The sequence below is a fragment of the Schistocerca gregaria genome, chromosome 2, assembly GCF_023897955.1.
Source record: "Schistocerca gregaria isolate iqSchGreg1 chromosome 2, iqSchGreg1.2, whole genome shotgun sequence".
Taxonomy (NCBI): Eukaryota; Metazoa; Arthropoda; class Insecta; order Orthoptera; family Acrididae; genus Schistocerca; species Schistocerca gregaria.
In genome coordinates, this window is record NC_064921.1 from 9151480 (window position 1) to 9295658 (window position 144179).

Consider the following 144179-nt stretch of genomic DNA (forward strand, 5'->3'; position numbering starts at 1 on the left):
TCTACGCTTTGATCGTTCCCTGGAAGACCAGTAGTAGTTTCCGAAGCACATCTGGAGGCAATCTGTAATCTGTGGACTATCAGAGTGTTGATGAAACACAGATATTGCAGCGGGATTGAATACAACAGACACCATGCCCTCTTTCCTCCATGGGGTAATTCTCAAACAGTCTACGCTTTGATCGTTCCCTGGAAGACCAGTAGTAGTTTCCGATGCACATATGGAGGCATTCTGTAATCTGTGGACCTTCAAAAGTGTTGATGAAACACAATAATTGCATCTGGATTGAATACCCAGTCACCATGAGCACTTTCCTCCACGGGAGTAATGTCTCAAACAGTCTACGCTTTGATCGTTCCCTGGAAGGCCAGTAGTAGTTTCCGATGCACATCTGGTGGCATTCTGTAATCTGTAGACTATCAGAGTGTTGATGAAACACAGAAATTGCGTCGGGATTGAATACAACAGTCACCAAGTGAACTTTCCTCCGTGGGAGTAATGTCTCAAACAGTCTACGCTTTGATCGTTCCCTGGAAGACCAGTAGTAGTTTCCGAAGCACATCTGGAGGAATTCTGTAATCTGTGGAGAATCGGACTGTTGTTGAAACACAGAAATTGCATCGGGATTGAATACAACAGTCACCATGCGCACCTTTCACAATGGGAGTAATGTCTCAAAGTCTTTACGCTTTGATCGTCCCCTGGAAGACCAGTAGTAGTTTCCGATGCACATCTGGTGGCATTCTGTAATCTGTCGACTATTTGAGTGTTGATGAAACACAGAAATTGCATCGGGATTGAATACAACAGTCACCATGCGCACTTTCCTCCATAGGAGTAATGTCTCTAACAGTCTACGCTTTGATCGTTCCCTGGAAGACCAGTAGTAGTTTCCGATGCACATCTCGAGGCTTTCTGTAATCTGTGGACTATCAGAGTGTTGATGAAACACAGAAATTGCATCGGGATTGAGTACAACATTCACTATGCGCACTTTCCTCCATGGGAGTAATGTCTCAAACAGTCTACGCTTTGACCGTTAGCTGGAAGCCAGTAGTAGTTTCTGATACATATCTGGAGGCATTCTGTAATCTGTGGACTATCATAGTGTTGATGAAACAAAGAAATTGCATCGGGATTGAATACGACAGTCACCATGCGCACTTTCCTCCATAAAAGTAATGTCTCAAACAGTCCACGCTTTGATCGTTCACTGGAAGACCAGTAGTAGTTTCCGAAGCACATGTTTAGGCAATCTGTAATCTGTGGACTATCAGAGTGTTGATGAAACACAGATATTGCAGCGGGATTGAATACAACAGACACCATACCCTCTTTCCTCCATGGGGTAATTCTCAAACAGTCTACGCTTTGATCGTTCCCTTGAAGACCAGTAGTAGTTTCCGATGCTCATCTGGAAGCTTTCTGTAATCTGTGGACTATCTGAGTGTTGATGAACCACAGAAATTGCATCGGAATTGAATATAACAGTCACCATGCGCACTTTCCTCCAAGGGAGCAGTGTCTCAAACAGTCTACGCTTTGATCGTTCCCTGGAAGACCAGTAGTAGTTTCCGATGCACATATGGAGGCATTCTGTAATCTGTGGACTATAAGAGTGTTGATGAAACACATAAATTGCATCGGGATTAAATACAACAGTCATCATGCGCACTTTCCTCCATGGCAGTAATGTCTGTAACAGTCTACGCTTTGTTCATTCCCTGGAAGACCAGTAGTAGTTTCCGATGTACATCTGGAGGCATTCTGTTATCTGTGAACTATCTGAGTGTTGATGAAACACAGAAATTGCGTCGGGATTGAATACAACAGTCACCATGCGCACTTTCCTCCATGGGGGTAACTCTCAAACAGTCTACGCTTTGATCGTTCACTGGAAGGCCAGTAGTAGTTTCCGATGCACATCTGGAGGCATTCTGTAATCTTTGGACCTTCAAAGTGTGTATTGAAACACAGAAATTGCTTCGGGATTGAATACAAAAGTCACCATGCGCACTTTCCACCATGGGAGTAATGTCTCAAACAGTCTACGCTTTGATCGTTCCCTGGAAGACCAGTAGTAGTTACCGATGCACATCTGGAGGCATTCTGTAATCTGTGGACTCTCAGAGTGTTGATGAAACACAGAAATTGCATCGGGATTGAATACAACGGTCACAATGCGCACTTTCCTCCATGGGAGTAATCTCTCAAACAGTCTACGTTTTGATCGTTCCCCGGAAGACCAGCAGTAGTTTCCGATGCACATCTGGAAGCATTCTGTAATCTGTGGTCTATCAGACTGTTGATAAAACACAGAAATTGCATCGGGATTGACTACAGTCCCCAAGTGCACTTTCCTCCGTCTGAGTAATGTCTCAAACAGTCTACGCTTTGATCGTTCCCTGGAAGACCAGTAGTAGTTCCGATGCACATCTGGAGGCATTCTGTAATCAGTGGACTGTAAGAGTGTTGATGAAACACAGAAATTGCATCGGGATTGAATACAACAGTCGCCATGCGCACTTTCCTCCACGGGAGGTATGTCTCAAACTGACTATGCTTTGATCGTTCTCTGGAAGACCAGTAGTAGTTTCCGATGCACATCTGGTGGCATTCTGTAATCTGTGTTCTATCAGAGTGTTGAGGAAACACAAAAATTGCATCGGAATTGAATACAACAGGCACCATGCGCACTTTCCTCCATGGAAGTAATGTCTCTAACAGTCTACGATTTGATCGTTCCTTGGAAGACCAGTAGTAGTTTCCTATGCACATCTGCAGGCGTTCTGTAATCTGTGGACTATCAGAGTGCTGATGAAACACAGAAATTGCATCGTGATTGAATACAACAGTCACCATGAGAACGTTCCTCCATGGGAGTAATGTCTCAAACATTCTATGCTTTGATCGTTCTCTGGAAGACCAGTAGTAGTTTCCGATGCTCATCTTGAGGCATTCTGTAATCTGTGGACTATCAGAGTGTTAATGAAACACAGAAATTGCATCGGGACTGAATACAACAGTCGCCATTCGCACTTTCCTTTATGGGAGTAATGACTCAAACAGTCTACGTTTTGATCGTTCCGTGGAAGACGAGTAGTAGTTTCCGATGCACATCTGAAGACAATCTGTAATCTGTGGACTATCAGAGTGTTGATGAAACACAGAAATTGCATCGGGATTGAATACAACGGTCACCATGCGCACTTTCCTCCATGGGAGTAATGTCTCCAACAGTCTACGCTTTGATCGTTCCCTGGAAGACCAGTAGTAGTTTACGATGCACATCTGGAGGCATTCTGTAACCTCTCGACCTTCAAATTGTGGATTGAAACACAGAAATTGCCTCGGGATTGAATACAACAGTCACCATGCGCACTTTCCTCCATGGGAGTAATGTCTCCAACAGTCTACGCTTTGATCGTTCCCTGGAAGACCAGTAGTAGTTTCCGATGCACATCTGGAGGCAATCTGTTATCTGTGGACTATCAGAGTGTTGATGAAACACAGAAATTGCATCGGGATTGAATACAACAGTCACCATGCGCACTTTCCTCCATGGGGATAATTCTCAGTCTACGCTTAGATCGTTCCCTTGAAGACCAGTAGTAGTTTCCGATGCACATCTGGAAGCATTCTGTAATCTGTGGACTATCTGAGTGTTGATGAACCACAGAAATTGCATCGGAATTGAATATAACAGTCACCATGCGCACTTTCCTCCATAAAAGTAATGGGTCACAGTCTACGCTTTGATCGTTCCCTGGAAGACCTGTAGTAATTTCCGATGCACATCTGGTGGCATTCTGTGATCTGTGGACTATCATAGTGTTGATGAAACACAGAAATTGCATCGGGATTGAATACAACAGTCACCATGCGCACTTTCCTCCATAAAAGTAATGCCTCAAACAGTCTACGCTTTGATCGTTCCCTGGAAGACCAGTAGTAGTTTCCGAAGCACATCTGGAGGCAATCTGTAATCTGTGGACTATCAGAGTGTTGATGAAACACAGATATTGCAGCGGGATTTAATACAACAGACACCATGCCCTCTTTCCTCCATGGGGTAATTCTCAAACAGTCTACGCTTTGATCGTTCCCTGGAAGACCAGTAGTAGTTTCCGATGCACATATGGAGGCATTCTGTAATCTGTGGACCTTCAAAAGTGTTGATGAAACACAATAATTGCATCTGGATTGAATACCCAGTCACCATGAGCACTTTCCTCCACGGGAGTAATGTCTCAAACAGTCTACGCTTTGATCGTTCCCTGGAAGACCAGTAGTAGTTTCCGATGCACATCTGGTGGCATTCTGTAATCTGTAGACTATCAGAGTGTTGATGAAACACAGAAATTGCGTCGGGATTGAATACAACAGTCGCCAAGTGAACTTTCCTCCGTGGGAGTAATGTCTCAAACAGTCTACGCTTTGATCGTTCCCTGGAAGACCAGTAGTAGTTTCCGAAGCACATCTGGAGGAATTCTGTAATCTGTGGAGAATCGGACTGTTGTTGAAACACAGAAATTGCATCGGGATTGAATACAACAGTCACCATGCGCACCTTTCACAATGGGAGTAATGTCTCAAAGTCTTTACGCTTTGATCGTCCCCTGGAAGACCAGTAGTAGTTTCCGATGCACATCTGGTGGCATTCTGTAATCCGTCGACTATTTGAGTGTTGATGAAACACAGAAATTGCATCGGGATTGAATACAACAGTCACCATGCGCACTTTCCTCCATAGGAGTAATGTCTCTAACAGTCTACGCTTTGATCGTTCCCTGGAAGACCAGTAGTAGTTTCCGATGCACATCTCGAGGCTTTCTGTAATCTGTGGACTATCAGAATGTTGATGAAACACAGAAATTGCATCGGGATTGAGTACAACATTCACCATGAACACTTTCCTCCATGGGAGTAATGTCTCAAACAGTCTACGCTTTGATCGTTAGCTGGAAGCCAGTAGTAGTTTCTGATACATATCTGGAGGCATTCTGTAATCTGTGGACTATCATAGTGTTGATGAAACAAAGAAATTGCAACGGGATTGAATACGACAGTCACCATGCGCACTTTCCTCCATAAAAGTAATGTCTCAAACAGTCCACGCTTTGATCGTTCCCTGGAAGACCAGTAGTAGTTTCCGAAGCACATGTTTAGGCAATCTGTAATCTGTGGACTATCAGAGTGTTGATGAAACACAGATATTGCAGCGGGATTGAATACAACAGACACCATACCCTCTTTAGTCCATGGGGTAATTCTCAAACAGTCTACGCTTTGATCGTTCCCTTGAAGACCAGTAGTAGTTTCCGATGCTCATCTGGAAGCTTTCTGTAATCTGTGGACTATCTGAGTGTTGATGAACCACAGAAATTGCATCGGAATTGAATATAACAGTCACCATGCGCACTTTCCTCCAAGGGAGCAGTGTCTCAAACAGTCTACGCTTTGATCGTTCCCTGGAAGACCAGTAGTAGTTTCCGATGCACATATGGAGGCATTCTGTAATCTGTGGACTATAAGAGTGTTGATGAAACACATAAATTGCATCGGGATTAAATACAACAGTCATCATGCGCACTTTCCTCCATGGCAGTAATGTCTGTAACAGTCTACGCTTTGTTCATTCCCTGGAAGACCAGTAGTAGTTTCCGATGCACATCTGGAGGCATTCTGTTATCTGTGAACTATCTGAGTGTTGATGAAACACAGAAATTGCGTCGGGATTGAATACAACAGTCACCATGCGCACTTTCCTCCATGGGGGTAACTCTCAAACAGTCTACGCTTTGATCGTTCACTGGAAGGCCAGTAGTAGTTTCCGATGCACATCTGGAGGCATTCTGTAATCTTTGGACCTTCAAAGTGTGTATTGAAACACAGAAATTGCTTCGGGATTGAATACAAAAGTCACCATGCGCACTTTCCACCATGGGAGTAATGTCTCAAACAGTCTACGCTTTGATCGTTCCCTGGAAGACCAATAGTAGTTACCGATGCACATCTGGAGGCATTCTGTAATCTGTGGACTCTCAGAGTGTTGATGAAACACAGAAATTGCATCGGGATTGAATACAACGGTCACAATGCGCACTTTCCTCCATGGGAGTAATCTCTCAAACAGTCTACGTTTTGATCGTTCCCCGGAAGACCAGCAGTAGTTTCCGATGCACATCTGGAAGCATTCTGTAATCTGTGGTCTATCAGACTGTTGATAAAACACAGAAATTGCATCGGGATTGACTACAGTCCCCAAGTGCACTTTCCTCCGTCTGAGTAATGTCTCAAACAGTCTACGGTTTGATCGTTCCCTGGAAGACCAGTAGTAGTTCCGATGCACATCTGGTGGCATTCTGTAATCAGTGGACTGTAAGAGTGTTGATGAAACACAGAAATTGCATCGGGATTGAATACAACAGTCGCCATGCGCACTTTCCTCCACGGGAGGTATGTCTCAAACTGACTATGCTTTGATCGTTCTCTGGAAGACCAGTAGTAGTTTCCGATGCACATCTGGTGGCATTCTGTAATCTGTGTACTATCAGAGTGTTGAGGAAACACAAAAATTGCATCGGAATTGAATACAACAGGCACCATGCGCACTTTCCTCCATGGAAGTAATGTCTCTAACAGTCTACGATTTGATCGTTCCTTGGAAGACCAGTAGTAGTTTCCTATGCACATCTGCAGGCGTTCTGTAATCTGTGGACTATCAGAGTGCTGATGAAACACAGAAATTGCATCGTGATTGAATACAACAGTCACCATGAGAACGTTCCTCCATGGGAGTAATGTCTCAAACATTCTATGCTTTGATCGTTCCCTGGAAGACCAGTAGTAGTTTCCGATGCTCATCTTGAGGCATTCTGTAATCTGTGGACTATCAGAGTGTTAATGAAACACAGAAATTGCATCGGGACTGAATACAACAGTCACCATTCGCACTTTCCTTTATGGGAGTAATGACTCAAACAGTCTACGTTTTGATCGTTCCGTGGAAGACGAGTAGTAGTTTCCGATGCACATCTGAAGACAATCTGTAATCTGTGGACTATCAGAGTGTTGATGAAACACAGAAATTGCATCGGGATTGAATACAATGGTCACCATGCGCACTTTCCTCCATGGGAGTAATGTCTCCAACAGTCTACGCTTTGATCGTTCCCTGGAAGACCAGTAGTAGTTTACGATGCACATCTGGAGGCATTCTGTAACCTCTGGACCTTCAAATTGTGGATTGAAACACAGAAATTGCCTCGGGATTGAATACAACAGTCACCATGCGCACTTTCCTCCATGGGAGTAATGTCTCCAGCAGTCTACGCTTTGATCGTTCACTGGAAGACCAGTAGTAGTTTCCGATGCACATCTGGAGGCAATCTGTTATCTGTGGACTATCAGAGTGTTGATGAAACACAGAAATTGCATCGGGATTGAATACAACAGTCACCATGCGCACTTTCCTCCATGGGGATAATTCTCAAACAGTCTACGCTTAGATCGTTCCCTTGAAGACCAGTAGTAGTTTCCGATGCACATCTGAAAGCATTCTGTAATCTGTGGACTATCATAGTGTTGATGAAACACAGAAATTGCATCGGAATTGAATATAACAGTCACCATGCGCACTTTCCTCCATAAAAGTAATGGGTCAAACAGTCTACGCTTTGATCGTTCCCTGGAAGACCTGTAGTAGTTTCCGATGCACATCTGGTGGCATTCTGTGATCTGTAGACTATCAGAGTGTTGATGAAACACAGAAATTGCATCGGGATTGAAAACAACAGTCACCATGCGCACTTTCCTCCATAAAAGTAATGTCTCAAACAGTCTACGCTTTGATAGTTCCCTGGAAGACCAGTAGTAGTTTCCGAAGCACATCTGGAGGCAATCTGTAATCTGTGGACTATCAGAGTGTTAATGAAACACAGATATTGCAGCGGAATTGAATACAACAACACCATGCCCTCATTCCTACATGGGGTAATTCTCAAACAGTCTACGCTTTGATCGTTCCCTGGAAGACCTGTAGTAGTTTCCGATGCACATCTGGTGGCATTCTGTAATCTGTAGACTATCAGAGTGTTGATGAAACACAGAAATTGCATCGGGATTGAATACAACTGTCACCAAGTGAACTTTCCTCCAGGGGAGTAATGTCTCAAACAGTCTACGCTTTGATCGTTCCCTGGAAGACCAGTAGTAGTTTCCGATGCTCATCTGGAGGCAATCTGTAATCTGTGGACTATCAGAGTGTTGATGAAACACAGATATGGCATCGGGATTCAATACAACTATCACCATGCGCACTTTCCTCCATGCGAACAGTGTCTCAAACAGTCTACGCTTTGATCGTTCCCTGGAAGACCAGTAGTAGTTTCCGATGCACATCTGGTGGCATTCTGTAATCTGTGGACTATCAGAGTATTGATGAAACACAGAATATGCATCGGGATTGAATACAACAGTCACCATTCGCACTTTCCTTTATGGGAGTAATGACTCAAACAGTCTACGATTTGATCGTTCCCTGGAAGACCAGTAGTAGTTTCCTATGCACATCTGCAGGCGTTCTGTAATCTGTGGACTATCAGAGTGCTGATGAAACACAGAAATTGCATCGTGATTGAATACAACAGTCACCATGAGAACGTTCCTCCATGGGAGTAATGTCTCAAACATTCTATGGTTTGATCGTTCCCTGGAAGACCAGTAGTAGTTTCCGATGCTCATCTTGAGGCATTCTGTAATCTGTGGACTATCAGAGTGTTAATGAAACACAGAAATTGCATCGGGACTGAATACAACAGTCACCATTCGCACTTTCCTTTATGGGAGTAATGACTCAAACAGTCTACGTTTTGATCGTTCCGTGGAAGACGAGTAGTAGTTTCCGATGCACATCTGAAGACAATCTGTAATCTGTGGACTATCAGAGTGTTGATGAAACACAGAAATTGCATCGGGATTGAATACAACGGTCACCATGCGCACTTTCCTCCATGGGAGTAATGTCTCCAACAGTCTACGCTTTGATCGTTCCCTGGAAGACCAGTAGTAGTTTCCGATGCACATATGGAGGCATTCTGTAATCTGTGGACTATCATAGTGTTGATGAAACACAGAAATTGCATCGGGATTGAAAACAACAGTCACCATGCGCACTTTCCTCCATAAAAGTAATGTCTCAAACAGTCTACGCTTTGATAGTTCCCTGGAAGACCAGTAGTAGTTTCCGATGCACATCTGGAGGCATTCTGTAATCTGTGGACTATCTGAGTGTTGATGAACCACAGAAATTGCATCGGAATTGAATATAACAGTCACCATGCGCACTTTCCTCCATAAAAGTAATGGGTCAAACAGTCTACGCTTTGATCGTTCCCTGGAAGACCTGTAGTAGTTTCCGATGCACATCTGGTGGCATTCTGTGATCTGTAGACTATCAGAGTGTTGATGAAACACAGAAATTGCATCGGGATTGAATACAACTGTCACCAAGTTAACTTTCCTCCAGGGGAGTAATGTCTCAAACAGTCTACGCTTTGATCGTTCCCTGGAAGACCAGTAGTAGTTTCCGATGCACATATGGAGGCATTCTGTAATCTGTGGACTATCATAGTGTTGATGAAACACAGAAATTGCATCGGGATTGAAAACAACAGTCACCATGCGCACTTTCCTCCATAAAAGTAATGTCTCAAACAGTCTACGCTTTGATAGTTCCCTGGAAGACCAGTAGTAGTTTCCGAAGCACATCTGGAGGCAATCTGTAATCTGTGGACTATCAGAGTGTTAATGAAACACAGATATTGCAGCGGGATTGAATACAACAGACACCAAGCCCTCATTCCTACATGGGGTAATTCTCAAACAGTCTACGCTTTGATCGTTCCCTGGAAGACCTGTAGTAGTTTCCGATGCACATCTGGTGGCATTCTGTAATCTGTAGACTATCAGAGTGTTGATGAAACACAGAAATTGCATCGGGATTGAATACAACTGTCACCAAGTGAACTTTCCTCCAGGGGAGTAATGTCTCAATCAGTCTTCGCTTTGGTCGTTCCCTGGAAGACCAGTAGTAGTTTCCGATGCTCATCTGGAGGCAATCTGTAATCTGTGGACTATCAGAGTAGTGATGATACACAGATATGGCATCGGGATTCAATACAACTATCACCATGCGCACTTTCCTCCATGCGAACAGTGTCTCAAACTGTCTACGCTTTGATCGTTCCCTGGAAGACCAGTAGTAGTTTCCGATGCACATCTGGTGGCATTCTGTAATCTGTGGACTATCAGAGTATTGATGAAACACAGAAATTGCATCGGGATTGAATACAACAGTCACCATTCGCACTTTCCTTTATGGGAGTAATGACTCAAACAGTCTACGATTTGATCGTTCCCTGGAAGACCAGTAGTAGTTTCCTATGCACATCTGCAGGCGTTCTGTAATCTGTGGACTATCAGAGTGCTGATGAAACACAGAAATTGCATCGGGATTGAATACAACAGTCACCATGAGAACGTTTCTCCATGGGAGTAATGTCTCAAACAGTCTATGCTTTGATCGTTCCCTGGAAGACCAGTAGTAGTTTCCGATGCTCATCTTGAGGCATTCTGTAATCTGTGGACTATCAGAGTGTTAATGAAACACAGAAATTGCATCGGGACTGAATACAACAGTCACCATTCGCACTTTCCTTTATGGGAGTAATGACTCAAACAGTCTACGTTTTGATCGTTCCCTGGAAGACCAGTAGTAGTTTCCGATGCACATCTGAAGACAATCTGTAGTCTGTGGACTATCAGAGTGTTGATGAAACACAGAAATTGCATCGGGATTGAATACAACAGTCACCATGCGCACTTTCCTCCATGGGAGTAATGTCTCATACAGTCTAGGATTTGATCGTTCCCTGGAAGAGCAGTAGTAGTTTACGATGCACATCTGGAGGCTTTCTGTAATCTGTGGACTATCTGAGTGTTGATGAAACACAGAAATTGCGTCTGGATTTAATACTACAGTCACCATGCGCACTTTCCTCCATGGAAGTAATGTCTCAAACAGTCTACGCTTTGATCGTTCCCTCGAAGACCAGTAGTAGTTTCCGATGCACATCTGGAGGCATTCTGTAATCTGTGGACTATCAGACTGTTGATGAAACACAGAATTTGCATCGGGATTGAGTACAACAGTCACCATGCCCACTTTCCTCCATGGGAATAATGTCTCAAACATTCTACGCTTTGATCGTTAGCTGGAAGTCAGTAGTAGTTTCTGATGCATATCTGGAGGCATTCTGTAATCTGTGGACTATCATAGTGTTGATGAAACACAGAAATTGCATCGGGATTGAATACAACAGTCACCATGCGCACTTTCCTCCATAAAAGTAATGTCTCAAACAGTCTACGCATTGATCGTTCCCTGGAAGACCAGTAGTAGTTTCCGAAGCACATCTGGAGGCAATCTGAAATCTGTGGACTATCAGAGTGATGATGAAACACAGATATTGGAGCGGGATTGAATACAACAGACACCATGCCCTCTTTCCTCCATGGGGTAATTCTCAAACAGTCTACGCTTTGATCGTTCCCTGGGAGACCTGTAGTAGTTTCCGATGCACATCTGGAGGCATTCTGTAATCTCTGGACCTTCAAAGTGTGGATTGAAACACAGAAATTGCCTCGGGATTGAATACAACAGTCACCATGCGCACTTTCCTCCATGGGAGTAATGTCTCCAACAGTCTACGCATTGATCGTTCCCTGGAAGAGAAGTAGTAGTTTCCGATGCACATCTGGAGGCAATCTGTTATCTGTGGACTATCAGAGTGTTGATGAAACACAGAAATTGCATCGGGATTGAATACAACAGTCACCATGCGCACTTTCCTCCATGGGGATAATTCCCAAACAGTCTACGCTTTGATCGTTCCCTGGAAGGCCAGTAGTAGTTTCCGATGCACATCTGGAGGCATTCTGTAATCTGTGGACTATCTGAGTGTTGATGAAACACAGAAATTGCGTCGGGATTTAATACTACAGTCACCATGCGCACTTTCCTCCATGGAAGTAATGTCTCAAACAGTCTACGCTTTGATCGTTCCCTCGAAGACCAGTAGTAGTTTCCGATGCACATCTGGAGGCATTCTGTAATCTGTGGTCTATAAGACTGTTGATGAAACACAGAAATTGCATCGGGATTGAATATAACAGTCAGCATTCGCACTTTCCTCCATTGTAGTAATGTCTCTAACAGTCTACGATTTGATTATTCGCTGGAAGACCAGTAGTAGCTTCCGATGCACATCTGGAAGCATTCTGTAATCTGTGGACTATCTGAGTGTTGATGAACCACAGAAATTGCATCGGAATTGAATATAACAGTCACCATGCGCACTTTCCTCCAAGGGAGCAGTGTCTCAAACAGTCTACGCTTTGATCGTTCCCTGGAAGACCAGTAGTAGTTTCCGATGCACATATGGAGGCATTCTGTAATCTGTGGACTTTCAAAGTGTTGATGAAACACAATAATTGCATCTGGATTGAATACCCAGTCACCATGCGCACTTTCCTCCACGGGAGTAATGTCTCAAACAGTCTACGCTTTGATCGTTCCCTGGGAGACCAGTAGTAGTTCCGATGCACGTCTCGTGGCATTCTGTAATCTGTGGAGTATCAGAGTGTTGATGAAACACAGAAATTGCATCGGGATTGAATACAACAGCCACCATGCGCACTTTCCTCCATGGGGGTAATTCTCAAACAGTCTATGCTTTGATCGTTCCCTGGAAGGCCAGTAGCAGTTACCGATGCACATCTGGAGGCATTCTGTAATCTGTGTACCTTCAATGTGTGTATTGAAACACAGAAATTGCCTCGCGATTGAATACAAAAGTCACCATGCGCACTTTCCACCATGGGAGTAATGTCTCAAGCAGTCTACGCTTTGATCGTTCCCTGGAAGACCAGTAGTAGTTTCCGATGCCCATCTGGTGGCATTCTGCAATCTGTGGACTATCAGAGTGTTGATGAATCACATAAATTGCATCGGGATTAAATACAACAGTCATCATGCGCACTCTCCTCCATGGGAGTAATGTCTCTAACAGCCTACGCTTTGATCATTCCCTGGAAGACCAGTAGTAGTTTCCGATGCACATCTGGAGGCAATCTGTAATCTGTGAACTATCTGAGTGTTGATGAAACACAGAAATTGCATCGGGATTACATACAACAGTCATCATGCGCCCTATCCTCCATGGGAGTAATGTCTCTAACAGTCTACGTTTTGATCGTTCCCTGGAAGAGCAGTAGTAGTTTACGATGCACATCTGGAGGCATTCTGTAATCTGTGGACTATCAGACTGTTGATGAAACACAGAATTTGCATCGGGATTGAATACAACTGTCACCATGCGCACTTTCCTCCACGGGAGGTATGTCTCAAACTGACTACGCTTTGATCGTTCCCTGGAAGACCAGTAGTAGTTTCCGATGCACATCTGGTGGCATTCTGTAATCTGTGGACTATCAGAGTGTTGATGAAACACAAAAATTGCATCGGAATTGAATACAACAGGCACCATGCGCACTTTCCTCCATGGGAGTAATGTCTCTAACAGTCTACGATTTGATCGTTCCCTGGAAGACCAGTAGTAGTTTCCTATGCACATCTGCAGGCGTTCTGTAATCTGTGGACTATCAGAGTGCTGATGAAACACAGAAATTGCATCGGGATTTAATACAACAGTCACAATGAGAACGTTCCTCCATGGGAGTAATGTCTCAAACAGTCTATGCTTTGATCGTTCCCTGGAAGACCAGTAGTAGTTTCCGATGCTCATCTTGAGGCATTCTGTAATCTGTGGACTATCAGAGTGTTAATGAAACACAGAAATTGCATCGGGACTGAATACAACAGTCACCATTCGCACTTTCCTTTATGGGAGTAATGACTCAAACAGTCTACGTTTTGATCGTTCCCTGGAAGACCAGTAGTAGTTTCCGATGCACATCTGAAGACAATCTGTAATCTGTGGACTATCAGAGTGTTGATGAAACACAGAAATTGCATCGGGATTGAATACAACAGTCACCATGCGCACTTTCCTCCATGGGAGTAATGTCTTATACAGTCTACGTTTTGATCGTTCCCTGGAAGAGCAGTTGTAGTTTACGATGCACATCTGGATTCATTCTGTAATCTGTGGACTATCAGACTGTTGATGAAACACAGAAATTGCATCGGGATTGAGTACAACAATCACCATGCCCACTTTCCTCCATGGGAATAATGTCTCAAACAGTCTACGCTTTGATCGTTAGCTGGAAGTCAGTAGTAGTTTCTGATGCATATCTGGAGGCATTCTGTAAACTGTGGACTATCATAGTGTTGATGAAACACAGAAATTGCATCGGGATTGAATACAACATGCACCATGCGCACTTTCCCCCATAAAGGTAATGTCTCAAACAGTCTACGCATTGATCGTTCCCTGGAAGACCAGTAGTAGTTTCCGATGCTCATCTTGAGGCATTCTGTAATCTGTGGACTATCAGAGTGTTAATGAAACACAGAAATTGCATCGGGACTGAATACAACAGTCACCATTCGCACTTTCCTTTATGGGAGTAATGACTCAAACAGTCTACGTTTTGATCGTTCCCTGGAAGACCAGTAGTAGTTTCCGATGCACATCTGAAGACAATCTGTAATCTGTGGACTATCAGAGTGTTGATGAAACACAGAAATTGCATCGGGATTGAATACAACAGTCACCATGCGCACTTTCCTCCATGGGAGTAATGTCTTATACAGTCTACGTTTTGATCGTTCCCTGGAAGAGCAGTTGTAGTTTACGATGCACATCTGGATTCATTCTGTAATCTGTGGACTATCAGACTGTTGATGAAACACAGAAATTGCATCGGGATTGAGTACAACAATCACCATGCCCACTTTCCTCCATGGGAATAATGTCTCAAACAGTCTACGCTTTGATCGTTAGCTGGAAGTCAGTAGTAGTTTCTGATGCATATCTGGAGGCATTCTGTAAACTGTGGACTATCATAGTGTTGATGAAACACAGAAATTGCATCGGGATTGTATACAACATGCACCATGCGCACTTTCCCCCATAAAGGTAATGTCTCAAACAGTCTACGCATTGATCGTTCCCTGGAAGACCAGTAGTAGTTTCCGAAGCACATCTGGAGGCAATCTGAAATCTGTGGACTATCAGAGTGATGATGAAACACAGATATTGGAGCGGGATTGAATACAACAGACACCATGAACTCTTTCCTCCATGGGGTAATTCTCAAACAGTCTACGCTTTGATCGTTCCCTGGGAGACCTATAGTAGTTTCCGATGCACATCTGGAGGCATTCTGTAATCTCTGGACCTTCAAAGTGTGGATTGAAACACTGAAATTGCCTCGGGATTGAATACAACAGTCACCATGCCCATTTTCCTCCATGGGAGTAATGTCTCCAACAGTCTACGCTTTGATCGTTCCCTGGAAGACAAGTAGTAGTTTCCGATGCACATCTGGAGGCAATCTGTTATCTGTGGACTATCAGAGTGTTGATGAAACACAGAAATTGCATCGGGATTGAATACAACAGTCACCATGCGCACTTTCCTCCATGGGGATAATTCTCAAACAGTCTACGCTTTGATCGTTCCCAGGAAGGCCAGTAGTAGTTTCCGATGCACATCTGGAGGCATTCTGTAATCTGTGGACTATCTGAGTGTTGATGAAACACAGAAATTGCGTCGGGATTTAATACAACAGTCACCATGCGCACTTTCCTCCATGGAAGTAATGTCTCAAACAGTCTACGCTTTGATCGTTCCCTCGAAGACCAGTAGTAGTTTCCGATGCACATCTGGAGGCATTCTGTAATCTGTGGACTATCAGACTGTTGATGAAACACAGAATTTGCATCGGGATTGAGTACAACAGTCACCATGCCCACTTTCCTCCATGGGAATAATGTCTCAAACATTCTACGCTTTGATCGTTAGCTGGAAGTCAGTAGTAGTTTCTGATGCATATCTGGAGGCATTCTGTAATCTGTGGACTATCATAGTGTTGATGAAACACAGAAATTGCATCGGGATTGAATACAACAGTCACCATGCGCACTTTCCTCCATAAAAGTAATGTCTCAAACAGTCTACGCATTGATCGTTCCCTGGAAGACCAGTAGTAGTTTCCGAAGCACATCTGGAGGCAATCTGAAATCTGTGGACTATCAGAGTGATGATGAAACACAGATATTGGAGCGGGATTGAATACAACAGACACCATGCCCTCTTTCCTCCATGGGGTAATTCTCAAACAGTCTACGCTTTGATCGTTCCCTGGGAGACCTGTAGTAGTTTCCGATGCACATCTGGAGGCATTCTGTAATCTCTGGACCTTCAAAGTGTGGATTGAAACACAGAAATTGCCTCGGGATTGAATACAACAGTCACCATGCGCACTTTCCTCCATGGGAGTAATGTCTCCAACAGTCTACGCTTTGATCGTTCCCTGGAAGAGAAGTAGTAGTTTCCGATGCACATCTGGAGGCAATCTGTTATCTGTGGACTATCAGAGTGTTGATGAAACACAGAAATTGCATCGGGATTGAATACAACAGTCACCATGCGCACTTTCCTCCATGGGGATAATTCTCAAACAGTCTACGCTTTGATCGTTCCCTGGAAGGCCAGTAGTAGTTTCCGATGCACATCTGGAGGCATTCTGTAATCTGTGGACTATCTGAGTGTTGATGAAACACAGAAATTGCGTCGGGATTTAATACTACAGTCACCATGCGCACTTTCCTCCATGGAAGTAATGTCTCAAACAGTCTACGCTTTGATCGTTCCCTCGAAGACCAGTAGTAGTTTCCGATGCACATCTGGAGGCATTCTGTAATCTGTGGTCTATAAGACTGTTGATGAAACACAGAAATTGCATCGGGATTCAATATAACAGTCAGCATTCGCACTTTCCTCCATTGTAGTAATGTCTCTAACAGTCTACGATTTGATTATTCGCTGGAAGACCAGTAGTAGTTTCCGATGCACATCTGGAAGCATTCTGTAATCTGTGGACTATCTGAGTGTTGATGAACCACAGAAATTGCATCGGAATTGAATATAACAGTCACCATGCGCACTTTCCTCCAAGGGAGCAGTGTCTCAAACAGTCTACGCTTTGATCGTTCCCTGGAAGACCAGTAGTAGTTTCCGATGCACATATGGAGGCATTCTGTAATCTGTGGACTTTCAAAGTGTTGATGAAACACAATAATTGCATCTGGATTGAATACCCAGTCACCATGCGCACTTTCCTCCACGGGAGTAATGTCTCAAACAGTCTACGCTTTGATCGTTCCCTGGGAGACCAGTAGTAGTTCCGATGCACGTCTCGTGGCATTCTGTAATCTGTGGAGTATCAGAGTGTTGATGAAACACAGAAATTGCATCGGGATTGAATACAACAGCCACCATGCGCACTTTCCTCCATGGGGGTAATTCTCAAACAGTCTATGCATTGATCGTTCCCTGGAAGGCGAGTAGCAGTTACCGATGCACATCTGGAGGCATTCTGTAATCTGTGTACCTTCAAAGTGTGTATTGAAACACAGAAATTGCCTCGCGATTGAATACAAAAGTCACCATGCGCACTTTCCACCATGGGAGTAATGTCTCAAGCAGTGTACGCTTTGGTCGTTCCCTGGAAGACCAGTAGTAGTTTCCGATGCCCATCTGGTGGCATTCTGCAATCTGTGGACTATCAGAGTGTTGATGAATCACATAAATTGCATCGGGATTAAATACAACAGTCATCATGCGCACTCTCCTCCATGGGAGTAATGTCTCTAACAGCCTACGCTTTGATCATTCCCTGGAAGACCAGTAGTAGTTTCCGATGCACATCTGGAGGCAATCTGTAATCTGTGAACTATCTGAGTGTTGATGAAACACAGAAATTGCATCGGGATTACATACAACAGTCATCATGCGCACTATCCTCCATGGGAGTAATGTCTCTAACAGTCTACGTTTTGATCGTTCCCTGGAAGAGCAGTAGTAGTTTACGATGCACATCTGGAGGCATTCTGTAATCTGTGGACTATCAGACTGTTGATGAAACACAGAAATTGCATCGGGATTGAATACAACAGTCACCATGCGCACTTTCCTCCACGGGAGGAATGTCTCAAACTGACTACGCTTTGATCGTTCCCTGGAAGACCAGTAGTAGTTTCCGATGCACATCTGGTGGCATTCTGTAATCTGTGGACTATCAGAGTGTTGATGAAACACAAAAATTGCATCGGAATTGAATACAACAGGCACCATGCGCACTTTCCTCCATGGGAGTAATGTCTCTAACAGTCTACGATTTGATCGTTCCCTGGAAGACCAGTAGTAGTTTCCTATGCACATCTGCAGGCGTTCTGTAATCTGTGGACTATCAGAGTGCTGATGAAACACAGAAATTGCATCGGGATTTAATACAACAGTCACCATGAGAACGTTCCTCCATGGGAGTAATGTCTCAAACAGTCTATGCTTTGATCGTTCCCTGGAAGACCAGTAGTAGTTTCCGATGCTCATCTTGAGGCATTCTGTAATCTGTGGACTATCAGAGTGTTAATGAAACACAGAAATTGCATCGGGACTGAATACAACAGTCACCATTCGCACTTTCCTATATGGGAGTAATGACTCAAACAGTCTACGTTTTGATCGTTCCCTGGAAGACCAGTAGTAGTTTCCGATGCACATCTGAAGACAATCTGTAATCTGTGGACTATCAGAGTGTTGATGAAACACAGAAATTGCATCGGGATTGAATACAACAGTCACCATGCGCACTTTCCTCCATGGGAGTAATGTCTTATACAGTCTACGTTTTGATCGTTCCCTGGAAGAGCAGTTGTAGTTTACGATGCACATCTGGATTCATTCTGTAATCTGTGGACTATCAGACTGTTGATGAAACACAGAAATTGCATCGGGATTGAGTACAACAATCACCATGCCCACTTTCCTCCATGGGAATAATGTCTCAAACAGTCTACGCTTTGATCGTTAGCTGGAAGTCAGTAGTAGTTTCTGATGCATATCTGGAGGCATTCTGTAAACTGTGGACTATCATAGTGTTGATGAAACACAGAAATTGCATCGGGATTGAATACAACATGCACCATGCGCACTTTCCTCCATAAAGGTAATGTCTCAAACAGTCTACGCATTGATCGTTCCCTGGAAGACCAGTAGTAGTTTCCGAAGCACATCTGGAGGCAATCTGAAATCTGTGGACTATCAGAGTGATGATGAAACACAGATATTGGAGCGGGATTGAATACAACAGACACCATGAACTCTTTCCTCCATGGGGTAATTCTCAAACAGTCTACGCTTTGATCGTTCCCTGGGAGACCTATAGTAGTTTCCGATGCACATCTGGAGGCATTCTGTAATCTCTGGACCTTCAAAGTGTGGATTGAAACACTGAAATTGCCTCGGGATTGAATACAACAGTCACCATGCCCATTTTCCTCCATGGGAGTAATGTCTCCAACAGTCTACGCTTTGATCGTTCCCTGGAAGACAAGTAGTAGTTTCCGATGCACATCTGGAGGCAATCTGTTATCTGTGGACTATCAGAGTGTTGATGAAACACAGAAATTGCATCGGGATTGAATACAACAGTCACCATGCGCACTTTCCACCATGGGGATAATTCTCAAACAGTCTACGCTTTGATCGTTCCCAGGAAGGCCAGTAGTAGTTTCCGATGCACATCTGGAGGCATTCTGTAATCTGTGGACTATCTGAGTGTTGATGAAACACAGAAATTGCGTCGGGATTTAATACAACAGTCACCATGCGCACTTTCCTCCATGGAAGTAATGTCTCAAACAGTCTACGCTTTGATCGTTCCCTCGAAGACCAGTAGTAGTTTCCGATGCACATCTGGAGGCATTCTGTAATCTGTGGTCTATCAGACTGTTGATGAAACACAGAAATTGCATCGGGATTGAATATAACAGTCAGCATTCGCACTTTCCTCCATTGTAGTATTGTCTCTAACAGTCTACGATTTGATTATTCCCTGGAAGACCAGTAGTAGTTTCCGATGCACACCTGGAAGCATTCTGTAATCTGTGGACTATCTGAGTGTTGATGAACCACAGAAATTGCATCGGAATTGAATATAACAGTCACCATGCGCACTTTCCTCCAAGGGAGCAGTGTCTCAAACAGTCTACGCTTTGATCGTTCCCTGGAAGACCAGTAGTAGTTTCCGATGCACATATGGAGGCATTCTGTAATCTGTGGACTTTCAAAGTGTTGATGAAACACAATAATTGCATCTGGATTGAATACCCAGTCACCATGCGCACTTTCCTCCACGGGAGTAATGTCTCAAACAGTCTACGCTTTGATCGTTCCCTGGGAGACCAGTAGTAGTTCCGATGCACGACTCGTGGCATTCTGTAATCTGTGGAGTATCAGAGTGTTGATGAAACACAGAAATAGAATCGGGATTGAATACAACAGACACCATGCGCACTTTCCTCCATGGGAGAAATGTCTCAAACTGTCCACGCTTTGATCGTTCACTGGAAGACCAGTAGTAGTTTCCGCAGCACATCTGGAGGCATTCTGTAATCTGTGGACTATCAGAGTGTTGATGAAACACAGAAATTGCATCGGGATTGAATACAACAGCCACCATGCGCACTTTCCTCCATGGGAGTAATGTCTCTAACAGTCTACGATTTGATCGTTCCCTGGAAGACCAGTAGTAGTTTCCTATGCACATCTGCAGGCGTTCTGTAATCTGTGGACTATCAGAGTGCTGATGAAACACAGAGATTGCATTGGGATTGAATACAACAGTCACCATGAGAACGTTCCTCCATGGGAGTAATGTCTCAAACAGTCTATGCATTGATCGTTCCTTGGAAGACCAGTAGTAGTTTCCGATGCTCATCTTGAGGCATTCTGTAATCTGTGGACTATCAGAGTGTTAATGAAACACAGAAATTGCATCGGGACTGAATACAACAGTCACCATTCGCACTTTCCTTTATGGGAGTAATGACTCAAACAGTCTACGTTTTGATCGTTCCCGGGAAGACCAGTAGTAGTTTCCGATGCACATCTGAAGACAATCTGTAATCTGTGGACTATCAGAGTGTTGATGAAACACAGAAATTGCATCGGGATTGAATACAACAGTCACCATGCGCACTTTCCTCCATGGGAGTAATGTCCCATACAGTCTACGTTTTGATCGTTCCCTGGAAGAGCAGTAGTAGTTTACGATGCACATCTGGAGGCATTCTGTAATCTGTGGACTATCAGACTGTTGATGAAACACAGAAATTGCATCGGGATTGAATACAACAGTCACCATGCGCACTTTCCTCCACGGGAGGTATGTCTCAAACTGACTACGCTTTGATCGTTCCCTGGAAGACCAGTAGTAGTTTCCGATGCACATCTGGTGGCATTCTGTAATCTGTGGACTATCAGAGTGTTGATGAAACACAAAAATTGCATCGTAATTGAATACAACAGGCACAATGCGCACTTTCCTCCATGGGAGTAATGTCTGTAACAGTCTACGATTTGATCGTTCCCTGGAAGACCAGTAGTAGTTTCCTATGCACATCTGCAGGCGTTCTGTAATCTGTGGACTATCAGAGTGCTGATGAAACACAGAAATTGCATCGGGATTTAATACAACAGTCACCATGAGAACGTTCCTCCATGGGAGTAATGTCTCAAACAGTCTATGCTTTGATCGTTCCCTGGAAGACCAGTAGTAGTTTCCGATGCTCATCTTGAGGCATTCTGTAATCTGTGGACTATCAGAGTGTTAATGAAACACAGAAATTGCATCGGGACTGAATACAACAGTCACCATTCGCACTTTCCTTTATGGGAGTAATGACTCAAACAGTCTACGTTTTGATCGTTCCCTGGAAGACCAGTAGTAGTTTCCGATGCACATCTGAAGACAATCTGTAATCTGTGGACTATCAGAGTGTTGATGAAACACAGAAATTGCATCGGGATTGAATACAACAGTCACCATGCGCACTTTCCTCCATGGGAGTAATGTCTCATACAGTCTACGTTTTGATCGTTCCCTGGAAGAGCAGTTGTAGTTTACGATGCACATCTGGAGGCATTCTGTAATCTGTGGACTATCAGACTGTTGATGAAACACAGAAATTGAATCGGGATTGAGTACAACAATCACCATGCCCACTTTCCTCCATGGGAATAATGTCTCAAACAGTCTACGCTTTGATCGTTAGCTGGAAGTCAGTAGTAGTTTCTGATGCATATCTGGAGGCATTCTGTAAACTGTGGACTATCATAGTGTTGATGAAACACAGGAATTGCATCGGGATTGAATACAACAGTCACCATGCGCACTTTCCTCCATAAAGGTAATGTCTCAAACAGTCTACGCATTGATCGTTCCCTGGAAGACCAGTAGTAGTTTCCGAAGCACATCTGGAGGCAATCTGAAATCTGTGGACTATCAGAGTGATGATGAAACACAGATATTGGAGCGGGATTGAATACAACAGACACCATGAACTCTTTCCTCCATGGGGTAATTCTCAAACAGTCTACGCTTTGATCGTTCCCTGGGAGACCTGTAGTAGTTTCCGATGCACATCTGGAGGCATTCTGTAATCTCTGGACCTTCAAAGTGTGGATTGAAACACAGAAATTGCCTCGGGATTGAATACAACAGTCACCATGCGCATCTTCCTCCATGGGAGTAATGTCTCCAACAGTCTACGCTTTGATCGTTCCCTGGAAGACAAGTAGTAGTTTCCGATGCACGTCTGGAGGCAATCTGTTATCTGTGGACTATCAGAGTGTTGATGAAACACAGAAATTGCATCGGGATTGAATACAACAGTCACCATGCGCACTTTCCTCCATGGGGATAATTCTCAAACAGTCTACGCTTTGATCGTTCCCAGGAAGGCCAGTAGTAGTTTCCGATGCACATCTGGAGGCATTCTGTAATCTGTGGACTATCTGAGTGTTGATGAAACACAAAAATTGCGTCGGGATTTAATACAACAGTCACCATGCGCACTTTCCTCCATGGAAGTAATGTCTCAAACAGTCCACGCTTTGATCGTTCCCTTGAAGACCAGTAGTAGTTTCCGATGCACATCTGGAGGCATTCTGTAATCTGTGGTCTATCAGACTGTTGATGAAACACAGAAATTGCATCGGGATTGAATATAACAGTCAGCATTCGCACTTTCCTCCATTGTAGTAATGTCTCTAACAGTCTACGATTTGATTATTCCCTGGAAGACCAGTAGTAGTTTCCAATGCACATCTGGAAGCATTCTGTAATCTGTGGACTATCTGAGTGTTGATGAACCACAGAAATTGCATCGGAATTGAATATAACAGTCACCATGCGCACTTTCCTCCAAGGGAGCAGTGTCTCAAACAGTCTACGCTTTGATCGTTCCCTGGAAGACCAGTAGTAGTTTCCGATGCACATATGGAGGCATTCTGTAATCTGTGGACTTTCAAAGTGTCGATGAAACACAATAATTGCATCTGGATTGAATACCCAGTCACCATGCGCACTTTCCTCCACGGGAGTAATGTCTCAAACAGTCTACGCTTTGATCGTTCCCTGGGAGACCAGTAATAGTTCCGATGCACGTCTCGTGGCATTCTGTAACCTGTGGAGTATCAGAGTGTTGATGAAACACAGAAATAGAATCGGGATTGAATACAACAGACACCATGCGCACTTTCCTCCATGGGAGAAATGTCTCAAACTGTCTACGCTTTGATCGTTCCCTGGAAGACCAGTAGTAGTTTCCGCAGCACATCTGGAGGCATTCTGTAATCTGTGGACTATCAGAGTGTTGATGAAACACAGAAATTGCATCGGGATTGAATACAACAGCCACCATGCGCACTTTCCTCCATGGGGGTAATTCTCAAACAGTCTATGCTTTGATCGTTCCCTGGAAGGCCAGTAGCAGTTTCCGATGCACATCTGGAGGCATTCTGTAATCTGTGTACCTTCAAAGTGTGTATTGAAACACAGAAATTGCCTAGGGATTGAATACAAAAGTCACCATGCGCACTTTCCACCATGGGAGTAATGTCTCAAACAGTCTACGCTTTGATCGTTCCCTGGAAGACCAGTAGTAGTTACCGATGCACATCTGGAGGCATTCTGTAATCTGTGAACTATCTGAGTGTTGATGAAACACAGAAATTGCGTCGGGATTGAATACAACAGTCACCATGCGCACTTTTCTCCATGGAAGTAATGTCTCAAACAGTCTACGCTTTGATCGTACCCTTGAAGACCAGTAGTAGTTTCCGATGCTCATCTGGAGGCTATCTGTAATCTGTGGACTATCAGAGTGTTGATGGAACACAGAAATGGCATCGGGATTCAATACAACAGTCACCATGCACACTTTCCTCCATGCGAACAGTGTCTCAATCAGTCTACGCTTTGATCGTTCCCTGGAAGACCAGTAGTAGTTTCCGATGCACATCTGGAGGCATTCTGTAATCTGTGGTCTATCAGACTGTTGATGAAACACAGAAATTGCATCGGGATTGACTACAGTCACCAAGTGCACTTTCCTCCGTCTGAGTAATGTCTCAAACAGTCTACGCTTTGATCGTTCCCTGGAAGACCAGTAGTAGTTCCGATGCACATCTGGAGGCATTCTGTAATCAGTGGTCTGTCAGAGTGTTGATGAAACACAGAAATTGCATCGGGATTGAATACAACAGTCACCATGCGCACTTTCCTCCATGGGAGTAATGTCTCAAACAGTCTACGCTTTGATCGTTCCCTGGAAGACCAGCAGTAGTTTCCGATGCACATCTGGAGGCATTCTGTAATCTGTGGTCTATCAGACTGTTGATGAAACACAGAAATTGCATCGGGATTGAATATAACAGTCAGCATTCGCACTTTCCTCCATTGTAGTAATGTCTCTAACAGTCTAGAATTTGATTATTCCCTGGAAGACCAGTAGTAGTTTCCGATGCACATCTGGAAGCATTCTGTAATCTGTGGACTATCTGAGTGTTGATGAACCACAGAAATTGCATCGGAATTGAATATAACAGTCACCATGCGCACTTTCCTCCAATGGAGCAGTGTCTCAAACAGTCTACGCTTTGATCGTTCCCTGGAAGACCAGTAGTAGTTTCCGATGCACATATGGAGGCATTCTGTAATCTGTGGACCTTCAAAGTGTTGATGAAACACAATAATTGCATCTGGATTGAATACCCAGTCACCATGCGCACTTTCCTCCACGGGAGTAATGTCTCAAACAGTCTACGCTTTGATTGTTCCCTGGGAGACCAGTAATAGTTCCGATGCACGTCTTGTGGCATTCTGTAATCTGTGGACTATCAGAGTGTTGATGAAACACAGAAATTGCATCGGGATTGAATACAACAGCCACCATGCGCACTTAACTCCATGGGGTAATTCTCAAACAGTCTATGCTTTGATCGTTAACTGAAAGGCCAGTAGCAGTTTCCGATGCACATCTGGAGGCATTCTGTAATCTGTGTACCTTCAAAGTGTGTATTGAAACACAGAAATTGCCTCGCGATTGAATACAAAAGTCACCATGCGCAGTTTCCACCATGGGAGTAATGTCTCAAACAGTCTACGCTTTGATCGTTCCCTGGAAGACCAGTAGTAATTTTCGATGCCCATCTGGTGGCATTCTGCAATCTGTGGACTATCAGAGTGTTGATGAATCACATAAATTGCATCGGGATTAAATACAACAGTCATCATGCGCACTCTCCTCCATGGGAGTAATGTCTCTAACAGCCTACGCTTTGATCATTCCCTGGAAGACCAGTAGTAGTTTCCGATGCACATCTGGAGGCAATCTGTAATCTGTGAACTATCTGAGTGTTGATGAAACACAGAAATTGCGTCGGGATTTAATACAACAGTCACCATGCGCACTTTCATCCATGGAAGTAATGTCTCAAACAGTCTACGCTTTGATCGTTCCCTCGAAGACCAGTAGTAGTTTCCGATGACCATCTGGTGGCATTCTGCAATCTGTGGACTATCAGAGTGTTGATGAAACACAGAAATTGCATCGGGATTGAATACAACGGTCACCATGCGCACTTTCCTCCATGGGAGTAATATCTCAAACAGTCTACTCTTTGATCGTTCCCTGGAAGACTAGCAGTAGTTTCCGATGCATATCTGGAGGCATTCTGTAATCTGTGGTCTATCAGACTGTTGATGAAACTCAGAAATTGCATCGGGATTGACTACAGTCACCAAGTGCACTTTCCTCCGTCTGAGTAATGTCTCAAACAGTCTACGCTTTGATCGTTCCCTGGAAGACCAGTAGTAGTTCCGATGCACATCTGGAGGCATTCTGTAATCAGTGGTCTGTCAGAGTGTTGATGAAACACAGAAATTGCATCGGGATTGAATACAACAGTCACCATGCGCACTTTCCTATACGGGAGGTATGTCTCAAACAGACTACGCTTTGATCGTTCCCTGGAAGACCAGTAGTAGTTTCCGATGCACATCTGGTTTCATTCTGTAATCTGTGGACTATCAGAGTGTTGATGAAACATAAAAGTTGCATCGGATATGAATACAACAGGCACCATGCGCACTTTCCTCCATGGAAGTAATGTCTCTAACAGTCTACGATTTGATCGTTCCCTGGAAGACCAGTAGTAGCTTCCTATGCACATTTGCAGGCATTCTGTAATCTGTGGACTATCAGAGTGCTGATGAAACACAGAGATTGCATCGGGACTGAATACAACAGTCACCATTCGCACTTTCCATTATGGGACTAATGACTCAAACAGTCTATGTTTTGATCGTTCCCTGGAAGACGAGTAGTAGTTTCCGATGCACATCTGGAGACAATCTGTAATCTGTGGACTATCAGAGTGTCGATGAAACACAGAAATTTCATCGGGATTGAATACAACAGTCACCATGCGCACTTCCCTCCATGGGAGTAATGTCTCATACAGTCTACGTGTTGATCGTTCCCTGGAAGAGCAGTAGTAGTTTACGATGCACATCTGGCGGCATTGTGTAATCTGTGGACTATCCGACTGTAGATGAAACACAGAAATTGCATCGGGATTGAATACAACAGGCACCATGCTCATTTTCCTCCATGGGCGTAATGTCTCAAGCAGTCTATTCTTTGATCGTACCCTGGAAGACGTGAAGTAGTTTCCGATGCACATCTGGAGGCATTCTGTAATCTGTGGACTATCATAGTGCTGATGAAACACAGAAATTGCATCGGGATTGAATACAACAGTCACCACACGCACTTTCCACCATGGGAGAAATGTCTCTAACAGTCTACGCTTTGATCGTTCCCTGGAAGACCAGTAGTAGTTTCCGATGCACATCTGGAGGCATTCTGTAATCTGTGGACTATCAGAGTAATGATGAAACACAGAAATTGCATCGGGATTAAATTCAACAGTCATCATGCGCACTTTCCACCATGGGAGAAATGTCTCTAACAGTCTACGCTTTGATCGTTCCCTGGAAGACCAGTAGTAGTTTCCGATGCACATCTGGAGGCATTCTGTAATCTGTGGACTATCAGAGTAATGATGAAACACAGAAATTGCATCGGGATTAAATTCAACAGTCATCATGCGCACTTTCCTCCATGGCAGTAATGTCTGTAACAGTCTACGCTTTGATCGTTCCCTGGAAGACCAGTAGTAGTTTCCGATGCACATCTGGAGGCAATCTGTAATCTGTGAACTATCTGAGTGTTGATGAAACACAGAAATTGCGTCGGGATTTAATAGAACAGTCACCATGCGCACTTTCCTCCATGGAAGTAATGTCTCAAACAGTCTACGCTTTGATCGTTCCCTCGAAGACCAGTAGTAGTTTCCGATGCCCATCTGGTGGCATTCTGCAATCTGTGGACTATCAGAGTGTTGATGAAACACAGAAATTGCATCGGGATTGAATACAACGGTCACCATGAGCACTTTCCTCCATGGGAGTAATGTCTCAAACAGTCTACGCTTTGATCGTTCCCTGGAAGACTAGCAGTAGTTTCCGATGCATATCTGGAGGCATTCTGTAATCTGTGGTCTATCAGACTGTTGATGAAACACAGAAATTGCATCGGGATTGACTACAGTCACCAAGTGCACTTTCCTCCGTCTGAGTAATGTCTCAAACAGTCTACGCTTTGATCGTTCCCTGGAAGACCAGTAGTAGTTCCGATGCACATCTGGAGGCATTCTGTAATCAGTGGTCTGTCAGAGTGTTGATGAAACACAGAAATTGCATCGGGATTGAATACAACAGTCACCATGCGCACTTTCCTCCACGGGAGGTGTGTCTCAAACAGACTACGCTTTGATCGTTCCCTGGAAGACCAGTAGTAGTTTCCGATGCACATCTGGTTTCATTCTGTAATCTGTGGACTATCAGAGTGTTGATGAAACACAAAAATTGCATCGGAATTGAATACAACAGGCACCATGCGCACTTTCCTCCATGGAAGTAATGTCTCTAACAGTCTACGATTTGATCGTTCCCTGGAAGACCAGTAGTAGTTTCCTATGCACATTTGCAGGCATTCTGTAATCTGTGGACTATCAGAGTGCTGATGAAACACAGAAATTGCATCGGGACTGAATACAACAGTCACCATTCGCACTTTCCTTTATGGGAGTAATGACTCAAACAGTCTATGTTTTGATCGTTCCCTGGAAGACGAGTAGTAGTTTCCGATGCACATCTGGAGACAATCTGTAATCTGTGGACTATCAGAGTGTCGATGAAACACAGAAATTTCATCGGGATTGAATACAACAGTCACCATGCGCACTTTCCTCCATGGGAGTAATGTCTCATACAGTCTACGTGTTGATCGTTCCCTGGAAGAGCAGTACTAGTTTACGATGCACATCTGGCGGCATTCTGTAATCTGTGGACTATCCGACTGTTTGATGAAACACAGAAATTGCATCGGGATTGAATACAACAGGCACCATGCTCATTTTCCTCCATGGGCGTAATGTCTCAAGCAGTCTATTCTTTGATCGTACCCTGGAAGACGAGAAGTAGTTTCCGATGCACATCTGGAGGCATTCTGCAATCTGTGGACTATCAGACTGTTGATGAAACTGAGAAATTCCATCGGGATTGAATACAACAGTCACCATCCGCACTCTCCTCCATGGGAGTAATTCTAAAACAGGCTACGCTTTGATCGTTCCTTGGAAGACCAGTAGTAGTTTCCGATGCACATCTGGTGGTATTCTGTAATCTGTGGACCTTCAAAGTGTTGATGAATCACAGAAATTGCATCGGGATTGAATACAAGAGTCACCATGCGCACTTTCCTCCATGGGAGTAATGTCTGAAACAGTCTACGCTTTGATCGCTCCCAGGAAGACCAGTAGTAGTTTCCGATGCACATCTGGAGACAATCTGTAATCTGTGGACTATCAGAGTGTTGATGAAACACAGAAATTGCATCGGGATTGAATACAACAGTCCCCACGCGCACTTTCCACCATGGGAGAAATGTCTCTAACAGTCTACGCTTTGATCGTTCCCTGGAAGACCAGTAGTAGTTTCAGATGCACATCTGGAGTCATTCTGTAATCTGTGGACTATCATAGTGCTGATGAAACACAGAAATTGCATCGGGATTGAATACAACAGTCACCACACGCACTTTCCACCATGGGAGAAATGTCTCTAACAGTCTACGCTTTGATCGTTCCCTGGAAGACCAGTAGTAGTTTCCGATGCAGATCTGGAGGCATTCTGTAATCTGTGGACTATCAGAGTATTGATGAAACACAGAAATTGCATCGGGATTAAATTCAACAGTCATCATGCGCACTTTCCTCCATGGCAGTAATGTCTGTAACAGTCTACGCTTTGATCGTTCCCTGGAAGACCAGTAGTAGTTACCGATGCACATCTGTAGGCATTCTGTAATCTGTGTACTATCAGAGTGTTGATGAATCATATAAATTGCATCGGGATTAAATACAACAGTCATCATGCGCACTTTCCTCCATGGGAGTAATGTCTCTAACAGTCTACGCTTTGATCATTCCCTGGAAGACCAGTAGTAGTTTCCGATGCCCATCTGGTGGCATTCTGCAATCTGTGGACTATCAGAGTGTTGATGAAACACAGAAATAGCATCGGGATTGAATACAACGGTCACCATGCGCACTTTCCTCCATGGGAGTAATGTCTCAAACAGTCTACGCTTTGATCGTTCCCTGGAAGACCAGCAGTAGTTTCCGATTCACTTCTGGAGGCATTCTGTAATCTGTGGTCTATCAGACTGTTGATGAAACACAGAAATTGCATCGGGATTGACTACAGTCACCAAGTGCACTTTCCTCCGTGGGAGTAATGTCTCAAACAGTCTACGCTTTGATCGTTCCCTGGAGACCAGCAGTAGTTTCCGATGCACATCTGGAGGCATTCTGTAATCTGTGGTCTATCAGACTGTTGATGAAACACAGAAATTGCATCGGGATTGAATATAACAGTCAGCATTCGCATTTTCCTCCATTGTAGTAATGTCTCTAACAGTCTACGATTTGATTATTCCCTGGAAGACCAGTAGTAGTTTCCGATGCACATCTGGAAGCATTCTGTAATCTGTGGACTATCTGAGTGTTGATGAACCACAGACATTGCATCGGAATTGAAAATAACAGTCACCATGCGCACTTTCCTCCAAGGGAGCAGTGTCTCAAACAGTCTACGCTTTGATCGTTCCCTGGAAGACCAGTAGTAGTTTCCGATGCACATGTGGAGGCATTCTGTAATCTGTGGATGTTCAAAGTGTTGATGAAACACAATAATTGCATCTGGATTGAATACCCAGTCAACATGCGCACTTTCCTCCACGGGAGTAATGTCTCAAACAGTCTACGCTTTGATTGTTCCCTGGGAGACCAGTAATAGTTCCGATGCACGTCTCGTGGCATTCTGTAATCTGTGGACTATCAGAGTGTTGATGAAACACAGAAATTGCATCGCGATTGAATACAACAGTCACCATGCGCACTTCCCTCCATGGGAGTAATGTCTCAAACAGTCTACGCTTTGATCGTTCCCTGGAGACCAGCAGTAGTTTCCGATGCACATCTGGAGGCATTCTGTAATCTGTGGTCTATCAGACTGTTGATGAAACACAGAAATTGCATCGGGATTGAATATAACAGTCAGCATTCGCATTTTCCTCCATTGTAGTAATGTCTCTAACAGTCTACGATTTGATTATTCCCTGGAAGACCAGTAGTAGTTTCCGATGCACATCTGGAAGCATTCTGTAATCTGTGGACTATCTGAGTGTTGATGAACCACAGACATTGCATCGGAATTGAAAATAACAGTCACCATGCGCACTTTCCTCCAAGGGAGCAGTGTCTCAAACAGTCTACGCTTTGATCGTTCCCTGGAAGACCAGTAGTAGTTTCCGATGCACATGTGGAGGCATTCTGTAATCTGTGGATGTTCAAAGTGTTGATGAAACACAATAATTGCATCTGGATTGAATACCCAGTCAACATGCGCACTTTCCTCCACGGGAGTAATGTCTCAAACAGTCTACGCTTTGATTGTTCCCTGGGAGACCAGTAATAGTTCCGATGCACGTCTCGTGGCATTCTGTAATCTGTGGACTATCAGAGTGTTGATGAAACACAGAAATTGCATCGGCATTGAATACAACAGCCACCATGCGCACTTTCCTCCATGGGGGTAATTCTCAAACAGTGCATGCTTTGATCGTTCCCTGGAAGGCCAGTAGCAGTTTCCGATGCACATCTGGAGGCATTCTGTAATCTGTATACCTTCAAAGTGTGTATTGAAACACAGAAATTGCCTCGGGATTGAATACAAAAGTCACCATGCGCACTTTCCACCATGGGAGTAATGTCTCAAACAGTCTACGCTTTGATCGTTCCCTGGAAGACCAGTAGTAGTTACCGATGCACATCTGGAGGCATTCTGTAATCTGTGACCTATCTGAGTGTTGATGAAACACAGAAATTGCGTCGGGATTCAATACAACAGTCACCATGCGCACTTTCCTCCATGGAAGTAATGTCTCTAACAGCCTACGCTTTGATCTTTCCCTGGAAGACCAGTAGTAGTTTCCGATGCACATCTGGAGGCATTCTGTAATCTGTGAACTATCTGAGTGTTGATGAAACACAGAAATTGCGTCGGGATTTAATACAACAGTCACCATGCGCACTTTCCTCCATGGAAGTAATGTCTCAAACAGTCTACGCTTTGATCGTTCCCTCGAAGACCAGTAGTAGTTACCGATGCCCATCTGGTGGCATTCTGCAATCTGTGGACTATCAGAGTGTTGATGAAACACAGAAATTGCATCGGGATTGAATACAACGGTCACCATGCGCACTTTCCTCCATGGGAGTAATGTCTCAAACAGTCTACGCTTTGATCGTTCCCTGGAAGACCAGTAGTAGTTCCGATGCACATCTGGAGGCATTCTGTAATCAGTGGTCTGTCAGAGTGTTGATGAAACACAGAAATTGCATCGGGATTGAATACAACAGTCACAATGCGCACTTTCCTCCAAGGGAGGTATGTCTCAAACAGACTACGCTTTGATCGTTCCCTGGGAGACCAGTAGTAGTTTCCGATGCACATCTGGTTTCATTCTGTAATCTGTGGACTATCAGAGTGTCGATGAAACACAGAAATTTCATCGGGATTGAATACAACAGTCACCATGCGCACTTTCCTCCATGGGAGTAATGTCTCATACAGTCTACGTGTTGATCGTTCCCTGGAAGAGCAGTAGTAGTTTACGATGCACATCTGGCGGCATTCTGTAATCTGTGGACTATCCGACTGTAGATGAAACTGAGAAATTCCATCGGGATTGAATACAACAGTCACCATCCGCACTCTCCTCCATGGGAGTAATTCTCAAACAGCCTACGCTTTGATCGTTCCTTGGAAGACCAGTAGTAGGTTCCGATGCACATCTGGAGGCATTCTGTAATCTGTGGACTATCAGAGTATTGATGAAACACAGAAATTGCATCGGGATTAAATTCAACAGTTATCATGCGCACTTTCCTCCATGGCAGTAATGTCTGTAACAGTCTACGCTTTGATCGTTCCCTGGAAGACCAGTAGTAGTTACCGATGCACATCTGTAGGCATTCTGTAATCTGTGTACTATCAGAGTGTTGATGAATCATATAAATTGCATCGGGATTACATACAACAGTCATCATGCGCACTTTCCTCCATGGGAGTAATGTCTCTAACAGTCTACGCTTTGATCATTCCCTGGAAGACCAGTAGTAGTTTCCGATGCCCATCTGGTGGCATTCTGCAATCTGTGGACTATCAGAGTGTTGATGAAACACAGAAATTGCATCGGGATTGAATACAACGGTCACCATGCGCACTTTCCTCCTTAGGAGTAATGTCTCAAACAGTCTACGCTTTGATGGTTCCCTGGAAGACCAGCAGTAGTTTCCGATTCACTTCTGGAGGCATTCTGTAATCTGTGGTCTATCAGACTGTTGATGAAACACAGAAATTGCATCGGGATTGACTACAGTCACCAAGTGCACTTTAGTCCGTGGGAGTAATGTCTCAAACAGTCTACGCTTTGATAATTCCCTGGAAGACCAGTAGTAGTTTCCGATGCCCATCTGGTGGCATTCTGCAATCTGTGGAGTATCAGAGTGTTGATGAAACACAGAAATTGCATCGGGATTGAATACAACTGTCACCTTGCGCACCTTCCTCCGTGGGAGTAATGTCTCAAACAGTCTACGCTTTGATCGTTCCCTGGAAGACCAGTAGTAGTTTCCGATGCAAATCTCGTTGCATTCTGCATTCTGTGGACTATCAGAGTGTTGATGAATCACAGTAATTGCATCGGGATTGAATACAACAGTCACCAAAAGCACTTTCCTCTATAAAAGTTATGTCTCAAACAGTCTACGCTTTGATCGTTCTCTGGAAGACCAGTAGTAATTTCCGAAGCACATCTGGAGGCAATCTGTAATAAGTGGACTGTCAGAGTGTTGATGAAACACAGAAATTGCATCGGGATTTAATACAACAGTCACCATTCGTACTTTCCTCCACGGGAGGTATGTCTCAAACAGACTACGCTTTGATCGTTCCCTGGAAGACCAGTAGTAGTTTCCGATGCCCATCTGGTGGCATTCTGTAATCTGTGGACTATTAGAGTGTTGATGAAACAAAGATATTGCATCGTGATTGAGTACAGGAGGCACCATGCGCACTTTCCTCCATGGAAGTAATGTCTCTAACAGTCTACGATTTGATCGTTCCCTGGAAGACCAGTTGTAGTTTCCTATGCACATCTGGATGCATTCTGTAATCTGTGGACTATCAGAGTGCTGATGAAACACAGAAATTGCATCGGGATTGAATACAAGAGTCACCATGAGAACGTTCCTCCATGGGAGTAATGTCTCAAACAGTCTACGCTTTGATCGTTCCCTGGAAGACCAGTAGTAGTTTCCGATGCAAATCTCGTTGCATTCTGTAATCTGTGGACTATCAGAGTGTTGATGAATCACAGTAATTGCATCGGGATTGAATACAACGGTCACCAAAAGCACTTTCCTCTATAAAAGTTATGTCTCAAACAGTCTACGCTTTGATCGTTCTCTGGAAGACCAGTAGTAATTTCCGAAGCACATCTGGAGGCAATCTGTAATAAGTGGACTGTCAGAGTGTTGATGAAACACAGAAATTGCATCGGGATTTAATACAACAGTCACCATTCGTACTTTCCTCCACGGGAGGTATGTCTCAAACAGACTACGCTTTGATCGTTCCCTGGAAGACCAGTAGTAGTTTCCGATGCCCATCTGGTGGCATTCTGTAATCTGTGGACTATCAGAGTGTTGATGAAACAAAGATATTGCATCGTGATTGAGTACAGGAGGCACCATGCGCACTTTCCTCCATGGAAGTAATGTCTCTAACAGTCTACGATTTGATCGTTCCCTGGAAGAGCAGTTGTAGTTTACGATGCACATCTGGAGGCATTCTGTAATCTGTGGACTATCAGACTGTTGATGAAACACAGAAATTGCATCGGGATTGAATATAACAGTCAGCATTCGCACTTTCCACCATTGTAGTACTGTCTCTAACAGTCTACGATTTGATTATTCCCTGGAAGACCAGTAGTAGTTTCCGATGCACATCTGGAAGCATTCTGTAATCTGTGGACTATCTGAGTGTTGATGAAACACAGAAATTGCATCGGGATTGAATACAACAGTCACCATGCGCACTTTCCTCCATAAAGGTAATGTCTCAAACAGTCTACGCATTGATCGTTCCCTGGAAGACCAGTAGTAGTTTCCGAAGCACATCTGGAGGCAATCTGAAATCTGTGGACTATCAAAGTGATGATGAAACACAGATATTGGAGCGGGATTGAATACAACAGACACCATGAACTCTTTCCTCCATGGGGTAATTCTCAAACAGTCTACGCTTTGATCGTTCCCTGGGAGACCTGTAGTAGTTTCCGATGCACATCTGGAGGCATTCTGTAATCTCTGGACCTTCAAAGTGTGGATTGAAACACAGAAATTGCCTCGGGATTGAATACAACAGTCACCATGCGCATTTTCCTCCATGGGAGTAATGTCTCCAACAGTCTACGCTTTGATAGTTCCCTGGAAGACAAGTAGTAGTTTCCGATGCACATCTGGAGGCAATCTGTTATCTGTGGACTATCAGAGTGTTGATGAAACACAGAAATTGCATCGGGATTGAATACAACAGTCACCATGCGCACTTTCCTCCATGGGGATAATTCTCAAACAGTCTACGCTTTGATCGTTCCCAGGAAGGCCAGTAGTAGTTTCCGATGCACATCTGGAGGCATTCTGTAATCTGTGGACTATCTGAGTGTTGATGAAACACAGAAATTGCGTCGGGATTTAATACTACAGTCACCATGCGCACTTTCCTCCATGGAAGTAATGTCTCAAACAGTCTACGCTTTGATCGTTCCCTCGAAGACCAGTAGTAGTTTCCGATGCACATCTGGAGGCATTCTGTAATCTGTGGTCTATCAGACTGTTGATGAAACACAGAAATTGCATCGGGATTGAATATAACAGTCAGCATTCGCACTTTCCACCATTGTAGTACTGTCTCTAACAGTCTACGATTTGATTATTCCCTGGAAGACCAGTAGTAGTTTCCGATGCACATCTGGAAGCATTCTGTAATCTGTGGACTATCTGAGTGTTGATGAAACACAGAAATGGCGTCGGGATTTAATACAACAGTCACCATGCGCACTTTCCTCCAAGGGAGCAGTGTCTCAAACAGTCTACGCTTTGATCGTTCCCTGGAAGACCAGTAGTAGTTTCCGATGCACATATGGAAGCATTCTGTAATCTTTGGACTTTCAAAGTGTTGATGAAACACAATAATTGCATCTGGATTGAATACCCAGTCACCATGCGCACTTTCCTCCACGGGAGTAATGTCTCAAACAGTCTACGCTTTGATCGTTCCCTGGGAGACCAGTAGTAGTTCCGATGCACGTCTCGTGGCATTCTGTAAACTGTGGAGTATCAGAGTGTTGATGAAACACAGAAATAGAATCGGGATTGAATACAACAGACACCATGCGCACTTTCCTAAATAAAGGCAATGTCTCAAACAGTCTACGCATTGATCGTTCCCTGGAAGACCAGTAGTAGTTTCCGAAGCACATCTGGAGGCAATCTGAAATCTGTGGACTATCAGAGTGATGATGAAACACAGATATTGGAGCGGGATTGAATACAAGAGACACCATGAACTCTTTCCTCCATGGGGTAATTCTCAAACAGTCTACGCTTTGATCGTTCCCTGGGAGACCTGTAGTAGTTTCCGATGCACATCTGGAGGCATTCTGTAATCTCTGGACCTTCAAAGTGTGGATTGAAACACAGAAATTGCCTCGGGATTGAATACAACAGTCACCATGCGCATTTTCCTCCATGGGAGTAATGTCTCCAACAGTCTACGCTTTGATCGTTCCCTGGAAGACAAGTAGTAGTTTCCGATGCACATCTGGAGGCAATCTGTTATCTGTGGATAATCAGAGTGTTGATGAAACACAGAAATTGCATCGGGATTGAATACAACAGTCAACATGCGCACTTTCCTCCGTGGGGATAAATCTCAAACAGTCTACGCTTTGATCGTTCCCAGGAAGGCCTGTAGTAGTTTCCGATGCACATCTGGAGGCATTCTGTAATCTGTGGACTATCTGAGTGTTGATGAAACACAGAAATTGCGTCGGGATTTAATACAACAGTCACCATGCGCACTTTCCTCCATGGAAGTAATGTCTCAAACAGTCTACGCTTTGATCGTTCCCTCGAAGACCAGTAGTAGTTTACGATGCACATCTGGAGGCATTCTGTAATCTGTGGACTATCAGACTGTTGATGAAACACAGAAATTGCATCGGGATTGAATACAACAGTCACCATGCGCACTTTCCTCCACGGGAGGTATGTCTCAAACTGACTACGCTTTGATCGTTCCCTGGAAGACCAGTAGTAGTTTCCGATGCCCATCTGGTGGCATTCTGTAATCTGTGGACTATCAGAGTGTTGATGAAACAAAGATATTGCATCGTGATTGAGTACAGGAGGCACCATGCGCACTTTCCTCCATGGAAGTAATGTCTCTAACAGTCTACGATTTGATCGTTCCCTGGAAGACCAGTAGTAGTTTCCTATGCACATCTGGTTGCATTCTGTAATCTGTGGACTATCAGAGTGCTGATGAAACACAGAAATTGCATCGGGATTGAATACAAGAGTCACCATGAGAACGTTCCTCCATGGGAGTAATGTCTCAAACAGTCTATGCTTTGATCGCTCCCTGGAATATCAGTAGTAGTTTCCGATGCTCATCTTGAGGCATTCTGTAATCTGTGGACTATCAGAGTGTTAATAAAACACAGAAATTGCATCGGGACTGAATACAACAGTCACCATTCGCACTTTCCTTTATGGGAGTAATGACTCAAACAGTCTACGTTTTGATCGTTCCCGGGAAGACCAGTAGTAGTTTCCGATGCACATCTGAAGACAATCTGTTATCTGTGGACTATCAGAGTGTTGATGAAACACAGAAATTGCATCGGGATTGAATACAACAGTCACCATGCGCACTTTCCTCCATGGGAGTAATGTCTCATACAGTCTACGTTTTGATCGTTCCCTGGAAGAGCAGTAGTAGTTTACGATGCACATCTGCAGGCGTTCTGTAATCTGTGGACTATCAGAGTGCTGATGAAACACAGAAATTGCATCGGGATTGAATACAACAGTCACCATGAGAACGTTCCTCCATGGGAGTAATGTCTCAAACAGTCTATGCTTTGATCGTTCCCTGGAAGACCAGTAGTAGTTTCCGATGCTCATCTTGAGGCATTCTGTAATCTGTGGACTATCAGAGTGTTAATGAAACACAGAAATTGCATCGGGACTGAATACAACAGTCACCATTCGCACTTTCCTTTATGGGAGTAATGACTCAAACAGTCTACGTTTTGATCGTTCCCTGGAAGACCAGTAGTAGTTTCCGATGCACATCTGAAGACAATCTGTAATCTGTGGACTATCAGAGTGTTGATGAAACACAGAAATTGCATCGGGATTGAATACAACAGTCACCATGCGCACTTTCCTCCATGGGAGTAATGTCTCATACAGTCTACGTTTTGATCGTTCCCTGGAAGAGCAGTAGTAGTTTCCGAAGCACATCTGGAGGCATACTGTAATCTCTGGACCTTCAAAGTGTGGATTGAAACACAGAAATTGCCTCGGGATTGAATACAACAGTCACCATGCGCATTTTCCTCCATGGGAGTAATGTCTCCAACAGTCTACGCTTTGATCGTTCCCTGGAAGACAAGTAGTAGTTTCCGATGCACATCTGGAGGCAATCTGTTATCTGTGGACTATCAGAGTGTTGATGAAACACAGAAATTGCATCGGGATTGAATACAACAGTCACCATGCGCACTTTCCTCCATGGGGATAATTCTCAAACAGTCTACGCTTTGATCGTTCCCAGGAAGGCCAGTAGTAGTTTCCGATGCACATCTGGAGGCATTCTGTAATCTGTGGACTATCTGAGTGTTGATGAAACACAGAAATTGCGTCGGGATTTAATACAACAGTCACCATGCACACTTTCCTCCATGGAAGTAATGTCTCAAACAGTCTACGCTTTGATCGTTCCCTCGAAGACCAGTAGTAGTTTCCGATGCACATCTGGAGGCATTCTGTAATCTGTGGTCTATCAGACTGTTGATGAAACACAGAAATTGCATCGGGATTGAATATAACAGTCAGCATTCGCACTTTCCTCCATTGTAGTACTGTCTCTAACAGTCTACGATTTGATTATTCCCTGGAAGACCAGTAGTAGTTTCCGATGCACATCTGGAAGCATTCTGTAATCTGTGGACTATCTGAGTGTTGATGAAACACAGAAATTGCGTCGGGATTTAATACAACAGTCACCATGCGCACTTTCCTCCAAGGGAGCAGTTTCTCAAACAGTCTACGCTTTGATCGTTCCCTGGAAGACAAGTAGTAGTTTCCGATGCACATATGGAGGCAATCTGTTATCTGTGGACTATCAGAGTGTTGATGAAACACAGAAATTGCATCGGGATTGAATACAACAGTCACCATGCGCACTTTCCTCCATGGGGATAATTCTCAAACAGTGTACGCTTTGATCGTTCCCAGGAAGGCCAGTAGTAGTTTCCGATGCACATCTGGAGGCATTCTGTAATCTGTGGTCTATCTGAGTGTTGATGAGACACAGAAATTGCGTCGGGATTTAATACAACAGTCACCATGCGCACTTTCCTCCATGGAAGTAATGTCTCAAACAGTCTACGCTTTGATCGTTCCCTCGAAGACCAGTAGTAGTTTCCGATGCACATCTGGAGGCATTCTGTAATATGTGGACTATCAGACTGTTGATGAAACACAGAAATTGCATCGGGATTGAATATAACAGTCAGCATTCGCACTTTCCTCCATTGTAGTACTGTCTCTAACAGTCTACGATTTGATTATTCCCTGGAAGACCAGTAGTAGTTTCCGATGCACATCTGGAAGCATTCTGTAATCTGTGGACTATCTGAGTGTTGATGAAACACAGAAATTGCGTCGGGATTTAATACAACAGTCACCATGCGCACTTTCCTCCAAGGGAGCAGTGTCTCAAACAGTCTACGCTTTGATCGTTCCCTGGAAGACCAGTAGTAGTTTCCGATGCACATATGGAGGCATTCTGTAATCTGTGGACTTTCAAAGTGTTGATGAAACACAATAATTGCATCTGGATTGAATACCCAGTCACCATGCGCACTTTCCTCCACGGGAGTAATGTCTCAAACAGTCTACGCTTTGATCGTTCCCTGGGAGACCAGTAGTAGTTCCGATGCACGTCTCGTGGCATTCTGTAATCTGTGGAGTATCAGAGTGTTGATGAAACACAGAAATAGAATCGGGATTGAATACAACAGACACCATGCGCACTTTCCTCCATAAAGGTAATGTCTCAAACAGTCTACGCAATGATCGTTCCCTGGAAGACCAGTAGTAGTTTCCGAAGCACATCTGGAGGCAATCTGAAATCTGTGGACTATCAGAGTGATGATGAAACACAGATATTGGAGCGGGATTGAATACAACAGTCACCATGCGCACTTTCCTCCATGGGGATAATTCTCAAACAGTCTACGCTTTGATCGTTCCCAGGAAGGCCAGTAGTAGTTTCCGATGCACATCTGGAGGCATTCTGTAATCTGTGGACTATCTGAGTGTTGATGAAACACAGAAATTGCGTCGGGATTTAATACAACAGTCACCATGCGCACTTTCCTCCATTGAAGTAATGTCTAAAACAGTCTACGCTTTGATCGTTCCCTCGAAGACCAGTAGTAGTTTCCGATGCACATCTGGAGGCATTCTGTAATCTGTGGTCTATCAGACTGTTGATGAAACACAGAAATTGCATCGGGATTGAATATAACAGTCAGCATTCGCACTTTCCTCCATTGTAGTAATGCCTCTAACAGTCTACGATTTGATTATTCCCTGGAAGACCAGTAGTAGTTTCCAATGCACATCTGGAAGCATTCTGTAATCTGTGGACTATCTGAGTGTTGATGAACCACAGAAATTGCATCGGAATTGAATATAACAGTCACCATGCGCACTTTCCTCCAAGCGAGCAGTGTCTCAAACAGTCTACGCTTTGATCGTTCCCTGGAAGACCAGTAGTAGTTTCCGATGCACATATGGAGGCATTCTGTAATCTGTGGACTTTCAAAGTGTTGATGATACACAATAATTGCATCTGGATTGAATACCCAGTCACCATGCGCACTTTCCTCCACGGGAGTAATGTCTCAAACAGTCTACGCTTTGATCGTTCCCTGGGAGACCAGTAGTAGTTCCGATGCACGTCTCGTGGCATTCTGTAATCTGTGGAGTATCAGAGTGTTGATGAAACACAGAAATAGAATCGGGATTGAATACAACAGACACCATGCGCACTTTCCTCCATGGGAGAAATGTCTCAAAGTGTCTACGCTTTGATCGTTCCCTGGAAGACCAGTAGTAGTTTCCGCAGCACATCTGGAGGCATTCTGTAATCTGTGGACTATCAGAGTGTTGATGAAACACAGAAATTGCATCGGGATTGAATACAACAGCCACCATGCGCACTTTCCTCCATGGGGGTAATTCTCAAACAGTCTATGCTTTGATCGTTCCCTGGAAGGCCAGTAGCAGTTTCCGATGCACATCTGGAGGAATCTGTAATCAGTGTACCTTCAAAGTGTGTATTGAAACACAGAAATTGCGTAGGGATTGAATACAAAAGTCACCATGCGCACTTTCCACCATGGGAGTAATGTCTCAAACAGTCTACGCTTTGATCGTTCCCTGGAAGACCAGTAGTAGTTACCGATGCACATCTGGAGGCATTCTGTAATCTGTGAACTATCTGAGTGTTGATGAAACACAGAAATTGCGTCGGGATTGAATACAACAGTCACCATGCGCCTTTTTCTCCATGGAAGTAATGTCTCAAACAGTCTACGCTTTGATCGTTCCCTTGAAGACCAGTAGTAGTTTCCGATGCTCATCTGGAAGCAATCTGTAATCTGTGGACTATCAGAGTGTTGATGGAACACAGAAATGGCATCGGGATTCAATACAACAGTCACCATGCACACTTTCCTCCATGCGAACAGTGTCTCAAACAGTCTACGCTTTGATCGTTCCCTGGAAGACCAGTAGTAGTTTCCGATGCACATCTGGAGGCATTCTGTAATCTGTGGTCTATCAGACTGTTGATGAAACACAGAAATTGCATCGGGATTGACTACAGTCACCAAGTGCACTTTCCTCCGTCTGAGTAATGTCTCAAACAGTCTACGCTTTGATCGTTCCCTGTAAGACCAGTAGTAGTTCCGATGCACATCTGGAGGAATTCTGTAATCAGTGGTCTGTCAGAGTGTTGATGAAACACAGAAATTGCATCGGGATTGAATACAACAGTCACCATGCGCACTTTCCTCCATGGGAGTAATGTCTCAAACAGTCTACGCTTTGATCGTTCCCTGGAAGACCAGCAGTAGTTTCCGATGCACATCTGGAGGCATTCTGTAATCTGTGGTCTATCAGACTGTTGATGAAACACAGAAATTGCATCGGGATTGAATATAACAGTCAGCATTCGCACTTTCCTCCATTGTAGTAATGTCTCTAACAGTCTACAATTTGATTATTCCCTGGAAGACCAGTAGTAGTTTCCGATGCACATCTGGAAGCATTCTGTAATCTGTGGACTATCTGAGTGTTGATGAACCACAGAAATTGCATCGGAATTGAATATAACAGTCACCATGCGCACTTTCCTCCAATGGAGCAGTGTCTCAAACAGTCTACGCTTTGATCGTTCCCTGGAAGACCAGTAGTAGTTTCCGATGCACATATGGAGGCATTCTGTAATCTGTGGACGTTCAAAGTGTTGATGAAACACAATAATTGCATCTGGATTGAATACCCAGTCACCATGCGCACTTTCCTCCACCGGAGTAATGTCTCAAACAGTCTACGCTTTGATTGTTCCCTGGGAGACCAGTAATAGTTCCGATGCACGTCTTGTGGCATTCTGTAATCTGTGGACTATCAGAGTGTTGATGAAACACAGAAATTGCATCGGGATTGAATACAACAGCCACCATGCGCACTTTCCTCCATGGGGGTAATTCTCAAACAGTCTATGCTTTGATCGTTCCCTGGAAGGCCAGTAGCAGTTTCCGATGCACATCTGGAGGCACTCTGTAATCTGTGTACCTTCAAAGTGTGTATTGAAACACAGAAATTGCCTCGCGATTGAATACAAAAGTCACCATGCGCACTTTCCACCATGGGAGTAATGTCTCAAACAGTCTACGCTTTGATCGTTCCCTGGAAGACCAGTAGTAGTTTCCGATGCCCATCTGGTGGCATTCTGCAATCTGTGGACTATCAGAGTGTTGATGAATCACATAAATTGCATCGGGATTAAATACAACAGTCATCATGCGCACTCTCCTCCATGGGAGTAATGTCTCTAACAGCCTACGCTTTGATCATTCCCTGGAAGACCAGTAGTAGTTTCCGATGCACATCTGGAGGCAATCTGTAATCTGTGAACTATCTGAGTGTTGATAAACACTGAAATTGCGTCGGGATTTAATACAACAGTCACCATGCGCACTTTCCTCCATGGAAGTAATGTCTCAAACAGTCTACGCTTTGATCGTTCCCTCGAAGACCAGTAGTAGTTTCCGATGCCCATGTGGTGGCATTCTGCAATCTGTGGACTATCAGAGTGTTGATGAAACACAGACATTGCATCGGGATCGAATACAACGGTCACCATGCGCACTTTCCTCCATGGGAGTAATGTCTCAAACAGTCTACGCTTTGATCGTTCCCTGGAAGACTAGCAGTAGTTTCCGATGCATATCTGGAGGCATTCTGTAATCTGTGGTCTATCAGACTGTTGATGAAACACAGAAATTGCATCGGGGTTGCCTACAGTCACAAAGTGCACTTTCCTCCGTCTGAGTAATGTCTCAAACAGTCTACGCTTTGATCGTTCCCTGGAAGACCAGTAGTAGTTCCGATGCACATCTGGAGTCATTCTGTAATCAGTGGTCTGTCAGAGTGTTGATGAAACACAGAAATTGCATCGGGATTGAATACAACAGTCACCATGCGCACTTTCCTCCACGGGAGGTATGTCTCAAACAGACTACGCTTTGATCGTTCCCTGGAAGACCAGTAGTAGTTTCCGATGCACATCTGGTTTCCCTCTGTAATCTGTGGACTATCAGAGTGTTGATGAAACACAAAAATTGCATCGGAATTGAATACAAAAGGCACCATGCGCACTTTCCTCCATGGAAGTAATGTCTCTAACAGTCTACGATTTGATCGTTCCCTGGAAGACCAGTAGTAGTTTCCTATGCACATTTGCAGGCATTCTGTAATCTGTGGCCTATCAGAGTGCTGATGAAACACAGAAATTGCATCGGGACTGAATACAACAGTCACCATTCGCACTTTCCTTTATGGGAGTAATGACTCAAACAGTCTATGTTTTGATCGTTCCCTGGAAGACGAGTAGTAGTTTCCGATGCACATCTGGAGACAATCTGTAATCTGTGGACTATCAGAGTGTCGATGAAACACAGAAATTTCATCGGGATTGAATACAACAGTCACCATGCGCACTTTCCTCCATGGGAGTAATGTCTCATACAGTCTACGTGTTGATCGTTCCCTGGAAGAGCAGTAGTAGTTTACGATGCACATCTGGCGGCATTCTGTAATCTGTGGACTATCCGACTGTAGATGAAACACAGATATTGCATCGGGATTGAATACAACAGGCACCATGCTCATTTTCCTCCATGGGCGTAATGTCTCAAGCAGTCTATTCTTTGATCGTACCCTGGAAGACGTGAAGTAGTTTCCGATGCACATCTGGAGGCATTCTGCAATCTGTGGACTATCAGACTGTTGATGAAACTGAGAAATTCCATCGGGATTGAATACAACAGTCACCATCCCCACTCTCCTCCATGGGAGTAATTCTCAAACAGGCTACGCTTTGATCGTTCCTTGGAAGACCAGTAGTAGTTTCCGATGCACATCTGGTGGTATTCTGTAATCTGTGGACCTTCAAAGTGTTGATGAATCACAGAAATTGCATCGGGATTGAGTACAAGAGTCAACATGCGCACTTTCCTCCATGGGAGTAATGTCTGAAACAGTCTACGCTTTGATCGCTCCCAGGAAGACCAGTAGTAGTTTCCGATGCACATCTGGAGATAATCTGTAATCTGTGGACTATCAGAGTGTTGATGAAACACAGAAATTGCATCGGGATTGAATACAACAGTCCCCACGCGCACTTTCCACCATGGGAGAAATGTCTCTAACAGTCTACGCTTTGATCGTTCCCTGGAAGACCAGTAGTAGTTTCCGATGCACATCTGGAGGCATTCTGTAATCTGTGGACTATTAGAGTATTGATGAAACACAGAAATTGCATCGGGATTAAATTCAACAGTCATCATGCGCACTTTCCTCCATGGCAGTAATGTCTGTAACAGTCTACGCTTTGATCGTTCCCTGGAAGACCAGTAGTAGTTTCCGATGCACATCTGGAGGCAATCTGTAATCTGTGAACTATCTGAGTGTTGATGAAACACAGAAATTGCGTCGGGATTTAATACAACAGTCACCATGCGCACTTTCCTCCATGGAAGTAATGTCTCAAACAGTCTACGCTTTGATCGTTCCCTCGAAGACCAGTAGTAGTTTCCGATGCCCATCTGGTGGCATTCTGCAATCTGTGGACTATCAGAGTGTTGATGAAACACAGAAATTGCATCGGGATTGAATACAACGGTCACCATGCGCACTTTCCTCCATGGGAGTAATGTCTCAAACAGTCTACGCTTTGATCGTTCCCTGGAAGACTAGCAGTAGTTTCCGATACATATCTGGAGGCATTCTGTAATCTGTGGTCTATCAGACTGTTGATGAAACACAGAAATTGCATCGGGATTGACTACAGTCACCAAGTGCACTTTCCTCCGTCTGAGTAATGTCTCAAACAGTCTACGCTTTGATCGTTCCCTGGAAGACCAGTAGTAGTTCCGATGCACATCTGGAGGCATTCTGTAATCAGTGGTCTGTCAGAGTGTTGATGAAACACAGAAATTGCATCGGGATTGAATACAACTGTCACCATGCGCACTTTCCTCCACGGGAGGTATGTCTCAAACAGACTACGCTTTGATCGTTCCCTGGAAGACCAGTAGTAGTTTCCGATGCACATCTGGTTTCATTCTGTAATCTGTGGACTATCAGAGTGTTGATGAAACACAAAAATTGCATCGGAATTGAATACAACAGGCACCATGCGCACTTTCCTCCATGGAAGTAATGTCTCTAACAGTCTACGATTTGATCGTTCCCTGGAAGACCAGTAGTGGTTTCCTATGCACATCTGCAGGCATTCTGTAATCTGTGGACTATCAGAGTGCTGATGAAATACAGAAATTGCATCGGGACTGAATACAACAGTCACCATTCGCACTTTCCTTTATGGGAGTAATGACTCAAACAGTCTATGTTTTGATCGTTCCCTGGAAGACGAGTAGTAGTTTCCGATGCACATCTGGAGACAATCTGTAATCTGTGGACTATCAGAGTGTCGATGAAACACAGAAATTTCATCGGGATTGAATACAACAGTCACCATGCGCACTTTCCTCCATGGGAGTAATGTCTCATACAGTCTACGTGTTGATCGTTCCCTGGAAGAGCAGTAGTAGTTTACGATGCACATCTGGCGGCATTCTGTAATCTGTGGACTATCCGACTGTAGATGAAACACAGAAATTGCATCGGGATTGAATACAACAGGCACCATGCTAGTTTTCCTCCATGGGCGTAATGTCTCAAGCAGTCTATTTTTTGATCGTACCCTGGAAGACGAGAAGTAGTTTCCGATGCATATCTGGAGGCATTCTGCTATCTGTGGACTATCAGACTGTTGATGAAACTGAGAAATTCCATCGGGATTGAATACAACAGTCACCATCCGCACTCTCCTCCATGGGAGTAATTCTCAAACAGGCTACGCTCTGATCGTTCCTTGGAAGACCAGTAGTAGTTTCCGATGCACATCTGGTGGTATTCTGTAATCTGTGGACCTTCAAAGTGTGGATGAATCACAGAAATTGCATCGGGATTGAATACAAGAGTCACCATGCGCACTTTCCTCCATGGGAGTAATGTCTGAAACAGTCTACGCTTTGATCGCTCCCAGGAAGACCAGTAGTAGTTTCCGATGCACACCTGGAGACAATCTGTAATCTGTGGACTATCAGAGTGTTGATGAAACACAGAAATTGCATCGGGATTGAATACAACAGTCCCCACGCGCACTTTCCACCATGGGAGAAATGTCTCTAACAGTCTACGCTTTGATCGTTCCCTGGAAGACCACTAGTAGTTTCAGATGCACATCTGGAGGCATTCTGTAATCTGTGGACTATCATAGTGCTGATGAAACACAGAAATTGCATCGGGATTGAATACAACAGTCACCACACGCACTTTCCACCATGGGAGAAATGTCTCTAACAGTCTACGCTTTGATCGTTCCCTGGAAGACCAGTAGTAGTTTCCGATGCACATCTGGAGGCATTCTGTAATCTGTGGACTATCAGAGTATTGATGAAACACAGAAATTGCATCGGGATTAAATTCAACAGTCATCATGCGCACTTTCCTCCATGGCAGTAATGTCTGTAACAGTCTACGCTTTGATCGTTCCCTGGAAGACCAGTAGTAGTTACCGATGCACATCTGTAGGCATTCTGTAATCTGTGTACTATCAGAGTGTTGATGAATCATATAAATTGCATCGGGATTAAATACAACAGTCATCATGCGCACTTTCCTCCATGGGAGTAATGTCTCTAACAGTCTACGCTTTGATCATTCCCTGGAAGACCAGTAGTAGTTTCCGATGCCCATCTGGTGGCATTCTGCAATCTGTGGACTATCAGGGTGTTGATGAAACACAGAAATTGCATCGGGATTGAATACAACGGTCACCATGCGCACTTTCCTCCATGGGAGTAATGTCTCAAACAGTCTACGCTTTGATCGTTCCCTGGAAGACCAGCAGTAGTTTCCGATTCACTTCTGGAGGCATTCTGTAATCTGTGGTCTAACAGACTGTTGATGAAACACAGAACTTGCATCGGGATTGACTACAGTCACCAAGTGCACTTTCCTCCGTGGGAGTAATGTCTCAAACAGTCTACGCTTTGATAATTCCCTGGAAGACCAGTAGTAGTTCCGATGCACATCTGGAGGCATTCTGTAATCAGTGGTCTGTCAGAGTGTTGATGAAACACAGAAATTGCATCGGGATTGAATACAACAGTCACCATGCGCACATTCCTCCATGGGAGTAATGTCTCAAACAGTCTACGCTTTGATCGTTCCCTGGAGACCAGCAGTAGTTTCCGATGCACATCTGGAGGCATTCTGTAATCTGTGGTCTATCAGACTGTTGATGAAACACAGAAATTGCATCGGGATTGAATATAACAGTCAGCATTCGCACTTTCCTCCATTGTAGTAATGTCTCTAACAGTCTACGATTTGATTATTCCCTGGAAGACCAGTAGTAGTTTCCGATGCACATCTGGAAGCATTCTGTAATCTGTGGACTATCTGAGTGTTGATGAACCACAGAAATTGCATCGGAATTGAATATAACAGTCACCATGCGCACTTTCCTCCAAGGGAGCAGTGTCTCAAACAGTCTACGCTTTGATCGTTCCCTGGAAGACCAGTAGTAGTTTCCGATGCACATATGGAGGCATTCTGTAATCTGTGGACGTTCAAAGTGTTGATGAAACACAATAATTGCATCTGGATTGAATACCCAGTCACCATGCGCACTTTCCTCCACGGGAGTAATGTCTCAAACAGTCTACGCTTTGATTGTTCCCTGGGAGACCAGTAATAGTTCCGATGCACGTCTCGTGCCATTCTGTAATCTGTGGACTATCAGAGTGTTGATGAAACACAGAAATTGCATCGGCATTGAATACAACAGCCACCATGCGCACTTTCCTCCATGGGGGTAATTCTCAAACAGTCTATGCTTTGATCGTTCCCTGGAAGGCCAGTAGCAGTTTCCGATGCACATCTGGAGGCATTCTTTAATCTGTGTACCTTCAAAGTGTGTATTGAAACACAGAAATTGCCTCGGGATTGAATACAAAAGTCACCATGCGCACTTTCCACCATGGGAGTAATGTCTCAAACAGTCTACGCTTTCATCGTTCCCTGGAAGACCAGTAGTAGTTACCGATGCACATCTGGAGGCATTCTGTAATCTGTGACCTACCTGAGTGTTGATGAAACACAGAAATTGCGTCGGGATTGAATACAACAGTCACCATGCGCCCTTTTCTCCATGGAAGTAATGTCTCAAACAGTCTACGCTTTGATCGTTCCCTTGAAGACCAGTAGTAGTTTCCGATGCTCATCTGGAGGCAATCTGTAATCTGTGGACTATCAGAGTGTTGATGGAACACAGAAATGGCATCGGGATTCAATACAACAGTCACCATGCACACTTTCCTCCATGCGAACAGTGTCTCAAACAGTCTACTCTTTGATCGTTCCCTGGAAGACCAGTAGTAGTTTCCGATGCACAACTGGAGGCATTCTGTAATCAGTGGACTATCAGAGTGTTGATGAATGACATAAAATGCATCGGGATTAAATACAACAGTCATCATGCGCACTCTCCTCCATGGGAGTAATGTCTCTAACAGCCTACGCTTTGATCTTTCCCTGGAAGACCAGTAGTAGTTTCCGATGCACATCTGGAGGCATTCTGTAATCTGTGAACTATCTGAGTGTTGATGAAACACAGAAATTGCGTCGGGATTTAATACAACGGTCACCATGCGCACTTTCCTCCATGGAAGTAATGTCTCAAACAGTCTACGTTTTGATCGTTCCCTCGAAGACCAGTAGTAGTTTGCGATGCCCATCTGGTGGCATTCTGCAATCTGTGGACTATCAGAGTGTTGATGAAACACAGAAATTGCATCGGGATTGAATACAACGGTCACCATGCGCACTTTCCTCCATGTGAGTAATGTCTCAAACAGTCTACGCTTTGATCGTTCCCTGGAAGACCAGTAGTAGTGTCCTATGCACATTTGCAGGCATTCTGTAATCTGTGGACTATCAGAGTGCTGATGAAACACAGAAATTGCATCGGGACTGAATACAACAGTCACCATTCGCACTTTCCTTTATGGGAGTAATGACTCAAACAGTCTATGTTTTGATCGTTCCCTGGAAGACGAGTAGTAGTTTCCGATGCACATCTGGAGACAATCTGTAATCTGTGGACTATCAGAGTGTCGATGAAACACAGAAATTTCATCGGGATTGAATACAACAGTCACCATGCGCACTTTCCTCCATGGGAGTAATGTCTCATACAGTCTACGTGTTGATCGTTCCCTGGAAGAGCAGTAGTAGTTCACGATGCACATCTGGCGGCATTCTGTAATCTGTGGACTATCCGACTGTAGATGAAACTGAGAAATTCCATCAGGATTGAATACAACAGTCACCATCCGCACTCTCCTCCATGGGAGTAATTCTCAAACAGGCTACGCTTTGATCGTTCCTTGGAAGACCAGTAGTAGTTTCCGATGCACATCTGGAGGCATTCTGTAATCTGTGGACTATCAGAGTATTGATGAAACACAGAAATTGCATCGGGATTAAATTCAACAGTCATCATGCGCACTTTCCTCCATGGCAGTAATGTCTGTAACAGTCTACGCTTTGATCGTTCCCTGGAAGACCAGTAGTAGTTACCGATGCACATCTGTAGGCATTCTGTAATCTGTGTACTATCAGAGTGTTGATGAATCATATAAATTGCATCGGGATTACATACAACAGTCATCATGCGCACTTTCCTCCATGGGAGTAATGTCTCTAACAGTCTACGCTTGGATCATTCCCTGGAAGACCAGTAGTAGTTTCCGATGCCCATCTGGTGGCATTCTGCAATCTGTGGACTATCAGAGTGTTAATGAAACACAGAAATTGCATCGGGATTGAATACAACTGTCACCATGCGCACCTTCCTCCGTGGGAGTAATGTCTCAAACAGTCTACGCTTTGATCGTTCCCTGGAAGACCAGTAGTAGTTTCCGATGCAAATCTCGGTTCATTCTGTAATCTGTGGACTATCAGAGTGTTGATGAATCACAGTAATTGCATCGGGATTGAATACAACAGTCACCAAAAACACTTTCCTCTATAAGAGTTATGTCTCAAACAGTCTACGCTTTGATCGTTCTCTGGAAGACCAGTAGTAATTTCCGAAGCACATCTGGAGGCAATCTGTAATAAGTGGACTGTCAGAGTGTTGATGAAACACAGAAATTGCATCGGGATTTAATACAACAGTCACCATTCGTACTTTCCTCCACGGGAGGTATGTCTCAAATAGAATACGCTTTGATCGTTCCCTGGAAGACCAGTAGTAGTTTCCGATGCCCATCTGGTGGCATTCTGTAATCTGTGGACTATCAGAGTGTTGATGACACAAAGATATTGCATCGTGATTGAGTACAGGAGGCACCATGCGCACTTTCCTCCGTGGAAGTAATGTCTCTAACAGTCTACGATTTGATCGTTCCCTGGAAGACCAGTGGTAGTTTCCAATGCACATCTAGATGCATTCTGTAATCTGTGGACTATCAGAGTGCTGATGAAACACAGAAATTGCATCGGGATTGAATACAAGAGTCACCATGAGAACGTTCCTCCATGGGAGTAATGTCTCAAACAGTCTATGCTTTGATCGCTCCCTGGAAGACCAGTAGTAGTTTCCGATGCACATCTGGAGGCATTCTGCAATCTGTGGACTATCAGACTGTTGATGAAACTGAGAAATTCCATCGGGATTGAATACAACAGTCACCATCCGCACTCTCCTCCATGGGAGTAATTCTCAAACAGGCTACGCTTTGATCGTTCCTTGGAAGACCAGTAGTAGTTTCCGATGCACATCTGGTGGTATTCTGTAATCTGTGGACCTTCAAAGTGTGGATGAATCACAGAAATTGCATCGGGATTGAATACAAGAGTCACCATGCGCACTTTCCTCCATGGGAGTAATGTCTGAAACAGTCTACGCTTTGATCGCTCCCAGGAAGACCAGTAGTAGTTTCCGATGCACATCTGGAGACAATCAGTAATCTGCGGACTATCAGAGTGTTGATGAAACACAGAAATTGCATCGGGATTGAATACAACAGTCCCCACGCGCACTTTCCACCATGGGAGAAATGTCTCTAACAGTCTACGCTTTGATCGTTCCCTGGAAGACCAGTAGTAGTTTCAGATGCACATCTGGAGGCATTCTGTAATCTGTGGACTATCATAGTGCTGATGAAACACAGAAATTGCATCGGGATTGAATACAACAGTCACCACACGCACTTTCCACCATGGGAGAAATGTCTCTAACAGTCTACGCTTTGATCGTTCTCTGGTAGACCAGTAGTAGTTTCCGATGCACATCTGGAGGCATTCTGTAATCTGTGGACTATCAGAGTATTGATGAAACACAGAAATTGCATCGGGATTAAATTCAACAGTCATCATGCGCACTTTCCTCCATGGCAGTAATGTCTGTAACAGTCTACGCTTTGATCGTTCCCTGGAAGACCAGTAGTAGTTACCGATGCACATCTGTAGGCATTCTGTAATCTGTGTACTATCAGAGTGTTGATGAATCATATAAATTGCATCGGGATTAAATACAACAGTCATCATGCGCACATTCCTCCATGGGAGTAATGTCTCTAACAGTCTACGCTTTGATCATTCCCTGGAAGACCAGTAGTAGTTTCCGATGCCCATCTGGTATCATTCTGCAATCGGTGGACTATCAGAGTGTTGATGAAACACAGAAATTGCATCATGATTGAATACAACGGTCACCATGCGCACTTTCCTCCGTCTGAGTAATGTCTCAAAGAGTCTACGCTTTGATCGTTCCCTGGAAGACCAGCAGTAGTTTCCGATTCACTTCTGGAGGCATTCTGTAATCTGTGGTCTATCAGACTGTTGATGAAACACAGAAATTGCATCGGGATTGACTACAGTCACCAAGTGCACTTTCCTCCATGGGAGTAATGTCTCAAACAGTCTACGCTTTGATAATTCCCTGGAAGACCAGTAGTAGTTCCGATGCACATCTGGAGGCATTCTGTAATCAGTGGTCTGTCAGAGTGTTGATGAAACACAGAAATTGCATCGGGATTGAATACAACAGTCACCATGCGCACTTTCCTCCATGGGAGTAATGTCTCAAACAGTCTACGCTTTGATCGTTCCCTGGAAGACCAGCAGTAGTTTCCGATGCACATCTGGAGGCATTCTGTAATCTGTGGTCTATCAGACTGTTGATGAAACACAGAAATTGCATCGGGATTGAATATAACAGTCAGCATTCGCACTTTCCTCCATTGTAGTAATGTCTCTAACAGTCTACGATTTGATTATTCCCTGGAAGACCAGTAGTAGTTTCCGATGCACATCTGGAAGCATTCTGTAATCTGTGGACTATCTGAGTGTTGATGAACCACAGAAATTGCATCGGAATTGAATATAACAGTCACCATGCGCACTTTCCTCCAAGGGAGCAGTGTCTCAAACAGTCTACGCTTTGATCGTTCCCTGGAAGACCAGTAGTAGTTTCCGATGCACATATGGAGGCATTCTGTAATCTGTGGACGTTCAAAGTGTTGATGAAACACAATAATTGCATCTGGATTGAATACCCAGTCACCATGCGCACTTTCCTAAACGGGAGTAATGTCTCAAACAGTCTACGCTTTGATTGTTCCCTGGGAGACCAGTAATAGTTCCGATGCACGTCTCGTGCCATTCTGTAATCTGTGGACTATCAGAGTGTTGATGAAACACAGAAATTGCATCGGCATTGAATACAACAGCCACCATGCGCACTTTCCTCCATGGGGGTAATTCTCAAACAGTCTATGCTTTGATCGTTCCCTGGAAGGCCAGTAGCAGTTTCCGATGCACATCTGGAGGCATTCTGTAATCTGTGTACCTTCAAAGTGTGTATTGAAACACAGAAATTGCCTCGGGATTGAATACAAAAGTCACCATGCGCACTTTCCACCATGGGAGTAATGTCTCAAACAGTCTACGCTTTGATCGTTCCCTGGAAGACCAGTAGTAGTTACCGATGCACATCTGGAGGCATTCTGTAATCTGTGACCTATCTGAGTGTTGATGAAACACAGAAATTGCGTCGGGATTGAATACAACAGTCACCATGCGCCCTTTTCTCCATGGAAGTAATGTCTCAAACAGTCTACGCTTTGATCGTTCCCTTGAAGACCAGTAGTAGTTTCCGATGCTCATCTGGAGGCAATCTGTAATCTGTGGACTATCAGAGTGTTGATGGAACACAGAAATTGAATCGGGATTGACTACAGTCACCAAGTGCACTTTCCTCCTTGGGAGTAATGTCTCAAACCGTCTACGCTTTGATAATTCCCTGGAAGACCAGTAGTAGTTCCGATGCCCATCTGGTGGCATTCTGCAATCTGTGGAGTATCAGAGTGTTGATGAAACACAGAAATTGCATCGGGATTGAATACAACTGTCACCATGCGCACCTTCCTCCGTGGGAGTAATGTCTCAAATAGTCTACGCTTTGATCGTTCCCTGGAAGACCAGTAGTAGTTTCCGATGCAAATCTCGTTGCATTCTGTAATCTGTGGACTATCAGAGTGTTCATGATTCACAGTAATTGCATCGGGATTGAATACAACAGTCACCAAAAGCACTTTCCTCTATAAAAGTTATGTCTCAAACAGCCTACGCTTTGATCGTTCTCTGGAAGACCAGTAGTAATTTCCGAAGCACATCTGGAGGCAATCTGTAATAAGTGGACTGTCAGAGTGTTGATGAAACACAGAAATTGCATCGGGATTTAATACAACAGTCACCATTCGTACTTTCCTCCACGGGAGGTATGTCTCAAACAGACTACGCTTTGATCGTTCCCTGGAAGACCAGTAGTAGTTTCCGATGCCCATCTGGTGGCATTCTGTAATCTGTGGACTATCAGAGTGTTGATGAAACAAAGATATTGCATCGTGATTGAGTACAGGAGGCACCATGCGCACTTTCCTCCATGGAAGTAATGTCTCTAACAGTCTACGATTTGATCGTTCCCTGGAAGACCAGTAGTAGTTTCCTATGCACATCTGGATGCATTCTGTAATCTGTGGACTATCAGAGTGCTGATGAAACACAGAAATTGCATCGGGATTGAATACAAGAGTCACCATGAGAACGTTCCTCCATGGGAGTAATGTCTCAAACAGTCTATGCTTTGATCGCTCCCTGGAATATCAGTAGTAGTTTCCGATGCTCATCTTGAGGCATTCTGTAATCTGTGGACTATCCGAGTGTTAATGAAACACAGATATTGCATCGGGACCGAATACAACAGTCACCATGCGCACATTCCTTTATGGGAGTAATGTCTCAAACAGTCTATGCTTTAATCGTTCCCTGGAAGACCAGTAGTAGTTTCCGATGCACATCTGGAGACATTCTGTAATCTGTGGACTATCAGAGTGTTGATGAAACACAGACATTGCATCGGGATTGAATACAACAATCACCATGCGCACTTTCCTCCTAGGGAGTATTGTCTCAGACAGTCTACGCTTTAATCGTTCCCAGGAAGAGCAGTAGTAGTTTCAGATACTCATCTGGAGGCATTCTGTAATCTGTCGACTATCAGAGTGTTGATGAAACTCGGAAAATGCATCGGGATTGTGTAAAACAGTCACCATGTGCACTTTCCTCCATGTGGGTAATTCTAATACAGGCTACGCTTTGATCGTTCCCTGGAAGACCAGTAGTAGTTTCCGATGCACATCTGGAGGCATTCTGCAATCTGTGGACTCTCAGACTGTTGATGAAACACAGAAATTGCATCAGGATTGAATACAAAAGTCACCATTCGCACTTTCCTCCATGTGAGTATTGTCTCAAACAGTCTATTTTTTGATCGTTCCCTGGAAGACCAGTAGTAGTTTCCGATGCACATCTGGAGGCATTCTGTAATCTGTGGACTATCAGAGTTCTAATGAAACACAGAAATTGCATCGGGATTGAATACAACGGTCCCCACGCGCACTTTCCACCATGGGAGAAATGTCTCTAACAGTCAACGCTTTGATCGTTCCCTGGAAGACCAGTAGTAGTTTCCGATGCACATCTGGAGGCATTCTGTAATCTGTGGACTATCAGAGTATTGATGAAACACAGAAATTGCATCGGGATTAAATTCAACAGTCATCATGCGCACTTTCCTCCATGGGAGTAATGTCTATAACAGTCTACGCTTTGATCATTCCCTGGAAGACCAGTAGTAGTTTCCAATGCCCATCTGGTGGCATTCTAAATCTGTGGACTATCAGAGTGTTGATGAAACACAGAAATTGCATCGGGATTGAATACAACGGTCACTATGCGCACTTTCCTCCATGGGAGTAATGTCTCAAACAGTCTACGCTTTGATCGTTCCCTGTAAGACCAGCAGTAGTTTCCGATGCACATCTGGAGGCATTCTGTAATCTGTGGTCTATCAGACTGTTGATGAAACACAGAAATTGCATCGGGATTGAATATAACAGTCAGCATTCGCACTTTCCTCCATTGTAGTAATGTCTCTAACAGTCTACGATTTGATTATTCCCTGGAAGACCAGTAGTAGTTTCCGATGCACATCTGGAAATATTCTGTAATCTGTGGACTATCTGAGTGTTGATGAACCACAGAAATTGCATCGGAATTGAATATAACAGTCACCATGCGCACTTTCCTCCAAGGGAGCAGTGTCTCTAACAGTCTACGCTTTGATCGTTCCCTGGAAGACCAGTAGTAGTTTCCGATGCACATTTGGAGGCATTCTGTAATCTGTGGTCGTTCAAAGTGTTGAGGAAACACAATAATTGCATCTGGATTGAATACCCAGTCACCATGCGCACTTTCCTCCACGGGAGTAATGTCTCAAACAGTCTACGCTTTGATTGTTCCCTGGGAGACCAGTAATAGTTCCGATGCACGTCTCGTGCCATTCTGTAATCTGTGGACTATCAGAGTGTTGATGAAACACAGAAATTGCATCGGCATTGAATACAACAGCCACCATGCGCACTTTCCTCCATGGGGGTAATTCTCAAACAGTCTATGCTTTTATCGTTCCCTGGAAGGCCCGTAGCAGTTTCCGATGCACATCTGGAGGCATTCTGTAATCTGTGTACCTTCAAAGTGTGTATTGAAACACAGAAATTGCCTCGGGATTGAATACAAAAGTCACCATGCGCACTTTCCACCATGGGAGTAATGTCTCAAACAGTCTACGCTTTGATCGTTCCCTGGAAGACCAGTAGTAGTTACCGATGCACATCTGGAGGCATTCTGTAATCTGTGACCTATCTGAGTGTTGATGAAACACAGAAATTGCGTCGGGATTGAATACAACAGTCACCATGCGCCCTTTTCTCCATGGAAGTAATGTCTCAAACAGTCTACGCTTTGATCGCTCCCTTGAAGACCAGTAGTAATTTCCGATGCTCATCTGGAGGCAATCTGTAATCTGTGGACTATCAGAGTGTTGATGGAACACAGAAATGGCATCGGGATTCAATACAACAGTCACCATGCACACTTTCCTCCATGCGAACAGTGTCTCAAACAGTCTACTCTTTGATCGTTCCCTGGAAGACCAGTAGTAGTTTCCGATGCACAACTGGAGGCATTCTGTAATCTGTGGACTATCAGAGTGTTGATGAATCACATAAATTGCATCGGGATTAAATACAACAGTCATCATGCGCACTCTCCACCATGGGAGTAATGTCTCTAACAGCCTACGCTTTGATCTTTCCCTGGAAGACCAGTAGTAGTTTCCGATGCACATCTGGAGGCATTCTGTAATCTGTGAACTATCTGAGTGTTGATGAAACAAAGGAATTGCGTCGGGATTTAATACAACAGTCACCATTCGCACTTTCCTCCATGGAAGTAATGTCTCAAACAGTCTACGCTTTGATCGTTCCCTCGAAGACCAGTAGTAGTTTCCGATGCCCATCTGGTGGCATTCTGCAATCTGTGGACTATCAGAGTGTTGATGAAACACAGAAATTGCATCGGGATTGAATACAACGGTCACCATGCGCACTTTCCTCCATGGGAGTAATGTCTCAAACAGTCTACGCTTTGATCGTTCCCTGGAAGACCAGTAGTTGTTCCGATGCACATCTGGAGGCATTCTGTAATCAGTGGTCTGTCAGAGTGTTGATGAAACACAGAAATTGCATCGGGATTGAATACAACAGTCACAATGCGCACTTTCCTCCAAGGGAGGTATGTCTCAAACAGACTACGCTTTGATCGTTCCCTGGAAGACCAGTAGTAGTTTCCGATGCACATCTGGTTTCATTCTGTAATCTGTGGACTATCAGAGTGTTGATGAAACACAAAAATTGCATCGGAATTGAATACAACAGGCACCATGCGCACTTACCTCCATGGAAGTAATGTCCCTAACAGTCTACGATTTGATCGTTCCCTGGAAGACCAGTAGTAGTTTCCTATACACATTTGCAGGCATTCTGTAATCTGTGGACTATCAGAGTGCTGATGAAACACAGAAATTGCATCGGGACTGAATACAACAGTCACCATTCGCACTTTCCTTTATGGGAGTAATGACTCAAACAGTCTATGTTTTGATCGGTTCCTGGAAGACGAGTAGTAGTTTCCGATCCACATCTGGAGACAATCTGTAATCTGTGGACTATCAGAGTGTCGATGAAACACAGAAATTTCATCGGGATTGAATACAACAGTCACCATGCGCACTTTCCTCCATGGGAGTAATGTCTCATACAGTCTACGTGTTGATCGTTCCCTGGAAGAGCAGTAGTAGTTTACGATGCACATCTGGCGGCATTCTGTAATCTGTGGACTATCCGACTGTAGATGAAACTGAGAAATTCCATCGGGATTGAATACAACAGTCACCATCCGCACTCTCGTCCATGGGAGTAATTCTCAAACAGGCTACGCTTTGATCGTTCCTTGGAAGACCAGTAGTCGTTTCCGATGCACATCTGGAGGCATTCTGTAATCTGTGGTCTATCAGACTGTTGATGAAACACAGAAATTGCATCGGGATTGACTACAGTCACCAAGTGCACTTTCCTCCATGGGAGTAATGTCTCAAACAGTCTACGCTTTGATAATTCCCTGGAAGACCAGTAGTAGTTCCGATGCACATCTGGAGGCATTCTGTAATCAGTGGTCTGTCAGAGTGTTGATGAAACACAGAAATTGCATCGGGATTGAATACAACAGTCACCATGCGCACTTTCCTCCATGGGAGTAATGTCTCAAACAGTCTACGCTTTGATCGTTCCCTGGAAGACCAGCAGTAGTTTCCGATGCACATCTGGAGGCATTCTGTAATCTGTGGTCTATCAGACTGTTGATGAAACACAGAAATTGCATCGGGATTGAATATAACAGTCAGCATTCGCACTTTCCTCCATTGTAGTAATGTCTCTAACAGTCTACGATTTGATTATTCCCTGGAAGACCAGTAGTAGTTTCCGATGCACATCTGGAAGCATTCTGTAATCTGTGGACTATCTGAGTGTTGATGAACCACAGAAATTGCATCGGAATTGAATATAACAGTCACCATGCGCACTTTCCTCCAAGGGAGCAGTGTCTCAAACAGTCTACGCTTTGATCGTTCCCTGGAAGACCAGTAGTAGTTTCCGATGCACATATGGAGGCATTCTGTAATCTGTGGACGTTCAAAGTGTTGATGAAACAAAATAATTGCATCTGGATTGAATACCCAGTCACCATGCGCACTGTCCTAAACGGGAGTAATGTCTCAAACAGTCTACGCTTTGATTGTTCCCTGGGAGACCAGTAATAGTTCCGATGCACGTCTCGTGCCATTCTGTAATCTGTGGACTATCAGAGTGTTGATGAAACACAGAAATTGCATCGGCATTGAATACAACAGCCACCATGCTCACTTTCCTCCATGGGGGTAATTCTCAAACAGTCTATGCTTTGATCGTTCCCTGGAAGGCCAGTAGCAGTTTCCGATGCACATCTGGAGGCATTCTGTAATCTGTGTACCTTCAAAGTGTGTATTGAAACACAGAAATTGCCTCGGGATTGAATACAAAAGTCACCATGCGCACTTTCCACCATGGGAGTAATGTCTCAAACAGTCTACGCTTTGATCGTTCCCTGGAAGACCAGTAGTAGTTACCGATGCACATCTGGAGGCATTCTGTAATCTGTGACCTATCTGAGTGTTGATGAAACACAGAAATTGCGTCGGGATTGAATACAACAGTCACCATGCGCCCTTTTCTCCATGGAAGTAATGTCTCAAACAGTCTACGCTTTGATCGTTCCCTTGAAGACCAGTAGTAGTTTCCGATGCTCATCTGGAGGCAATCTGTAATCTGTGGACTATCAGAGTGTTGATGGAACACAGAAATGGCATCGGGATTCAATACAACAGTCACCATGCACACTTTCCTCCATGCGAACAGTGTCTCAAACAGTCTACTCTTTGATCGTTCCCTGGGAGACCAGTAGTAGTTTCCGATGCTCACCTGGAGGCAATCTGTAATCTGTGGACTATCAGAGTGTTGATGGAACACAGAAATTGAATCGGGATTGACTACAGTCACCAAGTGCACTTTCCTCCTTGGGAGTAATGTCTCAAACCGTCTACGCTTTGATAATTCCCTGGAAGACCAGTAGTAGTTCCGATGCCCATCTGGTGGCATTCTGCAATCTGTGGAGTATCAGAGTGTTGATGAAACACAGAAATTGCATCGGGATTGAATACAACTGTCACCATGCGCACCTTCCTCCGTGGGAGTAATGTCTCAAATAGTCTACGCTTTGATCGTTCCCTGGAAGACCAGTAGTAGTTTCCGATGCAAATCTCGTTGCATTCTGTAATCTGTGGACTATCAGAGTGTTCATGATTCACAGTAATTGCATCGGGATTGAATACAACAGTCACCAAAAGCACTTTCCTCTATAAAAGTTATGTCTCAAACAGCCTACGCTTTGATCGTTCTCTGGAAGACCAGTAGTAATTTCCGAAGCACATCTGGAGGCAATCTGTAATAAGTGGACTGTCAGAGTGTTGATGAAACACAGAAATTGCATCGGGATTTAATACAACAGTCACCATTCGTACTTTCCTCCACGGGAGGTATGTCTCAAACAGACTACGCTTTGATCGTTCCCTGGAAGACCAGTAGTAGTTTCCGATGCCCATCTGGTGGCATTCTGTAATCTGTGGACTATCAGAGTGTTGATGAAACAAAGATATTGCATCGTGATTGAGTACAGGAGGCACCATGCGCACTTTCCTCCATGGAAGTAATGTCTCTAACAGTCTACGATTTGATCGTTCCCTGGAAGACCAGTAGTAGTTTCCTATGCACATCTGGATGCATTCTGTAATCTGTGGACTATCAGAGTGCTGATGAAACACAGAAATTGCATCGGGATTGAATACAAGAGTCACCATGAGAACGTTCCTCCATGGGAGTAATGTCTCAAACAGTCTATGCTTTGATCGCTCCCTGGAATATCAATAGTAGTTTCCGATGCTCATCTTGAGGCATTCTGTAATCTGTGGACTATCCGAGTGTTAATGAAACACAGATATTGCATCGGGACCGAATACAACAGTCACCATGCGCACATTCCTTTATGGGAGTAATGTCTCAAACAGTCTATGCTTTAATCGTTCCCTGGAAGACCAGTAGTAGTTTCCGATGCACATCTGGAGACATTCTGTAATCTGTGGACTATCAGAGTGTTGATGAAACACAGACATTGCATCGGGATTGAATACAACAATCACCATGCGCACTTTCCTCCTAGGGAGTATTGTCTCAGACAGTCTACGCTTTAATCGTTCCCAGGAAGAGCAGTAGTAGTTTCAGATACTCATCTGGAGGCATTCTGTAATCTGTCGACTATCAGAGTGTTGATGAAACTCGGAAAATGCATCGGGATTGTGTAAAACAGTCACCATGTGCACTTTCCTCCATGTGGGTAATTCTTATACAGGCTACGCTTTGATCGTTCCCTGGAAGACCAGTAGTAGTTTCCGATGCACATCTGGAGGCATTCTGCAATCTGTGGACTCTCAGACTGTTGATGAAACACAGAAATTGCATCAGGATTGAATACAAAAGTCACCATTCGCACTTTCCTCCATGTGAGTATTGTCTCAAACAGTCTATTTTTTGATCGTTCCCTGGAAGACCAGTAGTAGTTTCCGATGCACATCTGGAGGCATTCTGTAATCTGTGGACTATCAGAGTTCTAATGAAACACAGAAATTGCATCGGGATTGAATACAACGGTCCCCACGCGCACTTTCCACCATGGGAGAAATGTCTCTAACAGTCATCGCTTTGATCGTTCCCTGGAAGACCAGTAGTAGTTTCCGATGCACATCTGGAGGCATTCTGTAATCTGTGGACTATCAGAGTATTGATGAAACACAGAAATTGCATCGGGATTAAATTCAACAGTCATCATGCGCACTTTCCTCCATGGGAGTAATGTCTATAACAGTCTACGCTTTGATCATTCCCTGGAAGACCAGTAGTAGTTTCCAATGCCCATCTGGTGGCATTCTGCAATCTGTGGACTATCAGAGTGTTGATGAAACACAGAAATTGCATCGGGATTGAATACAACGGTCACTATGCGCACTTTCCTCCATGGGAGTAATGTCTCAAACAGTCTACGCTTTGATCGTTCCCTGGAAGACCAGCAGTAGTTTCCGATTCACTTCTGGAGGCATTCTGTAATCTGTGGTCTATCAGACTGTTGATGAAACACAGAAATTGCATCGGGATTGACTACAGTCACCAAGTGCACTTTCCTCCATGGGAGTAATGTCTCAAACAGTCTACGCTTTGATAATTCCCTGGAAGACCAGTAGTAGTTCCGATGCACATCTGGAGGCATTCTGTAATCAGTGGTCTGTCAGAGTGTTGATGAAACACAGAAATTGCATCGGGATTGAATACAACAGTCACCATGCGCACTTTCCTCCATGGGAGTAATGTCTCAAACAGTCTACGCTTTGATCGTTCCCTGTAAGACCAGCAGTAGTTTCCGATGCACATCTGGAGGCATTCTGTAATCTGTGGTCTATCAGACTGTTGATGAAACACAGAAATTGCATCGGGATTGAATATAACAGTCAGCATTCGCACTTTCCTCCATTGTAGTAATGTCTCTAACAGTCTACGATTTGATTATTCCCTGGAAGACCAGTAGTAGTTTCCGATGCACATCTGGAAATATTCTGTAATCTGTGGACTATCTGAGTGTTGATGAACCACAGAAATTGCATCGGAATTGAATATAACAGTCACCATGCGCACTTTCCTCCAAGGGAGCAGTGTCTCTAACAGTCTACGCTTTGATCGTTCCCTGGAAGACCAGTAGTAGTTTCCGATGCACATATGGAGGCATTCTGTAATCTGTGGTCGTTCAAAGTGTTGAGGAAACACAATAATTGCATCTGGATTGAATACCCAGTCACCATGCGCACTTTCCTCCACGGGAGTAATGTCTCAAACAGTCTACGCTTTGATTGTTCCCTGGGAGACCAGTAATAGTTCCGATGCACGTCTCGTGCCATTCTGTAATCTGTGGACTATCAGAGTGTTGATGAAACACAGAAATTGCATCGGCATTGAATACAACAGCCACCATGCGCACTTTCCTCCATGGGGGTAATTCTCAAACAGTCTATGCTTTGATCGTTCCCTGGAAGGCCCGTAGCAGTTTCCGATGCACATCTGGAGGCATTCTGTAATCTGTGTACCTTCAAAGTGTGTATTGAAACACAGAAATTGCCTCGGGATTGAATACAAAAGTCACCATGCGCACTTTCCACCATGGGAGTAATGTCTCAAACAGTCTACGCTTTGATCGTTCCCTGGAAGACCAGTAGTAGTTACCGATGCACATCTGGAGGCATTCTGTAATCTGTGACCTATCTGAGTGTTGATGAAACACAGAAATTGCGTCGGGATTGAATACAACAGTCACCATGCGCCCTTTTCTCCATGGAAGTAATGTCTCAAACAGTCTACGCTTTGATCGCTCCCTTGAAGACCAGTAGTAGTTTCCGATGCTCATCTGGAGGCAATCTGTAATCTGTGGACTATCAGAGTGTTGATGGAACACAGAAATGGCATCGGGATTCAATACAACAGTCACCATGCACACTTTCCTCCATGCGAACAGTGTCTCAAACAGTCTACTCTTTGATCGTTCCCTGGAAGACCAGTAGTAGTTTCCGATGCACAACTGGAGGCATTCTGTAATCTGTGGACTATCAGAGTGTTGATGAATCACATAAATTGCATCGGGATTAAATACAACAGTCATCATGCGCACTCTCCTCCATGGGAGTAATGTCTCTAACAGCCTACGCTTTGATCTTTCCCTGGAAGACCAGTAGTAGTTTCCGATGCACATTTGGAGGCATTCTGTAATCTGTGAACTATCTGAGTGTTGATGAAACAAAGAAATTGCGTCGGGATTTAATACAACAGTCACCATTCGCACTTTCCTCCATGGAAGTAATGTCTCAAACAGTCTACGCTTTGATCGTTCCCTCGAAGACCAGTAGTAGTTTCCGATGCCCATCTGGTGGCATTCTGCAATCTGTGGACTATCAGAGTGTTGATGAAACACAGAAATTGCATCGGGATTGAATACAACGGTCACCATGCGCACTTTCCTCCATGGGAGTAATGTCTCAAACAGTCTACGCTTTGATCGTTCCCTGGAAGACCAGTAGTTGTTCCGATGCACATCTGGAGGCATTCTGTAATCAGTGGTCTGTCAGAGTGTTGATGAAACACAGAAATTGCATCGGGATTGAATACAACAGTCACAATGCGCACTTTCCTCCAAGGGAGGTATGTCTCAAACAGACTACGCTTTGATCGTTCCCTGGAAGACCAGTAGTAGTTTCCGATGCACATCTGGTTTCATTCTGTAATCTGTGGACTATCAGAGTGTTGATGAAACACAAAAATTGCATCGGAATTGAATACAACAGGCACCATGCGCACTTACCTCCATGGAAGTAATGTCCCTAACAGTCTACGATTTGATCGTTCCCTGGAAGACCAGTAGTAGTTTCCTATACACATTTGCAGGCATTCTGTAATCTGTGGACTATCAGAGTGCTGATGAAACACAGAAATTGCATCGGGACTGAATACAACAGTCACCATTCGCACTTTCCTTTATGGGAGTAATGACTCAAACAGTCTATGTTTTGATCGGTTCCTGGAAGACGAGTAGTAGTTTCCGATCCACATCTGGAGACAATCTGTAATCTGTGGACTATCAGAGTGTCGATGAAACACAGAAATTTCATCGGGATTGAATACAACAGTCACCATGCGCACTTTCCTCCATGGGAGTAATGTCTCATACAGTCTACGTGTTGATCGTTCCCTGGAAGAGCAGTAGTAGTTTACGATGCACATCTGGCGGCATTCTGTAATCTGTGGACTATCCGACTGTAGATGAAACTGAGAAATTCCATCGGGATTGAATACAACAGTCACCATCCGCACTCTCGTCCATGGGAGTAATTCTCAAACAGGCTACGCTTTGATCGTTCCTTGGAAGACCAGTAGTCGTTTCCGATGCACATCTGGAGGCATTCTGTAATCTGTGGACTATCAGAGTATTGATGAAACACAGAAATTGCATCGGGATTACATACAACAGTCATCATGCGCACTTTCCTCCGTGGGAGTAATGTCTCTAACAGTCTACGCTTTGATCATTCCCTGGAAGACCAGTAGTAGTTTCCGATGCCCATCTGGTGGCATTCTGCAATCTGTGGACTATCAGAGTGTTGATGAAACACAGAAATTGCATCGGGATTGAATACAACTGTCACCATGCGCACTTTCCTCCATGGGAGTAATGTCTCAAACAGTCTACGCTTTGATCGTTCCCTGGAAGACCAGTAGTAGTTTCCGATGCAAATCTCGTTGCATTCTGTAATCTGTGGACTATCAGAGTGTTGATGAGTCACAGTAATTGCATCGGGATTGAATACAACAGTCACCAAAAGCACTTTCCTCTATAAAAGTTATGTCTCAAACAGTCTACGCTTTGATCGTTCTCTGGAAGACCAGTAGTAATTTCCGAAGCACATCTGGAGGCAATCTGTAATAAGTGGACTGTCAGAGTGTTGATGAAACACAGAAATTGCATCGGGATTTAATACAACAGTCACCATTCGTACTTTCCTCCACGGGAGGTATGTCTCAAACAGACTACGCTTTGATCGTTCCCTGGAAGACCAGTAGTAGTTTCCGATGCCCATCTCGTGGCATTCTGTAATCTGTGGACTATCAGAGTGTTGATGAAACAAAGATATTGCGTCGTGATTGAGTACAGGATGCACCATGCGCACTTTCTTCCATGGAAGTAATGTCTCTAACAGTCTACGATTTGATCGTTCCCTGGAAGACCAGTAGTAGTTTCCTATGCACATCTGGATGCATTCTGTAATCTGTGGACTATCAGAGTGCTGATGAAACACAGAAATTGCATCGGGATTGAATACAAGGGTCACCATGAGAACGTTCCTCCATGGGAGTAATGTCTCAAACAGTCTATGCTTTGATCGCTCCCTGGAATATCAGTAGTAGTTTCCGATGCTCATCTTGAGGCATTCTGTAATCTGTGGACTATCAGAGAGTTAATGAAACACAGATATTGCATCGGGACCGAATACAACAGTCACCATGCGCACATTCCTTTATGGGAGTAATGTCTCAAACAGTCTATGCTTTAATCGTTCCCTGGAAGACCAGTAGTAGTTTCCGATGCACATCTGGAGACATTCTGCAATCTGTGGACTATCAGAGTGTTGATGAAACACAGAAACTGCATCGGGATTGAATACAACAATCACCATGCGCACTTTCCTCCTAGGGAGTATTGTCTCAGACAGTCTACGCTTTAATCGTTCCCAGGAAGACCAGTAGTAGTTTCAGATACTCATCTGGAGGCATTCTGTAATCTGTGGACTATCAGAGTGTTGATGAAACTCAGAAAATGCATCGGGATTGTGTAAAACAGTCACCATGTGCACTTTCCTCCATGTGAGTAATTCTAATACAGGCTACGCTTTGATCGTTCCCTGGAAGACCAGTAGTAGTTTCCGATGCACATCTGGAGGCATTCTGCAATCTGTGGACTCTCAGACTGTTGATGAAACACAGAAATTGCATCAGGATTGAATACAAAAGTCACCATTCGCACTTTCCTCCATGTGAGTATTGTCACAAACAGACTATTTTTTTATCGTTCCCTGGAAGACCAGTAGTAGTTTCCGATGCACATCTGGAGGCATTCTGTAATCTGTGGACTATCAGAGTTCTGATGAAACACAGAAATTGCATCGGGATTGAATACAACGGTCCCCACGCGCACTTTCCACCATGGGAGAAATGTCTCTAACAGTCTACGCTTTGATCGTTCCCTGGAAGACCAGTAGTAGTTTCCGATGCACATCTGGAGGCATTCTGTAATCTGTGGACTATCAGAGTATTGATGAAACACAGAAATTGCATCGGGATTAAATTCAACAGTCATCATGCGCACTTTCCTCCATGGCAGTAATGTCTGTAACAGTCTACGCTTTGATCGTTCCCTGGAAGACCAGTAGTAGTTACCGATGCACATCTGTAGGCATTCTGTAATCTGTGTACTATCAGAGTGTTGATGAATCATATAAATTGCATCGGGATTAAATACAACAGTCATCATGCGCACTTTCCTCCATGGGAGTAATGTCTCTAACAGTCTACGCTTTGATCATTCCCTGGAAGACCAGTAGTAGTTTCCGATGCCCATCTGGTGGCATTCTGCAATCTGTGGACTATCAGAGTGTTGATGAAACACAGAAATTGCATCGGGATTGAATACAACGGTCACCATGCGCACTTTCCTCCATGGGAGTAATGTCTCAAACAGTCTACGCTTTGATCGTTCCCTGGAAGACCAGCAGTAGTTTCCGATTCACTTCTGGAGGCATTCTGTAATCTGTGTCTATCAGACTGTTCATGAAACACAGAAATTGCATCGGGATTGACTACAGTCACCAAGTGCACTTTCCTCCATGGGAGCAATGTCTCAAACAGTCTACGCTTTGATAATTCCCTGGAAGACCAGTAGTAGTTCCGATGCACATCTGGAGGCATTCTGTAATCAGTGGTCTGTCAGAGTGTTGATGAAACACAGAAATTGCATCGGGATTGAATACAACAGTCACCATGCGCCCTTTCCTCCATGGGAGTAATGTCTCAAACAGTCTACGCTTTGATCGTTCCCTGGAAGACCAGTAGTTGTTCCGATGCACATCTGGAGGCATTCTGTAATCAGTGGACTATCAGAGTGTTGATGAAACACAAAAATTGCATCGGAATTGAATACAACAGGCACCATGCGCACTTTCCTCCATGGAAATAATGTCCCTAACAGTCTACGATTTGATCGTTCCCTGGAAGACCAGTAGTAGTTTCCTATACACATTTGCAGGCATTCTGTAATCTGTGGACTATCAGAGTGCTGATGAAACACAGAAATTGCATCGGGACTGAATACAACAGTCACCATTCGCACTTTCCTTTATGGGAGTAATGACTCAAACTGTATATGTTTTGATCGGTTCCTGGAAGACGAGTAGTAGTTTCCGATCCACATCTGGAGACAATCTGTAATCTGTGGACTATCAGAGTGTCGATGAAACACAGAAATTTCATCGGGATTGAATACAACAGTCACCATGCGCACTTTCCTCCATGGGAGTAATGTCTCATACAGTCTACGTGTTGATCGTTCCCTGGAAGAGCAGTAGTAGTTTACGATGCACATCTGGCGGCATTCTGTAATCTGTGGACTATCCGACTGTAGATGAAACTGAGAAATTCCATCGGGATTGAATACAACAGTCACCATCCGCACTCTCCTCCATGGGAGTAATTCTCAAACAGGCTACGCTTTGATCGTTCCTTGGAAGACCAGTAGTCGTTTCCGATGCACATCTGGAGGCATTCTGTAATCTGTGGACTATCAGAGTATTGATGAAACACAGAAATTGCATCGGGATTACATACAACAGTCATCATGCGCACTTTCCTCCGTGGGAGTAATGTCTCTAACAGTCTACGCTTTGATCATTCCCTGGAAGACCAGTAGTAGTTTCCGATGCCCATCTGGTGGCATTCTGCAATCTGTGGACTATCAGAGTGTTGATGAAACACAGAAATTGCATCGGGATTGAATACAACGGTCACCATGCGCACTTTCCTCCATGGGAGTAATGTCTCAAACAGTCTACGCTTTGATCGTTCCCTGGAAGACCAGTAGTAGTTTCCGATGCAAATCTCGTTGCATTCTGTAATCTGTGGACTATCAGAGTGTTGATAAGTCACAGTAATTGCATCGGGATTGAATACAACAGTCACCAAAAGCACTTTCCTCTATAAAAGTTATGTCTCAAACAGTCTACGCTTTGATCGTTCTCTGGAAGACCAGTAGTAATTTCCGAAGCACATCTGGAGGCAATCTGTAATAAGTGGACTGTCAGAGTGTTGATGAAACACAGAAATTGCATCGGGATTTAATACAACAGTCACCATTCGTACTTTCCTCCACGGGAGGTATGTCTCAAACAGACTACGCTTTGATCGTTCCCTGGAAGACCAGTAGTAGTTTCCGATGCCCATCTCGTGGCATTCTGTAATCTGTGGACTATCAGAGTGTTGATGAAACAAAGATATTGCGTCGTGATTGAGTACAGGATGCACCATGCGCACTTTCCTCCATGGAAGTAATGTCTCTAACAGTCTACGATTTGATCGTTCCCTGGAAGACCAGTAGTAGTTTCCTATGCACATCTGGATGCATTCTGTAATCTGTGGACTATCAGAGTGCTGATGAAACACAGAAATTGCATCGGGATTGAATACAAGAGTCACCATGAGAACGTTCCTCCATGGGAGTAATGTCTCAAACAGTCTATGCTTTGATCGCTCCCTGGAATATCAGTAGTAGTTTCCGATGCTCATCTTGAGGCATTCTGTAATCTGTGGACTATCAGAGTGTTAATGAAACAAAGAAATTGCATCGGGATTAAATTCAACAGTCATCATGCGCACTTTCCTCCATGGAAGTAATGTCTGTAACAGTCTACGCTTTGATCGTTCCCTGGAAGACCAGTAGTAGTTACCGATGCACATCTGTAGGCATTCTGTAATCTGTGTACTATCAGAGTGTTGATGAATCATATAAATTGCATCGGGATTAAATACAACAGTCATCATGCGCACTTTCCTCCATGGGAGTAATGTCTCTAACAGTCTACGCTTTGATCATTCCCTGGAAGACCATTAGTAGTTTCCGATGCCCATCTGGTGGCATTCTGCAATCTGTGGACTATCAGAGTGTTGATGAAACACAGAAATTGCATCGGGATTGAATACAACGGTCACCATGCGCACTTTTCTCCATGGGAGTAATGTCTCAAACAGTCTACGCTTTGATCGTTCCCTGGAAGACCAGCAGTAGTTTCCGATTCACTTCTGGAGGCATTCTGTAATCCGTGGTCTATCAGACTGTTCATGAAACACAGAAATTGCATCGGGATTGACTACAGTCACCAAGTGCACTTTCCTCCATGGGAGTAATGTCTCAAACAGTCTACGCTTTGATAATTCCCTGGAAGACCAGTAGTAGTTCCGATGCACATCTGGAGGCATTCTGTAATCAGTGGTCTGTCAGAGTGTTGATGAAACACAGAAATTGCATCGGGATTGAATACAACAGTCACCATGCGCACTTTCCTCCATGGGAGTAATGTCTCAAACAGTCTACGCTTTGATCGTTCCCTGGAAGACCAGCAGTAGTTTCCGATGCACATCTGGAGGCATTCTGTAATCTGTGGTCTGTCAGACTGTTGATGAAACACAGAAATTGCATCGGGATTGAATATGACAGTCAGCATTCGCACTTTCGTCCATTGTAGTAATGTCTCTAACAGTCTACGATTTGATTATTCCCTGGAAGACCAGTAGTAGTTTCCGATGGACATCTGGAAGCATTCTGTAATCTGTGGACTATCTGAGTGTTGATGAACCACAGAAATTGCATCGGAATTGAATATAACAGTCACCATGCGCACTTTCCTCCAAGGGAGCAGTGTCTCAAACAGTCTACGCTTTGATCGTTCCCTGGAAGACCAGTAGTAGTTTCCGATGCACATATGGAGGCATTCTGTAATCTGTGGACGTTCAAAGTGTTGATGAAACACAATAATTGCATCTGGATTGAATACCCAGTCACCATGCGCACTTTCCTCCACGGGAATAATGTCTCAAACAGTCTACGCTTTGATTGTTCCCTGGGAGACGGTAATAGTTCCGATGCACGTCTCGTGCCATTCTGTAATCTGTGGACTATCAGAGTGTTGATGAAACACAGAAATTGCATCGGCATTGAATACAACAGCCACCATGCGCACTTTCCTCCATGGGGGTAATTCTCAAACAGTCTATGCTTTGATCGTTCCCTGGAAGGCCAGTAGCAGTTTCCGATGCACATCTGGAGGCATTCTGTAATCTGTGTACCTTCAAAGTGTGTATTGAAACACAGAAATTGACTCGGGATTGAATACAAAAGTCACCATGCGCACTTTCCACCATGGGAGTAATGTCTCAAACAGTCTACGCTTTGATCGTTCCCTGGAAGACCAGTAGTAGTTACCGATGCACATCTGGAGGCATTCTGTAATCTGTGACCTATCTGAGTGTTGATGAAACACAGAAATTGCGTCAGGATTGAATACAACAGTCACCATGCACCCTTTTCTCCATGGAAGTAATGTCTCAAACAGTCTACGCTTTGATCGTTCCCTTGAAGACCAGTAGTAGTTTCCGATGCTCATATGGAGGCAATCTGTAATCTGTGGACTATCAGAGTGTTGATGGAACACAGAAATGGCATCGGGATTCAATACAACAGTCACCATGCACACTTTCCTCAATGCGAACAGTGTCTCAAACAGTCTACTCTTTGATCGTTCCCTGGAAGACCAGTAGTAGTTTCCGATGCACAACTGGAGGCATTCTGTAATCTGTGGACTATCAGAGTGTTGATGAATCACATAAATTGCATCGGGATTAAATACAACAGTCATCATGCGCACTCTCCTCCATGGGAGTAATGTCTCTAACAGCCTACGCTTTGATCTTTCCCTGGAAGACCAGTAGTAGTTTCCTATGGACATTTGCAGGCATTCTGTAATCTGTGGACTATCAGAGTGCTGATGAAACACAGAAATTGCATCGGGACTGAATACAACAGTCACCATTCGCACTTTCCTTTATGGGAGTAATGACTCAAACAGTCTATGTTTTGATCGTTCCCTGGAAGACGAGTAGTAGTTTCCGATGCACATCTGGAGACAATCTGTAATCTGTGGACTATCAGAGTGTCGATGAAACACAGAAATTTCATCGGGATTGAATACAACAGTCACCATGCGCACTTTCCTCCATGGGAGTAATGTCTCATACAGTCTACGTGTTGATCGTTCCCTGGAAGAGCAGTAGTAGTTTACGATGCACATCTGGCGGCATTCTGTAATCTGTGGACTATCCGACTGTAGATGAAACTGAGAAATTCCATCGGGATTGAATACAACAGTCACCATCCGCACTCTCCTCCATGGGAGTAATTCTCAAATAGGCTACGCTTTGATCGTTCCTTGGAAGACCCGTAGTAGTTTCCGATGCACATCTGGAGGCATTCTGTAATCTGTGGACTATCAGAGTATTGATGAAACACAGAAATTGCATCGGGATTAAATTCAACAGCCATCATGCGCACTTTCCTCCATGGCAGTAATGTCTGTAACAGTCTACGCTTTGATCGTTCCCTGGAAGACCAGCAGTAGTTTCCGATGCACATCTGGAGGCATTCTGTAATCTGTGGTCTATCAGACTGTTGATGAAACACAGAAATTGCATCGGGATTGAATATAACAGTCAGCATTCGCACTTTCCTCCATGGGAGTAATGTCTCTAACAGTCTACGCTTTGATCATTCCCTGGAAGACCAGTAGTAGTTCCGATGCACATCTGGAGGCATTCTGTAATCAGTGGTCTGTCAGAGTGTTGATGAAACACAGAAATTGCATCGGGATTGAATACAACAGTCACCATGCGCACTTTCCTCCATGGGAGTAATGTCTCAAACAGTCTACGCTTTGATCGTTCCCTGGAAGACCAGCAGTAGTTTCCGATGCACATCTGGAGGCATTCTGTAATCTGTGGTCTATCAGACTGTTGATGAAACACAGAAATTGCATCGGGATTTAATATAACAGTCAGCATTCGCACTTTCCTCCATTGTAGTAATGTCTCTAACAGTCTACGATTTGATTATTCCCTGGAAGACCAGTAGTAGTTTCCGATGCACATCTGGAAGCATTCTGTAATCTGTGGACTATCTGAGTGTTGATGAACCACAGAAATTGCATCGGAATTGAATATAACAGTCACCATGCGCACTTTCCTCCAAGGGAGCAGTGTCTCAAACAGTCTACGCTTTGATCGTTCCCTGGAAGACCAGTAGTAGTTTCCGATGCACATATGGAGGCATTCTGTAATCTGTCGACGTTCAAAGTGTTGATGAAACACAATAATTGCATCTGGATTGAATACCCAGTCACCATGCGCACTTTCCTCCACGGGAGTAATGTCTCAAACAGTCTACGCTTTGATTGTTCCCTGGGAGACCAGTAATAGTTCCGATGCACGTCTCGTGCCATTCCGTAATCTGTGGACTATCAGAGTGTTGATGAAACACAGAAATTGCATCGGCATTGAATACAACAGCCACCATGCGCACTTTCCTCCATGGGGGTAATTCTCAAACAGTCTATGCTTTGATCGTTCCCTGGAAGGCCAGTAGCAGTTTCCGATGCACATCTGGAGGCATTCTGTAATCTGTGTACCTTCAAAGTGTGTATTGAAACACAGAAATTGCCTCGGGATTGAATACAAAAGTCACCATGCGCACTTTCCACCATGGGAGTAATGTCTCAAACAGTCTACGCTTTGATCGTTCCCTGGAAGACCAGTAGTAGTTACCGATGCTCATCTGGAGGCATTCTGTAATCTGTGACCTATCTGAGTGTTGATGAAACACAGAAATTGCGTCAGGATTGAATACAACAGTCACCATGCACACTTTTCTCCATGGAAGTAATGTCTCAAACAGTCTACGCTTTGATCGTTCCCTTGAAGACCAGTAGTAGTTTCCGATGTTCATATGGAGGCAATCTGTAATCTGTGGACTATCAGAGTGTTGATGGAACACAGAAATGGCATCGGGATTCAATACAACAGTCACCATGCACACTTTCCTCAATGCGAACAGTGTCTCAAACAGTCTACTCTTTGATCGTTCCCTGGAAGACCAGTAGTAGTTTCCGATGCACAACTGGAGGCATTCTGTAATCTGTGGACTATCAGAGTGTTGATGAATCACATAAATTGCATCGGGATTAAATACAACAGTCATCATGCGCACTCTCCTCCATGGGAGTAATGTCTCTAACAGCCTACGCTTTGATCTTTCCCTGGAAGACCAGTAGTAGTTTCCTATGGACATTTGCAGGCATTCTGTAATCTGTGGACTATCAGAGTGCTGATGAAACACAGAAATTGCATCGGGACTGAATACAACAGTCACCATTCGCACTTTCCTTTATGGGAGTAATGACTCAAACAGTCTATGTTTTGATCGTTCCCTGGAAGACGAGTAGTAGTTTCCGATGCACATCTGGAGACAATCTGTAATCTGTGGTCTATCAGAGTGTCGATGAAACACAGAAATTTCATCGGGATTGAATACAACAGTCACCATGCGCACTTTCCTCCATGGGAGTAATGTCTCATACAGTCTACGTGTTGATCGTTCCCTGGAAGAGCAGTAGTAGTTTACGATGCACATCTGGCGGCATTCTGTAATCTGTGGACTATCCGACTGTAGATGAAACTGAGAAATTCCATCGGGATTGAATACAACAGTCACCATCCGCACTCTCCTCCATGGGAGTAATTCTCAAATAGGCTACGCTTTGATCGTTCCTTGGAAGACCCGTACTAGTTTCCGATGCACATCTGGAGGCATTCTGTAATCTGTGGACTATCAGAGTATTGATGAAACACAGAAATTGCATCGGGATTAAATTCAACAGTCATCATGCGCACTTTCCACCATGGCAGTAATGTCTGTAACAGTCTACGCTTTGATCGTTCCCTGGAAGACCAGTAGTAGTTACCGATGCACATCTGTAGGCATTCTGTAATCTGTGTACTATCAGAGTGTTGATGAATCATGTAAATTGCATCGGGATTACATACAACAGTCATCATGCGCACTTTCCTCCATGGGAGTAATGTCTCTAACAGTCTACGCTTTGATCATTCCCTGGAAGACCAGTAGTAGTTTCCGATGCCCATCTGGTGGCATTCTGCAATCTGTGGACTATCAGAGTGTTGATGAAACACAGAAATTGCATCGGGATTGAATACAACGGTCACCATGCGCACTTTCCTCCATGGGAGTAATGTCTCAAACAGACTACGCTTTGATGGTTCCCTGGAAGACCAGCAGTAGTTTCCGATTCACTTCTGGAGGCATTCTGTAATCTGTGGTCTATCAGACTGTTGATGAAACACAGAAATTGCATCGGGATTGACTACAGTCACCAAGTGCACTTTCCTCCGTGGGAGTAATGTCTCAAACAGTCTACGCTTTGATAATTCCCTGGAAGACCAGTAGTAGTTCCGATGCCCATCTGGTGGCATTCTGCAATCTGTGGAGTATCAGAGTGTTGATGAAACACAGAAATTGCATCGGGATTGAATACAACTGTCACCATGCGCACCTTCCTCCGTGGGAGTAATGTCTCAAACAGTCTACGCTTTGATCGTTCCCTGGAAGACCAGTAGTAGTTTCCGATGCAAATCTCGTTGCATTCTGTAATCTGTGGACTATCAGAGTGTTGATGAATCACAGTAATTGCATCGGGATTGAATACAACAGTCACCAAAAGCACTTTCCTCTATAAAAGTTATGTCTCAAACAGTCTACGCTTTGATCGTTCTCTGGAAGACCAGTAGTAATTTCCGAAGCACATCTGGAGGCAATCTGTAATAAGTGGACTGTCAGAGTGTTGATGAAACACAGAAATTGCATCGGGATTTAATACAACAGTCACCATTCGTACTTTCCTCCACGGGAGGTATGTTTCAAACAGACTACGCTTTGATCGTTCCCTGGAAGACCAGTAGTAGTTTCCGATGCCCATCTGGTGGCATTCTGTAATCTGTGGACTATCAGAGTGTTGATGAAACAAAGATATTGCATCGTGATTGGGTACAGGAGGCACCATGCGCACTTTCCTCCATGGAAGTAATGTCTCTAACAGTCTACGATTCGATCGTTCCCTGGAAGACCAGTATTAGTTTCCTATGCACATCTGGATGCATTCTGTAATCTGTGGACTATCAGAGTGCTGATGAAACACAGAAATTGCATCGGGATTGAATACAAGAGTCACCATGAGAACGTTCCTCCATGGGAGTAATGTCTCAAATAGTCTATGCTTTGATCGCTCCCTGGAATATCAGTAATAGTTTCCGATGCTCATCTTGAGGCATTCTGTAATCTGTGGACTATCAGAGTGTTAATGAAACACAGATATTGCATCGGGACCGAATACAACAGTCACCATGCGCACATTCCTTTATGGGAGTAATGTCTCAAACAGTCTATGCTTTAATCGTTCCCTGGAAGACCAGTAGTAGTTTCAGATACTCATCTGGAGGCATTCTGTAATCTGTGGACTATCAGAGTGTTGATGAAACTCAGAAAATGCATCGGGATTGTGTAAAACAGTCACCATGTGCACTTTCCTCCATGTGAGTAATTCTAATACAGGCTACGCTTTGATCGTTCCCTGGAAGACCAGTAGTAGTTTCCGATGCACATCTGGAGGCATTCTGCAATCTGTGGACTCTCGGACTGTTGATGAAACACAGAAATTGCATCAGGATTGAATACAAAAGTCACCATTCGCACTTTCCTCCATGGGAGTATTGTCTCACACAGTCTATTTTTTGATCGTTCCCTGGAAGACCAGTAGTAGTTTCCGATGCACATCTGGAGGCATTCTGTAATCTGTGGACTATCAGAGTTCTGATGAAACACAGAAATTGCATCGGGATTGAATACAACGGTCCCCACGCGCACTTTCCACCATGGGAGAAATGTCTCTAACAGTCTACGCTTTGATCGTTCCCTGGAAGACCAGTAGTAGTTTCAGATGCACATCTGGAGGTATTCTGTAATCTGTGGACTATCATAGTGCTGATGAAATACAGAAATTGCATCGGGATTGAATACAACAGTCACCATGCGTACTTTCCTCCATGGAAGTAATGTCTCTAACAGTCTATGCTTTGATCGTTCCCTGGAAGACCAGTAGTAGTTTCCGATGCACATCTGGAGGCATTCTGTAATCTGTGGGCTATCAGAGTGTTGATGAAACACAGAAATTGCATCGGGATTGAATACAGCCGTCACCATGCGCACTTTCCTCCATGGAAGTAATGTCTCTAACAGTCTATGCTTTGATCGTTCCCTGGAAGACCAGTTGTAGTTTCCGATGCACATCTGGAGGCATTCTGTAATCTGTGGGCTATCAGAGTGTTGATGAAACACAGAATTTGCATCGGGATTGAATAAAGCCGTCACCATTCGCACTTTCCTCCATGGAAGTAATGTCTCTAACAGTCTACGCTTCGATCATTCTTTGGAAGGCCAGTAGTAGTTTCCAATGCACATCTGGAGGCATTCTGTAATCTGTGGACTATCAGAGTGCTGATGAAACACAGAAATTGCATCAGGATTGAATACAACTGTCACCATGAAAACTTTTATCCATGGCAGTAATGCCTCAAACAGTCTATGCTTTGATCGTTCCCTGGAAGACCAGTGGTAGTTTCGGATGCACATCTGGAGGCATTCTGCAATCTGTGGACTACCAGAGTGTTGATGAAACACAGAAATAGCATCGGGACCGAATACAACAGTCACCATGCGCACATTCCTTTATGGGAGTAATGTCTCAAACTGTCTACGCTTTGATCGTTTACTGGAAGACCAGTAGTAGTTTCCGATGCACATCTGGAGGCAATCTGTAATCTGTGGACTATCAGAGTGTTGATGAAACACATAAATTGCATCGGAATTGAATACAACAGTCACCTTGCGCACTTTCCTCCATGGGAGTAATGTCTCAAACAGTCTACGTTTTGATCGTTCCCTTTAAGACCAGTAGTAGTTTACGATGCACATCTGGAGGCATTCTGTAGTCTGTGGACTCTCAGACTGTTGATGAAACACAAAAATTTGCATCGGGATTAAATACAACAGGCACCATGCGCACTTTCCTCCATGGGAGTAATGTCTTAAACAGTCTATTCTTTGATCGTACCCTGGAAGACCAGAAGTAGTTTCCGATGCACATCTGGAGGCATTCTGTAATCTGTGGACTATCAGAGTGTTGATGAAACACGGAAATTGCATCGGGATTAAATACAACTGTCACCATGCGCACTTTCCTCCATGGGAGTATTGTCTCAAACAGTCTACGCTTTGGTCGTTCCAAGGAAGACCAGTAGTAGTTTCCGATGCACATCTGTAGGCATTCTGTAATCTGTGGACTAACAGAGTGGTGATGAAACACACAAAATGCATCGGGATTGAGTAAAACAGTCACCATGCGCACTTCACTTCATGGGAAAAATGTCTCAAACATTCTACGCTTTGATCGTTACCTTTAAGGCCAGTAGTAGTTTCCGATGCACATCTGGAGGCATTCTGTAATCTGTGGACTATCAGAGTTTTGATGAAACACAGATATTGCATCGGGATTGAATACAACAGTCACCATGCGCACCTTCATCCATGGGAGTAATGTCTCAAACAGTTTACGCTTTGATCGTTCCCTGGAAGACCAGTAGTAGTTTCCGATACACGTCTGGTGGCATTCTGTAATCTGTGGACTATCTGAGTGTTGATGAAACACAGAAATGGCATCGGGATTCAATACAACAGTCACCATGCGCACTTTCCTCCATGGGAGTATTGTCTCAGACAGACTACGCTTTGGTTGTTCCCAGGAAGACCAGTAGTAATTTCCGATGCACATCTGGAGGCATTCTATATTCTGTGGACTATCAGAGTGTTGATGAAACACAGATAATGCATCGGGATTGAGTAAAACAGTTACCATGTGCACTTTCTTCCATTTGAGTAATTCTCATGCAGGCTACGCTTTGATCGTTCCCTGGTTGACCAGTAGTAGTTTACGATACACATCTGGAGGCATTCTGTAATCTGTGGATTATCAGACTGTTGATGAAACACAGAAATTGCATCGGGATTGAATACAATAGTCACCATGCGCACTTTCCTCTATGGGAGTAATGTCTGAAACAGTCTACGCTTTGATCGTACCTAGGAAGACCAGTGGTAGTTTCCGATGCACATCTGGAGACAATCTATAATATGTGGAATATCAGAGTGTTAATAAAACACAGAAATTGCAACGGGATTGAATACAACAGTCACCATGCGCACTTTCCTCCATGGGTGTAATTCTCAAACAGTCTACGCTTTGATCGTTCCGTGGAAGACCAGTAGGAGTTTCCGATGCACATCTGGAGGTATTCTGTAATCTGTGGCCTATCAGAGTGTTGATGAAACACAGATATTGCATCGGGATTGAATACAACAGTCACCATGCGCACTTTCCTCCATGGGAGTAATGTCTCAAACAGTCTACGGTTTGATTGTTCACTGGAAGACCAGTAGTAGTTTCCGATGCACATCTGGAGGCATTCAGTAATCAGTGGACTATCAGAGTGTTGATGAAACACAGAAATTGCATCGGGACTGAATACAACAGTCACCATGTGCACTTTCCTCCATGGGAGTAAAGTCTCAAACAGTCTACTCTTTGATCGTTCACTGGAAGACCAGTAGTAGTTTCCGAAGCAAGTCTGGAGGCATTCTGTAATCTGTGGACTATCAGAGTGTTGATGAAACACAGAAATTGCATCGGGATAGAATACAACAGTCACCATGCGCACTTTCCTTTATGGGGTAATTCTCAAACAGTCTACGCTTTTATCGTTCCGTGGAAGACCAGTAGTAGTTTCCGATGCACGTCTGGAGGCATTCTGTAATCTGTGGACCTTCAAAGTGTGTATCAAAACACAGAAATTACATCGGGATTGAATATAACAGTCACCATGTGCACTTTCCTCTATGGGAGTAATGTCTGAAACAGTCTACGCTTTGATCGCTCCCAGGAAGACCAGTAGTAGTTTCCGATGCACATCTGGAGACAATCTGTAATCTGTGGACTATCATAGTGCTGATGAAACACAGAAATTGCATCGGGATTGAATACAACAGTCACCACACGCACTTCCCACCATGGGAGAAATGTCTCTAACAGTCTACGCTTTGATCGTTCCCTGGAAGACCAGTAGTAGTTACCGATGCACATCTGTAGGCATTCTGTAATCTGTGTACTATCAGAGTGTTGATGAATCATATAAATTGCATCGGGATTAAATACAACAGTCATCATGCGCACTTTCCTCCATGGGAGTAATGTCTCTAACAGTCTACGCTTTGATCATTCCCTGGAAGACCAGTAGTAGTTTCCGATGCCCATCTGGTGGCATTCTGCAATCTGTGGACTATCAGAGTGTTGATGAAACACAGAAATTGCATCGGGATTGAATACAATTGTCACCATGCGCACTTTCCTCCATGGGAGTAATGTCTCAAACAGTCTACGCTTTGATCGTTCCCTGGAAGACCAGCAGTAGTTTCCGATTCACTTCTGGAGGCATTCTGTAATCTGTGGTCTATCAGACTGTTGATGAAACACAGAAATTGCATCGGGATTGACTACAGTCACCAAGTGCACTTTCCTCCGTGGGAGTAATGTCTCAAACAGTCTACGCTTTGATAATTCCCTGGAAGACCAGTAGTAGTTCCGATGCACATGTGGAGGCATCCTGTAATCAGTGGTCTGTCAGAGTGTTGATGAAACACAGAAATTGCATCGGGATTGAATACAACAGTCACCATGCGCACTTTGCTCCATGGGAGTAATGTCTCAAACAGTCTACGCTTTGATCGTTCCCTGGAGACCAGCAGTAGTTTCCGATGCACATCTGGAGGCATTCTGTAATCTGTGGTCTATCAGACTGTTGATGAAACACAGAAATTGCATCGGGATTGAATATAACAGTCAGCATTCGCACTTTCCTCCATTGTAGTAATGTCTCTAACAGTCTACGATTTGATTATTCCCTGGAAGACCAGTAGTAGTTTCCGATGCACATCTGGAAGCATTCTGTAATCTGTGGACAATCTGAGTGTTGATGAACCACAGAAATTGCATCGGAATTGAATATAAGAGTCACCATGCGCACTTTCCTCCAAGGGAGCAGTGTCTCAAACAGTCTACGCTTTGATTGTTCCCTGGGAGACCAGTAATAGTTCCGACGCACGTCTCGTGCCATTCTGTAATCTGTGGACTATCAGAGTGTTGATGAAACACAGAAGTTGCATCGGCATTGATTTCAACAGCCACCATGCGCACTTTCCACCAGGGGGGTAATTCTCAAACAGTCTATGCTTTGATCGTTCCCTGGAAGGCCAGTAGCAGTTTCCGATGCACATCTGGAGGCATTCTGTAATCTGTGTACCTTCAAAGTGTGTATTGAAACACAGAAATTGCCTCGGGATTGAATACAAAAGTCACCATGCGCACTTTCCACCATGGGAGTAATGTCTCAAACAGTCTACGCTTTGATCGTTCCCTGGAAGACCAGTAGTAGTTACCGATGCACATCTGGAGGCATTCTGTAATCTGTGACCTATCTGAGTGTTGATGAAACACAGAAATTGCGTCGGGATTGAATACAACAGTCACCATGCGCCCTTTTCTCCATGGAAGTAGTGTCTCAAACAGTCTACGCTTTGATCGTTCCCTTGAAGACCAGTAGTAGTTTCCGATGCTCATATGGAGGCAATCTGTAATCTGTGGACTATCAGAGTGTTGATGGAACACAGAAATGGCATCGGGATTCAATACAACAGTCACCATGCACACTTTCCTCCATGCGAACAGTGTCTCAAACAGTCTACTCTTTGATCGTTCCCTGGAAGACCAGTAGTAGTTTCCGATGCACAACTGGAGGCATTCTGTAAACTGTGGACTATCAGAGTGTTGATGAATCACATAAATTGCATCGGGATTAAATACAACAGTCATCATGCGCACTCTCCTCCATGGGAGTAATGTCTCTAACAGCCTACGCTTTGATCTTTCCCTGGAAGACCAGTAGTAGTTTCCGATGCACATCTGGAGTCATTCTGTAATCTGTGAACTATCTGAGTGTTGATGAAACACAGAAATTGCGTCGGGATTTAATACAACAGTCACCATGCGCACTTTCCTCCATGGAAGTAATGTCTCTAACAGTGTACGATGTGATCGTTCCCTGGAAGACCAGTAGTAGTTTCCTATGCACATTTGCAGGCATTCTGTAATCTGTGGCCTATCAGAGTGCTGATGAAACACAGAAATTGCATCGGGACTGAATACAACAGTCACCATTCGCACTTTCCTTTATGGGAGTAATGACTCAAACAGTCTATGTTTTGATCGTTCCCTGGAAGACGAGTAGTAGTTTCCGATGCACATCTGGAGACAATCTGTAATCTGTGGACTATCAGAGTGTCGATGAAACACAGAAATTTCATCGGGATTGAATACAACAGTCACCATGCGCACTTTTCTCCATGGGAGTAATGTCTCATACAGTCTACGTGTTGATCGTTCCCTGGAAGAGCAGTAGTAGTTTACGATGCACATCTGGCGGCATTCTGTAATCTGTGGACTATCCGACTGTAGATGAAACTGAGAAATTCCATCGGGATTGAATACAACAGTCACCATCCGCACTCTCCTCCATGGGAGTAATTCTCAAACAGGCTACGCTTTGATCGTTCCTTGGAAGACCAGTAGTAGTTTCCGATGCACATCTGGAGGCATTCTGTAATCTGTGGACTATCAGAGTATTGATGAAACACAGAAATTGCATCGGGATTAAATTCAACAGTCATCATGCGCACTTTCCTCCATGGCAGTAATGTCTGTAACAGTCTACGCTTTGATCGTTCCCTGGAAGACCAGTAGTAGTTACCGATGCACATCTGTAGGCATTCTGTAATCTGTGTACTATCAGAGTGTTGATGAATCATATAAATTGCATCGGGATTACATACAACAGTCATCATGCGCACTTTCCTCCATGTGAGTAATGTCTCTAACAGTCTACGCTTTGATCATTCCCTGGAAGACCAGTAGTAGTTTCCGATGCCCATCTGGTGGCATTCTGCAATCTGTGGACTATCAGAGTGTTGATGAATCACAGAAATTGCATCGGGATTGAATACAACGGTCACCATGCGCACTTTCCTCCTTGGGAGTAATGTCTCAAACAGTCTACGCTTTGATCGTTCCCTGGAAGACCAGCAGTAGTTTCCGATTCACTTCTGGATTCATTCTGTAATCTGTGGTCTATCAGACTGTTGATGAAACACAGAAATTGCATCGGGATTGACTACAGTCACCAAGTGCACTTTCCTCCGTGGGAGTAATGTCTCAAACAGTCTACGCTTTGATAATTCCCTGGAAGACCAGTAGTAGTTCCGATGCCCATCTGGTGGCATTCTGCAATCTGTGGAGTATCAGAGTGTTGATGAAACACAGAAATTGCATCGGGATTGAATACAACTGTCACCATGCGCACCTTCCTCCGTGGGAGTAATGTCTCAAACAGTCTACGCTTTGATCGTTCCCTGGAAGACCAGTAGTAGTTTCCGATGCAAATCTCGTTGCATTCTGTAATCTGTGGACTATCAGAGTGTTGATGAATCACAGTAATTGCATCGGGATTGAATACAACAGTCACCAAAAGCACTTTCCTCTATAAAAGTTATGTCTCAAACGGTCTACGCTTTGATCGTTCTCTGGAAGACCAGTAGTAATTTCCGAAGCACATCTGGAGGCAATCTGTAATAAGTGGACTGTCAGAGTGTTGATGAAACACAGAAATTGCATCGGGATTTAATACAACAGTCACCATTCGTACTTTCCTCCACGGGAGGTACGTCTCAAACAGACTACGCTTTGATCGTTCCCTGGAAGACCAGTAGTAGTTTCCGATGCCCATCTGGTGGCATTCTGTAATCTGTGGACTATCAGAGTGTTGATGAAACAAAGATATTGCATCGTGATTGAGTACAGGAGGCACCATGCGCACTTTCCTCCATGGAAGTAATGTCTCTAACAGTCTACGATTTGATCGTTCCCTGGAAGACCAGTAGTAGTTTCCTATGCACATCTGGATGCATTCTGTAATCTGTGGACTATCAGAGTGCTGATGAAACACAGAAATTGCATCGGGATTGAATACAAGAGTCACCATGAGAACGTTCCTCCATGGGAGTAATGTCTCAAACAGTCTATGCTTTGATCGCTACCTGGAATATCAGTAGTAGTTTCCGATGCTCATCTTGAGGCATTCTGTAATCTGTGGACTATCAGAGTGTTAATGAAACACAGATATTGCATCGGGACCGAATACAACAGTCACCATGCGCACATTCCTTTATGGGAGTAATGTCTCAAACAGTCTATGCTTTATTCGTTCCCTGGAAGACCAGTAGTAGTTTCCGATGCACATCTGGAGACATTCTGTAATCTGTGGACTATCAGAGTGTTGATGAAACACAGAAATTGCATCGGGATTGAATACAACAATCACCATGCGCACTTTCCTCCTAGGGAGTATTGTCTCAGACAGTCTACGATTTAATCGTTCCCAGGAAGACCAGTAGTAGTTTCAGATACTCATCTGGAGGCATTCTGTAATCTGTGGACTATCAGAGTGTTGATGAAACTCAGAAAATGCATCGGGATTGTGTAAAACAGTCACCATGTGCACTTTCCTCCATGTGAGTAATTCTAATACAGGCTACGCTTTGATCGTTCCCTGGAAGACCAGTAGTAGTTCCGATGCACATCTGGAGGGATTCTGTAATCAGTGGTCTGTCAGAGTGTTGATGAAACACAGAAATTGCATCGGGATTGAATACAACAGTCACCATGCGCACTTTCCTCCATGGGAGTAATGTCTCAAACAGTCTACGCTTTGATAATTCCCTGGAAGACCAGTAGTAGTTTCCGATGCACATCTGGAAGCATTCTGTAATCTGTGGACTATCTGAGTGTTGATGAACCACAGAAATTGCATCGGAATTGAATATAACAGTCACCATGCGCACTTTCCTCCAAGGGAGCAGTGTCTCAAACAGTCTACGCTTTGATCGTTCTCTGGAAGACCAGTAGTAGTTTCCGATGCACATATGGAGGCATTCTGTAATCTGTGGACGTTCAAAGTGTTGATGAAACACAATAATTGCATCTGGATTGAATACCCAGTCACCATGCGCACTTTCCTCCACGGGAGTAATGTCTCAAACAGTCTACGCTTTGATTGTTCCCTGGGAGACCAGTAATAGTTCCGATGCACGTCTCATGCCATTCTGTAATCTGTGGACTATCAGAGTGTTGATGAAACACAGAAATGGCATCGGGATTCAATACAACAGTCACCATGCACTCTTTCCTCCATGCGAACAGTGACTCAAACAGTCTACGCTTTGATCGTTGCCTTGAAGACCAGTAGTAGTTTCCGATGCACAACTGGAGGCATTCTGTAATCTGTGGACTATCAGAGTGTTGATGAATCACATAAATTGCATAGGGATTAAATACAACAGTCATCATGCGCACTCTCCTCCATGGGAGTAATGTCTCTAACAGCCTACGCTTTGATCTTTCCCTGGAAGACCAGTAGTAGTTTCCGATGCACATCTGGAGGCATTCTGTAATCTGTGAACTATCTGAGTGTTGATGCAACACAGAAATTGCGTCGGGATTTAATACAACAGTCACCATGCGCACTTTCCTACATGGAAGTAATGTCTCAAACAGTCTACGCTTTGATCGTTCCCTCGAAGACCAGTAGTAGTTTCCGATGCCCATCTGGTGGCATTCTGTAATCTGTGGACTATCAGAGTGTTGATGAAACACAAAAATTGCATCGGAATTGAATACAACGGGCACCATGCGCACTTTCCTCCATGGAAGTAATGTCCCTAACAGGCTACGATTTGATCGTTCCCTGGAAGGCCAGTAGTAGTTTCCTATGCACATTTGCAGGCATTCTGTAATCTGTGGACTATCAGAGTGCTGATGAAACACAGAAATTGCATCGGGACTGAATACAACAGTCACCATTCGCACTTTCCTCCATGGGAGTAATGTCTCATACAGTCTACGTGTTGATCGTTCCCTGGAAGAGCAGTAGTAGTTTACGATGCACATCTGGCGGCATTCTGTAATCTGTGGACTATCCGACTGTAGATGAAACTGAGAAATTCCATCGGGATTGAATACAACAGTCACCATCCGCACTCTCCTCCATGGGAGTAACTCTCAAACAGGCTACGCTTTGATCGTTCCTTGGAAGACCAGTAGTCGTTTCCGATGCACAACTGGAGGCATTCTGTAATCTGTGGACTATCAGAGTATTGATGAAACACAGAAATTGCATCGGGATTAAATTCAACAGTCATCATGCGCACTTTCCTCCATGGCAGTAATGTCTGTAACAGTCTACGCTTTGATCGTTCCCTGGAAGACCAGTAGTAGTTACCGATGCACATCTGTAGGCATTCTGTAATCTGTGTACTATCAGAGTGTTGATGAATCATATAAATTGCATCGGGATTACATACAACAGTCATCATGCGCACTTTCCTCCATAGGAGTAATGTCTCTAACAGTCTACGCTTTGATCATTCCCTGGAAGACCAGTAGTAGTTTCCGATGCCCATCTGGTGGCATTCTGCAATCTGTGGACTATCAGAGTGTTGATGAAACACAGCAATTGCATCGGTATTGAATACAACGGTCACCATGCGCACTTTCCTCCATGGGAATAATGTCTCAAACAGTCTACGCTTTGATGGTTCCCTGGAAGACCAGCAGTAGTTTCCGATTCACTTCTGGAGGCATTCTGTAATCTGTGGTCTATCAGACTGTTGATGAAACACAGAAATTGCATCGGGATTGACTACAGTCACCAAGTGCACTTTCCTCCGTGGGAGTAATGTCTCAAACAGTCTACGCTTTGATAATTCCCTGGAAGACCAGTAGTAGTTCAGATGCCCATCTGGTGGCATTCTGCAATCTGTGGAGTATCAGAGTGTTGATGAAACACAGAAATTGCATCGGGATCGAATACAACTGTCACCATGCGCACCTTCCTCCGTGGGAGTAATGTCTCAAACAGTCTACGCTTTGATCGTTCCCTGGAAGACCAGTAGTAGTTTCCGATGCAAATCTCGTTGCATTCTGTAATCTGTGGACTATCAGAGTGTTGATGAATCACAGTAATTGCATCGGGATTGAATACAACAGTCACCAAAAGCACTTTCCTCTATAAAAGTTATGTCTCAAACAGTCTACGCTTTGATCGTCCTCTGGAAGACCAGTAGTAATTTCCGAAGCACATCTGGAGGCAATCTGTAATAAGTGGACTGTCAGAGTGTTGATGAAACACAGAAATTGCATCGGGATTTAATACAACAGTCACCATTCGTACTTTCCTCCACGGGAGGTATGTCTCAAACAGACTACGCTTTGATCGTTCCCTGGAAGACCAGTAGTAGTTTCCGATGCCCATCTGGTGGCATTCTGTAATCTGTGGACTATCAGAGTGTTGATGAAACAAAGATATTGCATCGTGATTGAGTACAGGAGGCACCATGCGCACATTCCACCATGGAAGTAATGTCTCTAACAGTCTACGATTTGATCGTTCCCTGGAAGACCAGTAGTAGTTTCCTATGCACATCTGGATGCATTCTGTAATCTGTGGACTATCAGAGTGCTGATGAAACACAGAAATTGCATCGGGATTGAATACAAGAGTCACCATGAGAACGTTCCTCCATGGGAGTAATGTCTCAAACAGTCTATGCTTTGATCGCTCCCTGGAATATCAGTAGTAGTTTCCGATGCTCATCTTGAGGCATTCTGTAATCTGTGGACTATCAGAGTGTTAATGAAACACAGATATTGCATCGGGACCGAATACAACAGTCACCATGCGCACATTCCTTTATGGGAGTAATGTCTCAAACAGTCTATGCTTTATTCGTTCCCTGGAAGACCAGTAGTAGTTTCCGATGCACATCTGGAGACATTCTGTAATCTGTGGACTATCAGAGTGTTGATGAAACACAGAAATTGCATCGGGATTGAATACAACAATCACCGTGCGCACTTTCCTCCTAGGGAGTATTGTCTCAGACAGTCTACGCTTTAATCGTTCCCAGGGAGACCAGTAGTAGTTTCAGATACTCATCTGGAGGCATTCTGTAATCTGTGGACTATCAGAGTGTTGATGAAACTCAGAAAATGCATCGGGATTGTGTAAAACAGTCACCATGTGCACTTTCCTCCATGTGAGTAATTCTAATACAGGCTACGCTTTGATCGTTCCCTGGAAGACCAGTAGTAGTTTCCGATGCACATCTGGAAGCATTCTGTAATCTGTGGACTATCTGAGTGTTGATGAACCACAGAAATTGCATCGGAATTGAATATAACAGTCACCATGCGCACTTTCCTCCAAGGGAGCAGTGTCTCAAACAGTCTACGCTTTGATCGTTCTCTGGAAGACCAGTAGTAGTTTCCGATGCACATATGGAGGCATTCTGTAATCTGTGGACGTTCAAAGTGTTGATGAAACACAATAATTGCATCTGGATTGAATACCCAGTCACCATGCGCACTTTCCTCCACGGGAGTAATGTCTCAAACAGTCTACGCTTTGATTGTTCCCTGGGAGACCAGTAATAGTTCCGATGCACGTCTCATGCCATTCTGTAATCTGTGGACTATCAGAGTGTTGATGAAACACAGAAATGGCATCGGGATTCAATACAACAGTCACCATGCACTCTTTCCTCCATGCGAACAGTGACTCAAACAGTCTACGCTTTGATCGTTCCCTTGAAGACCAGTAGTAGTTTCCGATGCTCATCTGGAGGCAATCTGTAATCTGTGGACTATCAGAGTGTTGATGGAACACAGAAATGGCATCGGGATTGAATACAACAGTCACCATGCGCACTTTCCTCCATGGGAGTAATGTCTCAAACAGTCTACGCTTTGATCGTTCCCTGGAAGACCAGCAGTAGTTTCCGATGCACATCTGGAGGCATTCTGTAATCTGTGGTCTATCAGACTGTTGATGAAACACAGAAATTGCATCGGGATTGAATATAACAGTCAGCATTCGCACTTTCCTCCATTGTAGTAATGTCTCTAACAGTCTACGATTTGATTATTCTCTGGAAGACCAGTAGTAGTTTCCGATGCACATCTGGAAGCATTCTGTAATCTGTGGACTATCTGAGTGTTGATGAACCACAGAAATTGCATCGGAATTGAATATAACAGTCACCATGCGCACTTTCCTCCAAGGGAGCAGTGTCTCAAACAGTCTACGCTTTGATCGTTCCCTGGAAGACCAGTAGTAGTTTCCGATGCACATATGGAGGCATTCTGTAATCTGTGGACGTTCAAAGTGTTGATGAAACACAATAATTGCATCTGGATTGAATACCCAGTCACCATGCGCACTTTCCTCCACGGGAGTAATGTCTCAAACAGTCTACGCTTTGATTGTTCCCTGGGAGACCAGTAATAGTTCCGATGCACGTCTCGTGCCATTCTGTAATCTGTGGACTATCAGAGTGTTGATGAAACACAGAAATGGCATCGGCATTGAATACAACAGCCACCATGCGCACTTTCCCTCATGGGGGTAATTCTCAAACAGTCTATGCTTTGATCGTTCCCTGGAAGGCCAGTAGCAGTTTCCGATGGACATCTGGAGGCATTCTGTAATCTGTGTATCTTCAAAGTGTGTATTGAAACACAGAAATTGCCTCGGGATTGAATACAAAAGTCACCATGCGCACTTTCCACCATGGGAGTAATGTCTCAAACAGTCTACGCTTTGATCGTTCCCTGGAAGACCAGTAGTAGTTACCGATGCACATCTGGAGGCATTCTGTAATCTCTGACCTATCTGAGTGTTGATGAAACACAGAAATTGCGTCAGGATTGAATACAACAATCACCATGCGCCCTTTTCTCCATGGAAGTAATGTCTCAAACAGTCTACGCTTTGATCGTTCCCTTGAAGACCAGTAGTAGTTTCCGATGCTCATATGGAGGCAATCTGTAATCTGTGGACTATCAGAGTGTTGATGGAACACAGAAATGGCATCGGGATTCAATACAACAATCACCATGCACACTTTCCTCCATGCGAACAGTGTCTCAAACAGTCTACTCTTTGATCGTTCCCTGGAAGACCAGTAGTAGTTTCCGATGCACAACTGGAGGCATTCTGTAATCTGTGGACTATCAGAGTGTTGATGAAACACAAAAATTGCATCGGAATTGAATACAACAGGCACCATGCGCACTTTCCTCCATGGAAGTAATGTCCCTAACAGTCTACGATTTGATCGTTCCCTGGAAGACCAGTAGTAGTTTCCTATGCACATTTGCAGGCATTCTGTAATCAGTGGTCTGTCAGACTGTTGATGAAACACAGAAATTGCATCGGGATTGAATACAACAGTCACAATGCGCACTTTCCTCCAAGGAAGGTATGTCTCAAACAGACTACGCTTTGATCGTTCCCTGGAAGACCAGTAGTAGTTTCCGATGCACATCTGGTTTCATTCTGTAATCTGTGGACTATCAGAGTGTTGATGAAACACAAATATTGAATCGGAATTGAATACAACAGGCACCATGCGCACTTTCCTCCATGGAAGTAATGTCTCTAACAGTGTACGATTTGATCTTTCCCTGGAAGACCAGTAGTAGTTTCCTATGCACATTTGCAGGCATTCTGTAATCTGTGGCCTATCAGAGTGCTGATGAAACACAGAAATTGCATCGGGACTGAATACAACAGTCACCATTCGCACTTTCCTTTATGGGAGTAATGACTCAAACAGTCTATGTTTTGATCGTTCCCTGGAAGACGAGTAGTAGTTTCCGATGCACATCTGGAGACAATCTGTAATCTGTGGACTATCAGAGTGTCGATGAAACACAGAAATTTCATCGGGATTGAATACAACAGTCACCATGCGCACTTTCCTCCATGGGAGTAATGTCTCATACAGTCTACGTGTTGATCGTTCCCTGGAAGAGCAGTAGTAGTTTACGATGCACATCTGGCGGCATTCTGTAATCTGTGGACTATCCGACTGTATATGAAACTGAGAAATTCCATCGGGATTGAATACAACAGTCACCATCCGCACTCTCCTCCATGGGAGTAATTCTCAAACAGGCTACGCTTTGATCGTTCCTTGGAAGACCAGTAGTAGTTTCCGATGCACATCTGGAGGCATTCTGTAATCTGTGGACTATCAGAGTATTGATGAAACACAGAAATTGCATCGGGATTAAATGCAACTGTCATCATGCGCACTTTCCTCCATGGCAGTAATGTCTGTAACAGTCTACGCTTTGATCGTTCCCTGGAAGACCAGTAGTAGTTACCGATGCACATCTGTAGGCATTCTGTAATCTGTGTACTATCAGAGTGTTGATGAATCATATAAATTGCATCGGGATTACATACAACAGTCATCATGCGCACTTTCCTCCATGGGAGTAATGTCTCTAACAGTCTACGCTTTGATCATTCCCTGGAAGACCAGTAGTAGTTTCCGATGCCCATCTGGTGGCATTCTGCAATCTGTGGACTATCAGAGTGTTGATGAAACACAGAAATTGCATCGGGATTGACTACAGTCACCAAGTGCACTTTCCTCCGTGGGAGTAATGTCTCAAACAGTCTACGCTTTGATAATTCCCTGGAAGACCAGTAGTAATTTCCGAAGCACATCTGGAGGCAATCTGTAATAAGTGGACTGTCAGAGTGTTGATGAAACACAGAAATTGCATCGGGATTTAATACAACAGTCACCATTCGTACTTTCCTCCACGGGAGGTATGTCTCAAACAGACTACGCTTTGATCGTTCCCTGGAAGACCAGTAGTAGTTTCCGATGCCCATCTGGTGGCATTCTGTAATCTGTGGACTATCAGAGTGTTGATGAAACAAAGATATTGCATCGTGATTGAGTACAGGAGGTACCATGCGCACTTTCCTCCATGGAAGTAATGTCTCTAACAGTCTACGATTTGATCGTTCCCTGGAAGACCAGTAGTAGTTTCCTATGCACATCTGGATGCATTCTGTAATCTGTGGACTATCAGAGTGCTGATGAAACACAGAAATTGCATCGGGATTGAATACAAGAGTCACCATGAGAACGTTCCTCCATGGGAGTAATGTCTCAAACAGTCTATGCTTTGATCGCTCCCTGGAATATCAGTAGTAGTTTCCGATGCTCATCTTGAGGCATTCTGTAATCTGTGGACTATCAGAGTGTTAATGAAACACAGATATTGCATCGGGACCGAATACAACAGTCACCATGCGCACATTCCTTTATGGGAGTAATGTCTCAAACAGTCTATGCTTTAATCGTTCCCTGGAAGACCAGTAGTAGTTTCCGATGCACATCTGGAGACATTCTGTAATCTGTGGACTATCAGAGTGTTGATGAAACACAGAAATTGCATCCGGATTGAATACAACAATCACCATGCGCACTTTCCTCCTAGGGAGTATTGTCTCAGACAGTCTACGCTTTAATCGTTCCCAGGAAGACCAGTAGTAGTTTCAGATACTCATCTGGAGGCATTCTGTAATCTGTGGACTATCAGAGTGTTAATGAAACTCAGAAAATGCATCGGGATTGTGTAAAACAGTCACGATGTGCACTTTCCTCCATGTGAGTAATTCTAATACAGGCTACGCTTTGATCGTTCCCTGGAAGACCAGTAGTAGTTTCCGATGCACATCTGGAGGCATTCTGCAATCTGTGGACTCTCAGACTGTTGATGAAACACAGAAATTGCATCAGGATTGAATACAAAAGTCACCATTCGCACTTTCCTCCATGTGAGTATTGTCTCAAACAGTCTATTTTTCGATCGTTCCCTGGAAGACCAGTAGTAGTTTCCGATGCACATCTGTAGGCATTCTGTAATCTGTGGACTATCAGAGTTCTGATGAAACACAGAAGTTGCATCGGGATTGAATACAACGGTCCCCACGCGCACTTTCCACCATGGGAGAAATGTCTCTAACAGTCTACGCTTTGATCGTTCCCTGGAAGACCAGTAGTAGTTTCCGATGCACATCTGTAGGCATTCTGTAATTTGTGGACTATCAGAGTATTGATGAAACACAGAAATTGCATCGGAATTAAATTCAACAGTCATCATGCGCACTTTCCTCCATTCCAGTAATGTCTGTAACAGTCTACGCTTTGATCGTTCCCTGGAAGACCAGTAGTAGTTACCGATGCACATCTGTAGGCATTCTGTAATATGTGTACTATCAGAGTGTTGATGAATCATATAAATTGCATCGGGATTAAATACAACAGTCATCATGCGCACTTTCCTCCATGGGAGTAATGTCTCAAACAGTCTACGCTTTGATCGTTCCCTGGAAGACCAGCAGTAGTTTCCGATTCACTTCTGGAGGCATTCTGTAATCTGTGGTCTATCAGACTGTTGATGAAACACAGAAATTGCATCGGGATTGACTACAGTCACCAAGTGCACTTTCCTCCATGGGAGTAATGTCTCAAACAGTCTACGCTTTGATAATTCCCTGGAAGACCAGTAGTAGTTCCGATGCACATCTGGAGGGATTCTGTAATCTGTGGACTATCTGAGTGTTGATGAACCACAGAAATTGCATCGGAATTGAATATAACAGTCACCATGCGCACTTTCCTCCAAGGGAGCAGTGTCTCAAACAGTCTACGCTTTGATCGTTTCCTGGAAGACCAGTAGTAGTTTCCGATGCACATATGGAGGCATTCTGTAATCTGTGGACGTTCAAAGTGTTGATGAAACACAATAATTGCATCTGGATTGAATACCCAGTCACCATGCGCACTTTCCTCCACGGGAGTAATGTCTCAAACAGTCTACGCTTTGATTGTTCCCTGGGAGACCAGTAATAGTTCCGATGCACGTCTCGTGCCATTCTGTAATCTGTGGACTATCAGAGTGTTGATGAAACACAGAAATTGCATCGGCATTGAATACAACAGCCACCATGCGCACTTTCCTCCATGGGGGTAATTCTCAAACAGTCTATGCTTTGATCGTTCCCTGGAAGGCCAGTAGCAGTTTCCGATGCACATCTGGAGGCATTCTGTAATCTGTGTACCTTTAAAGTGTGTATTGAAACACAGAAATTGCCTCGGGATTGAATACAAAAGTCACCATGCGCACTCTCCACCATGGGAGTAATGTCTCAAACAGTCTACGCTTTGATCGTTCCCTGGAAGACCAGTAGTAGTTACCGATGCACATCTGGAGGCATTCTGTAATCTGTGACCTATCTGAGTGTTGATGAAACACAGATATTGCGTCGGGATTGAATACAACAGTCACCATGCGCCCTTTTCTCCATGGAAGTAATGTCTCAAACAGTCTACGCTTTGATCGTTCCCTTGAAGACCAGTAGTAGTTTCCGATGCTCATCTGGAGGCAATCTGTAATCTGTGGACTATCAGAGTGTTGATGGAACACAGAAATGGCATCGGGATTCAATACAACAGTCACCATGCACTCTTTCCTCCATGCGAACAGTGTCTCAAACAGTCTACTCTTTGATCGTTCCCTGGAAGACCAGTAGTAGTTTCCTATGCACAACTGGAGGCATTCTGTAATCTGTGGACTATCAGAGTGTTGATGAATCACATAAATTGCATCGGGATTAAATACAACAGTCATCATGCGCACTCTCCTCCATGGGAGTAATGTCTCTAACAGCCTACGCTTTGATCTTTCCCTGGAAGACCAGTAGTAGTTTCCGATGCACATCTGGAGGCATTCTGTAATCTGTGAACTATCTGAGTGTTGATGAAACACAGAAATTGCGTCGGGATTTAATACAACAGTCACCATGCGCACTTTCCTCCATGGAAGTAATGTCTCAAACAGTCTACGCTTTGATCGTTCCCTCGAAGACCAGTAGTAGTTTCCGATGCCCATCTGGTGGCATTCTGTAATCTGTGGACTATCAGAGTGTTGATGAAACACAAAAATTGCATCGGAATTGAATACAACAGGCACCATGCGCACTTTCCTCCATGGAAGTAATGTCCCTAACAGTCTACGATTTGATCGTTCCCTGGAAGACCAGTAGTAGTTTCCTATGCACATTTGCAGGCATTCTGTAATCTGTGGACTATCAGAGTGCTGATGAAACACAGAAATTGCATCGGGACTGAATACAACAGTCACCATTCGCACTTTCCTTTATGGGAGTAATGACTCAAACAGTCTATGTTTTGATCGTTCCCTGGAAGACGAGTAATAGTTTCCGATGCAAATCTCGTTGCATTCTGTAATCTGTGGACTATCAGAGTGTTGATGAATCACAGTAATTGCATCGGGATTGAATACAACAGTCACCAAAAGCACTTTCCTCTATAAAAGTTATGTCTCAAACAGTCTACGCTTTGATCGTTCCCTTGAAGACCAGTAGTAATTTCCGAAGCACATCTGGAGGCAATCTGTAATAAGTGGACTGTCAGAGTGTTGATGAAACACAGAAATTGCATCGGGATTTAATACAACAGTCACCATTCGTACTTTCCTCCACGGGAGGTATGTCTCAAACAGACTACGCTTTGATCGTTCCCTGGAAGACCAGTAGTAGTTTCCGATGCCCATCTGGTGGCATTCTGTAATCTGTGGACTATCAGAGTGTTGATGAAACAAAGATATTGCATCGTGATTGAGTACAGGATGCACCATGCGCACTTTCCTCCATGGAAGTAATGTCTCTAACAGTCTACGATTTGATCGTTCCCTGGAAGACCAGTAGTAGTTTCCTATGCACATCTGGATGCATTCTGTAATCTGTGGACTATCAGAGTGCTGATGAAACACTGAAATTGCATCGGGATTGAATACAATAGTCACCATGAGAACGTTCCTCCATGGCAGTAATGTCTCAAACAGTCTATGCTTTGATCGCTCCCTGGAAGACCAGTAGTAGTTTCCTATGCACATTTGCAGGCATTCTGTAATCAGTGGTCTGTCAGAGTGTTGATGAAACACAGAAATTGCATCGGGACTGAATACAACAGTCACCATTCGCACTTTCCTTTATGGGAGTAATGACTCAAACAGTCTATGTTTTGATCGTTCCCTGGAAGACGATTAGTAGTTTCCGATGCACATCTGGAGACAATCTGTAATCCGTGGACTATCAGAGTGTCGATGAAACACAGAAATTTCATCGGGATTGAATACAACAGTCACCATGCGCACTTTCCTCCATGGGAGTAATGTCTCATACAGTCTACGTGTTGATCGTTCCCTGGAAGAGCAGTAGTAGTTTACGATGCACATCTGGCGGCATTCTGTAATCTGTGGACTATCCGACTGTAGATGAAACTGAGAAATTCCATCGGGATTGAATACAACTGTCACCATCCGCACTCTCCTCCATGGGAGTAATTCTCAAACAGGCTACGCTTTGATCGTTCGTTGGAAGACCAGTAGTAGTTTCCGATGCACATCTGGAGGCATTCTGTAATCTGTGGACTATCAGAGTATTGATGAAACACAGAAATTGCATCGGGATTAAATTCAACAGTCATCATGCGCACTTTCCTCCATGGCAGTAATGTCTGTAACAGTCTACGCTTTGATCGTTCCCTGGAAGACCAGTAGTAGTTACCGATGCACATCTGTAGGCATTCTGTAATCTGTGTACTATCAGAGTGTTGATGAATCATATAAATTGCATCGGGATTACATACAACAGTCATCATGCGCACTTTCCCCCATGGGAGTAATGTCTCTAACAGTCTACGCTTTGATCATTCCCTGGAAGACCAGTAGTAGTTTCCGATGCCCATCTGGTGGCATTCTGCAATCTGTGGACTATCAGAGTGTTGATGAGTCACAGTAATTGCATCGGGATTGAATACAACGGTCACCATGCGCACTTTCCTCCTTGGGAGTAATGTCTCAAACAGTCTACGCTTTGATGGTTCCCTGGAAGACCAGCAGTAGTTTCCGAATCACTTCTGGAGGCATTCTGTAATCTGTGGTCTATCAGACTGTTGATGAAACACAGAAATTGCATCGGGATTGACTACAGTCACCAAGTGCACTTTCCTCCGTGGGAGTAATGTCTCAAACAGTCTACGCTTTGATAATTCCCTGGAAGACCAGTAGTAGTTCCGATGCCCATCTGGTGGCATTCTGCAATCTGTGGAGTATCAGAGTGTTGATGAAACACAGAAATTGCATCGGGATTGAATACAACTGTCACTATGCGCACCTTCCTCCGTGGGAGTAATGTCTCAAACAGTCTACGCTTTGATCGTTCCCTGGAAGACCAGTAGTAGTTTCCGATGCAAATCTCGTTGCATTCTGTAATCTGTGGACTATCAGAGTGTTGATGAATCACAGTAATTGCATCGGGATTGAATACAACAGTCACCAAAAGCACTTTCCTCTATAAAAGTTATGTCTCAAACAGTCTACGCTTTGATCGTTCTCTGGAAGACCAGTAGTAATTTCCGAAGCACATCTGGAGGCAATCTGTAATAAGTGGACTGTCAGAGTGTTGATGAAACACAGAAATTGCATCGGGATTTAATACAACAGTCACCATTCGTACTTTCCTCCACGGGAGGTATGTCTCAAACAGACTACGCTTTGATCGTTCCCTGGAAGACCAGTAGTAGTTTCCGATGCCCATCTGGTGGCATTCTGTAATCTGTGGATTATCAGAGTGTTGATGAAACAAAGATATTGCATCGTGATTGAGTACAGGATGCACCATGCGCACTTTCCTCCATGGAAGTAATGTCTCTAACAGTCTACGATTTGATCGCTCCCTGGAAGACCAGTAGTAGTTTCCTATGCACATCTGGATGCATTCTGTAATCTGTGGACTATCAGAGTGCTGATGAAACACTGAAATTGCATCGGGATTGAATACAATAGTCACCATGAGAACGTTCCTCCATGGCAGTAATGTCTCAAACAGTCTATGCTTTGATCGCTCCCTGGAAGACCAGTAGTAGTTTCCTATGCACATTTGCAGGCATTCTGTAATCAGTGGTCTGTCAGAGTGTTGATGAAACACAGAAATTGCATCGGGATTGAATACAACAGTCACAATGCGCACTTTCCTCCAAGGAACGTATGTCTCAAACAGACTACGCTTTGATCGTTCCCTGGAAGACCAGTAGTAGTTTCCGATGCACATCTGGTTTCATTCTGTAATCTGTGGACTATCAGAGTGTTGATGAAACACAAAAATTGCATCGGAATTGAATACAACAGGCACCATGCGCACTTTCCTCCATGGAAGTAATGTCTCTAACAGTGTACGATTTGATCGTTCCCTGGAAGACCAGTAGTAGTTTCCTATGCACATTTGCAGGCATTCTGTAATCTGTGGCCTATCAGAGTGCTGATGAAACACAGAAATTGCATCGGGACTGAATACAACAGTCACCATTCGCACTTTCCTTTATGGGAGTAATGACTCAAACAGTCTATGTTTTGATCGTTCCCTGGAAGACGATTAGTAGTTTCCGATGCACATCTGGAGACAATCTGTAATCCGTGGACTATCAGAGTGTCGATGAAACACAGAAATTTCATCGGGATTGAATACAACAGTCACCATGCGCACTTTCCTCCATGGGAGTAATGTCTCATACAGTCTACGTGTTGATCGTTCCCTGGAAGAGCAGTAGTAGTTTACGATGCACATCTGGCGGCATTCTGTAATCTGTGGACTATCCGACTGTAGATGAAACTGAGAAATTCCATCGGGATTGAATACAACTGTCACCATCCGCACTCTCCTCCATGGGAGTAATTCTCAAACAGGCTACGCTTTGATCGTTCGTTGGAAGACCAGTAGTAGTTTCCGATGCACATCTGGAGGCATTCTGTAATCTGTGGACTATCAGAGTATTGATGAAACACAGAAATTGCATCGGGATTAAATTCAACAGTCATCATGCGCACTTTCCTCCATGGCAGTAATGTCTGTAACAGTCTACGCTTTGATCGTTCCCTGGAAGACCAGTAGTAGTTACCGATGCACATCTGTAGGCATTCTGTAATCTGTGTACTATCAGAGTGTTGATGAATCATATAAATTGCATCGGGATTACATACAACAGTCATCATGCGCACTTTCCCCCATGGGAGTAATGTCTCTAACAGTCTACGCTTTGATCATTCCCTGGAAGACCAGTAGTAGTTTCCGATGCCCATCTGGTGGCATTCTGCAATCTGTGGACTATCAGAGTGTTGATGAGTCACAGTAATTGCATCGGGATTGAATACAACGGTCACCATGCGCACTTTCCTCCTTGGGAGTAATGTCTCAAACAGTCTACGCTTTGATGGTTCCCTGGAAGACCAGCAGTAGTTTCCGAATCACTTCTGGAGGCATTCTGTAATCTGTGGTCTATCAGACTGTTGATGAAACACAGAAATTGCATCGGGATTGACTACAGTCACCAAGTGCACTTTCCTCCGTGGGAGTAATGTCTCAAACAGTCTACGCTTTGATAATTCCCTGGAAGACCAGTAGTAGTTCCGATGCCCATCTGGTGGCATTCTGCAATCTGTGGAGTATCAGAGTGTTGATGAAACACAGAAATTGCATCGGGATTGAATACAACTGTCACTATGCGCACCTTCCTCCGTGGGAGTAATGTCTCAAACAGTCTACGCTTTGATCGTTCCCTGGAAGACCAGTAGTAGTTTCCGATGCAAATCTCGTTGCATTCTGTAATCTGTGGACTATCAGAGTGTTGATGAATCACAGTAATTGCATCGGGATTGAATACAACAGTCACCAAAAGCACTTTCCTCTATAAAAGTTATGTCTCAAACAGTCTACGCTTTGATCGTTCTCTGGAAGACCAGTAGTAATTTCCGAAGCACATCTGGAGGCAATCTGTAATAAGTGGACTGTCAGAGTGTTGATGAAACACAGAAATTGCATCGGGATTTAATACAACAGTCACCATTCGTACTTTCCTCCACGGGAGGTATGTCTCAAACAGACTACGCTTTGATCGTTCCCTGGAAGACCAGTAGTAGTTTCCGATGCCCATCTGGTGGCATTCTGTAATCTGTGGATTATCAGAGTGTTGATGAAACAAAGATATTGCATCGTGATTGAGTACAGGATGCACCATGCGCACTTTCCTCCATGGAAGTAATGTCTCTAACAGTCTACGATTTGATCGCTCCCTGGAAGACCAGTAGTAGTTTCCTATGCACATCTGGATGCATTCTGTAATCTGTGGACTATCAGAGTGCTGATGAAACACTGAAATTGCATCGGGATTGAATACAATAGTCACCATGAGAACGTTCCTCCATGGCAGTAATGTCTCAAACAGTCTATGCTTTGATCGCTCCCTGGAAGACCAGTAGTAGTTTCCTATGCACATTTGCAGGCATTCTGTAATCAGTGGTCTGTCAGAGTGTTGATGAAACACAGAAATTGCATCGGGATTGAATACAACAGTCACAATGCGCACTTTCCTCCAAGGAACGTATGTCTCAAACAGACTACGCTTTGATCGTTCCCTGGAAGACCAGTAGTAGTTTCCGATGCACATCTGGTTTCATTCTGTAATCTGTGGACTATCAGAGTGTTGATGAAACACAAAAATTGCATCGGAATTGAATACAACAGGCACCATGCGCACTTTCCTCCATGGAAGTAATGTCTCTAACAGTGTACGATTTGATCGTTCCCTGGAAGACCAGTAGTAGTTTCCTATGCACATTTGCAGGCATTCTGTAATCTGTGGCCTATCAGAGTGCTGATGAAACACAGAAATTGCATCGGGACTGAATACAACAGTCACCATTCGCACTTTCCTTTATGGGAGTAATGACTCAAACAGTCTATGTTTTGATCGTTCCCTGGAAGACGATTAGTAGTTTCCGATGCACATCTGGAGACAATCTGTAATCTGTGGACTATCAGAGTGTCGATGAAACACAGAAATTTCATCGGGATTGAATACAACAGTCACCATGCGCACTTTCCTCCATGGGAGTAATGTCTCATACAGTCTACGTGTTGATCGTTCCCTGGAAGAGCAGTAGTAGTTTACGATGCACATCTGGCGGCATTCTGTAATCTGTGGACTATCCGACTGTAGATGAAACTGAGAAATTCCATCGGGATTGAATACAACAGTCACCATCCGCACTCTCCTCCATGGGAGTAATTCTCAAACAGGCTACGCTTTGATCGTTCGTTGGAAGACCAGTAGTAGTTTCCGATGCACATCTGGAGGCATTCTGTAATCTGTGGACTATCAGAGTATTGATGAAACACAGAAATTGCATCGGGATTAAATTCAACAGTCATCATGCGCACTTTCCTCCATGTCAGTAATGTCTGTAACAGTCTACGCTTTGATCGTTCCCTGGAAGACCAGTAGTAGTTACCGATGCACATCTGTAGGCATTCTGTAATCTGTGTACTATCAGAGTGTTGATGAATCATATAAATTGCATCGGGATTACATACAACAGTCATCATGCGCACTTTCCTCCATGGGAGTAATGTCTCTAACAGTCTACGCTTTGATCATTCCCTGGAAGACCAGTAGTAGTTTCCGATGCCCATCTGGTGGCATTCTGCAATCTGTGGACTATCAGAGTGTTGATGAGTCACAGTAATTGCATCGGGATTGAATACAACGGTCACCATGCGCACTTTCCTCCTTGGGAGTAATGTCTCAAACAGTCTACGCTTTGATGGTTCCCTGGAAGACCAGCAGTAGTTTCCGATTCACTTCTGGAGGCATTCTGTAATCTGTGGTCTATCAGACTGTTGATGAAACACAGAAATTGCATCGGGATTGACTACAGTCACCAAGTGCACTTTCCTCCGTGGGAGTAATGTCTCAAACAGTCTACGCTTTGATAATTCCCTGGAAGACCAGTAGTAGTTCCGATGCCCATCTGGTGGCATTCTGCAATCTGTGGAGTATCAGAGTGTTGATGAAACACAGAAATTGCATCGGGATTGAATACAACTGTCACTATGCGCACCTTCCTCCGTGGGAGTAATGTCTCAAACAGTCTACGCTTTGATCGTTCCCTGGAAGACCAGTAGTAGTTTCCGATGCAAATCTCGTTGCATTCTGTAATCTGTGGACTATCAGAGTGTTGATGAATCACAGTAATTGCATCGGGATTGAATACAACAGTCACCAAAAGCACTTTCCTCTATAAAAGTTATGTCTCAAACAGTCTACGCTTTGATCGTTCTCTGGAAGACCAGTAGTAATTTCCGAAGCACATCTGGAGGCAATCTGTAATAAGTGGACTGTCAGAGTGTTGATGAAACACAGAAATTGCATCGGGATTTAATACAACAGTCACCATTCGTACTTTCCTCCACGGGAGGTATGTCTCAAACAGACTACGCTTTGATCGTTCCCTGGAAGACCAGTAGTAGTTTCCGATGCCCATCTGGTGGCATTCTGTAATCTGTGGACTATCAGAGTGTTGATGAAACAAAGATATTGCATCGTGATTGAGTACAGGAGGTACCATGCGCACTTTCCTCCATGGAAGTAATGTCTCTAACAGTCTACGATTTGATCGTTCCCTGGAAGACCAGTAGTAGTTTCCTATGCACATCTGGATGCATTCTGTAATCTGTGGACTATCAGAGTGCTGATGAAACACAGAAATTGCATCGGGATTGAATACAAGAGTCACCATGAGAACGTTCCTCCATGGGAGTAATGTCTCAAACAGTCTATGCTTTGATCGCTCCCTGGAATATCAGTAGTAGTTTCCGATGCTCATCTTGAGGCATTCTGTAATCTGTGGACTATCAGAGTGTTAATGAAACACAGATATTGCATCGGGACCGAATACAACAGTCACCATGCGCACATTCCTTTATGGGAGTAATGTCTCAAACAGTCTATGCTTTAATCGTTCCCTGGAAGACCAGTAGTAGTTTCCGATGCACATCTGGAGACATTCTGTAATCTGTGGACTATCAGAGTGTTGATGAAACACAGAAATTGCATCGGGATTGAATACAACAATTACCATGCGCACTTTCCTCCTAGGGAGTATTGTCTCAGACAGTCTACGCTTTAATCGTTCCCAGGAAGACCAGTAGTAGTTTCAGATACTCATCTGGAGGCATTCTGTAATCTGTGGACTATCAGAGTGTTGATGAAACTCAGAAAATGCATCCGGATTGTGTAAAACAGTCACCATGTGCACTTTCCTCCATGTGAGTAATTCTAATACAGGCTACGCTTTGATCGTTCCCTGGAAGACCAGTAGTAGTTTCCGATGCACATGTGGAGGCATTCTGCAATCTGTGGACTCTCAGACTGTTGATGAAACACAGAAATTGCATCAGGATTGAATACAAAAGTCACCATTCGCACTTTCCTCCATGTAAGTATTGTCTCAAACAGTCTATTTTTTGATCGTTCCCTGGAAGACCAGTAGTAGTTTCCGATGCACATCTGGAGGCATTCTGTAATCTGTGGACTATCAGAGTTCTGATGAAACACAGAAATTGCATCGGGATTGAATACAACGGTCCCCACGTGCACTTTCCACCATGGGAGAAATGTCTCTAACAGTCTACGCTTTGATCGTTCCCTGGAAGACCAGTAGTAGTTTCCGATGCACATCTGGAGGCATTCTGTAATCTGTGGACTATCAGAGTATTGATGAAACACAGAAATTGCATCGGAATTAAATTCAACAGTCATCATGCGCACTTTCCTCCATTCCAGTAATGTCTGTAACAGTCTACGCTTTGATCGTTCCCTGGAAGACCAGTAGTAGTTACCGATGCACATCTGTAGGCATTCTGTAATATGTGTACTATCAGAGTGTTGATGAATCATATAAATTGCATCGGGATTGAATACAACGGTCACCATGCGCACTTTCCTCCATGGGAGTAATGTCTCAAACAGTCTACGCTTTGATCGTTCCCTGGAAGACCAGCAGTAGTTTCCGATTCACTTCTGGAGGCATTCTGTAATCTGTGGTCTATCAGACTGTTGATGAAACACAGAAATTGCATCGGGATTGACTACAGTCACCAAGTGCACTTTCCTCCATGGGAGTAATGTCTCAAACAGTCTACGCTTTGATAATTCCCTGGAAGACCAGTAGTAGTTCCGATGCACATCTGGAGGGATTCTGTAATCAGTGGTCTGTCAGAGTGTTGATGAAACACAGAAATTGCATCGGGTTTGAATACAACAGTCACCATGCGCACTTTCCTCCATGGGAGTAATGTCTCAAACAGTCTACGCTTTGATAATTCCCTGGAAGACCAGTAGTAGTTTCCGATGCACATCTGGGAGCATTCTGTAATCTGTGGACTATCTGAGTGTTGATGAACCACAGAAATTGCATCGGAATTGAATATAACAGTCACCATGCGCACTTTCCTCCAAGGGAGCAGTGTCTCAAACAGTCTACGCTTTGATCGTTTCCTGGAAGACCAGTAGTAGTTTCCGAAGCACATATGGAGGCATTCTGTAATCTGTGGACGTTCAAAGTGTTGATGAAACACAATAATTGCATCTGGATTGAATACCAAGTCACCATGCGCACTTTCCTCCACGGGAGTAATGTCTCAAACAGTCTACGCTTTGATTGTTCCCTGGGAGACCAGTAATAGTTCCGATGCACGTCTCGTGCCATTCTGTAATCTGTGGACTATCAGAGTGTTGATGAAACACAGAAATTGCATCGGCATTGAATACAACAGCCACCATGCGCACTTTCCTCCATGGGGGTAATTCTCAAACAGTCTATGCTTTGATCGTTCCCTGGAAGGCCAGTAGCAGTTTCCGATGCACATCTGGAGGCATTCTGTAATCTGTGTACCTTCAAAGTGTGTATTGAAACACAGAAATTGCCTCGGGATTGAATACAAAAGTCACCATGCGCACTTTCCACCATGGGAGTAATGTCTCAAACAGTCTACGCTTTGATCGTTCCCTGGAAGACCAGTAGTAGTTACCGATGCACATCTGGAGGCATTCTCTAATCTGTGACCTATCTGAGTGTTGATGAAACACAGAAATTGCGTCGGGATTGAATACAACAGTCACCATGCGCCCTTTTCTCCATGGAAGTAATGTCTCAAACAGTCTACGCTTTGATCGTTCCCTTGAAGACCAGTAGTAGTTTCCGATGCTCATCTGGAGGCAATCTGTAATCTGTGGACTATCAGAGTGTTGATGGAACACAGAAATGGCATCGGGATCCAATACAACAGTCACCATGCACTCTTTCCTCCATGCGAACAGTGTCTCAAACAGTCTACTCTTTGATCGTTCCCTGGAAGACCAGTAGTAGTTTCCTATGCACAACTGGAGGCATTCTGTAATCTGTGGACTATCAGAGTGTTGATGAATCACATAAATTGCATCGGGATTAAATACAACAGTCATCATGCGCACTCTCCTCCATGGGAGTAATGTCTCTAACAGCCTACGCTTTGATCTTTCCCTGGAAGACCAGTAGTAGTTTCCGATGCACATCTGGAGGCATTCTGTAATCTGTGAACTATCTGAGTGTTGATGAAACACAGAAATTGCGTCGGGATTTAATACAACAGTCACCATGCGCACTTTCCTCCATGGAAGTAATGTCTCAAACAGTCTACGCTTTGATCGTTCCCTCGAAGACCAGTAGTAGTTTCCGATGCCCATCTGGTGGCATTCTGTAATCTGTGGACTATCAGAGTGTTGATGAAACACAAAAATTGCATCGGAATTGAATACAACAGGCACCATGCGCACTTTCCTCCATGGAAGTAATGTCCCTAACAGTCTACGATTTGATCGTTCCCTGGAAGACCATTAGTAGTTTCCTATGCACATTTGCAGGCATTCTGTAATCTGTGGACTATCAGAGTGCTGATGAAACACAGAAATTGCATCGGGACTGAATACAACAGTCACAATTCGCACTTTCCTTTATGGGAGTAATGACTCAAAGAGTCTATGTTTTGATCGTTCCCTGGAAGACGAGTAGTAGTTTCCGATGCACATCTGGAGACAATCTGTAATCTGTGGACTATCAGAGTGTCGATGAAACACAGAAATTTCATTGGGATTGAATACTACAGTTACCATGCGCACTTTCCTCCATGGGAGTAATGTCTCATACAGTCTACGTGTTGATCGTTCCCTGGAAGAGCAGTAGTAGTTTACGATGCACATCTGGCGGCATTCTGTAATCTGTGGACTATCCGACTGTAGATGAAACTGAGAAATTCCATCGGGATTGAATACAACAGTCACCATCCGCACTCTCCTCCATGGGAGTAATTCTCAAACAGGCTACGCTTTGATCGTTCCTTGGAAGACCAGTAGTCGTTTCCGATGCACATCTGGAGGCATTCTGTAATCTGTGGACTATCAGAGTATTGATGAAACACAGAAATTGCATCGGGATTAAATTCAACAGTCATCATGCGCACTTTCCTCCATGGCAGTAATGTCTGTAACAGTCTACGCTTTGATCGTTCCCTGGAAGACCAGTAGTAGTTACCGATGCACATCTGTAGGCATTCTGTAATCTGTGTACTATCAGAGTGTTGATGAATCATATAAATTGCATCGGGATTACATACAACAGTCATCATGCGCACTTTCCTCCATGGGAGTAATGTCTTTAACAGTCTACGCTTTGATCATTCCCTGGAAGACCAGTAGTAGTTTCCGATGCCCATCTGGTGGCATTCTGCAATCTATGGACTATCAGAGTGTTGATGAAACACAGAAATTGCATCGGGATTGAATACAACGGTCACCATGCGCACTTTCGTCCATGGGAGTAATGTCTCAAACAGTCTACGCTTTGATGGTTCCCTGGAAGACCAGCAGTAGTTTCCGATTCACTTCTGGAGGCATTCTGTAATCTTTGGTCTATCAGACTGTTGATGAAACACAGAAATTGCATCGGGATTGACTACAGTCACCAAGTGCACTTTCCTCCGTGGGAGTAATGTCTCAAACAGTCTACGCTTTGATAAATCCCTGGAAGACCAGTAGTAGTTCCGATGCCCATCTGGTGGCATTCTGCAATCTGTGGAGTATCAGAGTGTTGATGAAACACAGAAATTGCATCGGGATTGAATACAACTGTCACCATGCGCACCTTCCTCCGTGGGAGTAATGTCTCAAACAGTCTACGCTTTGATCGTTCCCTGGAAGACCAGTAGTAGTTTCCGATGCAAATCTCGTTGCATTCTGTAATCTGTGGACTATCAGAGTGTTGATGAATCACAGTAATTGCATCGGGATTGAATACAACAGTCACCAAAAGCACTTTCCTCTATAAAATTTATGTCTCAAACAGTCTACGCTTTGATCGTTCTCTGGAAGACCAGTAGTAATTTCCGGAGCACATCTGGAGGCAATCTGTAATAAGTGGACTGTCAGAGTGTTGATGAAACACAGAAATTGCATCGGGATTTAATACAACAGTCACCATTCGTACTTTCCTCCACGGGAGGTATGTCTCAAACAGACTACGCTTTGATCGTTCCCTGGAAGACCAGTAGTAGTTTCCGATGCCCATCTGGTGGCATTCTGTAATCTGTGGACTATCAGAGTGTTGATGAAACAAAGATATTGCATCGTGATTGAGTACAGGAGGCACTATGCGCACTTTCCTCCATGGAAGTAATGTCTCTAACATTCTACGATTTGATCGTTCCCTGGAAGACCAGTAGTAGTTTCCGATGCACATCTGGAGGCATTCTGCAATCTGTGGACTCTCAGACTGTTGATGAAACACAGAAATTGCATCAGGATTGAATACAAAAGTCACCATTCGCACTTTCCTCCATGGGAGTATTGTCTCAAACAGTCTATTTTTTGATCGTTCCCTGGAAGACCAGTAGTAGTTTCCGATGCACATCTGGAGGCATTCTGTAATCTGTGGACTATCAGAGTTCTGATGAAACACAGAAATTGCATCGGGATTGAATACAACGGTCCCCACGCGCACTTTACACCATGGGAGAAATGTCTCTAACAGTCTACGCTTTGATCGTTCCTTGGAAGACCAGTAGTAGTTTCAGATGCACATCTGGAGGCATTCTGTAATCTGTGGACTATCATAGTGCTGATGAAATACAGAAATTGCATCGGGATTGAATACAACAGTCACCATGCGCACTTTCCTCCATGGAAGTAATGTCTCTAACAGTCTATGCTTTGATCGTTCCCTGGAAGACCAGTAGTAGTTTCCGATGCACATCTGGAGGCATTCTGTAATCTGTGGGCTATCAGAGTGTTGATGAAACACAGAAATTGCATCGGGATTGAATACAGCCGTCACCATGCGCACTTTCCTCCATGGAAGTAATGTCTCTAACAGTCTATGCTTTGATCGTTCCCTGGAAGACCAGTTGTAGTTTCCGATGCACATCTGGAGGCATTCTGTAATCTGTGGGCTATCAGAGTGTTGATGAAACACAGAAATTGCATCGGGATTGAATAAAGCCGTCACCATTCGCACTTTCCTCCATGGAAGTAATGTCTCTAACAGTCTACGCTTCGATCATTCTTTGGAAGGCCAGTAGTAGTTTCCAATGCACATCTGGAGGCATTCTGTAATCTGTGGACTATAAGAGTGCTGATGAAACACAGAAATTGCATCAGGATTGAATACAACTGTCACCATGAAAACTTTTATCCATGGCAGTAATGCCTCAAACAGTCAATGCTTTGATCGTTCCCTGGAAGACCAGTGGTAGTTTCGGATGCACATCTGGAGGCATTCTGCAATCTGTGGACTACCAGAGTGTTGATGAAACACAGAAATAGCATCGGGACCGAATACAACAGTCACCATGCGCACTTTCCTTTATGGGAGTAATGTCTCAAACTGTCTACGCTTTGATCGTTTACTGGAAGACCAGTAGTAGTTTCCGATGCACATCTGGAGGCAATCTGTAATCTGTGGACTATCAGAGTGTTGATGAAACACATAAATTGCATCGGAATTGAATACAACAGTCACCTTGCGCACTTTCCTCCATGGGAGTAATGTCTCAAACAGTCTACGTTTTGATCGTTCCCTTTAAGACCAGTAGTAGTTTACGATGCACATCTGGAGGCATTCTGTAGTCTGTGGACTCTCAGACTGTTGATGAAACACAAAAATTTGCATCGGGATTAAATACAACAGGCACCATGCGCACTTTCCTCCATGGGAGTAATGTCTTAAACAGTCTATTCTTTGATCGTACCCTGGAAGACCAGAAGTAGTTTCCGATGCACATCTGGAGGCATTCTGTAATCTGTGGACTATCAGATTGTTGATGAAACACAGAAATTGCATCGGGATTAAATACAACTGTCACCATGCGCACTTTCCTCCATGGGAGTATTGTCTCAAACAGTCTACGCTTTGGTCGTTCCAAGGAAGACCAGTAGTAGTTTCCGATGCACATCTGGAGGCATTCTGTAATCTGTGGACTAACAGAGTGGTGATGAAACACAGAAAATACATCGGGATTGAGTAAAACAGTCACCATGCGCACTTTCCTTCATGGGAAAAATGTCTCAAACATTCTACGCTTTGATCGTTACCTTTAAGGCTAGTAGTAGTTTCCGATGCACATCTGGAGGCATTCTGTAATCTGTGGACTATCAGAGTTTTGATGAAACACAGATATTGCATCGGGATTGAATACAACAGTCACCATGCGCACTTCCTTCCATGTGAGTAATTCTCATACAGGCTACGCTTTGATCGTTCCCTGGTTGACCAGTAGTAGTTTACGATACACATCTGGAGGCATTCTGTAATCTGTGGATTATCAGACTGTTGATGAAACACAGAAATTGCATCGGGATTGAATACAATAGTCACCATGCGCACTTTCCTCTATGGGAGTAATGTCTGAAACAGTCTACGCTTTGATCGTACCTAGGAAGACCAGTGGTAGTTTCCGATGCACATCTGGAGGTATTCTGTAATCTGTGGTCTATCAGAGTGTTGATGAAACACAGATATTGCTTCGGGATTGAATACAACAGTCACCATGCGCACTTTCCTCCATGGGAGTAATGTCTCAAACAGTCTACGGTTTGATTGTTCCCTGGAAGACCAGTAGTAGTTTCCGATGCACATCTGGAGGCCTTCAGTAATCTGTGGACTATCAGAGTGTTGATGAAACACAGAAATTGCATCGGGACTGAATACAACAGTCACCATGCGCACTTTCCTCCATGGGAGTAATGTCTCAAACAGTCTACTCTTTGATCGTTCACTGGAAGACCAGTAGTAGTTTCCGAAGCAAGTCTGGAGGCATTCTGTAATCTGTGGACTATCAGAGTGTTGATGAAACACAGAAATTGCATCGGGATTGAATACAACAGTCACCATGCGCACTTTCCTTTATGGGGTAATTCTCAAACAGTCTACGCTTTTATCGTTCCGTGGAAGACCAGTAGTAGTTTCCGATGCACGTCTGGAGGCATTCTGTAATCTGCGGACCTTCAAAGTGTGTATCAAAACACAGAAATTACATCGGGATTGAATATAACAGTCACCATGCGCACTTTCCTTCATGGGAAAAATGTCTCAAACAGTCTACGCTTTGGTCTTTCCCTTGAAGGCCAGAAGCAGATTCCGATACACATCTGGAGGTGTTCTGTAATCTGTGGCCTATCAGAGTGTTGATGAAACACAGAAATTGCATCGGGATTGAATACAACAGTCACCATGCGCACTTTCCTCCATGGGAGTAATGTCTCAAACAGTCTACGCTTTGATCGTTTCCTGGAAGACCAGTAGTAGTACCGATGCACATCTGGAGGCATTTTGTAATCAGTGGACTATCAGAGAGTTGATGAAACACAGAAATTGCATCGTGATTGAATACAACAGTCACCATGCGCACTTTCCTCCATGGGAGTAATGTCTATAACAGTCTACGCTTTGATAATTCTCTGGAAGACCAGTAGCAGTTTCCAATGCACATCTGGAGGCATTCTGTAATCTGTGGACAATCTGAGTGTTGATCAAACAAAAATATTAAATCGGGATTGAATACAACAGGCACCATGCGCACTTTCCTCCATGGAAGTAATGTCCCTAACAGTCTACGATTTGATCGTTCCCTGGAAGACCAGTAGTAGTTTCCTATGCACATTTGCAGGCATTCTGTAATCTGTGGACTATCAGAGTGCTGATGAAACACAGAAATTGCATCGGGACTGAATACAACAGTCACCATTCGCTCTTTCCTTTATGGGAGTAATGACTCAAAGAGTCTATGTTTTGATCGTTCCCTGGAAGACGAGTAGTAGTTTCCGATGCACATCTGGAGACAATCTGTAATCTGTGGACTATCAGAGTGTCGATGAAACACAGAAATTTCATTGGGATTGAATACTACAGTCACCATGCGCACTTTCCTCCATGGGAGTAATGTCTCATACAGTCTACGTGTTGATCGTTCCCTGGAAGAGCAGTAGTAGTTTACGATGCACATCTGGCGGCATTCTGTAATCTGTGGACTATCCGACTGTAGATGAAACTGAGAAATTCCATCGGGATTGAATACAACAGTCACCATCCGCACTCTCCTCCATGGGAGTAATTCTCAAACAGGCTACGCTTTGATCGTTCCTTGGAAGACCAGTAGTCGTTTCCGATGCACATCTGGAGGCATTCTGTAATCTGTGGACTATCAGAGTATTGATGAAACACAGAAATTGCATCGGGATTAAATTCAACAGTCATCATGCGCACTTTCCTCCATGGCAGTAATGTCTGTAACAGTCTACGCTTTGATCGTTCCCTGGAAGACCAGTAGTAGTTACCGATGCACATCTGTAGGCATTCTGTAATCTGTGTACTATCAGAGTGTTGATGAATCATATAAATTGCATCGGGATTACATACAACAGTCATCATGCGCACTTTCCTCCATGGGAGTAATGTCTTTAACAGTCTACGCTTTGATCATTCCCTGGAAGACCAGTAGTAGTTTCCGATGCCCATCTGGTGGCATTCTGCAATCTATGGACTATCAGAGTGTTGATGAAACACAGAAATTGCATCGGGATTGAATACAACGGTCACCATGCGCACTTTCGTCCATGGGAGTAATGTCTCAAACAGTCTACGCTTTGATGGTTCCCTGGAAGACCAGCAGTAGTTTCCGATTCACTTCTGGAGGCATTCTGTAATCTTTGGTCTATCAGACTGTTGATGAAACACAGAAATTGCATCGGGATTGACTACAGTCACCAAGTGCACTTTCCTCCGTGGGAGTAATGTCTCAAACAGTCTACGCTTTGATAAATCCCTGGAAGACCAGTAGTAGTTCCGATGCCCATCTGGTGGCATTCTGCAATCTGTGGAGTATCAGAGTGTTGATGAAACACAGAAATTGCATCGGGATTGAATACAACTGTCACCATGCGCACCTTCCTCCGTGGGAGTAATGTCTCAAACAGTCTACTCTTTGATCGTTCACTGGAAGACCAGTAGTAGTTTCCGAAGCAAGTCTGGAGGCATTCTGTAATCTGTGGACTATCAGAGTGTTGATGAAACACAGAAATTGCATCGGGATTGAATACAACAGTCACCATGCGCACTTTCCTTTATGGGGTAATTCTCAAACAGTCTACGCTTTTATCGTTCCGTGGAAGACCAGTAGTAGTTTCCGATGCACGTCTGGAGGCATTCTGTAATCTGTGGACCTTCAAAGTGTGTATCAAAACACAGAAATTACATCGGGATTGAATATAACAGTCACCATGCGCACTTTCCTTCATGGGAAAAATGTCTCAAACAGTCTACGCTTTGGTCTTTCCCTTGAAGGCCAGAAGCAGATTCCGATACACATCTGGAGGTGTTCTGTAATCTGTGGCCTATCAGAGTGTTGATGAAACACAGAAATTGCATCGGGATTGAATACAACAGTCACCATGCGCACTTTCCTCCATGGGAGTAATGTCTCAAACAGTCTACGCTTTGATCGTTTCCTGGAAGACCAGTAGTAGTACCGATGCACATCTGGAGGCATTTTGTAATCAGTGGACTATCAGAGAGTTGATGAAACACAGAAATTGCATCGTGATTGAATACAACAGTCACCATGCGCACTTTCCTCCATGGGAGTAATGTCTATAACAGTCTACGCTTTGATAATTCTCTGGAAGACCAGTAGCAGTTTCCAATGCACATCTGGAGGCATTCTGTAATCTGTGGACAATCTGAGTGTTGATCAAACAAAAATATTAAATCGGGATTGAATACAACAGGCACCATGCGCACTTTCCTCCATGGAAGTAATGTCCCTAACAGTCTACGATTTGATCGTTCCCTGGAAGACCAGTAGTAGTTTCCTATGCACATTTGCAGGCATTCTGTAATCTGTGGACTATCAGAGTGCTGATGAAACACAGAAATTGCATCGGGACTGAATACAACAGTCACCATTCGCTCTTTCCTTTATGGGAGTAATGACTCAAAGAGTCTATGTTTTGATCGTTCCCTGGAAGACGAGTAGTAGTTTCCGATGCACATCTGGAGACAATCTGTAATCTGTGGACTATCAGAGTGTCGATGAAACACAGAAATTTCATTGGGATTGAATACTACAGTCACCATGCGCACTTTCCTCCATGGGAGTAATGTCTCATACAGTCTACGTGTTGATCGTTCCCTGGAAGAGCAGTAGTAGTTTACGATGCACATCTGGCGGCATTCTGTAATCTGTGGACTATCCGACTGTAGATGAAACTGAGAAATTCCATCGGGATTGAATACAACAGTCACCATCCGCACTCTCCTCCATGGGAGTAATTCTCAAACAGGCTACGCTTTGATCGTTCCTTGGAAGACCAGTAGTCGTTTCCGATGCACATCTGGAGGCATTCTGTAATCTGTGGACTATCAGAGTATTGATGAAACACAGAAATTGCATCGGGATTAAATTCAACAGTCATCATGCGCACTTTCCTCCATGGCAGTAATGTCTGTAACAGTCTACGCTTTGATCGTTCCCTGGAAGACCAGTAGTAGTTACCGATGCACATCTGTAGGCATTCTGTAATCTGTGTACTATCAGAGTGTTGATGAATCATATAAATTGCATCGGGATTACATACAACAGTCATCATGCGCACTTTCCTCCATGGGAGTAATGTCTTTAACAGTCTACGCTTTGATCATTCCCTGGAAGACCAGTAGTAGTTTCCGATGCCCATCTGGTGGCATTCTGCAATCTATGGACTATCAGAGTGTTGATGAAACACAGAAATTGCATCGGGATTGAATACAACGGTCACCATGCGCACTTTCGTCCATGGGAGTAATGTCTCAAACAGTCTACGCTTTGATGGTTCCCTGGAAGACCAGCAGTAGTTTCCGATTCACTTCTGGAGGCATTCTGTAATCTTTGGTCTATCAGACTGTTGATGAAACACAGAAATTGCATCGGGATTGACTACAGTCACCAAGTGCACTTTCCTCCGTGGGAGTAATGTCTCAAACAGTCTACGCTTTGATAAATCCCTGGAAGACCAGTAGTAGTTCCGATGCCCATCTGGTGGCATTCTGCAATCTGTGGAGTATCAGAGTGTTGATGAAACACAGAAATTGCATCGGGATTGAATACAACTGTCACCATGCGCACCTTCCTCCGTGGGAGTAATGTCTCAAACAGTCTACGCTTTGATCGTTCCCTGGAAGACCAGTAGTAGTTTCCGATGCAAATCTCGTTGCATTCTGTAATCTGTGGACTATCAGAGTGTTGATGAATCACAGTAATTGCATCGGGATTGAATACAACAGTCACCAAAAGCACTTTCCTCTATAAAAGTTATGTCTCAAACAGTCTACGCTTTGATCGTTCTCTGGAAGACCAGTAGTAATTTCCGAAGCACATCTGGAGGCAATCTGTAATAAGTGGACTGTCAGAGTGTTGATGAAACACAGAAATTGCATCGGGATTTAATACAACAGTCACCATTCGTACTTTCCTCCACGGGAGGTATGTCTCAAACAGACTACGCTTTGATCGTTCCCTGGAAGACCAGTAGTAGTTTCCGAAGCCCATCTGGTGGCATTCTGTAATCTGTGGACTATCAGAGTGTTGATGAAACAAAGATATTGCATCGTGATTGAGTACAGGAGGCACTATGCGCACTTTCCTCCATGGAAGTAATGTCTCTAACATTCTACGATTTGATCGTTCCCTGGAAGACCAGTAGTAGTTTCCGATGCACATCTGGAGGCATTCTGCAATCTGTGGACTCTCAGACTGTTGATGAAACACAGAAATTGCATCAGGATTGAATACAAAAGTCACCATTCGCACTTTCCTTCATGGGAGTATTGTCTAAAAACAGTCTATTTTTTGATCGTTCCCTGGAAGACCAGTAGTAGTTTCCGATGCACATCTGGAGGCATTCTGTAATCTGTGGACTATCAGAGTTCTGATGAAACACAGAAATTGCATCGGGATTGAATACAACGGTCCCCACGCGCACTTTACACCATGGGAGAAATGTCTCTAACAGTCTACGCTTTGATCGTTCCTTGGAAGACCAGTAGTAGTTTCAGATGCACATCTGGAGGCATTCTGTAATCTGTGGACTATCATAGTGCTGATGAAATACAGAAATTGCATCGGGATTGAATACAACAGTCACCATGCGCACTTTCCTCCATGGAAGTAATGTCTCTAACAGTCTATGCTTTGATCGTTCCCTGGAAGACCAGTAATAGTTTCCGATGCACATCTGGAGGCATTCTGTAATCTGTGGGCTATCAGAGTGTTGATGAAACACAGAAATTGCATCGGGATTGAATACAGCCGTCACCATGCGCACTTTCCTCCATGGAAGTAATGTCTCTAACAGTCTATGCTTTGATCGTTCCCTGGAAGACCAGTTGTAGTTTCCGATGCACATCTGGAGGCATTCTGTAATCTGTGGGCTATCAGAGTGTTGATGAAACACAGAAATTGCATCGGGATTGAATAAAGCCGTCACCATTCGCACTTTCCTCCATGGAAGTAATGTCTCTAACAGTCTACGCTTCGATCATTCTTTGGAAGGCCAGTAGTAGTTTCCAATGCACATCTGGAGGCATTCTGTAATCTGTGGACTATCAGAGTGCTGATGAAACACAGAAATTGCATCAGGATTGAATACAACTGTCACCATGAAAACTTTTATCCATGGCAGTAATGCCTCAAACAGTCAATGCTTTGATCGTTCCCTGGAAGACCAGTGGTAGTTTCGGATGCACATCTGGAGGCATTCTGCAATCTGTGGACTACCAGAGTGTTGATGAAACACAGAAATAGCATCGGGACCGAATACAACAGTCACCATGCGCACTTTCCTTTATGGGAGTAATGTCTCAAACTGTCTACGCTTTGATCGTTTACTGGAAGACCAGTAGTAGTTTCCGATGCACATCTGGAGGCAATCTGTAATCTGTGGACTATCAGAGTGTTGATGAAACACATAAATTGCATCGGAATTGAATACAACAGTCACCTTGCGCACTTTCCTCCATGGGAGTAATGTCTCAAACAGTCTACGTTTTGATCGTTCCCTTTAAGACCAGTTGTAGTTTACGATGCACATCTGGAGGCATTCTGTAGTCTGTGGACTCCCAGACTGTTGATGAAACACAAAAATTTGCATCGGGATTAAATACAACAGGCACCATGCGCACTTTCCTCCATGGGAGTAATGTCTTAAACAGTCTATTCTTTGATCGTACCCTGGAAGACCAGAAGTAGTTTCCGATGCACATCTGGAGGCATTCTGTAATCTGTGGACTATCAGATTGTTGATGAAACACAGAAATTGCATCGGGATTAAATACAACTGTCACCATGCGCACTTTCCTCCATGGGAGTATTGTCTCAAACAGTCTACGCTTTGGTCGTTCCAAGGAAGACCAGTAGTAGTTTCCGATGCACATCTGGAGGCATTCTGTAATCTGTGGACTAACAGAGTGGTGATGAAACACAGAAAATACATCGGGATTGAGTAAAACAGTCACCATGCGCACTTTCCTTCATGGGAAAAATGTCTCAAACATTCTACGCTTTGATCGTTACCTTTAAGGCTAGTAGTAGTTTCCGATGCACATCTGGAGGCATTCTGTAATCTGTGGACTATCAGAGTTTTGATGAAACACAGATATTGCATCGGGATTGAATACAACAGTCACCATGCGCACCTTCCTCCATGGGAGTAATGTCTCAAACAGTTTACGCTTTGATCGTTCCCTGGAAGTCCAGTAGTAGTTTCCGATACACGTCTGGTGGCATTCTGTAATCTGTGGACTATCTGAGTGTTGATGAAACACAGAAATGGCATCGGGATTCAATACAACAGTCACCATGCGCACTTTCCTCCATGGGAGTATTGTCTCAGACAGACTACGCTTTGGTTGTTCCCAGGAAGACCAGTAGTAATATCCGATGCACATCTGGAGGCATTCTATAATCTGTGGACTATCAGAGTGTTGATGAAACACAGATAATGCGTCGGGATTGAGTAAAACAGTCACCATGTGCACTTCCTTCCATGTGAGTAATTCTCATACAGGCTACGCTTTGATCGTTCCCTGGTTGACCAGTAGTAGTTTACGATACACATCTGGAGGCATTCTGTAATCTGTGGATTATCAGACTGTTGATGAAACACAGAAATTGCATCGGGATTGAATACAATAGTCACCATGCGCACTTTCCTCTATGGGAGTAATGTCTGAAACAGTCTACGCTTTGATCGTACCTAGGAAGACCAGTGGTAGTTTCCGATGCACATCTGGAGGTATTCTGTAATCTGTGGCCTATCAGAGTGTTGATGAAACACAGATATTGCTTCGGGATTGAATACAACAGTCACCATGCGCACTTTCCTCCATGGGAGTAATGTCTCAAACAGTCTACGGTTTGATTGTTCCCTGGAAGACCAGTAGTAGTTTCCGATGCACATCTGGAGGCATTCAGTAATCTGTGGACTATCAGAGTGTTGATGAAACACAGAAATTGCATCGGGACTGAATACAACAGTCACCATGCGCACTTTCCTCCATGGGAGTAATGTCTCAAACAGTCTACTCTTTGATCGTTCACTGGAAGACCAGTAGTAGTTTCCGAAGCAAGTCTGGAGGCATTCTGTAATCTGTGGACTATCAGAGTGTTGATGAAACACAGAAATTGCATCGGGATTGAATACAACAGTCACCATGCGCACTTTCCTTTATGGGGTAATTCTCAAACAGTCTACGCTTTTATCGTTCCGTGGAAGACCAGTAGTAGTTTCCGATGCACGTCTGGAGGCATTCTGTAATCTGTGGACCTTCAAAGTGTGTATCAAAACACAGAAATTACATCGGGATTGAATATAACAGTCACTATGTGCACTTTCCTCTATGGGAGTAATGTCTGAAACAGTCTACGCTTTGATCGTACCTAGGAAGACCAGTAGTTGTTTCCGATGCACATCTGGAGACAATCTGTATTCTGTGGACTATCTGAGTGTTGATGAAACACAGAAATTATATCGGGATTGAATACAACAGTCACCATGCGCACTTTCCTTCATGGGAAAAATGTCTCAAACAGTCTACGCTTTGGTCTTTCCCTTGAAGGCCAGAAGCAGATTCCGATACACATCTGGAGGTGTTCTGTAATCTGTGGCCTATCAGAGTGTTGATGAAACACAGAAATTGCATCGGGATTGAATACAACAGTCACCATGCGCACTTTCCTCCATGGGAGTAATGTCTCAAACAGTCTACGCTTTGATCGTTTCCTGGAAGACCAGTAGTAGTACCGATGCACATCTGGAGGCATTTTGTAATCAGTGGACTATCAGAGAGTTGATGAAACACAGAAATTGCATCGTGATTGAATACAACAGTCACCATGCGCACTTTCCTCCATGGGAGTAATGTCTATAACAGTCTACGCTTTGATAATTCTCTGGAAGACCAGTAGCAGTTTCCAATGCACATCTGGAGGCATTCTGTAATCTGTGGACAATCTGAGTGTTGATCAAACAAAAATATTAAATCGGGATTGAATACAACAGTCACCATGCGCACTTTCCTTCATGGGAAAAATGTCTCAAACAGTCTACGCTTTGGTCTTTCCCTTGAAGGCCAGAAGTAGATTCCGATACACATCTGGAGATATTCTGTAATCTGTGGCCTATCAGAGTGTTGATGAAACACAGAAATTGCATCGGGATTGAATACAACAGTCACCATGCGCACTTTCCTCCATGGGAGTAATGTCTCTAACAGTCTATGCTTTGATCGTTCCCTGGAAGACCAGTAGTAGTTTCCGATGCACATCTGGAGGCATTCTGTAATCTGTGGGCTATCAGAGTGTTGATGCAACACAGAAATTGCATCGGGATTGAATACAGCCGTCACCATGCGCACTTTCCTCCATGGAAGTAATGTCTCTAACAGTCTATGCTTTGATCGTTCCCTGGAAGACCAGTAGTAGTTTCCGATGCACATCTGGAGGCATTCTGTAATCTGTGGGCTATCAGAGTGTTGATGAAACACAGAAATTGCATCGGGATTGAATAAAGCCGTCACCATGCGCACTTTCCTCCATGGAAGTAATGTCTCTATCAGTCTACGCTTCGATCATTCTTTGGAAGGCCAGTAGTAGTTTCCAATGCACATCTGGAGGCATTCTGTAATCTGTGGACTATCAGAGTGCTGATGAAACACAGAAATTGCATCAGGATTGAATACAACTGTCACCATGAAAACTTTTATCCATGGCAGTAATGCCTCAAACAGTCTATGCTTTGATCGTTCCCTGGAAGACCAGTGGTAGTTTCGGATGCACATCTGGAGGCATTCTGCAATCTGTGGACTACCAGAGTGTTGATGAAACACAGAAATAGCATCGGGACCGAATACAACAGTCACCATGCGCACTTTCCTTTATGGGAGTAATCTCTCAAACTGTCTACGCTTTGATCGTTTACTGGAAGACCAGTAGTAGTTTCCGATGCACATCTGGAGGCAATCTGTAATCTGTGGACTATCAGAGTGTTGATGAAACACATAAATTGCATCGGAATTGAATACAACAGTCAGCTTGCGCACTTTCCTCCGTGGGAGTAATGTCTCAAACAGTCTACGTTTTGATCGTTCCCTTTAAGACCAGTAGTAGTTTACGATGCACATCTGGAGGCATTCTGTAGTCTGTGGACTCTCAGACTGTTGATGAAACACAAAAATTTGCATCGGGATTAAATACAACAGGCACCATGCGCACTTTCCTCCATGGGAGTAATGTCTTAAACAGTCTATTCTTTGATCGTACCCTGGAAGACCAGAAGTAGTTTCCGATGCACATCTGGAGGCATTCTGTAATCTGTGGACTATCAGAGTGTTGATGAAACACAGAAATTGCATCGGGATTAAATACAACTGTCACCATGCGCACTTTCCTCCATGGGAGTATTGTCTCAAACAGTCTACGCTTTGGTCGTTCCAAGGAAGACCAGTAGTAGTTTCCGATGCACACTGGAGGCATTCTGTAATCTGTGGACTAACAGAGTGGTGATGAAACACAGAAAATGCATCGGGATTGAGTAAAACAGTCACCATGCGCACTTTCCTTCATGGGAAAAATGTCTCAAATATTCTACGCTTTGATCGTTACCTTTAAGGCCAGTAGTAGTTGACGATGCACATCTGGAGGCATTCTGTAATCTGTGGACTATCAGAGTTTTGATGAAACACAGATATTGCATCGGGATTGAATACAACAGTCACCATGCGCACCTTCCTCCATGGGAGTAATGTCTCAAACAGTCTACGTTTTGATCGTTCCCGTTAAGACCAGTAGTAGTTTCCGATGCACATCTGGAGGCATTCTGTAATCTGTGGACTATCAGAGTGTTGATGAAACACAGAAATTGCATCGGCATTGAATACAACAGCCACCATGCGCACTTTCCCTCATGGGGGTTATTCTCAAACAGTCTATGCTTTGATCGTTCCCTGGAAGGCCAGTAGCAGTTTCCGATGCACATCTGGAGGCATTCTGTAATCTGTGTACCTTCAAAGTGTGTATTGAAACACAGAAATTGCCTCGGGATTGAATACAAAAGTCACCATGCGCACTTTCCACCATGGGAGTAATGTCTCAAACAGTCTACGCTTTGATCGTTCCCTGGAAGACCAGTAGTAGTTACCGATGCACATCTGGAGGCATTCTGTAATCTGTGACCTATCTGAGTGTTGATGAAACACAGAAATTGCGTCAGGATTGAATACAACAGTCACCATGCGCCCTTTTCTCCATGGAAGTAATGTCTCAAACAGTCTACGCTTTGATCGTTCCCTTGAAGACCAGTAGTAGTTTCCGATGCTCATATGGAGGCAATCTGTAATCTGTGGACTATCAGAGTGTTGATGGAACACAGAAATGGCATCGGGATTCAATACAACAGTCACCATGCACACTTTCCTCCATGCGAACAGTGTCTCAAACAGTCTACTCTTTGATCGTTCCCTGGAAGACCAGTAGTAGTTCCCGATGCACAACTGGAGGCATTCTGTAATCTGTGGACTATCAGAGTGTTGTTGTTGTTGTCTTCAGTCCTGAGACTGGTTTGATGCAGCTCTCCATGCTACTCTATCCTGTGCAAGCTGCTTCATCTCCCAGTACCTACTGCAACCTACATCCTTCTGAATCTGCTTAGTGTACTGATCTCTCGGTCTCCCTCTACGATTTTTACCCTCCACACTGCCCTCCAATGCTAAATTTGTGATCCCTTGATGCCTCAAAACATGTCCTACCAACCGATCCCTTCTTCTAGTCAAGTTGTGCCACAAACTTCTCTTCTCCCCAATCCTATTCAATACCTCCTCATTAGTTACGTGATCTATCCACCTTATCTTCAGTATTCTTCTGTAGCACCACATTTCGAAAGCTTCTATTCTCTTCTTGTCCAAACTAGTTATCGTCCATGTTTCACTTCCATACATGGCTACACTCCATACAAATACTTTCAGAAATGACTTCCTGATACATAAATCTATATTCGATGTTAACAAATTTCTCTTCTTCAGAAACGCTTTCCTTGCCATGGCCAGTCTACATTTTATATCCTCTCTACTTCGACCATCATCAGTTATTTTACTTCCTAAATAGCAAAACTCCTTTACTACTTTAAGTGTCTCATTTCCTAATCTAATTCCCTCAGCATCCCCCGATTTAATTTGACTACATTCCATTATCCTCGTTTTGCTTTTGTTAATGTTCATCTTATATCCTCCTTTCAAGACACTGTCCATTCCGTTCAACTGCTCTTCCAAGTCCTTTGCCGTCTCTGACAGAATTACAATGTCATCGGCGAACCTCAAAGTTTTTACTTCGTCTCCATGAATTTTAATACCTACTCCAAATTTTTCTTTTGTTTCCTTTACTGCTTGCTCAATATACAGATTGAATAACATCGGGGAGAGGCTACAACCCTGTCTCACTCCTTTCCCAACCACTGCTTCCCTTTCATGCCCCTCGACTCTTATGACTGCCATCTGGTTTCTGTACAAATTATAAATAGCCTTTCGCTCCCTGTATTTTACCCCTGCCACCTTTAGAATTTGAAAAAGAGTATTCCAGTCAACATTGTCAAAAGCTTTCTCTAAGTCTACAAATGCTAGAAACGTAGGTTTGCCTTTTCTTAATCTTTCTTCTAAGGTAAGTCGTAAGGTCAGTATTGCCTCACGTGTTCCAACATTTCGACGGAATCCAAACTGATCCTCCCCGAGGTCTGCATCTACCAGTTTTTCCATTCGTCTGTAAAGAATTCGCGTTAGTATTTTGCAGCCGTGGCTTATTAAACTGATAGTTCGGTAATTTTCACATCTGTCAGCACCTGCTTTCTTTGGGATTGGAATTATTATATTCTTCTTGAAGTCTGAGGGTATTTTGCCTGTCTCATACATCTTGCTCACCAGCTCGTAGAGTTTTGTCAGGACTGGTTCTCCCAAGGCCGTCAGTAGTTCTAATGGAATGTTGTCTACTCCGGGGGCCTTGTTTCGACTCAGGTCTTTCAGTGCTCTGTCAAACTCTTCACGCAGTATCGTATCTCCCATTTCGTCTTCATCTACATCCTCTTCCATTTCCATAATATTGTCCTCAAGTACATCGCCCTTGTATAAACCTTCTATATACTCCTTCCACCTTTCTGCCTTCCCTTCTTTGCTTAGAACTGGGTTGCCATCTGAGCTCTTGATATTCATACACATGGTTCTCTTCTCTCCAAAGGTCTCTTTAATTTTCCTGTAGGCAGTATCTATCTTACCCCTAGTGAGATAGCTTCTACATCCTTACATTTGTCCTCTAGCCATCCCTGTTTAGCCATTTTGCACTTCCTGTCGATCTCATTTTTGAGACGTTTGTATTCCTTTTTGCCTGCTTCATTTACTGCATTTTTATATTTTCTCCTTTCATCAATTAAATTCAATATTTCTTCTGTTACCCAAGGATTTCTAGCAGCCCTCGTCTTTGTACCTACTTTATCCTCTGCTGCCTTCACTACTTCATCCCTCAGAGCTACCCATTCTTCTTCTACTGTATTTCTTTCCCCTATTCCTGTCAATTGTTCCCTTATCCTCTCCCTGAAACTCTGTACAACCTCTGGTTCTTTCAGTTTATCCAGGTCCCATCTCTTTAATTTCTCACATTTTTGCAGTTTCTTCAGTTTTAATCTACAGGTCATAACCAATAGATTGTGGTCAGAGTCCACATCTGCCCCTGGAAATGTCTTACAACTTAAAACCTGGTTCCTAAATCTCTGTCTTACCATTATATAATCTATCTGATACCTTTTAGTATCTCCAGGGTTTTTCCACGTATACAACCTTCTTTCATGATTCTTAAACCAAGTGTTAGCTATGATTAAGTTGTGCTCTGTGCAAAAATTCTACTAGGCGGCTTCCTCTTTCATTTCTTAGCCCCAATCCATATTCACCTACTATGTTTCCTTCTCTCCCTTTTCCTACACTCGAATTCCAGTCACCCATTACTATTAAATTTTCGTCTCCCTTCACTATCTGAATAATTTCTTTTATTTCATCGTACATTTCTTCAATTTCTTCATCATCTGCAGAGCTAGTTGGCATATAAACTTGTACTACTGTAGTAGGTGTGGGCTTCGTATCTATCTTGGCCACAATAATGCGTTCACTATGCTGTTTGTAGTAGCTTACCCGCATTCCTATATTCCTATTCATTATTAAACCTATTCCTGCATTACCCCTATTTGATTTTGTGTTTATAACCCTGTAGTCACCTGACCAGAAGTCTTGTTCCTCCTGCCACCGAACTTCACTAATTCCCACTATATCTAACTTTAACCTATCCATTTCCCTTTTTAAATTTTCTAACCTACCTGCCCGATTAAGGGATCTGACATTCCACGCTCCGATCCGTAGAACGCCAGTTTTCTTTCTCCTGATAACGGCATCCTCCTGAGTAGTCCCCGCCCGGAGATCCGAATGGGGGACTATTTTACCTCCGGAATATTTTACCCAAGAGGATGCCATCATCATTTAATCATACAGTAAAGCTGCATGTCCTCGGGAAAAATTACGGCTGTAGTTTCCCCTTGCTTTCAGCCGTTCGCAGTACCAGCACTGCAAGGCCGTTTTGGTTAATGTTGCAAGGCCAGATCAGTCAATCATCCAGACTGTTGCCCCTGTAACTACTGAAAAGGCTGCTGCCCCTCTTCAGGAACCGCACGTTTGTCTGGCCTCTCAACAGATACCCCTCCGTTGTGGTTGCACCTACGGTACGGCCATCTGTATCGCTGAGGCACGCAAGCCTCCCCACCAACGGCAAGGTCCATGGTTCATGGGGGGAGGCAGAGTGTTGATGAAACACAAAAATTGCATCGGAATTGAATACAACAGGCACCATGCGCACTTTCCTCCATGGAAGTAATGTCCCTAACAGTCTACGATTTGATCGTTCCCTGGAAGACCAGTAGTAGTTTCCTATGCACATTTGCAGGCATTCTGTAATCTGTGGACTATCAGAGTGCTGATGTAACACAGAAATTGCATCGGGACTGAATACAACAGTCACCATTCGCACTTTCCTTTATGGGAGTAATGACTCAAACAGTCTACGTTTTGATAGTTCCCTGGAAGACGAGTAGTAGTTTCCGATGCACATCTGGAGACAATCTGTAATCTGTGGACTATCAGTGTGTCGATGAAACACAGAAATTTCAACGGGATTGAATACAACAGGCACCATGCGCACTTCCCTCCATGGGAGTAATGTCTCATACAGTCTACGTGTTGATCGTTCCCTGGAAGAGCAGTAGTAGTTTACGATGCACATCTGGCGGCATTCTGTAATCTGTGGACTATCCGACTGTAGACGAAACTGAGAAATTCCATCGGGATTGAATAAAACAGTCACCATCCGCACTCTCCTCCATGGGAGTAATTCTCAAACAGGCTACGCTTTGATCGTTCCTTGGAAGACCAGTAGTAGTTTCCGATGCACATCTGGAGGCATTCTGTAATCTGTGGACTATCAGAGTATTGATGAAACACAGAAATTGCATCGGGATTAAATTCAACAGTCATCATGCGCACTTTCCTCCATGGCAGTAATGTCTGTAACAGTCTACGCTTTGATCGTTCCCTGGAAGACCAGTAGTAGTTACCGATGCACATCTGTAGGCATTCTGTAATCTGTGTACTATCAGAGTGTTGATGAATCATATAAATTGCATCGGGATTACATACAACAGTCATCATGCGCACTTTCCTCCATGGGAGTAATGTCTCTAACAGTCTACGCTTTGATCATTCCCTGGAAGACCAGTAGTAGTTTCCGATGCCCATCTGGTGGCATTCTGCAATCTGTGGAGTATCAGAGTGTTGATGAAACACAGAAATTGCATCGGGATTGACTACAGTCACCAAGTGCACTTTCCTCCGTGGGAGTAATGTCTCAAACAGTCTACGCTTTGATGGTTCCCTGGAAGACCAGCAGTAGTTTCCGATTCACTTCTGGAGGCATTCTGTAATCTGTGGTCTATCAGACTGTTGATGAAACACAGAAATTGCATCGGGATTGACTACAGTCACCAAGTGCACTTTCCTCCGTGGGAGTAATGTCTCAAACAGTCTACGCTTTGATAATTCCCTGGAAGACCAGTAGTAGTTCCGATGCCCATCTGGTGGCATTCTGCAATCTGTGGAGTATCAGAGTGTTGATGAAACACAGAAATTGCATCGGGATTGAATACAACTGTCACCATGCGCACCTTCCTCCGTGGGAGTAATGTCTCAAACAGTCTACGCTTTGATCGTTCCCTGGAAGACCAGTAGTAGTTTCCGATGCAAATCTCGTTGCATTCTGTAATCTGTGGACTATCAGAGTGTTGATGAATCACAGTAATTGCATCGGGATTGAATACAACAGTCACCAAAAGCACTTTCCTCTATAAAAGTTATGTCTCAAACAGTCTACGCTTTGATCGTTCTCTGGAAGACCAGTAGTAATTTCCGAAGCACATCTGGAGGCAATCTGTAATAAGTGGACTGTCAGAGTGTTGATGAAACACAGAAATTGCATCGGGATTTAATACAACAGTCACCATTCGTACTTTCCTCCACGGGAGGAATGTCTCAAACAGACTACGCTTTGATCGTTCCCTGGAAGACCAGTAGTAGTTTCCGATGCCCATCTGGTTGCATTCTGTAATCTGTGGACTATCAGAGTGTTGATGAAACAAAGATATTGCATCGTGATTGAGTACAGGAGGCACCATGCGCACTTTCCTCCATGGAAGTAATGTCTCTAACAGTCTACGATTTGATCGTTCCCTGGAAGACCAGTAGTAGTTTCCTATGCACATCTGGATGCATTCTGTAATCTGTGGACTATCAGAGTGCTGATGAAACACAGAAATTGCATCGGGATTGAATACAAGAGTCACCATGAGAACGTTCCTCCATGGGAGTAATGTCTCAAACAGTCTATGCTTTGATCGCTCCCTGGAATATCAGTAGTAGTTTCCGATGCTCATCTTGAGGCATTCTGTAATCTGTGGACTATCAGAGTGTTAATGAAACACAGATATTGCATCGGGACCGAATACAACAGTCACCATGCGCACATTCCTTTATGGGAGTAATGTCTCAAACAGTCTATGCTTTAATCGTTCCCTGGAAGACCAGTAGTAGTTTCCGATGCACATCTGGAGACATTCTGTAATCTGTGGACTATCAGAGTGTTGATGAAACACAGAAATTGCATCGGGATTGAATACAACAATCACCATGCGCACTTTCCTCCTAGGGAGTATTGTCTCAGACAGTCTACGCTTTAATCGTTCCCAGGAAGACCAGTAGTTGTTTCAGATACTCATCTGGAGGCATTCTGTAATCTGTGGACTATCAGAGTGTTGATGAAACTCAGAAAATGCATCGGCATTGTGTAAAACATTCACCATGTGCACTTTCCTCCATGTGAGTAATTCTAATACAGGCTACGCTTTGATCGTTCCCTGGAAGACCAGTAGTAGTTTCCGATGCACATCTGGAGGCATTCTGCAATCTGTGGACTCTCAGACTGTTGATGAAACACAGAAATTGCATCAGGATTGAATACAAAAGTCACCATTCGCACTTACCTCCATGGGAGTATTGTCTCAAACAGTCTATATTTTGATCGTTCCCTGGAAGACCAGTAGTAGTTTCCGATGCACATCTGGAGGCATTCTGTAATCTGTGGACTATCAGAGTGTTGATGAAACACAGAAATTGCATCGGGATTGAATACAAAGGTCCTCACGCGCACTTTCCACCATGGGAGAAATGTCTCTAACAGTCTACGCTTTGATCGTTCCTTGGAAGACCAGTAGTAGTTTCAGATGCACATCTGGAGGCATTCTGTAATCTGTGGACTATCATAGTGCTGATGAAATACAGAAATTGCATCGGGATTGAATACAACAGTCACCATGCGCACTTTCCTCCATGGAAGTAATGTCTCTAACAGTCTATGCTTTGATCGTTCCCTGGAAGACCAGTAGTAGTTTCCGATGCACATCTGGAGGCATTCTGTAATCTGTGGGCTATCAGAGTGTTGATGAAACACAGAAATTGCATCGGGATTGAATACAGCCGTCACCATGCGCACTTTCCTCCATGGAAGTAATGTCTCTAACAGTCTATGCTTTGATCGTTCCCTGGAAGACCAGTTGTAGTTTCCGATGCACATCTGGAGGCATTCTGTAATCTGTGGGCTATCAGAGTGTTGATGAAACACAGAAATTGCATCGGGATTGAATAAAGCCGTCACCATTCGCACTTTCCTCCATGGAAGTAATGTCTCTAACAGTCTACGCTTCGATCATTCTTTGGAAGGCCAGTAGTAGTTTCCAATGCACATCTGGAGGCATTCTGTAATCTGTGGACTATCAGAGTGCTGATGAAACACAGAAATTGCATCAGGATTGAATACAACTGTCACCATGAAAACTTTTATCCATGGCAGTAATGCCTCAAACAGTCTATGCTTTGATCGTTCCCTGGAAGACCAGTGGTAGTTTCGGATGCACATCTGGAGGCATTCTGCAATCTGTGGACTACCAGAGTGTTGATGAAACACAGAAATAGCATCGGGACCGAATACAACAGTCACCATGCGCACTTTCCTTTATGGGAGTAATGTCTCAAACTGTCTACGCTTTGATCGTTTACTGGAAGACCAGTAGTAGTTTCCGATGCACATCTGGAGGCAATCTGTAATCTGTGGACTATCAGAGTGTTGATGAAACACATAAATTGCATCGGAATTGAATACAACAGTCACCTTGCGCACTTGCCTCCATGGGAGTAATGTCTCAAACAGGCTACGTTTTGATCTTTCCCTTTAAGACCAGTAGTAGTTTACGATGCACATCTGGAGGCATTCTGTAGTCTGTGGACTCTCAGACTGTTGATGAAACACAAAAATTTGCTTCGGGATTAAATACAACAGGCACCATGCGCACTTTCCTCCATGGGAGTAATGTCTTAAACAGTCTATTCTTTGATCGTACCCTGGAAGACCAGAAGTAGTTTCCGATGCACATCTGGAGGCATTCTGTAATCTGTGGACTATCAGAGTGTTGATGAAACACAGAAATTGCATCGGGATTAAATACAACTGTCACCATGCGCACTTTCCTCCATGGGAGTATTGTCTCAAACAGTCTACGCTTTGGTCGTTCCAAGGAAGACCAGTAGTAGTTTCCGATGAACATCTGGAGGCATTCTGTAATCTGTGGACTAACAGAGTGGTGATGAAACACAGAAAATGCATCGGGATTGAGTAAAACAGTCACCATGCGCACTTTCCTTCATGGGAAAAATGTCTCAAACATTCTACGCTTTGATCGTTACCTTTAAGGCCAGTAGTAGTTTCCGATGCACATCTGGAGGCATTCTGTAATCTGTGGACTATCAGAGTTTTGATGAAACACAGATATTGCATCGGGATTGAATACAACAGTCACCATGCGCACCTTCCTCCATGGGAGTAATGTCTCAAACAGTTTACGCTTTGATCGTTCCCTGGAAGACCAGTAGTAGTTTCCGATACACGTCTGGTGGCATTCTGTAATCTGTGGACTATCTGAGTGTTGATGAAACACAGAAATGGCATCGGGATTCAATACAACAGTCACCATGCGCACTTTCCTCCATGGGAGTATGGTCTCAGACAGACTACGCTTTGGTTGTTCCCTGGAAGACCAGTAGTAATTTCCGATGCACATCTGGAGGCATTCTATAATCTGTGGACTATCAGAGTGTTGATGAAACACAGATAATGCATCGGGATTGAGTAAAACAGTCACCATGTGCACTTTCTTCCATGTGAGTAATTCTCATACAGGCTACGCTTTGATCGTTCCCTGGTTGACCAGTAGTAGTTTCCGATGCACATCTGGAGGCATTCTGTAATCTGTGGATTATCAGACTGTTGATGAAACACAGAAATTGCATAGGGATTGAATACAATAGTCACCATGCGCACTTTCCTCTATGGGAGTAATGTCTGAAACAGTCTACGCTTTGGTCGTACCTAGGAAGACCAGTGGTAGTTTCCGATGCACATCTGGAGACAATCTGTAATATGTGGACTATCAGAGTGTTAATGAAACACAGAAATTGCAACGGGATTGAATACAACAGTCACCATGCGCACTTTCCTCCATGGGGGTAATTCTCAAACAGTCTACGCTTTGCTCGTTCCGTGGAAGACCAGTAGGAGTTTCCGATGCACATCTGGAGGCATTGTGTATCTGTGGATCTTCAAAGTGTGGATTGAAACACAGAAATTGCCTCGGGATTGAATACAACAGTCACCATGCGGACTTTCCTCCATGGGATTAATGTCTCAAACAGTATACGCTTTGATCGTTTCCTGGAAGACCAGTAGTAGTACCGATGCACATCTGGAGGCATTTTGTAATCTGTGGACTATCAGAGAGTTGATGAAACACAGAAATTGCATCGGGATTGAATACAACAGTCACCATGCGCACTTTCCTCCATGGGAGTAATGTCTATAACAGTCTACGCTTTGATAATTCCCTGGAAGACCAGTAGAAGTTTCCAATGCACATCTGGAGGCATTCTGTAATCTGTGGACTATCTGAGTGTTGATCAAACAAAAAAATTAAATCGGGATTGAATACAACAGTCACCATGCGCACTTTCCTTCATGGGAAAAATGTCTCAAACATTCTACGCTTTGATCGTTCCCTTGAGGGCCAGTAGTAGTTTCCGATGCACATCTGGAGGTATTCTGTAATCTGTGGCCTATCAGAGTGTTGATGAAACACAGATATTGCATCGGGATTGAATACAACAGTCACCATGCGCACTTTCCTCCATGGGAGTAATGTCTCAAACAGTCTACTGTTTGATTGTTCCCTGGAAGACCAGTAGTAGTTTCCGATGCACATCTGGAGGCATTCAGTAATCTGTGGACTATCAGAGTGTTGATGAAACACAGAAATTGCATCGGGACTGAATACAACAGTCACCATGCGCACTTTCCTCCATGGGAGTAATGTCTCAAACAGTCTACTCTTTGATCGTTCACTGGAAGACCAGTAGTAGTTTCCGAAGCAAGTCTGGAGGCATTCTGTAATCTGTGGACTATCAGAGTGTTGATGAAACACAGAAATTGCATCGGGATTGAATACAACAGTCACCATGCGCACTTTCCTTTATGGGGTAATTCTCAAACAGTCTACGCTTTTATCGTTCCGTGGAAGACCAGTAGTAGTTTCCGATGCACGTCTGGAGGCATTCTGTAATCTGTGGACCTTCAAAGTGTGTATCAAAACACAGAAATTACATCGGGATTGAATATAACAGTCACCATGTGCACTTTCCTCTATGGGAGTAATGTCTGAAACAGTCTACGCTTTGATCGTACCTAGGAAGACCAGTAGTTGTTTCCGATGCACATCTGGAGACAATCTGTATTCTGTGGACTATCGGAGTGTTGATGAAACACAGAAATTATATCGGGATTGAATACAACAGTCACCATGCGCACTTTCCTTCATGGGAAAAATGTCTCAAACAGTCTACGCTTTGGTCTTTCCCTTGAAGGCCAGAAGTAGATTCCGATACACATCTGGAGGTATTCTGTAATCTGTGGCCTATCAGAGTGTTGATGAAACACAGAAATTGCATCGGGATTGAATACAACAGTCACCATGCGCACTTTCCTATATGGGAGTAATGTCTCAAACAGTCTACGCTTTGATCGTTTCCTGGAAGACCAGTAGTAGTACCGATGCACATCTGGAGGCATTTTGTAATCAGTGGACTATCAGAGAGTTGATGAAACACAGAAATTGCATCGGGATTGAATACAACAGTCACAATGCGCACTTTCCTCCATGGGAGTAATGTCTATAACAGTCTACGCTTTGATAATTCCCTGGAAGACCAGTAGAAGTTTCCAATGCACATCTGGAGGCATTCTGTAATCTGTGGACTATCTGAGTGTTGATCAAACAAAAATATTAAATCGGGATTGAATACAACAGTCACCATGCGCACTTTCCTTCTGGGAAAAATGTCTCAAACATTCTACGCTTTGATCGTTCCCTTGAAGGCCAGTAGTAGTTTCCGATGCACATCTGGAGGCATTCTGTAATCTGTGGACTAACAGAGTGGTGATGAAACACAGAAAATGCATCGGGATTGAGTAAAACAGTCACCATGCGCACTTTCCTTCATGGGAAAAATGTCTCAAACATGCTACGCTTTGATCGTTACCTTTAAGGCCAGTAGTAGTTTCCGATGCACATCTGGAGGCATTCTGTAATCTGTGGATTATCAGAGTTTTGATGAAACACAGATATTGCATCGGGATTGAATACAACAGTCACCATGCGCACCTTCCTCCATGGGAGTAATGTCTCAAACAGTTTACGCTTTGATCGTTTCCTGGAAGACCAGTAGTAGTTTCCGATACACGTCTGGTGGCATTCTGTAATCTGTGGACTATCTGAGTGTTGATGAAACACAGAAATGGCATTGGGATTCAATACAACACTCACCATGCGCACTTTCCCCCATGGGAGTATTGTCTCAGACAGACTACGCTTTGGTTGTTCCCAGGAAGACCAGTAGTAATTTCCGATGCACATCTGGAATCATTCTATAATCTGTGGACTATCAGAGTGTTGATGAAACACAGATAATGCATCGGGATTGAGTAATACTATCACCATGTGCACTTTCTTCCATGTGAGTAATTCTCATACAGGCTACGCTTTGATCGTTCCCTGGTTGACCAGTAGTAGTTTCCGATGCACATCTGGAGGCATTCTGTAATCTGTGGATTATCAGACTGTTGATGAAACACAGAAATTGCATCGGGATTGAATACAATAGTCACCATGCGCACTTTCCTCTATGGGAGTAATGTCTGAAACAGTCTACGCTTTGATCGTACCTAGGAAGACCAGTGGTAGTTTCCGATGCACATCTGGAGACAATCTGTAATATGTGGACTATCAGAGTGTTAATGAAACACAGAAATTGCAACGGGATTGAATACAACAGTCACCATGCGCACTTTCCTCCATGGGGGTAATTCTCAAACAGTCTACGCTTTGATCGTTCCGTGGAAGACCAGTAGGAGTTTCCGATGCACATCTGGAGGCATTGTGTATCTGTGGATCTTCAAAGTGTGGATTGAAACTCAGAAATTGCCTCGGGATTGAATACAACAGTCACCATGCGGACTTTCCTCCATGGGATTAATGTCTCAAACAGTATACGCTTTGATCGTTTCCTGGAAGACCAGTAGTAGTACCGATGCACATCTGGAGGCATTTTGTAATCTGTGGACTATCAGAGAGTTGATGAAACACAGAAATTCCATCGGGATTGAATACAACAGTCACCATGCGCACTTTCCTCCATGGGAGTAATGTCTATAACAGTCTACGCTTTGATAATTCCCTGGAAGACCAGTAGAAGTTTCCAATGCACATCTGGAGGCATTCAGTAATCTGTGGACTATCTGAGTGTTGATCAAACAAAAAAATTAAATCGGGATTGAATACAACAGTCACCATGCGCACTTTCCTTCATGGGAAAAATGTCTCAAACATTCTACGCTTTGATCGTTCCCTTGAAGGCCAGTAGTAGTTTCCGATGCACATCTGGAGGTATTCTGTAATCTGTGGCCTATCAGAGTGTTGATGAAACACAGATATTGCATCGGGATTGAATACAACAGTCACCATGCGCACTTTCCTCCATGGGAGTAATGTCTCAAACAGTCTACGGTTTGATTGTTCCCTGGAAGACCAGTAGTAGTTTCCGATGCACATCTGGAGGCATTCAGTAATCTGTGGACTATCAGAGTGTTGATGGAACACAGAAATTGCATCGGGACTGAATACAACAGTCACCATGCGCACTTTCCTCCATGGGAGTAATGTCTCAAACAGTCTACTCTTTGATCGTTCACTGGAAGACCAGTAGTAGTTTCCGAAGCAAGTCTGGAGGCATTCTGTAATCTGTGGACTATCAGAGTGTTGATGAAACACAGAAATTGCATCGGGATTGAATACAACAGTCACCATGCGCACTTTCCTTTATGGGGTAATTCTCAAACAGTCTACGCTTTTATCGTTCCGTGGAAGACCAGTAGTAGTTTCCGATGCACGTCTGGAGGCATTCTGTAATCTGTGGACCTTCAAAGTATGTATCAAAACACAGAAATTACATCGGGATTGAATATAACAGTCACCATGTGCACTTTCCTCTTTGGGAGTAATGTCTGAAACAGTCTACGCTTTGATTGTACCTAGGAAGACCAGTAGTTGTTTCCGATGCACATCTGGAGACAATCTGTATTCTGTGGACTATCTGAGTGTTGATGAAACACAGAAATTATATCGGGATTGAATACAACAGTCACCATGCGCACTTTCCTTCATGGGAAAAATGTCTCAAACAGTCTACGCTTTGGTCTTTCCCTTGAAGGCCAGAAGTAGATTCCGATACACATCTGGAGGTATTCTGTAATCTGTGGCCTATCAGAGTGTTGATGAAACACAGAAATTGCATCGGGATTGAATACAACATTCAGCATGCGCACTTTCCTCCATGGGGGTAATTCTCAAACAGTCTACGCTTTTATCGTTCCATGGAAGACCAGTAGTAGTTTCCGATGCACGTCTGGTGCATTCTGTAATCTGTGGACCTTCAAAGTGTGTATCAAAACACAGAAATTACATCGGGATTGAATATAACAGTCACCATGTGCACTTTCCTCTATCGGAGTAATGTCTGAAACAGTCTACGCTTTGATCGTACCTAGGAAGACCAGTAGTTGTTTCCGATGCACATCTGGAAACAATCTGTATTCTGTGGACTATCTGAGTGTTGATGAAACACAGAAATTATATCGGGATTGAATACAACAGTCACCATGCGCACTTTCCTTCTTGGGAAAAATGTCTCTAACAGTCTACGCTTTGGTATTTCCCTTGAAGGCCAGAAGTAGATTCCGATACACATCTGGAGGTATTCTGTAATCTGTGGCCTATCAGGGTGTTGATGAAACACAGATATTGCATCGGGATTGAATACAACAGTCACCATGCGCACTTTCCTCCATGGGAGTAATGTCTATAACAGTCTACGCTTTGATCGTTCCCTGGAAGACCAGTAGTAGTTTCCGATACACGTCTGGTGGCATTCTGTAATCTGTGGACTATCTGAGTGTTGATGAAACACAGAAATGGCATCGGGATTCAATACAACAGTCACCATGCGCACTTTCCTCCATGGGAGTATTGTCTCAGACAGACTACGCTTTGGTTGTTCCCAGGAAGACCAGTAGTAACTTCCGATGCACATCTGGAGGCATTCTATAATCTGTGGACTATCAGAGTGTTGATGAAACACAGATAATGCATCGGGATTGAGTAAAACAGTCACCATGTGCACTTTCATCCATGTGAGTAATTCTCATACAGGCTACGCTTTGATCGTTCCCTGGTTGACCAGTAGTAGTTTCCGATGCACATCTGGAGGCATTCTGTAATCTGTGGATTATCAGACTGTTGATGAAACACAGAAATTGCATCGGGATTGAATACAATAGTCACCATGCGCACTTTCCTCTATGGGAGTAATGTCTGAAACAGTCTACGCTTTGATCGTACCTAGAAAGACCAGTGGTAGTTTCCGATGCACATCTGGAGACAATCTGTAATATGTGGACTATCAGAGTGTTAATGAAACACAGAAATTGCAACGGGATTGAATACAACAGTCACCATCCGCACTTTCCTCCATGTTGGTAATTCTCAAACAGTCTACGCTTTGATCGTTCCGTGGAAGACCAGTAGGAGTTTCCGATGCATATCTGGAGGCATTGTGTATCTGTGGATCTTCAAAGTGTGGATTGAAACACAGAAATTGCCCCGGGATTGAATACAACAGTCACCATGCGGACTTTCCTCCATGGGATTAATGTCTCAAACAGTATACGCTTTGATCGTTTCCTGGAAGACCAGTAGTAGTACCGATGCACATCTGGAGGCATTTTGTAATCTGTGGACTATCAGAGAGTTGATGAAACACAGAAATTGCATCGGGATTGAATACAACAGTCACCATGCGCACTTTCCTCCATGGGAGTAATGTCTATAACAGTCTACGCTTTGATAATTCCCTGGAAGACCAGTAGAAGTTTCCAATGCACATCTGGAGGCATTCTGTAATCTGTGGACTATCTGAGTGTTGATCAAACAAAAAAATTAAATCGGGATTGAATACAACAGTCACCATGCGCACTTTCCTTCATGGGAAAAATGTCTCAAACATTCTACGCTTTGATCGTTCCCTTGAAGGCCAGTAGTAGTTTCCGATGCACATCTGGAGGTATTCTGTAATCTGTGGCCTATCAGAGTGTTGATGAAACACAGATATTGCATCGGGATTGAATACAACAGTCACCATGCGCACTTTCCTCCATGGGAGTAATGTCTCAAACAGTCTACGGTTTGATTGTTCCCTGGAAGACCAGTAGTAGTTTCCGATGCACATCTGGAGGCATTCAGTAATCTGTGGACTATCAGAGTGTTGATGAAACACAGAAATTGCATCGGGACTGAATACAACAGTCACCATGCGCACTTTCCTCCATGGGAGTAATGTCTCAAACAGTCTACTCTTTGATCGTTCACTGGAAGACCAGTAGTAGTTTCCGAAGCAAGTCTGGAGGCATTCTGTAATCTGTGGACTATCAGAGTGTTGATGAAACATAGAAATTGCATCGGGATTGAATACAACAGTCACCATGCGCACTTTCCTTTATGGGGTAATTCTCAAACAGTCTACGCTTTTATCGTTCCGTGGAAGTCCAGTAGTAGTTTCCGATGCACGTCTGGAGGCATTCTGTAATCTGTGGACCTTCAAAGTGTGTATCAAAACACAGAAATTACATCAGGATAGAATATAACAGTCACCATGTGCACTTTCCTCTATGGGAGTAACGTCTGAAACAGTCTACGCTTTGATTGTACCTAGGAAGACCAGTAGTTGTTTCCGATGCACATCTGGAGACAATCTGTATTCTGTGGACTATCTGAGTGTTGATGAAACACAGAAATTATATCGGGATTGAATACAACAGTCACCATGCGCACTTTCCTTCATGGGAAAAATGTCTCAAACAGTCTACGCTTTGGTCTTTCCCTTGAAGGCCAGAAGTAGATTCGGATACACATCTGGAGGTATTCTGTAATCTGTGGCCTATCAGAGTGTTGATGAAACACAGAAATTGCATCGGGATTGAATACAACAGTCAGCATGCGCACTTTCCTCCATGGGGTAATTCTCAAACAGTCTACGCTTTTATCGTTCCATGGAAGACCAGTAGTAGTTTCCGATGCACGTCTGGTGCATTCTGTAATCTGTGGACCTTCAAAGTGTGTATCAAAACACAGAAATTGCATCGGGATTAAATACAACAGTCACCATGTGCACTTCCTCCATGGGAGTAATGTCTCAAACAGACTACGCTTTGATCGTACCTAGGAAGACCAGTAGTAGTTTCCGATGCACATATGGAGACAATATGTAATCTGTGGACTATCTGAGTGTTGATGAAACACAGAAATTATATCGGGATTGAATACAACAGTCACCATGCGCACTTTCCTTCATGGGAAAAAAGTCTCAAACATTCTACGCTTTGGTCTTTCCCTTGAAGGCCAGTAGTAGATTCCGATGCACATCTGGAGGTATTCTGTAATCTGTGGCCTATCAGAGTGTTGATGAAACACAGAAATTGCATCGGGATTGAATACAACAGTCACCATGCGCACTTTCCTCCTTGGAAGTAATGTCTCAAACAGTCTACGCTTTTATCGTTCCCTTGAAGACTAGTAGTAGTTTCCGATGCACATCTGGAGGCATTCTGTAATCTGTGGGCTATCAGAGTGTTGATGAAACACAGAAATTGCATCGGGATCGAATACAACAGTCTTTATGCGCACTTTCCTCCATGGGAGTAATGTCTCAAACAGTCTACGTTTTGATCGTTCCCTGGAAGACCAGTAGTAGTTTACGATGCACATCTGGAGACAATCTGTAATCTGTAGACTATCAGAGTGTTGATGAAACACAGAAATTGCATCGGGATTGAATACAACAGTCACCACGAGCACTTTCCACCATGGGAGAAATGTCTCTAACAGTCTACGCTTTGATCGTTCCCTGGAAGACCAGTAGTAGTTTCCGATGCACATCTGGAGGCATTCTGTAATCTGTGGACTATCAGAGTGTTGATGAGACACAGAAATTGCATCTTGGTTGAATAAAGCCGTCACCATGCGCACTTCCCTCCATGGAAGTAATGTCTCTAACAGTCTACGCTTTGATCGTTCCCTGGAAGACCAGTAGTAGTTTCCGATGCACATCTGGAGGCATTCTGTAATCTGTGGACTATCAGAGTGTTGATGAAACACAGAAATTGCATCGGGATTGAATAAAGCCGTCACAATGCACACTTTCCTCCATGGAAGTAATGTCTCTAACAGTCTACGCTTTGATAATTCCCTGGAAGACCAGTAGCAGTTTCTAATGCACATCTGGAGGCACTCTGTAATCTGTGGACTATCTGAGTGTTGATCAAACAAAATAATTACATCGGGATTGAATACTACAGTCACCATGCGCACTTTCGTCCATGGGAGTAATGTCTCAAACAGTCTACATTTTGATCGTTCCCTGGAAGACCAGTAGTAGTTTATGATGCACATCTGGAGACAATCTGTAATCTGTGGACTATCAGAGTGTTGATGAAACACAGAAATTGCATCGGGATTGTATACAACAGTCACCACGCGCACTTTCCAACATGGGAGAAATGTCTCTAACAGTCTATGCTTTGATCGTTCCCTGGAAGACCAGTAGTAGTTTCCGATGCACATCTGGAGGCATTCTGTAATCTGTGGACTATCAGAGTGTTGATGAAACACAGAAATTGCATCGGGATTGAATAAAGCCGTCACCATGCGCACTTTCCTCCATGGAAGTAATGTCTCTAACAGTCTACGCTTTGATAGTTCCCTGGAAGACCAGTAGCAGTTTGTAATGCACATCTGGAGGCATTCTGTAATCTGTGAACTATCTGAGTGTTGATCAAACAAAAAAATTACATCGCGATTGAATACAACAGTCACCATGCGCACTTTCCTTCATGGGAAAAATGTCTCAAACATTCTACGCTTTGATCGTTCCCTTGAAGGCCAGTAGTAGTTTCCGATGCACATCTGGAGGCATTCAGTAATCTGTGGTCTATCAGAGTGTTGATGAAACACAGAAATTGCATCGGGACTGAATACAACAGTCACCATGCGCACTTTCCTCCATGGGGGTAATTCTCAAACAGTCTACGCATTTATCGTTCCGTGGAAGACCAGTAGTTGTTTCCGATGCACGTCTGACGGCATTCTGTAATCTGTGGACCTTCAAAGTGTGTATCAAAACACAGAAATTGCATCGGGATTGAATACAACAGTCACCATGCGCACTTTCCTCCATGGGAGTAATGTCTCAAACAGTCTACGTTTTGATCGTTCTCTGGAAGACCAGTCGTAGTTTCCGAAGCAAGTCTGGAGGCATTCTGTAATCTGATGAGTATCTGAGTGTTGATGAAATACAGAAATTGCATCGAGCTTGAATACAACAGTCACCATGCGCACTTTCCTCCATGGAAGTAATGTCTCTAACAGTCTACGCTTTGATAATTCCCTGGAAGACCAGTAGTAGCTTACGATGCACATCTGGAGGCATTCTGTAGTCTGTGGACTATCACACTGTTGATGAAACACAGAAATTGCATCGGGATTGAATACAACAGGTACCATGCGCACTTTCCTCCATGGGAGTAATGTCTCAAACAGGCTATTCTTTGATCGTTCCCTGGAAGACCAGTAGTAGTTCCCGATGCACATCTGGAGGCAATCTGTAGTCTGTGGACTATCAGAATATTGATGAAACACAGAAAATTGCATGGGGATTGAATACAGCCGTCACCATGCGCACTTTCCTCCATGGAAGTAATGTCTCTAACAGTCTATGCTTTGATCGTTCCCTGGAAGACCAGAAGTAGTTTCCGATGCACATCTGGAGGCATTCTGTAATCTGTGGACTATCAGAGTGTTGATGAAACTCAGAAAATGCATAGGGATTGAGTAAAACAGTCACCATGTGCACTTTCCTCCATGTGAGTAAGTTTAATACAGGCTACGCTTTGATCGTTCCCTGGAAGACCAGTAGGAGTTTCCGATGCACATCTGGAGGCATTCTGTAATCCGTGGACTATGTGAGTGTTGATGGAACACAGAAATTGCATCGGGATTGGATACAACAGTCTTTATGCGCACTTTCCTCCATGGGAGTAATGTCTCAAACAGTCTACGTTTTGATCGTTCCCTGGAAGACCATTAGTAGTTTACGATGCACATCTGGAGACAATCTGTGATCTGTAGACTATCAGAGTGGTAATGAAACACATAAATTGCATCGGGATTGAATAAAGCCGTCACCATGCGCACTTCCCTCCATGGAAGTAATGTCTCTAACAGTCTACGCTTTGATCGTTCCCTGGAAGACCAGTAGTAGTTTCCGAAGCAAGTCTGGAGGCATTCTGTAATCTGTGGACTATCAGAGTGTTGATGAAACACAGCAATTGCATCGGGATTGAATACAACAGTCACCATGCGCACTTTCCTCCATGGGGGTAATGTCTCAAACATTCTAGGTTTTGATCGTTCCCTGGAAGACCAGTAGAAGATTACGATGCACATCTGGAGGCATTCTGCAGTCTGTGGACTATCACACTGTTGATGAAACACAGAAATTGCATCGGGATTGAATACAACAGTGACCATGCGCACTTTCCTCCATGGAGTATTGTCTCATACAGTCTACACTTTGGTCGTTCCCAGGAAGACCAGTAGTAGTTTCCGATGCACACCTGGAGGCATTCTGTAATCTGTGGACTATCATAGTGCTGATGAAACACAGAAATTGCATCGGGATTGAATACAACAGTCACCACGCGCACTATCCACCATGGGAGAAATGTCTCAAACTGTCTACGCTTTGATCGTTCCCTGGAAGACCAGTAGTAGTTTCCGATGCACATCTGGAGGCAGTCTGTAATCTGTGGACTATCAGAGTATTGATGAAACACAGAAATTGCATCGGGATTGAATACAGCCGTCACCATGCGCACTTTCCTCCATGGAAGTAATGTCTCTAACAGTCTATGCTTTGATCGTTCCCTGGAAGACCAGTAGTGGTTTCCGATGCACATCTGGAGGCGTTCTGTAATCTGTGGGCTATCAGAGTGTTGATGAAACGCAGAAATTGCATCGGGATTGAATACAACAGTCACCATGCGCACTTTCCTCCTTGGGAGTAATGTCTCAAACAGTCTACGTTTTGATCGTTCCCTGGAAGACCAGTAGTAGTTTACGATGCACATCTGGAGGCATTCTGTCGTCTGTGGACTATCAGACTGTTGATCAATCACAGAAATTGCATCGGGATTGAATACAACACTCACCATGCGCCCTTTCCTCCTTGGGAGTAATGTCTCAAACAGTCTACGTTTTGATCGTTCCCTGGAAGACCAGTAGTAGTTTACGATGCACATCTGGAGGCATTCTGTAGTCTGTGGACTATCAGACTGTTGATGAATCACAGAAATTGCATCGGGATTGAATACAACAGGCACCATGCGCACTTTTCTCTATGGAAGTAATGTCTCAAACAGGCTATTCTTCGATCGTTCCCTGGAAGACCAGTAGTAGTTCCCGATGCACATCTGGAGGCAGTCTGTAATCTGTGGACTATCAGAGTATTGATGAAACACAGAAATTGCATCGGGATTGAATACAGTCGTCACCATGCGCACTTTCCCCCATGGGAGTAATGTCTCAAACAGTCTACGTTTTGATCGTTCCCTGGAAGACCAGTAGTAGTTTACGATGCACATCTGGAGACAATCTGTAATCTGTGGACTATCAGAGTGTTGATGAAACACAGAAATTGCATCGGGATTGAATAAAGCCGTCACCATGCGCACTTTCCTTAATTGAAGTAATGTCTCAAACAGTCTACTCTTTGATCGTTCACTGGAAGACCAGTAGTAGTTTCCGATGCACATCTGGAGGCATTCTGTAATCTGTGGACTATCAGAGTGTTGATGAAACACAGAAATTGCATCGGGATTGAATAAAGCCGCCACCATGCGCACTTTCCTCCATGGAAGTAATGTCTCAAACAGTCTACTATTTGATCGTTCTCTGGAAGACCAGTAGTAGTTTCCAAAGCAAGTCTGGACGCATTCTGTAATGTGTGGACTATCAGAGTGTTGATGAAACACAGAAATTGCATCGGGATTGAATACAACAGTCACCATGCGCACTTTCTTCCATGGGGGTATTTCTCAAACAGTCTACCCTTTGATAATTCCCTGGAAGACCAGTAGTAGTTTCTAATGCACATCTGGAGGCATTCTGTAATCTGTGGACTATCTGAGTGTTGATCAAACAAAAAAATTACATCAGCAATGAATACAACAGTCACCATGCGCACTTTCCTTCATGGGAAAAATGTCTCAAACAATCTACGCTTTGATCGTTTCCTTGAAGGATAGTAGTAGTTTCCGATGCACATCTGGATGCATTCAGTAATCTGTGGACTATCAGAGTGTTGATGAAACACAGAAATTGCATCGGGACTGAATACAACAGTCACCATGCGCACTTCCCTCCATGGAAGTAATGTCTCAAACAGTCTACTCTTTGATCGTTCTCTGGAAGACCAGTAGTAGTTTCCAAAGCAAGTCTGGACGCATTCTGTAATGTGTGGACTATCAGAGTGTTGATGAA